Source organism: Eleutherodactylus coqui, chromosome 5 (genome assembly GCF_035609145.1).
Source record: "Eleutherodactylus coqui strain aEleCoq1 chromosome 5, aEleCoq1.hap1, whole genome shotgun sequence".
NCBI lineage: Eukaryota > Metazoa > Chordata > Amphibia > Anura > Eleutherodactylidae > Eleutherodactylus > Eleutherodactylus coqui.
This window is the reverse complement of record NC_089841.1, coordinates 58,106,478-58,225,065: the sequence shown is the minus strand read 5'-3', so window position 1 is coordinate 58,225,065 and position 118,588 is coordinate 58,106,478. Positions and strand designations below refer to the sequence as shown.

The 118,588-nt window shown below is 44.6% G+C and overlaps 1 protein-coding gene across 3 annotated transcripts; it reads right to left on the bottom strand.

The window, feature by feature from the left end:
- Positions 1 to 23,287: 23,287 nt before the first annotated feature.
- ZBTB7C (zinc finger and BTB domain containing 7C) lies at positions 23,288 to 81,509 on the bottom strand. 3 transcript variants are annotated; one of them, XM_066602582.1, is made up of 3 exons: positions 81,384 to 81,509; positions 29,727 to 30,899; positions 23,288 to 24,288 (listed from the first exon to the last, which is right to left on the bottom strand). In XM_066602582.1, the coding sequence occupies exons 2-3, from the start codon at positions 30,881 to 30,883 to the stop codon at positions 23,667 to 23,669; spliced, it is 1,779 nt and encodes a 592-aa protein (XP_066458679.1). In that variant the 5' UTR covers positions 30,884 to 30,899; positions 81,384 to 81,509; the 3' UTR covers positions 23,288 to 23,666. The 3 variants fall into 3 exon arrangements, with proteins under 3 accessions (XP_066458679.1, XP_066458680.1, XP_066458678.1); XM_066602583.1 differs by lacking the exon at positions 81,384 to 81,509 and adding an exon at positions 62,118 to 62,138; XM_066602581.1 differs by lacking the exon at positions 81,384 to 81,509 and adding an exon at positions 47,611 to 47,775.
- Between the last annotated feature and the right edge of the window lie 37,079 nt (positions 81,510 to 118,588).

The window sequence follows — 118,588 nt, the reverse complement described above, 5'->3', positions numbered from 1 at the left end:
CGCTCTGTAGTGCATCGCGCTGGCGTTCGTGGAATGGGACGAGAGAACGAGGAGTCTTGTGCGCATGCGCAGCAAGAAACATGGGTTTACTGTAGGTTATAAGCACGCGCTATGAACGCTCGTTAGGGGGCGCATGGCTTGAAAATAAGTGTTTTTTTTTGTTTCAATATAAGTTGGCTTTTCGTTTATACCATTATTACCACCGAGGGCCACATCAGCCTTTATAGTTGCATTCAAAGGGCCAATTGTAAGTGAAAGACTGTATAGTAATAGTAGCCCCAGTAGTAATAATGACCCCCATAGCCCCAGTAGTAATAATGACCCCCATAGTAGCCCCAGTAGTAATAATGACCCCCATAGTGGCCCCAGTAGTAATAATGATCCCCATAGTGGCCCCAGTAGTAATAATGACCCCCATAGTGGCCCCAGTAGGAATAATGACCCCCATAGTGGCCCCAGTAGGAATAATGACCCCCATAGTGGCCCCAGTAGTAATGACCCCCATAGTGGCCCCAGTAGTAATAATGACCCCCATAGTGGCCCCAGTAGTAATAATGACCCCCATAGTGGCCCCAGTAGTAATGACCCCCATAGTGGCCCCAGTAGTAATAATGACCCCCATAGTGGCCCCAGTAGTAATAATGACCCCCATAGTAGCCCCAGTAGTAATAATGACCCCCATAGTGGCCCCAGTAGTAATAATGACCCCCATAGTGGCCCCAGTAGAAATAGTGACCTCCACCGTAACTCCAGTAGTAATAGTGATTCCCGTAGTGACCCGAGTAGTAATAGCATCCCTTAAAGTGGTCCCAGTATTAATAGGGTCCCGCATAGTGGTGTCAGTAGTACTAGTGTCCCCCATAATAGCACTAGTAGTAATAGTGATCCCAACAGTGGCCTCGGTAGTGACAGTAACCCCCCTGTAGTGGCTGCAGTAGTAACAGTAACAAGGCCAAAAAAGACAGATGTCCATCCAGTTCAGCCTATTACCCCCACTGCCCTACCAATGTTGATCCAGAGGAAGGAAAAAAAGTAGAACCCAATGATGTAGAAGCCAGTTTTCCCAATTTAGGCCGCCTGCACAGGGATGGGTGGGGTCCCGCAGCGGAATCCGACCCTGTGCCCGCCGGTGACCCTGTGTACCTGTCCGGATTCTTCTCTATCTGTACTATAATCCCCGGATCCCCGACCCTTCTGAAGTTATTAATGATTAGAACATGTAATATTTTAGCGCTCTTGTACTCTTTTAGGCCCAGTGCACACGGGGGGGATGTTTGCAGCGTAATCTGGAGCTAGCGCCCGCTTCTGGATTCCGCAGCAATAACCCTCCATTGCATGCAATGCAAAAATGATTCTGCATGCACCCCAGCGGAGAGCACTTGTGGTTTTCGCTCGCGGATGAAAAATCGCAGCACGCTCCATTTTCCAGTGATTCCCGCACAGACGGCTTCCATTGCAGTCAATGGAAGCCATCCGACCCGCGCCCCTCCACATCTGAGATTACGGACGGGCCGCGGATTCCACAGGAAAAGCAGACCCTCCGCAGTACAGAGAAGCCGGAAGAAGAGAGGTCCGCGCGGATGCCACCACCTGCACACACAGATACGCAGGATTACCCCCCGCAGTCACGAACGATTTCCGTGCGGGATTTACCATTCAGAAGCTGTGCGTGCCGTGTGCATGAGGCCTAAGTGAATTCACCATCACCGCGTTCTCAGACAGTGTGTTGGCCCCAGTAGTAATGATGACCCCCATAGTGGTCCCAGCAGTACAATTGGCCTCTGGCCAGGCAGCTCCATCCCGGCAGTGCAGTGTCTGTGACCGCTGGCCTCTCTCCTTGGCGTCTGCGCTGCGTACAGGACGGGACACGCACACACCTGGAGGGAGAGGTCAGCGGTCACAGACTGGGTGAGTGATTGCTGCACGGTTGGCAGACCACATAAAATGAGGTGTGGGCCTTGTGTTTGGCATGTGTGGGTTATAGCTTCAGTTTGCATACAAGATGGAGGAGTGGAGTGCTTAAAGTGTCCTGCAGTTTCATTGTGTCCTTTATAGCTGACATACGGTTACAGGGAGGGGGGTCCACGTCTGTGGGTGACACACGGTTACAGGGAAGGGGGTCCACGTCTGTGGGTGACACACGGTTACAGGGAAGGGGGTCCACGTCTGTGGGTGACACACGGTTACAGGGAAGGGGGTCCACGTCTGTGGGTGACACACGGTTACAGGGAAGGGGGTCCACGTCTGTGGGTGACACACGGTTACAGGGAAGGGGGTCCACGTCTGTGGGTGACACACGGTTACAGGGAGGGGGGTCCACGTCTGTGGGTGACACACGGTTACAGGGAAGGGGGTCCTCGTATGTGGGTGACACACTGTTACAGGGAAGGGGGTCCACGTATGTGGGTGACACATGGTTACAGGGAAGGGGGTCCACGTCTGTGGATGACACACGGTTACAGGGAAGGGGGTCCACGTATGTGGGTGACACACGGATACAGGGAAGGGGGTCCACGTCTGTGGGTGACACACGGATACAGGGAAGGGGGTCCACGTCTGTGGGTGACACACGGATACAGGGAAGGGGGTCCACGTCTGTGGGTGACACACGGATACAGGGAAGGGGGTCCACGTCTGTGGGTGACACACGGATACAGGGAAGGGGGTCCACGTCTGTGGGTGACACACGGTTACAGGGAAGGGGGTCCACGTCTGTGGGTGACACACGGTTACAGGGAAGGGGGTCCTCGTATGTGGGTGACACACGGTTACAGGGAAGGGGGTCCGCGTATGTGGGTGACACACGGTTACAGGGAAGGGGGTCCACATATGTGGGTGACACAGTTACAGGGAAGGGGGTCCGCGTATGTGGGTGACACACGGTTACAGGGAAGGGGGTCCACGTATGTGGGTGACACACGGATACAGGAAAGGGGGTCCACGTCTGTGGGTGACACACGGTTAAAGGGAAGGGGGTCCATGTAAGTGGGTGACACACGGTTAAAGGGAAGGGGGTCCACGTCTGTGGGTGACACACGGTTACAGGGAAGGGGGTCCACGTCTGTGGGTGACACACGGTTACAGGGAAGGGGGTCCACGTCTGTGGGTGACACACGGTTACAGGAAAGGGGGTCCACGTCTGTGGGTGACACACGGTTACAGGGAAGGGGGTCCACGTCTGTGGGTGACACACGGATACAGGGAAGGGGGTCCACGTCTGTGGGTGACACAAGGTTACAGGGAAGGGGGTCCACGTATGTGGGTGACACACGGATACAGGGAAGGGGGTCCACGTCTGTGGGTGACACACGGATACAGGGAAGGGGGTCCACGTCTGTGGGTGACACACGGTTACAGGGAAGGGGGTCCACGTCTGTGGGTGACACACGGTTACAGGGAAGGGGGTCCACATATGTGGGTGACGCACAGTTACAGGGAAGGGGGTCCACGTCTGTGGGTGACATACGGTTACAGGGAAGGGGGTCCACATATGTGGGTGACACAGTTACAGGGAAGGGGGTCCGCGTATGTGGGTGACACACGGTTACAGGGAAGGGGGTCCACGTATGTGGGTGACACACGGATACAGGGAAGGGGGTCCACGTATGTGGGTGACACACGGATACAGAGAAGGGGGTCCACGTATGTGGGTGACACACGGTTACAGGAAAGGGGGTCCATGTCTGTGGGTGACACACGGTTAAAGGGAAGGGGGTCCATGTAAGTGGGTGACACACGGCTGAAGGGAAGGGGGTCCACGTCTGTGGGTGACACACGGTTACAGGGAAGGGGGTCCACGTCTGTGGGTGACACACGGTTACAGGAAAGGGGGTCCACGTCTGTGGGTGACACTCGGTTACAGGGAAGGGGGTCCACGTCTGTGGGTGACACACGGATACAGGGAAGGGGGTCCACGTATGTGGGTGACACACGGTTACAGGGAAGGGGGTCCACGTATGTGGGTGACACACGGATACAGGGAAGGGGGTCCACGTCTGTGGGTGACACACGGATACAGGGAAGGGGGTCCACGTCTGTGGGTGACACACGGTTACAGGGAAGGGGGTCCACGTCTGTGGGTGACACACGGTTACAGGGAAGGGGGTCCACGTCTGTGGGTGACACACGGTTACAGGGAAGGGGGTCCACGTCTGTGGGTGACACACGGTTACAGGGAAGGGGGTCCACGTCTGTGGGTGACACACGGATACAGGGAAGGGGGTCCACGTCTGTGGGTGACACACGGATACAGGGAAGGGGGTCCATGTCTGTGGGTGACACACGGATACAGGGAAGGGGGTCCACGTCTGTGGGTGACACACGGTTACAGGGAAGGGGGTCCACGTCTGTGGGTGACACGGTTACAGGGAAAGGGGTCCACGTCTGTGGGTGACACACGGTTACAGGGAAGGGGGTCTACGTCTGTGGGTGACACACGGTTAAAGGGAAGGGGGTCTACGTCTGTGGGTGACACACGGTTACAGGGAAGGGGGTCCACGTCTGTGGGTGACACACGGTTACAGGGAAGGGGGTCTACGTCTGTGGGTGACACACGGTTACAGGAAAGGGGGTCCACGTATGTGGGTGACACGATTACAGGGAAGGGGGTCCACGTATGTGGGTGACACGGTTACAGGGAAGGGGGTCCAGGTATGTGGGTGACACGGTTACAGGGAAGGGGTCCAGGTATGTGGGTAACACACGGTTACACGGAAGGGGGTCCAGGTATGTGGGTAACACACTTTTACACGGAAGGGGGTTCAGGTATGTGGGTGACACACGGTTACAGGGAAGGGGGTCCACATGTGGGTGACACATTGTTACGTTCGCCTATCGTTGTGTTTAATCCGTGCGCGTTCAGTCCTTCGAACTCACATAAACAGCGAATGTGAAAGACTGAACGATTCATATTTGAACAAGTTGACGATATCTACTGTATAAGCAGAGAGTAAACGAGCTAGTGATGACGCCCCCGCTTGTTCAAACGATAATCTGTTCCTCTAAAAGGACCCTTGGGGCTCATTCGCACAACCGTGATTTTGGTGAATATTACACTCACGATGCCCGTCCACGTGACACATTATAAATGGAGTTAATTAAAGTAAATAGATTAGCGTATCAACACTGCATGTTGATACGCGCAAGAAATAGATGGCAGCATGCTCTCTTCTTGGCGTACCACCCAGCGTGAGCACACTACGTTTGCACGGGCAGCATATGTGATTTGTATGGAACCCCGATATGAAACACAGTGGGAAATTTTTTAAAATAGGCAGTCAGTCACACTGTGCATGACCGTGTGTGAGATATGCGGCCCTGCGCAGTACACTTGCTGCCATAGGCGGTCGCACAGAGCGGTAAAACGCTGCGCCAAACCCACAATGTTTTACGGCTACGGTTATGTAAATGAGTCCTTAGTGTTCTAGTTGTGGTTTGCACTTATGTTCCGTGAAAAAGGATGACACATGGACATAAAAACCTGCACTTACGCAGCATAGATACATGTAACATGCACATAAACACTCGGTGAAAACGGCGCATTTTTCACGGACCAGAATGAGCCCTAACTTAAAACAATACAACTCTCCCCCCAAAATAAAAGAGCTCATATGGCTATATTGATAGAAAATAAACCACTTATGAGGGGGGGCGGGGGGGATGAAAAAAACAAAAGGGAAATGTAAAAAAATGTTAAGCTTACAGTTAATCCAATGATGGTATCTTTACCATTCGTGAGCCCTCTGATCTCCTGGGATTTCTTCAGGTAAATCCGCTTGCTCAGGTAAGTATCCTTCGTGCTATAATCCTCTTCTTCGGGTAGGTCCTCTTCCTGGTTGGACTTTCTTCTTCTGTGCCATGCTTGGGCCTTTTCCAGCCTTATATTTCGTTATATAAATGCCTGCCCTCCCCCTATTTAGAACCATCCAATCTCACCTTCATGAGTAAAGACACTTTTGATGGTCTCATTGGCTTTCCCCTTTCATACAACTTGCACAGGAAGTAGCATGGTGGTTGCCACCCATTGTATCCACTTGTAGGCTTTTTGACCTCCCTCATTGACTCACCTTTTGTTCGCACTATTTAGCATCTGTAAGAGGTACCTGGGAGACTCAAAAGACCTGTTCATGTGCGAATCAGTGTAGAGGATGAGCATTTTGCATACCAATGAGGTACATTTCACTCTGATATACACCCATAATCATGAGTCCTCATCCTTACTTCACGTACATAGCATCTCTAATATGTATGCTACAATAATCCTTATTTCTATAGTGCCAACACTTTACAAATCAAAGAGTATGTAGCGGGGTGAAGTTCCCCCAATTACATTATATGACATGGATGTAGCTGAAAAGAAAAGTTTTGGGCAATCTTGCTTTTCCTCCTTGCCTGGACACATCTGGGTTTGGGTGGTGGATCTCTAGGGGTTTCACTAGAGTTGCAGGCGTTGACAGGCTAGGTTTTAGACAATATGATTTCAGTTGGTTCACTCTATCCCGGACTCGTGTAGCTCTGAGATCATTACCAGGCTTTACTTTAACTTTTTTACCCCTACAGGTAAACTTCCCTATATGTATAAATGGGAGCAGGACCTCGGCAAGGAACCACTGGTCTTGGAATGGTATAAAATTGCTTCAACCTCCAAGCTTTCGATCAATGTATTAATTATGGAAGTAGGCTACAAACTCTTAATGTGATGGTCTTGTAAGTTCCCTGGAGTATGGGGTCTTTGTTGTCCGGGGTGTGGCAGCAAGGGCACCTTCTTACATATTTGGTCAAATTTCCCCAGACGTTCTCGCTTTTGGATTCAAGTGTACTCTTTTATATCTTCCATGCCAGACCTAAACCTGCGTAAATCCCCTTGAGAGGTTCTTCTAGGTAGGCGGATTCCTAATACACCTAAACGTATATCTAGATGGGTTTCCCTGTGTTTCCTCTCTACTCGTATAGCAGTAGCTCAATTCCGTCTGAAACCATCTATCAGTATTGACCTTGTAAAAATTAAATAGTTATGGATGAAGGTGAATGAGAAGCCAGCGGCCATTCTTACAGACCGTGAGGAACTTTTTGAAAGAACTCGGATTTTTGGTGCCATGCGACTATATAGTCTTTCAATCCAATCCCAATGAACATTAGCCAGTCTGTTAGTGTCTCTTCCACTCCTCTCATTTAACTGGAAATCCAGACTGCTTTCTCCCACTATCGAGGGCACGGACAAGTTTCACTATGCTTCTCTGCCCAATTCCCCCCTCCCATCCATTCATTGTTTCCCCTGAACTTCTTGTTGAAACTGTTTCCACCTTTTTTCTTCTCTGTAAGGGACCTTCATCTGCAGTATACTTGGAGTATATCAAAGTATATCTTGCAGTTTATTGTCTTTAAGACTTCTCCTATGAGCGCTCCAGCAAACGAGTGCTGTGATGGGATCACGAGTGCCGCTGGCTCAGCCAATCAGAGCCAGCACTTGATCATTGGCTGAGGTGGCGCTCATTGAACCAATCACAGCCATTCAGTAAGTCATTCACTGAATGGCTGTGAATGATTGGCTGAGCCAGCGGCGCTCGTGATCCAATCACAGCTCTTGCTTACTGGAGGCGGGGTAATCAAAGCCCTGTTACCGGGAAGAGAATGCTGTCAGCACGGAGGACAGTTCCGGGGACCAGCGCGAGCAACGAGGATGCCGCTGGCTAGGTGAGTATCGCTGCTTTTTTTTAATCTAGCCTAGCTAGGGCTTATTTTTGGGGGAGGGCTTATATTTCAAGCCCCAACCCCTTCCCCCCCTCAAAAAAAAAAAAAATTGGGGAAAACAAAGTACACTTAAGACTGCCTAGACATGAACCGCTTTTTTTTTGGGGGGGGGGGGGGTGGTTTTCATGTAATTTTTTTTGTTGTTGCCAAAAAACTTTTATCCATTTTTAAGCACCATTTTTAATTTGTATCCGATTTTTAAGCACAAAAAACGCCTCATGCGCCAAATGATGTAACTAAAGGTTCTGCACGCTTTTTTTTATTGGTTAGCACAGTCCATAGTTTCATGTGATAAAAATGGTTCGCATTTAAAGAAGTGCAATCCGTTTTTTTAATTGCACCCACAGACTTGAATGGGTATTTTTTATCCAAAAATTGCAACAAAATGAGACGCGCTGCCATTTTTTTTTGCCTAGGCTGTTCAATCTTGAAAATTTGACAGAAAAATCATTCATGTGAATTTACCCTAAGGCCTATGTCACACACGTATTTGCGCACCGTTTTGCGTGCGCAATACGCAGTGAATTGGGCCCATTGCTCTCATAAGCGTATTTTGCGTGCACGTTTGGTTAGTGCAAAAAAATGCTCAACGTGCTTTATTATTCTGCGCATTTGCGCGGGGAAAGGGCATATATTGAACTAATTCCACTAATTGCCCATGGGTAGTGCCCATAAACGCAGGGCATCTATGTGCTGTCCGATGCGAGTTGCGCTGGAGAATCCTGGGCGCATCGTCCTTGTGCATATAGCCGAGCAATTATTTTTTAGCAGCCATTAAAATGCCCGGTAAAAATAAATACCCGCGGCAGCGTTTGGATTCAATTACCAGCTGCGCTTGCGAGTTAGCGGCCGGGTGACAACAAGTCTTACACTACAATAGGACATCGCTAATTAGACTGAACCATTATCGTTCCAAAAATCGTTCAGACAAGCCAACAACTGAATGATGAACAAGAATTGCGCGGTTCACGTTCATCGTTCTGTTTTAGCCGGCATAAAAATCAGCTCTGGTTCGTTCACCTGCTGGGCAATTTAAACAGGCGGCCCAAGTGCGAACGCGCTGGTGATGACGTCATCAACTCATCCGCTCGGGCTAACGAGAATCGTGTGAGTCTTGTTCCATCTAAAAGGGCCACAATGGCTGAAGGTCCGACTGCAGGAACCCCACAGATCACTAGAATGAAGATGACCTGGGCTTCACTTCCTGCAGACCACCACCCGCTGTGCATTGACTTGTATGGGGCTGGGCTGCATTTCCTTGCACAGCAGGTGAGCTACAGCAATGTACAGTAGAAAAGTTGAAGGCAAGCTTGCTGAAAGTTGGACCCCCACAGATCAGGATGTTTTGGAATTACCTTGTAAGGAGCTTTTACACAGCCTGATTATACAGCAAGAAGGTTCCCTGGCTAATTGTATCTTTAATGCATGCTTGCTGGTCAGCTGTATACCTCCCCGTGTGAACAGGAAGACGTACAGCCAGTCATAGCTGTATGGGGACGAACGATCATATATACCATGATTCTCAGCCTATAGGAAAAAAAACCCCTAAAGAAGCAGTTATTAGGTTCCCCTATTTCAGGATAGGGCCTCAATAATTGATATTTGTGGTCTACGGTACTGGTGCATCTTGTCTCTACCGGAAGAAGGGTGGAGACATGGGTTGGCCAGGTTGACTTGGAGAGGAGGGCGAAGTGACGCCCACAACAGCGCTTGCATCTTCCCTGCTGAAGCCCCCGCCTCTGCTGTCATTGTGTCGGCTCCCATCGCTACCCTGCTGCTTCTGTCAAGTGTCCCTGCTAGCCATGTCCTCAGCGACGCATGGGCTCCCGACTCTGCTATCAGTCTACGCTACTGCTGCTGGAAGCTCCGCTGACACCGTGGCCCTCCCCACCCTCCTATCTCTGCTCCTGGCCCCGCTGTCAGTGTTCTCCCTCGTCCGCGGCGCGCCATGTGTCAGTTCACTGGGCCGTGTTCATTTTCCCCCGCCTACCTTATCCAACTTGTGCTGGAACCAACGAGAGGGAGGGCCATTCTGGACGTAGTACTAACTAACAAACTGGACCGAATAAAGGGGGTACAGGTTGAGGGGCACTTGGGGAACAGTGACCACAATATAATCAACTTCCAGCTGTCATTCAATAAGAAACCTTATCAGGGAGTGACAAAAAAAACTACACTTTAGTAAAGCAAAATTTGATCAGCTGAGAACTATTATCGGTAACATTAAATGAGACAACATCCTCAAAAATATCAGTACAGAGGATAAATGGGAAAAGTTTAAAAACATCCTAATGACCTCATGTGAGCAGTTCATACCCTTTAAAAATAAAAGAACTTCAAGTAAAAGGAAACCAATGTGGCTCGACAAGACAGTAAGAGGGGCTATAAACGAAAAAAAGAAAGCGTTCAAACTACTAAAGCAACAAGGCAGCGAAGAAGCATTAAAATCATACAGGGAAAAAAACTAAATATGCAAAGATAAGATCAGAATTGCTAAGGAGGAGGCTGAAAGACTGATCGCCAAAGAGAGCAAAAACAACCCGAAACTATTTTTCAACTATATTAACCGCAAAAGGATTTGCACTGAGAGCACTGGCCCTTTAACAAATAATGCAGGAGAAATCATTGAAGATGATGGAGGGAAGGCAAATCTATTAAATAGTTTCTTTTCAAGCGTATTCACAAACGAAAAGGAAATGCCACACGAGATGCAGGGGAATAAAATAAACCCCCTCACAAACTATCTCATACCTAACGCAGGAGGAAGTGCGGAACCGGTTAAAGAAGATTTAAATCTATTAATCGCCAGGCCCAGATGGAATACACCCAAGGGTACTAAGGGAACTATGGGATGTAATAGATAGGCCGCTATATCTAATATTTGTGGATACTATCAAGACCGGGGTTGTACCATTGGATTGGCGCATTGCCAACGTGGTTCCAATTTACAAAAAGGGGACCAAAAGTGAGCCTGGTAACTACAGGCCTGTAAGTCACACTTCAGTAACGGGAAAAATATTCGAGGGGTTTCTGAGAGCCGCCATTGAAGAGTACCTCAAGGAGAACAATGGAATAACTCCTCACCAGCATGGATTCATGAAGGGTCGCTCATGTCAGACCAATCTGATCAGCTTCTACGATGAAGTAAGCTCTAGGCTGGACCTGGGAGAGTCTATTGACCTCGTATATCTGGACTTCTCTAAAACATTTGACACCGTGCCGCATAATAGGCTGATATATAAAATGAGACAGCTCGGACTGGGTGAAAACGTGTGTAATTGGGTAAAGAATTGGCTCAATGATAGAAAGCAGAGGGTAGTAATAAATGGTTCGTACTCTGATTGGGCCACCGTCACTAGTGGGGTGCCACAGGGTTCAGTATTAGGCCCCATTCTGTTCAATATATTTATCAATGACCTGATAGAGGGGCTGCACAGTAAAATATCAATATTTGCAGATGACACAAAATTATACAAGATAATTAATGCAACGGAGGACAATGTGCGGCTACAGAAGGACCTGGATAAGCTGGGGGCTTGGGCAGAAAAATGGCAAATGAAGTTCAATGTTGATAAATGTAAGGTTAGGCACATGGGCAGGAGAAACGGATGTCACCAATATACACTAAATGGGGTACTGATAGGGTAAAGTGATATGGAAAAAGACCTGGGGGTACTAGTGGATTGTAGACTAAACTGGAGCAACCAATGCCAGTCAGCTGCTGCAAAAGCTAATAAAGTCTTGGGGTGCAGTAAAAGAGGTATAGGGGTGAGGAACGAGAACATTATCCTCCCACTATATAAGGCACTTGTCAGGCCTCATATGGAATACTGCACACAGTTCTGGTCACCGGTGCTCAGGAAAGATGTTACAGTGCTTGAGGGGGTTAAAGAAAGGGCAACTAAACTAATACATGGAATGACGGGACTGGAATACCCAGAGAGGCTATCCAAATTGGGATTATTTACCCTGGAAAAAAGACGGCTAAGGGGCGATCAAATAACTATGTATAAATATATGAGAGGACAATACAAGGATCTCTCCCATGATCTGTTTATATCCAGGACTGCGACGGTAACAAGAGGGCATCCGCTACGTTTAGAGGAAACAGGTTTCATCACCAACACAGAAAGGGGTTCTTTACTGTAAGAGCAGTTAGACTGTGGAACTCTCTGCCTGAGGATGTGGTGATGGCAAAATCCATAGAGGAGTTTAAAAGGGGACTTGATGTCTTTCTGCAGCGGAAAGATATTACAGGATATAAATCTTATGTTAATTGTTAATCCGGGTATATAGGAAGGTAGGAACTATTAGGGGTTGATCCAGGGAACAGTCTGATTGCCATTAGGGAGTCGGGAAGGAAATTTTTCCCGAAAAGGGCCAATTGGCTTCTGCTCTTGGGGTTTTTTTGCCTTCCTCTGGATCAACAACACAGGAGGATAAATAGGCTGGACTAGATGGACATTGTCTTCATTCAGCCTTGCAAACTATGTTACTATGTCACTGACCTTCCCACTCAGCTGGGGACCGCCGGCGCCTTACACCCATTTGCTGCCTCCTCCATGCAGATAAGGTGTGGGTGCGCTGGCGGCTTGTACACAAGCTGCTGCTCCATCCCCCTTCCCCTCCACAGTGCTGATGCTGCTCTTGTTGAACACAGCGGTAGCTGTCCCACGCACGTGCAGGGAGCCCCACGGGGAAGCCACTTGAAGCTGAAAAAGGAGGGTATGGCAGAGCCAAGACAGGAGCCTAGCCAATCAGCAGCTGTGGGCGTACCCTATACGTCCCACAGCACAATACCACATCTCCACCCATTTTTGTGGTGGAGACAAGATACACCAGTACCGTGGTCTATTACTTGGGTTCCCTACCGATCAGCTTGCTGCTCGGGTAAGTGCTGTAGCCTATATTCAGGCATGTAATATCACGCTCATTGGTCACATAGCCTTAGAGCAGCTCAGTCCTATGCAAGTGAATGGCATTGAGCTTCAATACCAGGCACAGCCACTATCAGTGTATAGCGCTGTGACTAGTATGCACTGAAGCAGCCGTGGCTTTCTCTGGAGCACTGCTGTCCCTTCAGTCAGCTGATCGTCAGGGATCCCAAGCAGCAGACTGAGGATAGGACATCGATTTTGTCCTGTAAAACCCCTGTAGTGGTCCAGCGGGTCCTACAGAACACTCACGGTACACTTCTCCTGTCTCACCTGTCTTGATGCCGTCCCTGGATCCAGGGAGAGAACCTGTGTCTCCCCTTCTGCTCTAAGCATAGAGCCCAGTCCTGATGTCAGCTGGTCTCCCATTGGCTGACAATCAGGTTTAATACTACTGGTGCAGAGGCCAAGGGCACGAAGCAGATATGCAAATCCATATGCAAGAGAGTTGGAGGAGAGAAGTTATAAAAGGAAGTGACACAGAGCAGTTAGGCAGACTCAGCCAGGAGCGAGTGAGGAGAGGTTGCAGTTGCGTAGTCGGCAAGGAAGAGCACTTCAGCAGTTATCGTTCCCCAAGGTAGAGTGTGGTGATCAACCCACTCCCTTGGCATCAACAGCAGAGAACCCAGAAGATCCTTTCCGAGGTCCATCTTCATCTACAGTGAGTTATAGCTACCCGGTGAAGTTACAGCCAGGATTAGCCTTACAGCCACTTGTCCCTCAGCTTCATCAAATCCTACAGTTTAATTCAATAGTGGGAAAATTGTCTGATAAATCAAATCTTCAGGAGTATAAGAGAAAGCCTTGAAGTTAGAGTATCATCAAATCACTATTACTGCATTCTTGATTATCTGTTATAAATACGTTTTCTAAGGATTGTAAAGTTAACCCGTTGTTGCAAAATTCCAAAATTAGTAAATCTGCTCACTCTCCGATTGCTAAACTAAACTGGACTGGTCTCCGTTACTTCTGCGTCATCATCATCTGGAGTGTCCAACTAGAGTGTGGCGTCACCGTGACAAAGTTTAGGCCTCTGGCCATACCTACAGTAAGTTCATTTGGGGCGTTACAGCCCCTTTAATAGATGCCCAATACCGAGGATTTCTGCCCATTGCACTTCCTTAGAGGATTGCTTATAATGAATAGAAGTGTTAAAAAGTGTAAGGTCTGAAAGCAGGAATGTTCCTATTCACCAACAAGGAGCAGAGATCTAATCATGAATCTTACCATTTACTGACAGCAAGCAGAAGTCTTGAAAATTATTTATATTAAAGTTTGAGTTATGGAAACCCCTGTCACCGGGTCCCGATGACTTAAGATTAAAAAATCAGCGGTTACTCGCCCCCCTCATCTTCCAGCTCTGGTCTCTGCTGTCTATAGCAGCCAATCACAGTGCTTAAGGGTGCCTGCACATAGGCGGAAATCCCGCTGTGGGATTTCCCGCGGGATTTCCGCCACTCAAAGCCTGCATAGGATTGCATAGCCTGCATAGGACCGCTGGCTCCGGTCTGCGCATGCGCCAGCTGCCCATCAGCTGGCACATGAAAGAGCCAGAGCTGCGGGGTGCGGGTGAGTACGCGCTGGTCCCTGTAGGCGCTCGGGTCGGGTCCCGCGGCGAGAATCCTCGCCGCCGGATCCGACCCACCCGTCTGCAGGCAGCCTTATTCTGCAGCTTGTTTGTAAACTGGCTCAGCATCTAAAGTGACATCACAGCGGAGGCTGTCAGAGAGCGAATGGGGGAGCAGGGAGAGGTGAGTAACTGCTTATTTTTGATTATAAGGCATGAAGGACCCAGTGGAAGAGGTGCCCTTAAGGCCGGTTTCACATCAGCGTTGGACCTCCGGCTGCAGTTTCCGTCACAGATCCGTCTCCCAATAGCGACAGATAAAGCGCTGCATGCCACAAGTCAGGCAGCTAAGCGGAAAGTTGACAGACCCCATTAACCCTTTCCAATCCAATTTGTATCCTGGTTTTCCTAGGGGGCTTACTCTTTTTCTGCTGTTATACAACGGCGCTATCTGCTGGCTAAAGCCAGTACTGCATGAGGTGATACATTGGATAGGCTCCGACAGCAGAGAGGCTGGCAATTTACAGTAAGAGAACCCCGACGGACGTCTTCCAACATCACAGCTGTACAACTTTAAATCATAATGTCTTCAGAGGTCAGACAGTGGATTGGAAAGGGTTAATGGCATCCATCAAGAGCTGTTCGGTTCCATCCAGAGACGGAAACATTCGGCCATAGGGATTCCCGTTCTGCTCCCTGAACGGAGCAGAAAAGCGGAATCCCTAACGCAGATGTGAAACCACCGTAACTTGGACAAGCCATTTAACATTGAGCTTTCTTTACGTAAAGCTAGAATACCACAATAGGGATCTGTTGACATTAAGGGCTCCTTCACACTGGCGATTGCGATATTGCTGCGATCAACCCTGCTTTTTCCTCCAAAAACATCGCTGCCACTTGCGTGTTTATCACGCGTTTTCCTCGCGATAGACAATAGGAGGTTCTAATGTTAAAAACGCATCGCATGAAAGTCGCAAGTTTGTGTTTTGCGATGCGATATAAAGGAGGCTCCATAGGGAAACATGGAAGATTTTTAAAAATCGTAAAACGCAGAAAGATAGGACATGCTGCCATTTTTTTTTCACGCCACATCGCATGAGTAAAAACATCACCAATGGAAATGAAACCACTGAAAATCATTGGTTTCATAATTCTGTATTTTCACTCACTCTCGTGATTTTCTCACAAGTGTGAAGGCACCCTCAGGCTCTGTTGGGGTTCTTCTATCAAAACATCAGAACCCCCTTATACTGTATGTTAGCGGGGTCCTTCAAAGGCTCTTTGTGTTTGACATAACAGATCCAGCAGACTGGCGTGGCATCCAACATAAATGGAAGCTATGACTGACGTGTGAACAGCAGCTATATAAATGCAGTTAAAATACAGAAACATGTATACTGAGTGGCCACTTTATTAGAGACCCCATCTAGTACCACGCTGGACTCCTTTGGCCCTCAGACCCGCTGCAACTCACTGTGGTGTAGATCCCACTACATGTTGATATCATTTTGTAGGAATATCGGCCCCTGCGGACAGGAAGCTTCTTGTAGATGGAGGTACTGACATGTTCTGACCAGCTGACAGGAAGGGGTCATTGATTCATGCTGCTTTTGCCAAATTCTGACCTCCCATCAGCACGGTGCAACAGAAATCTGGATCCATCTGACCAGGAGATGCTTTTCCGCTGCTCAGTGATACAATTTTTGTGCTCTTTTGCCAACTGGAGTCTTTCTGTTGTCTGAAATTTTCTATGTTTTGTGGGCATGCTCTGTGAAATGTGCAGGGAGGAGGAGGAGGTGAGCTATGGCCATCACCTAATGTGAATGGTGGATCCTGGGTTACTTATACGTATATAGATGTCACCTGTCAGTGTAATCCTGTCTGTGATGTTAGTGGGATGACTACAGAACAGGAAGTGTCAGACTATTATCAGGCTTAGGTCGAATACACACTACCAGGTCAAGTTTTGCATGTGGGATCCCGCAGCGGAATCCGACCCCGTTCTTGGCCGGTGACCCCTGCGTACCTGTCTGGATTCTTCATAATCTGGATTGCGGATGTGCCAGCTGGCACACATGTGCAGTACAGATTATGCCGCGCCGTCAAAATGGAAGCCATCTGCGCTGAAATAGAACATGCTGCAATTTTTCCTCTGCAAGCGGGAAATCGCAACTGCTTTCCACTCATGGACTTGGAAAAGTAATATTCAATAGCATGTTTATGGGCAGTATTTGCCACGGAATCTGGAAGCGGACGCCCGCTCTAGATTCCGCAACGCAAATACGCCTGTGTGTATTGCGGCTTAGGCCGTATCCACATGACTTCTGGCCGTGTCTGAGACAGAATTGCAATGTGGAAAATCTGCAGCACATCTGTCCCATTTACGTACCCCCAGGCGAGTTTCACACGGCCGAGTGCGCTATCGGTCCGTGAAACTTGGCCCGATGTCCCAGCGCACGCGAGGCACCTCCCATTACATCAGTACAGTTGAAAGCCGCGTTGCAGGTTTCAGTGGGAGACCTTCACCATCTCACACGGCATGAGATGTGTTTTCTGGCCCTATTAAAAAACAATGGGTGATGCATTCCGAGATAACGCCCAAATATAGGACACCCTGAGAATCCTTCCCATGCGATTTATATTTGTGCATCTTACATCGCAAAAATCTTCTGTGTTTTTCACAACCGTGCGAAAGTGGCCTAAGGTTACGTTCAAACGTTGCTGATTTGCTACCGATTTTAGTGCAGATCTTCAGTAAATTTCACCCCTTATTTTGAATTCAATTCAGAATGTAAAATCTGCTGTAGCTCTGCAGCAAATCTACAATGTGTGAATTCCCCTTTAGGGCTCATTCACACAAGTGAATTTGCGCAGCTGACTTAGACGCGCAAAAAACCCTGCAACTATTAGAACCAAGGAATTTTAGGTGCGCCAAAAAATTGCACCTAAAAAGATAGAATATCAGGATCCAAAGTTCAGCAACTAAAATTCCCCGCTGCACCAAAGTACAGGTCTTGCCCTATCTTTAGTGCACAAAACTCAGGAGTGTCCATAGACTCCTATAGGAGCTGGAAAAAAGGGAGGGGGAGCGAGTTCTGTCACACCGCTAATAACCAGAAGCAGTGTGTCCCTGTGGCGGGGTTCCTTTCACTAGAAAGAGAGATGAAGGGAAGCCCTAGAGGAACCCCTTCATTGCGGGGATGAGGGGACTCCCCGGGCTTCCCTTCATCTCCTTGGGGGTTCCCTTCATCACTGCTGGGGACCAATAGCTTACAGCGGGACATTTAAAAAGTGAAAACTTGCCGTTCAGAGGCTGCTGCCGCGATCTCTCTCGTCCCCGAATTCCTTAATAGCAGGTCATTTTTTCTGTCGCTGATCAGCGTTATTTCAATGCGGATGCAGCTCAGAACTTCAGCACGAAAAATTTGTTCATTCACGCAATTTATCGTGCGTTTTTGGGTTTTTTGCTGCTATTTTTTGCACTGCTATCTTCTGCACGATTTTGATGCCTGTATGAATGAGCCCTCACGGTATGTTTGTAGTGGCCCGAAGCCATGGTGTGGATGCATTTGAATGAATGTTGTGTGTGTGTTTCCCTTTAACTGCGTTAGTGACGTGATTGAACGTCTCAGGTAGTTGATAGGTGGAGTTTAGTAGAGAGGGGGAGTTGAGAAAATGTAGTCGGAGGTGGTGGACGTTGCTGCGCAGGGATCAGCGTAGAGTAACGGATCTTCTGCCATGTCAGAAAGAAAAGGGAAGCTGCTGAGCAGCCTGAGAACAAAAATAGAATGCTGATTACTGAATCGGAAGTGCATACCCCACAAACCGTCTATCAGATAACTGGGACTGAAGACGGCTAGAGTCCTAAGGGAAGAGGGTCTCCTAGAAAGCCTTTAATATGGCAGGTGTGGAAGAGAAGTGAAAGTTTGTAAAGGAAGTTTGTGATTTCTGCACAGCCTACCACTTGTAGAGGAATCAAAGCTGGAAAGGTTGTGAGTAAAGTGCAACTGAGCACCTCCGTTTTGGTTTTTTAAAAATTCGTTATTGGACTCTGGACTCTTTATTTCATGCCTGTAGATAGCGGCCTGAGGGCTTATTCAGACGACCGTATATCGGCTGGGTTTTCACGCCCAGCCGATATATGGCGTCTCTCTCTGCAGGGGAGGAGGCTAGAAGAGTCGGGAGCAGTGCACTGAGCTCCTTCCCCCTTTCTGTCTCCTCTCCACCCCCTCTCCGCCCCTCTGCACTATTTGCAATTATAGGAGGCGGGGCTAAGTTTTGGGAATTAGCTCCGCCCCCATCCCGCCTCTCTTCATTGAAAATAGTGCAGAGGGGGTGGAGAGGAGGCAGAGAGGGGGCGGGAGCTCAGTTCCTGCTCCCGGCTCTTCTAACCTCCTTCCCCTGCAGAGAGAGATGCCGTATATTGGCTGGGCGTGAAAACCCAGCCGATATACGGTCGTCTGAATGCACCCTAAAAGAGGTGCTGGCGTCACGTGACATTCAGATTCTTCAAGCCTACATTTTCCTGTTTACTGCGGGCAACCGAGCTAGGCCAAGCCACCAGTGACACCCATCTTGTTTCCCCGTGGTCTCCCCTGTCACGGCGGGCCTCCCGCTCGGGTTTCAGTGATTTACACCTCAAAAATCTGCAGTTTTTTGCCCTGATTTTTGTCATGGATCCACCTGTGGAATTCTTCCTATTAATGGAAACAATCTGCATGTAGAATTCTGACACGTAAACCTGTGGGAAAGCCATCTTCTCTGTTAGAATTCACTATGCAGAATTTGTCCATTGACAAGAAAAAATGTAACCTGCAGATCCGTGCTAAAACAGTGGCAAAATGCCTCAGATTTTGAGGCAGTCGTTGAGGTAGAATTCGCCACAGACATTTCTGCAGCAAATTACGCCGTGTGAACAAACCTTGAGGGTGCGTTCGCACGTAGCAGAATCGGTGCAGAAAATCAATACCAAAATGAACCTTAAATTTTGCGTCAAAATCTGCGCTATTGCTGCGCATCCGCAGTAGAATTTACCCCTTCAATTGTAATTCACTGCAGATCCGTATCAAAATCCGCAATCCACACTGAATTATTTTTTTTATCTTCGGAAACTCTGCAGCAAGTCAGCTACATGTGAACATAATCTTAAAGGGGTTGTCCAGGGTTATAAAAACATGGCTGCTATCTTTCAAACACAGCGCCACCCCTGTCCATAGGGTTGTGTCTGGTATTGCAGCTCAACTCCCATTCACTTCAATGGATCTGAGCTGCAACAATACACACAACCCTATGGACAAAGGTGGCTCTATTTTTGGAAGAAAGCAATGTTTTTCGAACCCTGAGCGACACCCTTAAAGGCGCTTTCACACAGTACAGAATAATCCGCAGGATGCTGTGGAAAATTTGGCTGTCAAAATCCACAGGTCTAAATGTGGGTTTTAAAGTGCAATTGTGGGCAGAATTCTGTCATTTTCAATTCTGCACCGAAATCACGTTAGACATGCAGATTTTGAACAGATTTTTCTATATGGCAGAACATTCTGCAGCGGCCTGCGGTATATTCCGCCCATTATAAAGTTGCCCTAAGAGGACCAATTAGCCCTCCCCACATGTCTGCTGTAGTAATTACTTGCCTTCTATGATTAGGAAAATATAACCCTGTTCTTGCTGTTTGAGCTGAACTTTGCAGCATTTAAGTATAGCGCCACCTTGTGTATAACTGTAATCACTACAACTTTGAGCCTTCTTTAAGTGATAGTAACTGCTGAGATTGTGAACCACTGTGTTTGCCGTGTTCTTTGAAGTTGAATTTCTTGCACTTGATCAGATTTGCTTTCTTAGGCATCCGTCGTGGAAAACCTGCAGTGAACAGCCACCAAATCCGCAGTGGCCAAATCTGAATCTAAATGGTGCCCATTTGGCTGCGTTTTTACTTACGGACCTGCTGTTCGACTTCACTCTTGTATTTCAAGGGTTAAATCCTGCTACATAAAAAGACACACTGCGGATTTAGAATCTACAGGGTTTTTCCAAAATTCTACGAATTCGCTGTGGAAACGTTCTGCGCCATGCAAGTGCGGACTGGAACACTGCAGATTTGCAGACTGTTTGCTGCTGGTTTTCCACTATTTGTGTGAAGGCACCCTGAGGGTATGTTCATATGGGGCAGATATGCTGAGACGTCATTGCTAAAGGCCAGGAGACCGGCTGTGTAGGGAGTGGGCTCGGCTCCTGATCTCGCTCCATATAAGCCCTGCGCACCCAAGCTGTTCAACTGAGAAGGTTTGTGACCAATGGAGTCAAACTAGGGTTGTCACAAATAAATACCCTTCAAGGTAAAAGGGGTGTGGTTAGGGCGTGGCTTATTACAATGTATGTTTGCACCTCAGCTATTCTAGTAGCCATAGCCAGTAACTGTGGCCCCCAATAGTAATAGTGTCCCCAGTTGCGGCCCCAATATTAAACAGTGCCCCCAGTAATAAATATGCCTGTATTTGTGACCCCAATAGTAATAATGCCCCCAGTTGTGGCTCCAATAGTAATTATGCACACCTCAGTGGCCTCAAAAGTAATAGTGGTAACAATATAGCAATAGTACCCACAGTAGTGGCCCCAATAGTAGTAATGCCCCAGTTGTGACCCCAGCAGTAATAGTGACTCTGTTAGTGGCCTTAATACTAATTCTGCCATCAGTAGTGGCTCCAATATAGCAATAGTGCCCACAGAAGTGGCCCAATAGTAACAGTGTCCCCAGTAATGGCCCCTAATAGTAACAATAATAAAAGTGACTCCTTTAGTGGCCTCAACAGTAATAGGGCCCCCAGTAGTGGCTCCAATATAGTAATAGTGCCCCCAGTAGTGGCTCCAATATAGTAATAGTGCTCCTAGTTGTGGCTCCAATATAGTAATAGTGCTCCTAGTTGTGACTCCAATAGTAATAGTTTCTCTGCACCCCTCAGTGTCCTCAATATTAATAGTGCCTCTAGTAGTGGCCCCAATATAGTAATAGTGCCTGCAGTAGTAGCCCCAATAGTAACAGTGCCCCCAGTTGTGACCCCAATAGTAATAGTGACTCTGTTAGCAGTCTGAATAGTAATAATGCCCCCAGTAGTAGTACCAATAGTAATTATGCACACCTCAATACTAACACTGCGTCCAGTACTGCCCTAATATAGTAATTGTGCCTGCAGTAGTGGCCCCAATAGTAACAGTGCTGCCAGTAGTAATAGTGCTTCCAGGTACGACCCCACTAGTAATAGTGACTCTGTTAATAGCCTCAATAGTAATAGTCCCCCTAGTAGTAATTATGCACCCCTCAATGGCCTCAATGCTAATAGTGCCTCCAGTAGTGGACCTAATATAGTAATAGTGCCTGCAGTAGTGGACCCAATATAGTAATAGTGCCCCAGTAGTGGCCCTAATAGTAATTATGCACCCCTCTGTGGCCCCAATGCTATTAGGGCCACTACTGCGGGCACTATTACCATATTGGGTCCACTACTGGAGGCACTATTAGCATTGAGGCCATTGAGGAGTGCATAATTACTACTGGGGGCACTATTACTATTGAGGCCGTTAACAGAGTCACTATTACTATTGGGGTCGCACCTGGAAGCACTATTACTACTGGCAGCACTGTTACAATTGCTGCCACTACTGGGGGCACTGTTACTATTGGGGCCACTACTGCAGGCACAATTACTATATTAGGGCAGTACTGGACGCAGTGTTAGTATTGAGGTGTGCATAATTACTATTGGGTCCACTACTGGGGGCATTATTACTATAATGGGTCCACTACTGGAGGCACTATTACTATAATGGGTCCACTACTGGAGGCACTATTAGCATTGAGGCCACAGAGGGGTGCATAATTACTAATAGTGCCTCCAGTAGTGGACCCATTATAGTAATAGTGCCTCCAATAGTGGACCCATTATAATAATAGTGCCTCCTGTAGTGGCCCCATTATAGTAATAGTGCCCGCAGTTGTGGCCCCATTATAGTAATAGTGCCCGCAGTTGTGGCCCCATTATAGTAATAGTGCCTCCAGTAGTGGACCCATTATATTAATAGTGCCCGCAGTTGTGGACCCATTATAGTAACAGTGCCCACAGTAGTGGACCCATTATAGTAACAGTGCCCACAGTAGTGGACCCATTATAGTAATAGTGCCCGCAGTAGTGGACCCATTATAATAATAGTGCCTCCAGTAGTGGACCCATTATAGTAATAGTGCCTCCAGTAGTGGACCCATTATAGTAATAGTGCCTCCAGTAGTGGACCCATTATAGTAATAGTGCCTCCAGTAGTGGACCCATTATATTAATAGTGCCCGCAGTTGTGGACCCATTATAGTAACAGTGCCCACAGTAGTGGACCCATTATAGTAACAGTGCCCACAGTAGTGGACCCATTATAGTAATAGTGCCCGCAGTAGTGGACCCATTATAGTAATAGTGCCCGCAGTAGTGGACCCATTATAGTAATAGTGCTCGCAGCAGTGGACCCATTATAGTAATAGTGCCCGCAGTAGTGGACCCATTATAGTAATAGTGCCCGCAGTAGTGGACCCATTATAGTAATAGTGCTCGCAGTAGTGGACCCATTATAGTAATAGTGCCCGCAGTAGTGGACCCATTATAGTAATAGTGCTCGCAGTAGTGGACCCATTATAGTAATAGTGCCCGCAGTAGTGGACCCATTATAGTAATAGTGCCCGCAGTAGTGGACCCATTATAGTAATAGTGCCCGCAGTAGTGGACCAATTATAGTAATAGTGCTCACAGTAGTGATGCGGATTTTGACACTGTGTCTTTTGTGCAAAGGCTGCAAACTTTGCATACCCTTAGATAGTTTCCTAAATCTATTTCATCCAGGTCAGTGTTCATAGGGAGCCAGACAGAAATGACAGTTTTGAGGAATGTCTGGGTTTCCCCTGTATATGAGATGGAGAACCCCTTTAACACCATGTCCAATTCTATTATAAATCATTTGCCTCTCCAGAGCGCACAAATTACGACCCCAGGTCTTTACCTAATGTCAAAAAAGTTTACTACCAGAAAAAGTTTACATGCATAAATGAACTTTATACTCATATATACATATAGTCATACTATACATATATATCGTCTGTGCTTCTTTGGAATGATTCGTCGACTGTCCATATCCATACACTGGTACAGATCTCAGATGGAAAAAAGGAACATAATCTACAAGGGAAACAACAGCGTGCATGTGGATTTGTCATTGTGGACCGGCCACCTAGTCAATGCTTACGGCAGTCATTGATTGTGTCCGAAGAGAGTGCAGCCAATCAGGAACTGCAATTTAAACCCCATGTTGTTAGTAGATTGGTACAGTCCACAACATGGCGGCTTCCATAAAGTGGTCCCTTTAAAGCCAATATTTTCGTTCTAGTTGCTAGTATCAGAAAGTGGAGCATGATTTAATGTCATATTCCAAGGATCGCCAGCTCCGACAAAGAACGGCTGAGGGGAGATATTCTCATTGTGCGCTAAAGAAAACCCGTAAAGTCCACCATGCCTATCCGACTCCAAACGTGTTCTCTCTAGCAGCTTCAGGTGAGAGTCCTCATATTGTTTGTCCAAGCCTTGTAAGTTTAATATATTTTTAGGTTCTTCAAGTAGATGTTTTGGGCTAGGCCCCGGTACACCAATCGTCCCATTGGCCCTATGGTTACCACCGCTCTCCAGAGTTGGTGTCATCATAACGAAGGCCTCGTCTTCTGGACGGTTGTTGCGGGCAAATAATAGGCTGGAGGTTCTCCAGTAGGCCGGCTTCCTGCCTCTTCTGGGCCTGGACATCCGACAGCTCTGTCTCTTGATGTGCCGGTGGAGGTGATCAGACCTGGTGAAGCTCTTGTAGCAGAACTCGCACTGGTAAGGTCGGATCCCTGTGTGGATGCGCATGTGGTTCTTGAGGTCATAGTTATGGACAAATTTAGCGTTGCAGTGGATGCACAAATATGGCCGCTCCCCGGTGTGTTTACGCATGTGAATCTTCAGCTTGTCCTGCCTGAAAAAATAAGATATTTATGTTTACTTACTTTGATTAACAAGTCTCTTCATACAACTCCAGATATACAGTACATGATCGAGCTATCTATCTATTTCATATCTATCCATCTATTTCATATCTATCTATCTATCTATCTTCTATCTATCTATCTCTCATATCTATCTATCTATCTATCTATCTATCTATCTATCTATCTCTCATATCTATCTATCTATCTATCTATCTCTCATATCTATCTCATATCTGTCTATCTATCTATCTATCTCATATCCATCTGTCTATCTATCTATCTATCTCATATCTGTCTGTCTATCTATCTCATATCTATCTATCTATCTATCTATCTATCTATCTCACATCTATCTATCTATCTATCTATCTATCTCATATCTATCTGTCTGTCTATCTATCTCATATTTATCTGTCTGTCTATCTATCTCATATCTATCTATCATCTATCCATCCATCCATCCCATATGAATGTCACATTAAGTTGTTTATCCAATGGCTAATTATTGCATATCTATCTTCGGTATCTATTATTATTTTCTTTCTTTCTTTTTTCTGTCTCTTATTTTCTTACTGTTTTCCTTCATCTAACTCTCTCTATTATTACTTTCTTTTTTTATTCCCTTCTTTCTTTCTTTCTATTTTTCATCTATCAATATTTTCTTTCCTTCTTTCTTCTAACTCACTCTATCATTATTTTCTTTTTCTTTCTTATTTTCTTCCTTTTTTCTTTCTTCAACTAATGCTATCATTATTTTCTTTCTTTCCATCTATCTCTCTATCTATGTATGCAATGCTATTTTCCACCATAAATCAGTGAGACGTAACCCAAGGGACCACATCATAAGTCAGTGGGGTCTGCCGTGTGCCATTGGTGTCCTTTGTGAAAAGAATTTAGCACAGCGTTGGACCTTCTGTTATAAACGGTTATCTCCAAATTCGACCAGAGTCTAAGGCTGGCGTATTTGCAGAGAACAGAACCCATTAATTTCAATTTTCATTTTTTTTTTTTTTTTGTGCAACCGAAATGCCCCTGAAAAATACAAAAATGTGATGAACATTTTTGTATTTTTCAGGGGCATTTCGGTTGCACAAAAAAAAAAAAATGATATAAAATATCATGCTTTATTTGACTGCATATTCTGCTTATTTGTACAACAAAAGTCGCCATAGATGTCAATGGGGATGAGCAAATACGCACGCAATATAGTATTAGCTGTGTGAAACACTGCGTAATTGCGCAGGAAAAAGAACACGTCTGGAACTCATTTAGACTAATTAGTCATTTCAATTGGTGCGTCTTTGCTCGCCATGCGCAAATGAACATGCTTTGCAGGTGCAAAAAATACAGTAAGATGCATGTGCACAAAACATCGTACATTCCGCAAATATGCAGGCCTGTTAAAATATATGTCATTAACTGCAGGAATGTTGCCTTCCAACAGGTGGCGCTGAAGAGCTATTGTTCCATCTTCCTATTTGAAGGTTTTCTTGGCACACCCCTCGTCTGCTGATACCTGTGTATGGACGCCGCAATGAAATGCTAAATGCAGCCAAAGCGCTACTACATGGTTGTCTTTAAGACCCCCTTCACACAAGCATATGCACATTTGCGCACACCTGAGCGCTGCGTATTTAGGGATGAAGGATCCTTTTTCGCATGCTCATCCGCGTATTTTACTGTACTGTGCAAGGCATGTGCATTTGCATGCGGTAAACGAAGACGCACTGATTGAAATGGTTAATTAGTCTTAATGAGTTCCAGATATGTTCTTTTTTTTTAGAGATGAGCGAGTATACTCGCTAAGGCACATTACTCGAGCGAGTAGTGCCTTAGCCGAGTATCTCCCCGCTCGTCTCTAAAGATTCGGGGGCCGGTGCGGGTGACAGGTGAGTTGTGGGGGGAGAGTAGGAGAGAGAGATCTCCCCTCCGTTCCTCCCCGTTCTCTCTTGCCGCCCTCCGCCGGCCCCCAAATCTTTAGAGCCAAGCGGGGAGATACTCGGCTAAGGCACTACTCGCTCGAGTAATGTGCCTTAGTGAGTATACTCGCTCATCTCTATTCTTTTTGCTACGCAACTACACAGTGTTTCACTCATCTCCTAGTGTATTGTGCGCGTTTTTCCACATCCCCATTGACTTCTATGGGGACTTTAGAGAATGCTTCTTTTTAATTGCGCAACCAAAATGTGTAGGGAAAATGTGCGCCCGTTGCAATCAGTGAATTCTATCCTTTACATATTCCGCTTGTGTGAAGGGGGTAATAATGTGGCCATTCGGCGTCATATGTGCACAATAACTGTATACACAGGCCAGAACTGTAGACTAGGAGAATTTCCATCCGGACGCTCGGCCAAGAGCTCCGCACTGTAATGTTTTATTACACAGCCAGTTTCTGGCATGGAACCATCATCCAGCAGATAAGATACGGACATGGCTGTGAACAGAAGGAGCACATGTTATACCCGGCACTGCTAGTAATACAGAAGATAACGGCATTCCTCCAGCACAGAGCCCTGACTCTTCGGATCGCTGCACATAATGCTGGGGGTACCGTGGAAGATTTAGTGTTGGTAATTAGATGGAAGTCTGTAGAAGAGAAATTGTCTGTTTGTTCTTTTATTACTTTGTATTACTTTTTATAGACTTTTCTGGGGGCAGCCACATTGGAGACACACACTTCCTGCATTATCTGCGCAGACAGCGGCGGGGTGGGAGCGCTATTTGGCAGCTGCAATAAATGAAGGGCAACTCCGGTGACTTTTTAATTCATTCATTACATTGCTACCCCCCCCCCCCCCCCCAGTATATATAAGTGTTATCTTGGTTAGTTATGTCTTTCTGTCTGAAACTCCCAGCCTCTTTTAACTCATGTGATCTTAATTCTGACCAACTCTACTTGGGTTTATGTGCTCTGAAACAAGTCAATATCTCATTGTGTGTCATGCTGTTACAAGGAACCTAACAAAGAAACTGCCTAGAGGGGGACACAGACACTCCTGTCACAGTCACTGATGACGATCACACAACTCCTGTCACACAGGTATAATAGAGGAGATCACAGATTGTCCTTCTGACTTTATATTTATGATATGTAGATTCTTTAGGTGAATATAGACGGTAAAGGTAATTAAACTGTCCCTCCAGTAGGCAAAAATGGTATAACCTCGGCTAATGCATCATGGAATAGATGTGAAACTAAAAGTAAAAAATCTCAGTCTCCATATGGTGCCTGATAAGCATCATGCAAGGGGCTGCACTGCAGGGAAGTGGCTGCAATACACAGAGGAGACCTCCAGAGTGTGACAGGCAATCAAATAAGGGGGGAAGGCATGGAAAATGTGTCTTTGCCAGTGTGGCCCTTCAATTTTACAGAGAAATGTCATAATATTAATCTCAAGGAAGTGGTGGAGGACAACCCCCCCACCCACACCCCCCAGATACCAGAAAGCGACAGGAGAGCTGCGTACAGAGCTTTATCTGTGTGTATAGTGTTAAGGGGTTGTCCATGACTTTTACTATTGATGATGTTCCCCCAGGATAGGTCTTCAATGGTTGACTGGTAGGGAAAAGGACATCCGCAGGTACTAAATTATCTGCAGGTGTCCAATGCATCCCTATGGGGCGCGGATCACGCTGCGGGTGAAACGCTCCGGATTTTAAATTTTATTTTAGCCGTGGACATGAGGCTTAAGGGCTCACTCACAGGGGAGTATTTAGGCTGCGTATTAAGTGCGTATTTTTGGCGCATGTAACACGCAGTGCTAAAAGTCTATTGATTTACACTGGGCTATTCAGACCTGCATTTTTCACAAGCGCACATCGCACGTGTGGCATGGAATGCAGTATGTTCGATATTGGTGAGTATTACACAGCATTATAGCCTATAGGCTATACGTGTAATTACACGTGTAATTTCTGTATACTGCGTATTAGCCATGTAAAAAATATAAACATATTAGGCAGCCTAAATACACTCGTGTGAGGAGCCAAAGTCTGCAAAAACTTCCAGCTTCTGAATTGTTTTATCCACAGACAGCAAGCAGAAAAATAGTCATTCAAACACAAAATATATTTTAAAAAGTGTTAAAGAACTAACTAGAATCCCCTTTAAATGGAAATTACGCTACAATATAAAATAGTTTCTGGCCAATACCCAAATCCACCACTAGATAGCACTAGATCTTTATTGACAATTTCTATGATTCGCCTTCTGTATACATGAGAACAACTCTCACTTGCTAGGAGTAGAACTTTCTCAACTCATTCTCAAAACAGACCTTGAGATGTGTGAATGTTGTTTAAAGGGACAGAGCTAGTTATTTACCAGTTGTCTTCATACCCTACTAGATGAAGGAAAATAAGACTTGTGAAAAATTCTTCCAACTTGCAACAAGTTTACATTTGCTACTTGGACACCTCCCAGAGCTCATTTACAGGTGTTGCCTTGTTTAGAAAACCCATTTTCATATGTCCTATCAGTGAATTCTGAAGGGCGGGGGGTTCTGCTTTCAGGATCCTCATCTCTTGGCCTAAGGCTGGGTTCACACAGGGCGGATTTGCCGCGCTTTTGCCGCAGCAGATCCGACCGCGGCCGCTAATCTCGGGATTAGCCAGCCATGTGGACGAGATTTCTCAGAAACCTCATCCACACGGGACGGCTAATCCGCTGCGGTAAATCCGGCTGAAACCGCGGCTGCGCCGCCGCAGCCGCGCTTTCAGAATATGCAGCATGTCATTTCTTTTTTTCATTCCGCTGCGGCCGCGCTCTCCTCTATGGGAGCGCCGGCCGCAGCGAAAGAGCGCGCGGCCGGGCTGCTTCAAAGCCGCAGCGGCGGTTCTCCCAGCGGAAATCTCGCGGTTTTTGCTGCGGCCAAACCGTGAGATTTCCGACGGGAATACGCCCCATGTGAATCCAGCCTTAGTGGTTAGCCGTAATAGAGCGTCTCTCGCTCCGGAGGACTGTCCTGGCCAGCATTACACAGACAACAAATTGATATGAATTGATACTGTGTAATACTTCATTCCTCCTCTGAGAGCGCTGCAGGGAAACTGAACACTTACTGTAAGGATTCTCCACAGATAACAGTTGATTGTTGGGGGTACCAGCAGGAGGACACTTTGTGATTGGTTTATATTCAAGGTACCCTTCCGACAAGTAGAGATAGTCCAAAGTGAAGAACTCCTTTAAGCTGCTCAATAAATAAAACATATGGGGGGAAATTTATCCAGGCCAGGATTTCTAACACTAATCTTAATGTAATTTCTGTCAGATCACGATGCGCCTCATATATGAAGAGGCTCCTCCATACGCCTACACTGAAATCTACGCCAGCTGTTGGACATATATTGCATATTTTTGTATATGATAATCATGTAAATATTTCTGTACAGTGAACGATATTGGTATATTAAGCAATGTCCTAACCTGGTGAACCGAACTTCACAGATACTACACATGTATGGCTTCTCTCCTGTGTGTGTCCTCATGTGTCTCGGAAGTTTTCCTGCTCCCATAATGACCTTATGACAGATTGGACATTGTTGGGAAGCCTTTGGCTTCATTTTCCTTTCTTCTTCCAAAGGCCATGGTGGAAACATACCCAAGTGAGCTGCACTGAGAAAGCTAAGGTAGGCACTGTAGTCCATTTCTGCCTTTATCTGTCCAAAGTGTTTGGTGGAATGGTCCAGGATCATGTCTTTGAAGTAATCAGGAAAGGGAAGAGTTGGCATCTCATCGTTCTCCTCCTCCTTAATTTTCTTATCTTTGATCACGAGATTCAGAGGTCCGATATCGGTTTGTGGCTCTTGAAGTTGGGAAAAGGCTGCCAGATCTCCGTTCCAAAGTTGTGGAAAAAAGCCTGGGACGAAATGAGAAATGGTTGGTCTTTTGTCTGACATGGTGTTTTTAGGATGGGAGTCCTCACTTAACAAAGACTCGATTGAGAAGTCCTTGACAGCACTTTGGTGTCCAGAAGAGTTATGGGTGGAAGAATATTGGGTTGGTAAGTCCTTCTGAGGTCCATGGTAGGTTTCTTCTTGTTGATCCGATGCAGAAGGGCTTTGGTGGCAGCTGCTTTCCTGAATATCAATTTGGTTTTCCTGGGTCACAAAGTCTTTTGTGTCCTCTTCATCCTCATCATCATCTTCCTCATCTTCTTCTTCTTTCTCCTCCTCTTCCTCTTCCCCATCTCTTGGTGTCTCCAGAATTTCCAAGCAGACATTGATAATACACTGGATTTCCAACATCTCAGCTGCGTCCAAGATATGTTTGACATTGGACGTGGTGATCGTTAGCGTTGACGTATAAGCAAACTCCAGTATGGCAGAAAATGCTTCCGGTTTAACAAAGTCAATCTCGTAAATGTACGGCTGGTCGACCATCGACCCTGTGGTGAAAAGCTTCTTAAAATATTTGCTGCAGGCTGCTAGAACGGATCGGTGCGTGCGGTACTCTTGGTCTTGAATGATAAGGATGACATCGCAGAGGAAGCCGTCATGTCGCTGTTGATTGAGTCCACATAGGATGTCACTGCTGTGGTTAGGGAATGGAATGCCGATCAGATCTTCATCGCCACTTGCCATGTTCTCATGAGTGGTCCTACAATAGAGAGAATTTTCAATGAGTACAGAACTATTTAACATAGTAACATAGTATGCTAGGCTGAAAAATACAAATGCCCATCTAGTTCAGCCTGTTTCCGCTCCCCCCCCCTCCCGTGTTGATCCAGAAGAAGGCAATCTGAGTCTATGCAGATTACTTTATGAATGAATTTACAGCACAATGAAAAGAGGAATATTACTTCTGAGCCAGGAGTAATATAGTGTCAGTAAAGGACTAATATACAGTATAAACAAAGTATAAATAGGGAAAACACTAAATTGTATAAAAAGAAACTACAAAATTGGGGAACAGGTGAACTGACCTAAACCTACTGATACAAGGCAAGCTTACATAAAAGCAGAGCGCCCGTACTGATGAGGGCGACCCAAACTAATACACACCGGCCAGTCAAACAATCTAACAATACAGCAGCAGAAAAGTGTGAGGATCACATGGGCCATGGCCAAAGCTATGACATCACCCCTGTCGAAATCCTCAGACACAGCCAGCGAGCCGTGACAAAGGACAATTCTTGAAGAACCCATGGCACCATAACCCTTTTACATGAAGCCATACCGTTTGTGTCCCCTCATAGTAACAGTGCCTCTTTGTGACCCCTTCGCAGTAAAAGTGTGCCTTAGTGGCCCTCTCACAGTAATAGTGCCTCTGCATGCCTCCTCATGGCTTGCTCAATAATGTACCCCCATGATTCATCTAATAATACCTCTGCATGCCACCCTTTAGTAGTAATACTCCCACATGTCTCTCTCAATAATAGTCCCCCTGCATGTCCCTCTCATAGTAAGTCAACTTTTTCCCTCCTTCTCCTGTCCTTGCTCACTTCCGTGGGCCAAACCCTGGCCTCCGTCTTGATACAACTGAGGCCAACGATTGGCTATGCTACCTGGAAGTGAGCAGGGGAATGTAGTTTCATGGATGAACCAAACGGTGGGGAGAGTGAAAGGCGTGCATATAGGCTCTTTTTTATTTTAATCTATTCCTGGCGGACCTTGCAGGGCATGCCTCCTGCCTCCACAAATGGGGGAACACCCCACAATATCTGGGACTGCCCTGCCTAATCGGGATGGTTGGAAGACATGAAAGACCCCTTGATGGGTGCAGAGCCCAAAGGCACCTCTACTATGCTGGAAGTCACCAATATTATAATTAGCACATGGTAGATGGGGGCCCTGTTACATATTTGGCATTCATGTCCAGGAGCTTTGAGTTGCGCATCTGTAGACCGGGGCAATGTCAACCAAGAGCGTCTTTCCAATACAGAATTTCCATACAAAATACCCCAGGAAACCCCAGTTTTAGAACAGACACTCGCTCCTAACTTTTGGAACTTGCTCTTAGATCTGGCTACAATTTTTCCAGGCCTGATGTGTGGTTATTTTCTTTGGGCTGTAATACAGATTACAATATCTTCTTTCCATGACAAGCTCATCCGGCCGGTATGGCTAGGCTGGGACTCGATTATGTTGTTGATGAGGTTACTCTGGCTTGAGGCAGATGTCCCTTCCCAATAGGACTTAAGTGTACCATGACCTCATGCCTCGCCGCAGCTCCACCCACTTTTATGGATACTCAGATCATTTTCCAATAATTGTTAATCTTTCTGCCTTGCTGCATTTAATGGGGAATTCCACCCAAAACTTAAAATTGTCCAAAAATCAGTAAATACGTTGGAGCATGAGCCAAGGTTTGGTGCTTAGATTTTACTTGCAGAGATATTGGCATTTTTCTGTCTTGTTATATTGACTATTTTTGCAGGGAAGTGCAGCCATAATGGATGTCCTCTTTGATTTAGCAAGTGTCATTTTGTCAAAATGTTCAATAACAAAGTAACAATTAGGCAAGATGCCAATTAAAAAGTGACAACCAATATGGCTGCACTTGATGTTGCTATTTTTGGCAGTAATGGCTGCTGTGGCTGAGCGGAGACACAGTCTGTGACTACAATGCTTATAGGGGTTATATCATAATTGCAAGTTATTCCCTATGCACAGGACAGGGGACAACTTAAAGATTGGTGAGGACTAGAGATGAGCGAGCATACTCGCTAAGGACAATTACTCAAGCGAGCATTGTCCTTAGCGAGTACCTGCCCGCTCAGAAGAAAAGATTCGGGTGCCGGCAGGGGTCGGGGTAGAGCAGGGGGGAATGGAGGGGAGATCTCTCTTCTCTCCCCCCCGCTCCCCCCTGCTCACTCCTGCAACTCACCGCTCACCCGCGCCGGCACCCGAATCTTTTCTTCCGAGCGGGCAGGTACTCGCTAAGGACAAAACTCGCTCGAGCAACTGTCCATAGCGAGTATGCTCGCTCATCTCTAGTGAGGACACACATACTGGGACTCCTATTGATCCCAAGAATGGGGGCCTGATCTATTCTGGAGTAAAGGGAGCAGGGGTCACACATGGGTATTACCACACTGTTCATTTTAATGAGATGGCTGAAAATAGCTGAGATCAAGCATTCAGCTATCTCTCGTGACCCAATTTAAATGAATGGAATGGCAGTGTGTATTTGCAACCACCACTCTCTTCATTCCAGGACAGACTTGGGCTCCCATTCTCGAGATTGGTGGGGATCCCAGCAATCAAACCCCAATCAATTTGCAAGTTATTCACTATTCTATGGATAGGGAATATCTCGCAGTCATGGCATAATTATCCCAGAATTGACTTTTATCACCAATGTACAGGAGAGGTGACTAAAGTCTTATTGGTGAGGGTCCTGAGAACAGAGGTCCTGTATACCCCTCTCCTCCTCACTTCATTCCCCGTAGCGAGGAGGAGCTTGAATGGAGCAGAGGCCAAGCATGCACACTCTATGTGTCTGCTGGGGATGGCCAAAAACAAGCCGCCCCATTTAAACAAATTGAGACACTACTTCACTGAAGCTCCTCTTCACTTTGGGCAGTGCAGTGAGGAGGAGGGAGACATGGGAGCCGCATTTTCAGGATCGATGGAGGTCTTACTAGTGAGACGCCACCAATCCCTGTAGGGGTGCAGTGAGGAAGAGAGCAAGAGGCATAGGAGTGTCATTTTCAGAATCAATGGGTGCCTTATTAATGAGACCCCACCAATCACTGCATGGGTGCAGTGAGGAGGAGAGAATGAGAGCTTCATTCTTAGGATTGATGGGGGTATAACTGGTGAGACCCCACCATTCACTGCAGAGGTGAAGCGCAGAAGAGAGGGATACACAAGAGCCAGGATCTTGGTATCAATGGGAGTTTTAGAAGTGAGAACCTCTCAATCACTGGAGGGGTGCAGTAAAGAGGAGAGGGAGACACAGAAGCCCCATTCTCAGGATCAATAGGAGTCATACTGTTGATTCTCCACCAATCACTGTGCAGATGCAGTGAGGAATAAATGGGAATTTTACAGGTTAGACCCCACCAATCAATGTAGGGGTTCAGTGAAGAAGAGAAGGAGACACAGGAGCCTCATACTTGGGATCCACCGATCAGACTTTTGACACCTATCTTGTACTGTGGATATAGGTCAATTCTGGGATAACCCCTTTAAAAGAAGAAAAGTATGATTTAAAGAAGTGTCACTGTTTCAGCAAATAAAGCTTTATCCATATTGTACAGTTTTGTGTTATACTTTCTATACCAATTCCTTGCGGTTTTCCAGATCGCTGCTTTCTATTACTGAATGGGGAACTTTTACTGTTTTCTTCCAGTGGATAACAATCTGTCCTGGTCATGTGATGATCACAAGGGTGCGCGACTCGTTACATTCTAGTTATCATCACGATACATTGTAACCAATGCAGTGCAGACACTACTATCCGGTGGAAGGGAATAATCGCCTTCTTTCCCACTGCCACATCCCAACCTCCTTGCTGAAGCAGAAAAGTCTGTGTCCTTGTGTGTTCTTCATTCCTGATGCTCTGTGATGGGGACACCTTTAAGTTTCCACGCTGCGCTGGCTTCCTGCATACAAGGGACCTCGTCTGATCTCCATCCACCTCCCACCCCCACACACCCAGATACCAACACCAACAAGATTATGGTGTGGGAGCAGGAAGCCTGGGGCCATGGGAAAAGGGATGTGTAAATCTTACCCTCCAGCTGCTGGGGGGGCTACCTCCATCCAAGAGACTCACCCCTCCCTGTTGGGACAGTTAACCCTCTAAGGTTTGTTTTTCCATCCTATAATGCTGCCATAAGCTGTCACAGCTGTATTACATTAGGATTTCACGGCTCCTTAATGCTGTGCCACAGGAGGGCGACAGGCTGCGGAGCACCGCTGTAGGGGATCAATTAGTACTGCATACTAGTGAATAGGGTTTATTTGACCCCGCTGATGGTTCAGTGGTACCAGTTGGGGTATTTACTAATAGTCATTGGCTACACCTGTCATGTGTCTAGCCTGGCACCACTCGCTAGGGTGCCTTCACATGTTGCAGAATATTTCTCTGGCTGCACACGGCCAGGTCGGATTCCACATGCAGGAGCCCGCAGTGGAATCCAACCCTGTGCCCAGCTGGCATCTGCACGTACCTCACATTTACTGTCCTGCGGATGGTCCGCACCATGAGCCGCCAGACATGCGCAGTATAGTTTCTTTTTCCCAAATTCATGCTTTTCCCCATGTCGTCGCTAGGCGATGACACAGATTCCCGCAACCTTTACGCAATGTCATTGCAGAAGGGCCACAGGTCAGATGGCTTCCATTGACTTCAGTGGAAGCCGTCCGTGCGGGATCTGCACAGAACTGGAGCATGTTGCGATCTTTCCTCCGCGAGCAGATTCCGCAATGCAAATCCACCCGTGTGCAGGCGGACACAATGTGAACCAGACGTCACAGATCTAAATGCAGCTTTAGATGAAGAATTGCTGGCAGAATTATATTATTTCCAATTCTGAATTTTGGTGTGGATTTTTCCATTGGCGTGTTTCTACACAGCGTTGTGGTGCGACGCGAGAGCACACACACAAGATAGAACATGCTACGATTTGTTTTCTGCATTGCAGTGCCATGCGGGAAAACATTGCTCAAAAGAATGGCGTTCATATTTGTGCATCGCGCAATGCACTAATCTTGCGCGATTTTCTCAACCATGCGAAGGCAGCCTTGGGCTGGTGATAGACAAGCATATTTCAGCCGTATTTATGTGTTCATAATACGGACAGGTACGGACTGTGCATATCCTGACCCAAACTACAAGCATTGTAGAGTCCTTAGACCCACAATCAGGCCGGGATTAGTGCAGCCGAAATATGCTCCTCTGTCACCGGTCTTACGGAGATTCTCCGTACTGGCTAATAGATGTGGATTAGAGATGAGCGAGCATATTCGCTAAGGGCAATTACTTGATCGAGCATTGTACCTGCCCGCTCGGAAGAAAAGGTTCAGGCAGGGAGCGTCGGGGGAGAGCAGGGAGGAACGGAGGGGAGATCTCTCTCTTTCTCTCTCCCCCCCCGCTCCCCCCTGCTCACTGCCGCAACTCACCCCTTACCCGCGCCGGCAGCTGAACCTTTTCTTCCGAGCGGGCAGGTACTCGCTAAGGACAATGCTCGATCAAGCAATTGTCCTTAGTGAGTATGCTCGCTCATCTCTAATGGGGATCCCAAATGTAGGCTGTTCCCCCTTATTTCCTCCATATATCAAAACAGGATATACAGACAGAACATGTGCTGATGGGATGGACCGTTTCAAGGGAATTTGTCATGTATGTCATTTTAGTGCCAGTAATTACATATAAGTCTGTAGAACAGAGACAATGGAGCAGATGTACTATTCCTGCTGCGCCAGAATTCTGGCTTTCGCTGTACTAAAATGTTGCTTCAAATTGTTTTAGATAAATGTACTAATGATTTGTGGCAAAAAAAAAGCAGAAGCGCGCTTTTCAAAAGTGTTTAGAAAAGCAGATAAGGAATGTGTTTGAGTCGTAAAATGCGGCGGTTTACGTCCTAGCATGCACCAGCTTTTAGATGCAAAAACCTGTCGAAACTATATTATCTAAGAGGTCAAATAAAGTAGGAAAATGGGTCCAACCTTCATCAAAAATGTGCCAAATCTTTCAAACAGCTTGCAACACTGTGATAGATTTGGCGCATCTCTGGGTTGCATCGTTAACTTTATACTGTCTATATATTAGAAAGCCTGAAAAAAAATCTACCCCATGGTGTTTGTTCTGTGTTTTTGTTAAACATCTCGACTCCATTTATTTTCTATTTTTAAATGCTCCTGTGTGCGACCATATTGGGGGCGCTACCTACTTTTGTTGTTGATGTAGACAGTGCACTAAACTGTATGTGCTCTATGGCAGCTGCAATGAATAGGAATCAGCTGACAGCAAAATGTTACAGTCAGGAGTAAAGGAGTACAGCACCTCCGCAGAGACCAAGGCGTGACAGAGATCTGTATACAGAGCCTAATGTGTATGTGTAGTGTTACTATCCGGTGATATCTATACTTCCAGCAGTACAAACAAAGTTGTCAATAATGAGATGACTCTGCTCATAATGTCCAAGACTGTACAGCTGAGCCGACAAGAAAGCATGAAGTGTTGGCCTATTGTGGCTGCTCTAGTGGCCTTTATGAATACTGTCATATTTCAATATGTAACAAAAAAATTAAATAATAAGCAACCAAAAATGAAAGAAAATGTTTGACATAATAAAGTGATTACAATTTTATGCAATTTTCTTATGAAACGGGAAGCTGCACCAACACAACCGCAGTAACATTGTATTTAACGGAGTCGCCTGCATACAATGTCACAGATGATTTTTAGGGGATTTTTTTAAAAAGAAGCAGTTCTAGGAAATAAATCCAGGTCCAGCTCACATGTGATCATAGGAGGTCTAGCAGTGGAATGAGTTCAGATTTGTGGTCATGTCAACCCTGTCACATTGGGCAGAGTGACTCAGTATCAGATTGATTCTTCGTATTCAGATCCCTATATGCCATGACTTAATCCACCAGGATTGTGACGCCTTATTCCTAATAATATAATAAAACAGCCAAAGGCGTAACAACCATGAACGTGTTGACAGCTATACTGACCATGAACGCTGGGGGGCTTGGACCATCAATGTCAGTGAATGAGTGCTGCAGGGATACATTGTAATCTGCTCTACTACGCCATAAGAAGGCAGCATTTGATATATCAAATGAATGAATGAACACAGGTCTAACGAATGAATCTGCATTAAGAGTCTCTGAATGAATGAACACAGGTCTAACGAGTTGATAACGCCAAATTCCGACCCACATGTCCATGCTTAAATTTACATTGTCTTCTGATTGTGTCGTGGACTTATTAGTAATTTGCATTGCATCTGCAGTGAATCGGTCCTACAGTGATAGCGTCAGCCCTGAACTACACTGTTAGACGGCACCGTGCATACACCAGCAGAAAGAGGCCACTTTAAGTATATTTTCCTACTTCAGTCATAGCAGCGATCTCACAGGACTTCTGCTTCTCGCATGCAATTCTTTAACTTTGCAATTGGGTTTTACTCTCTATCTCTCTTACAAGGGCCACAACACAAAATCGAAATCCAGGGTCCGTGCACCATACCATCATGTAGCACATCCATGCCTTCCTATTCAAGTACACTATTGTTATTTCAATATTGGACGCCGGTATTGAGACATAGCGCTGGATCCGGCTTTTCCATTATATTTAGGGCATATATAAACTATGGGAACACTTAAATCGCACATCAGATCTCAATAAACCAAAGATTCAGGTTGAAAATTATATATATATATATACACACACACACACACACAGAATGTCCCCTACTTACGCCAGGCTCCGTTCCAGGAAGCTGTTCGTAAGTGCATTTGTTCCTATGTCCGAACAAATGCTTGTATGGAGGGGGATCGCAGGTGAATCCTCTCCATACAACGTTGGGTGCAGGCTGATTCTTACAGCGGTATTTAAAGAGTTAACAGCTCTGATGAGTGGCACGGCTTATCGGTGTTGTTGCAGGCGGGTGCAAGCTGTAAGAACAGCCTGCACCCGATGTTCGGGGGTCCCGTACGGCCTCAGGGCTCCCTATGCAGAGTGCCTATCAAGCCGTGTCTTTCGCAACATTCGCAAGTAGGGGAGTATCTGTATAAGGCATGTAACTCATTGAAAACAATATTATGTATCAATGGTCAATGGTAATTACAATCATCAACCAACTGAGGGCTGGATTCCAAATCACCTAGAAAATCAATTTCTCTTTTGAGCTGGCTGGTGCTGGGCTGGGAGCACACGTCCCACTACAAGACGTTGGGTCCTCATTGCTCCTTCATGGAGTGCGTTTCTAAAGGTTTGGTCAGAAAACGCAGAGCGGTCGCCACTTGCGGGCTTTTTGATGGGTTCTGGCAGTGCTCACCCTGTTCCTCCAGTCCCGGTGTTGGGTTGATGCCCTTCTACGGTCCTGTCCAACTCTCCTTGTGTAATGCCCGTGTTCTAGCATCTGCTCCATGCTCTTGAGACTGTGCTGGGAGATACAGTACAGCAAACCTTCTTGTGACGGCATGTATGGCTGTGTCATCCTGGAGAAGCAGGACTACCTGGGCACCATGATAGGGGTGCAGGTAGTGATTCATGCTAGTGATGGGGACACCAGCAAAGTGCAGAACTAGAGAAGAATCAGTCAGGAAGGAGAGAGGAATTGTTTCCATTCCCTTTTTGGGGTTGTCTTGCTGTCGCCTCTCCGGTGCTCCTGTCGTCACTTTCATTTGTACCAAAACAGGTGAAACTGAATCGCTTCTCCTCTTAGCTGGACAAATTGATGTCCCTAAAGTTTAGCAGGGTGTATCTATCTAACTAAAAAGTTGAGTGACTATGTTATCCAGTTATGGCACTAAAATGAGCTTGGCATCAAAGATGATCATATTGCAATTAGCACCAGTGATGTCATAGCATCACTGAAACTTGGCACCCAAGTCTGAGCATATAAATGGAGGTTGACACCAGGGTAAGGTGTTGTATTTCCTATAAATCAGGTCTTTAACACCCTTATAAATTATGCATCTCACATTATATGAATGTTCAATAAATCACTTTCTTATCCATGGAATAATAATAAGATCTTATGCCAGTCACTGATTAACACTACTGGCATTTGGCACCAATTCATCTCCAAATGGCATCAGAGATACTAGAACATTACCTAAATTTGGCACCAAGGTCAAAACCATTTAATTAGTACTGAAAATCGAGGCCAAAAAAAACCAAACTATCACTGGCTCCTTGGTCAGGATCATATAAGGGGCACAGAAAACATTGTACGCCGGACTACATCAGGGCAGTATTACCACCATTTCTCATTTTTCATACTCTAAATGTTCTGTTTCAGAATTGCTTGTAAACCAATAATCTTGGTCACATAATATTCATACTAGGGCCCCCTCCTAGCTCAACCCTCCCTACTAGGATAGGAGGTCCTCTACATAGAGGAGAGCAAGCTATGCCCGTTGACACCTCAGCCGTCCCTCAAAAGGAGAGCCAGGTGCTTGTTCACCTTCCTAGAGAAAAACAGGCCTTGAGAAAAGGGGGTTACCTAAATCCATATTTGTAAAGCTAGAGGTAACTAGTCTGAGGATCTACCAACCTTCTCTCCAGCAGGGGTTGCGAGGTTGAACAAGGACCTCCTCAGGTATGGTATAAATGTTGCACTGTCTGTGGAGTAGGTGTGTCCAATAGTTAACACCACCCATAAGGATGGGGAAAAACTCAGGTCGGAACCTTACGCTTCACGGAACCCCTCGTAGCTTCATGGGCTGCCAGTATAGTATATTTAAAATCGTTTTCCGAGACTTACATCAGTGGAGGGCCGACTCCTGGCACACCCAACGATTGCAGAACTTAGGAAAGTGCTGAGGGATCTTCATTGCATACTAGGCACAGTGCCATACATTGTATGGAGGCTGGCACTAGTATTGCAGCTCAAACCCATGCACCATGGGACAGAGCTACAGAAATGCCATATGACTGATGGATATGACGTTACAGGCCAATGAACAGGCAGCAGCTCTTGCCCGTGCACCATTGGCCCCTTCAAACAGCTGATCAGTGGGTTTGCAGAGAGTCAGCCTCCACTGATATGATATTGATGACATGTGCTAAGGATAGGTCATTAGTATCTGAGTCCCAGCTAATTCTGAAGCCTTTGGTACTACATTTGCTTCCTCACATTGTAATCCCTTCTAGGATAGCAGGGTGGCATGACTCTTGAACCATTGTTTCCAGCCTCCCTGTAAGAAGGTAACCCTGTGTAGAAGTACACACTCATGGGGTTCAGCAAGAGGGCCATGCTGAGCTGAGCTCTCCTTAATGATGGACTGAGTTTACAACATCACATATAACCTTTCTTGGGTGAAGTTGATATCAATGGGAGCATCGGAAATTACAGAGTACAAGCGTTCATCAATCTCCGGCACTCTCATTGAAATGGAGTGGTGGTACACATATACGACCTGTGTTCCATTCATGTGGTAACCTTCGGGACAACTGTCTAAGGATCGATGGGGGTCCTAGTGGTCAGACCCCCACCAATCATGAAGTTTCCCGCTATCCTAACGATATGGGTTGACTTTATAACTGGCACAATCCCTTTAATACAGCTGAGAGGTGGAACTCCTGGGCTTCAATGCAAAATCTGTACCAAGGACCCCACCTACCATGCGTTACTTAGAATACTGGTGTCTTCTTATGTGGAAGAGCTGCCCCAAAGGGCACCAGGGCCTGGGAGAGATTGCTATTTCTGCATCCTCTATAACTACTTCACTGACTAGTCTAACAATATGGACAATAACTTTTGTAAGAGCTATACAGGGAGTAGCCAAAAAGCCTAATCCAGTGCTATATCTCCATACTGGTGTCTAATATTAAAATAATAATGGCATAATTGAATAGGAAGGAATGGATGCCTTACACAATGGTATGGTGCACGGGCCTTTGGCGGCTCCGGAACATGACTTAGAATTTTGTGTTGTGACTTCTGTAAGAGAGAGAGAGTAAAACTCAATTGCAAAGTTGAAGAGTAGCATGTGAGAAGCAAAAATCCGCTTTTCATGTCTCTCTAAGTCCCATTGGACCGCTACTATGACTGAAGTAAGGAAAGCATACTTAAAGTAGCCCACTTCTACTACGATAGGGGCTCAATCATCCAGGAAGTCATCCACCATCATCTACAGGAGATTCAGGTACCAATCCAGGTTGAGAGTCCCTGGAATGAACACAGGTCCAACGAGGGGATTGCGTCAAATTTCAACCCACGTTCATGTTGAAATTTGCATTGTCTTCTGATTGGGTCATGCACTTAGTTGTAATTTGCATTGCATCGCCACTGAATCGGCGCTTCGCCATTGATTAACACGATGATAGCATCAGCCCTGGACTGCACCATCGAACGACTCCATGCATGTGTCATAGCAGAAGGAGGCCACTTCCAGTACGCTTTCCTTACTTCAGTCATAGCGGCGGTCCCACGGGACTTAGAGACATGGAAAGCGGATTTCTGCTTCTCTTCAACTTTGCTATTGGGTTTTACTCTCTTACAAAGGACCACAACAGAAAATTGAAATCCTTGTTGCAGGGCCCTCAGGGGACCGTGTGCCGTACCATCATGTAGCTCATCCATGCCTTCCTATTCAAGTACTCTATTGCTATTTCAATATAGTATTAAGAAATAGTGCTGGAACTGACTTTTTGACTACATCCTGAATTAAGGCCACATTGATTGTCACCCAGCTTTGCAAGAAGCATAAGAAAAAAGTTTCAATTGAAAGCCTTATGTGTACTCAGTAGTGATTTGATTGCACCTAAGGGTTAATGTTCCTTTTAGCAGCAGGATTGAGGATACTTCTGAGACTTAAACATTTCTGGATCGGCTGTGAACAGTCTGCAGCGCCTGTCATTAAGATCAGTGGCCCTTACATTGCCCCGCTCTTCGATTTTTCACGTTGTATAGGAAGAAGACATTCACAGGTCGATATTTAATTGAGAAATAGAAGAGGATGCTGTTTATTCAGTATATACAGAACGCATTAATTGGCGATGTGCGCTGCCTGCAGCCATTGTCCTGGTTAACCTTGATATATTAGAGATCAATACAGCAATAAAAATATAGCCATCTCTCCTGGAATACTCGAAAAGTGCTCAAAGAAAGTAATTGTTTTCTTAATCTTAGGCCGTGTCAGGCTCAGGGGAGACATTCGTTGTCAGTCCCAGACACATGATACTCCAGCTCATCGCACTCCCACGGCGAAACGAAAAAATGAAAAGCAGGAAAATATTTATCCAATCAGTGAGTATTATGCTTCTTGTAACAGAATGAATGCATTGTATCCAATAAGATCCTCTTAACCCCTTCAAGGGCTAAGATTTATCAGTTTTTCATTTTCCGTTTTTTTTCCATCCCGCCCTTCCAAGACATAACTTTTCTTTACTTTTCTGTCATTGTAGCTACACGAGGGCCTGTTTTTCGTAGAAAAAGTTGACGGCAATACTAAATTTATATAGTTTTTTTGTTTCTTACTACTTAAAAAAAATAATAAAACCCTTTAAAAATAACGGCATTTATCGCCATATTCGGAGACCCGTAGCGTTTTTATTTGTGCATCGATGGGGGGGTTTAAAGGCTTGTGGGTTGCGGGGTGAGCTGTATTTTCTGTCGGCGCCATTGTGGGGCCTATATGACTTTTTTTTTAATTTTTAATTAATTTTTTTCTTGCAGAGGGAGGATAAATAATAGAATATTTTAATAGAACCAACTTTAGGAATGTAGCAATAGCAATTATGTTATTATTTTTATTATGTTGATTTTTATTTGCATACTGTGAAAGTGATTTTTTTTTTAACTTTTAGAGTATACTTTAACTTTTTAAAACTTATTTTTACTTTTTTTTGCCTCACTAAGGGACCTGAACTTGTGATCATTTGATTGCTTCAAAATATACTGCAATGCTACTGTATTGCAGTATATTGTACTTTTAACAGCAGCGCATTAAAGGGTTGTCCCACTTTACAGAACCTTAGCACAATGTACCTTTTGGAACACTGCAACCATTTTTGTAACATATCCTCCTGCATGATTTTGCTTCCTGATGTAGATCTGACAGCTGTTAAATGATACTGCGCCAGACCGTTTTCTGAGGTTCCACCGATGTAGTGTACATACATCTAGTAGTTCTTCAACCTAGGGCAATGCACACTATGTCACTAACGATATAGTATTCAGTGCCTTGCAGGATGTGCATAAGCAGTGGGCACATGACATCAACAACAGCGTGCATGCGCAGTCAGGAACAGCACCTGTGCATGCGCTGTTTGGAGCGGCAGCCACGCATGTCCTCCACTGATGTGCAGTGATGGTCAGGTGCCACGAATGCACTGTTCTAGCTAGTTGTAGGAGTGTTACACCTGATTAGTAATGGATTGGAAAGGCTGAACTGAAAGTGACGCAGCCGCTCTTCCTGGACCAAAACAAGATGGCTTGCATGATTAAAATGGCAATAGAGAGACAAACAATGGAAATTAGGGTATAAGGCCTGCTTTAGGGGGTTACCAATGCTGAAAAAAAGTAAGAAAACCTCTTTAAGGGCTTAGTAGGCTGAAATCCATAGTAGGACTGGGAGACTTCACAAAGCCCCAATCTGCCATTGGCAACCAGGGACTGATCAGAGGATCAATGGAGCCCCCTCCCTCTATCCAGCCATTCAAATGCTTTGGTTAGCTTAACTGGAGCACATAAATGGTTAAAAGGGCCGGGATTGGCGTTATCTTTGATCTTGGGTGTTAACTGTATTTTACAGCTGGCAGGCAACATGTATAGAGTGGGCTCTTGGCTGTCAAGTTCACTAACCCTGCACACATTTGACTAAGAGTTCTTATCTACACTGATATGTTTGAACATGCCAATCAGCTGTGTAACTACAATATGATTTCAGCTTCTGGATGTAAATAATAATGTTTCTACTCACTGAAAGCAAGCAGGAATCTTGAAACTTGTTTGATATTGAAATGCAAAACTGTCAATGCCTCTACAGGGCTTCCTTGGGTTTAGAAAACTCACTTTCATATATGCTATTAGAGTATTCTGAGTTAAAGGGGTTATCCTAAAATCTAAAGCAATCCGCTCTCCACTGCTGAGATGGGACGTGAATCGGACACTGTTCTTTGGATTGGTGGGGGTCTCACCAGTGAGACCCCCCACCAATCATAAAGTCATCCCCTATCCTTATCTCATTCTCAGAATAGAGAACGGTTACAAAGAGCGTTGCTTCTGGAGGACCTGTCCTGTCTGTCCTGCATTACATAGAAAGTCTATTGACCTAATGGACACTGCGTAATACCTTATTTCCCCTGTGGAGGCGCTGCAGGTATTTTAAACACTTCTGTCAGATTTTCCCACTTCTGTCCTCACAGCAGGTGGACAATTTGTAATCGGCTTATTGCCAAGAGACTATTTCAACACATGGGGATTGTCCCAAGCAGACAATTCCTCTAATAGAAGACAGGGTTCACATTCACCATCCTCACCTGTTAGCCAGAAGTGTGAGCCCTCTTGCTCTGGAGGATTCAGCATGTATTTGAACAGCCCATTGTACTCAATTATGTAATACTTCATTTTTCCTTCAGCGGAGGTCAATTGGCTATAGACTCTATAGGGAGAAATCGCAGTAGGCCAGTCAAGTCATGGGCTGCTCTGGCATCAGCCCCTGGGAAGATGCCCGGACCTACTGCACTCTAGTGAGCTCACTGTGGTGATTCAGAGTTGATGCAGTATGGAGCACTTGCTACAGACCCTCCTCTCCTGCTGGCTCCGGGAGCCCAAGGAGCGGGTGCACATTAGCTACAGTGGGGGACCTTTTATTACAGATGGCGGTGTCGTTGTGTAGGTGGTGTTGGCGCCTATGCCCTCATTAGGTGGTGGCAACATCTGTTTTAATTTAAATACCCCCCTCTGTTCACTTTTTGGCGCCATAAATTGCTGAATTGGTGCAATTATGCACTGCGTTCAGCACACCCAGATCCAGAGAAACAAGCAAAAAATAGATGACCTCTCGAAGCATAGACCCAGAATGGGAAAATGTTGGTGTTGACCCCCTCGGATAGTAATTTGGACCCAACTACAACATGGGGCCATTTTTAAATTTCCTTTTAAAGCTATTTTAAATTCCCAATCCAGCCCTGCTCTTCAGGATTATCGAACACTTACTGCCGATCCCCCCAATGTTGATGGGTAGAGATGAGCGAACGTGCTCGTTTAGAGCAATTACTCCATCGAGCATCGCTTTTTTTCGAGTAACTGCCTAATCGGGCGAAAAGATTCGGGGGGGCGCCGGGGGTGAGCTGGGTGTTGCAGGGTGGGAGTGGGGGGAAAGAGAGAGAGAGCTCCCCCCTGTTCCCCCCGCTCCACCCCGCCGCCCCCTGAATCTTTTGCCGGAGTAGGCAGTTACTCGAAAAAAGCGATGCTCGATCAAGTAATTGCCCTAAACGAGCACGTTCACTCATCTCTATTGACCGGTAATTACTAGGGGTCCGAGCTTATAGCTAGAGGATCCTTGTAACAAATAGTAAAGCCAAGCAGACGCTTTTTTGTTGGAGAGTTACAATGAAAAACTTGCAATTTTGTATTGTATTTTTTTTACTTTTCTGCTTTCTACATTGTATAAATGTGTTACAAACAGAGCAAAAGGAAGCGAGATAAAGCCACACTTTCTTCTAACTTTTTATGAAAAGTTTCAGTATTCTTATGTTTTTCTTGTTATTCCATATTCTTGTAGCAACCCCTGTGTAATCTTTCTGCGTTGGGGAAGGGGAAGGTGTTTATTGCTGTCTGCTCTGTCTTCACTAAAGGGCAAAGCAAGTACAACTGTAAAGATATTAAATGCCCAAACACTGCCAAGAAGAGTAGGAGGAGAAGGCGGCGGAGAGACTGAGACAGGCAGCGGCAAGAGGAACCTGGGGTCATCAATTAACCCATCCTCTGCTGTAACAGGACAGCTTTAACTTTATAGGATCTTATGAACGACCTGAATGTGGAGCTATGAGTGCAGTATCCATACCAAAAGAGCAAATCTGGGGTGCATAGCCATTGGCTGCAGAGTAATATCACAGAACCACTTGTACCTGCGGCCTGACTTAGAAGAAAATCAACCCAATAGAAAAAAACATCATCTATGCTGCGGTGATAATAGAATGCGGGGGTACTGGAATCATGGGAAAGTGCTTTAGGTACTAAGAACCCAATTTCTGGGGGTTGGAATAGATTTTTAAACCCTTAATTGGGTAATTACCCTCAGAATCCGAAAATGTATATTATTTCACCAAAATGGCTATAACAATCACAACAGGAAAGTTCTTCAGGGAACAAAACTTATAGTAGCATTCGCTGAAATGAATGGAATGTTAACCCTTCGATATCAATCAAACCATTACCAAAGCAAGTCCAAAAACATTGCTTTTCTTGTCCTGCTTTCAGAGATATATGGATACAGTATAGCAGAGCTGAGTTTGTCCTGCACAAATCCATGTGATGTCTGAATATGTTGTCTATAGGGCTTAATTAAAAATGACATCTCTGTCGGAGTTACGGAATCATATGGCAAATCAAATGCTGTCCCATAGAGCCGACTTACGGACTGAGCTCAGCTACATCTACACTCATCCCTTGCCTGTACCCCCGGCCTGGTGTCCATGATTTCTCAAGTTGTAGATAAACATACGATACCTTGGTGTGTCTGTCGTTCTGGAGTTATGAACCCATCTGGGCAGATTTGCAATCATTGGGTTCAAGCCTCTGCAGTCACAGCTAGTACAGTAATCCAATGCAGGCAACTGACGAGACACCCAGTCCCTTAGGGTTAGACTGTGCTCCAGACAAGCCTGAGATTTTGGCTCGCAATCTGGTCACACCACCTACTAAACAACTCTACTAGTCCCCCCCACCCAACAACATCAGCACGTCAGATCAGAAGGTAAAGACCAACCCTTGTGTCTTCATTCAGAACACGGAATCCGGGCCAAGAGTGTGATTGTAAACCTGCCTAATAACCACACCCGAGCCAATAATCACACGGCCCAGCCCCAGCTTTCCCTGCTAATATCTCTGCTACAAAAACAGCACTGGTTCTGTGCTGTGCCCACTTTTGTTTAACCCTTGCCTGGTGGCTGCAGCTGTCTGGATGTGAACTACGGTATGATTCACATCCAGACAGCATAAAAACCAACAGAGAGCTAGTGTTGTAGTAATATTCTTGTACATAGGAGGCAGTATTATAGTAGTTATATCCTTGTACATAGGGGGCAGTATTATAGTAGTTATATCCTTGTACATAGGGGGCAGTATTATAGTAGTTATATCCTTGTACATAGGGGGCAGTATTATAGTAGTTATATTCTTTTACATAGGGGGCAGTATTATAGTAGTTATATTCTTGTACATAGGGGGCAGTATTATAGTAGTTATATTCTTGTACATAGGGGGCAGTATTATAGTAGTTATATTCTTTTACATAGGGGGCAGTATTATAGTAGTTATATTCTTGTACATAGGGGGCAGTATTATAGTAGTTATAGTCTTGTACATAGGGGGCAGTATTATAGTAGTTATATTCTTGTACATAGGGGCAGTATTATAGTAGTTATATTCTTGTACATAGGAGCACTATTATGGTAGTAATATTCCTGTACATAGGGGGCAGTATTATAGTAGTTATATTCTTATACATAGGAGGCAGTATTATAGTAGTTATATTCTTGTACATAGAGGCAGTATTATAGTAGTTATATTCTTGTACATATGAGGCAGTATTATAGTAGTTATGTTCTTGTACATAGGAGCAGTATTATAGTAGTTATATTCTTGTACATAGGGGGCAGTATTATAGTAGTTATAGTCTTGTACATAGGGGGCAGTATTATAGTAGTTATACTCTTGTACATAGGGGGCAGTATTATAGTAGTTATATTCTTGTACATAGGGGCAGTATTATAGTAGTTATATTCTTGTACATATGAGGCAGTATTATAGTAGTTATGTTCTTGTACATAGGGAGCAGTATTATAGTAGTTATATTCTTGTACATAGGGGCAGTATTATAGTAGTTATATTCTTGTACATAGGGGCAGTATTATAGTAGTTATATTCTTGTACATAGGGGCAGTATTATAGTAGTTATATTCTTGTACATAGGGGCAGTATTATAGTAGTTATATTCTTGTACATAGGAGCAGTATTACAGTAGTTATATTCTTGTACATAGGGGCAGTATTATAGTAGTTATATTCTTGTACATAGGGGCAGTATTATAGTAGTTATATTCTTGTACATAGGGAGCAGTATTATAGTAGTTATATTCTTGTACATAGGGGGCAGTATTATAGTAGTTATATTCTTGTACATAGGGGGCAGTATTATAGTAGTTATATTCTTGTACATAGGGGCAGTATTATACTAGTTATATTCTTGTACATAGCGGGGCAGTATTATAGTAGTTATATTCTTGTACATAGGAGGCAGTATTATAGTAGCTGTATTCTTGTACATAGGAGGCAGTATTATAGTAGTTATATTCTTGTACATAGGAGGCAGTATTATAGTAGCTGTATTCTTGTACATAGGAGGCAGTATTATAGTAGCTGTATTTGTGTACATAGGAGGCAGCATTATAGTAGCTGTATTCTTGTACATATGAGAAATATTATAGTAGTTATATTCTTGTACATAGGGAGCAGTATTATAGTAGTTATATTCTTGTACATAGGGAGCAGTATTATAGTAGTTATTTTCTTCTACATAGAGAGCAGTTATTATAGTAGTTATATCCTTGTACATAGGGGGCAGTATTATAGTAGTTATATATAGTGAAACGCGGGGTAAATCGGCGGCGTTTCGAGCAGCTAACCTTATTGCTTAATGTTCATGCTGCCAAATTCTACCGCAGAATTCCGCAGTGTGAAAGAAACTGCGGCATGTTCTAATTGCTAAGGGAAAAAAGCGTGGCCAGCTTCCATTGTAGTCAATGGAAGCCGGCCGCCATGCGATACTTCCGCTGTGAGAACAGCAGAAGTATTGCATGATTGCGTGGCACCAGCTCGCCGGACGTGACTCGAGAGGTGAGTAATGGGGTCTTGGGGGGCGTCGTGACGGACTCCGCTGCGATATTTCGCTAGCGGAGTCCGTTACAGGCGTGGGCATTAGGCCTAAGTAATTAAACTATCCTAGCATTTTACTACCACTTACTGTGATAGGAAAACCCTTATAATATCTTGACAATAAAGGATTTGCTACAATTGTATCTAGGCTAAATAAACATATCATATTAGCAGATCTCAGTCCTGTCTGGAGTTTGTTGCAATGTATCAGTGCAGACATAATGTTTCCCTCTGGAATCCACACTTTTTAGCTCAAAGGAGATTGTCTAGTTTGGATAGAATTGTAGCAAACACTTAGCTTTGAGTATTATGTCTCTATAGGAGTATTGCCATTAAGTGACAGCTAGCAGAGAATTTGAAAATGGTGAGGAATTAAAACAAAGTTTAAGAGCTGCAGAACTTTTTATTATACAATCCCATTTAAAGAACAAATTAGAATTATCCCCTGCAAATAAATGAAGAGACGATGGCGGTGAGAACATCACCAGAGAGCGATAGGTCTGACTACAGGGCTGAAGATGATGTAGTGCGGTCTAGTCTAATAATACCGGGGCCTCAGTGTAATTTTCTTTCATTAGCACCAGAGCTAAGAGCACATAAGAGTCAGATGTCAGTGACAGGTTACATTTTAGTAGCTTATTTCATTAGCGGTGAGAGACTCGTACAATGGTAGCATATCCAGGACAGAGAATGGCGGAAATCATTCTTTGGCGCTGAGTGACTGCTTAAACCAAAAGCTCGGTGTCTACATGTAGATTTTACACTTACATCTTAATTTCGCCCTCTCTAGTAGCATTTACTCACCAAGAATATGATTGACTTGCATAATTAATTCATCAGTATCCATCCTCTACAGAAAAAAAGGTGCCAAATGTACTTTTTTAACTTGGTTTTTTTTTTTCAAAATGTTCAGGAGACAATGCATTGGATGGTAAAGTTGTTCATCTTGGCCAAACATGGCTGATAAGCAAACATCAATGAATACAAGGCTGGGTGTCTGCCCTGACGGAAACAGTCGAGCTCGGCTGAGTTATGTTTTTCCATAACGGCCATGGAAGTCAATGGGAGTTATCCAAAGAGCTCCCAAGTTACAGAAATAATGTAACTCACTATAAGAGATGAGAGAGCATACTCGCTAAGCAAACTACTCGAGCGAGTAGTGCCTCATTCGAGTACCTGCCCGCTCGTCTCAAAAGATTCGGGTGAGAGAGATCCCCCCCCCCCCCCCCTCGTTCTTCCCCGCTCTACCCTGCCGGCACCCGAATCTTTTGAGATGAGCGGGCAGGTACTCGCATAAGGCACTACTCGCTCGAGTAGTTTGCCTTAGCGAGTATGCTCGCTCATCTCTACTCTCTATGCTATGCTCATTCACGTAACTCCCTGTGACTGCTGTGGGAGTAATGGGAAACAGCATAGCGCACATCACTTGCATATTTCCATTCTTCCAGCCACTGCATTGAGAGTGGCTGAGGGTGATGGGGGACAGAACAGAAGACGTGTATGAGTGAAAGAGGTGAGTTGAGAAATCCATTTTCAAAGAATTTAGAGTTTACACTGATGGGACTTTCATCAATTAGTGAGAAGAGTGGCTATAAAGAGCATCTCTTTGGAGGGCTCACCACGTCCATGCCTTACATGGACAGCCCATTGATTTCAGTTGGAACGGTGTAATACTTCCTTTCTCCTGTGGTGTCGCTATAGATAAACTGAACACTTACTGCCATGTTCCCGTGTTCACTCACAGACCCACCAACAGGACACCCTGCGATCAGTTTAATTTTGTGGAACCCTTCATGAAAAAGGTATTATCTAAAACAGACACCCTTTAATAAGAAGAGACTCACACAGATGCTGGGACTTTGTTGCTTGGTAGTGAGAACTAAGTAAGGCATTGGAAAAGCCATACATTTCAATGGGATCTTATCATACAAGCACAGACCTCATGCAGAGAATGGATTTATCTTAAAAAGAAAAAAGTTTTGTACTGTGTTAAGGCCCCTTTACACGCAACGATAATCGCTCAAAATTCGTCCAAACAGCCAAAAATGAGCAATAATCCTTACATGTAAACGCGGGCATCATGCACTTTTTGTTTGAACAATGGATTTTAGTTAAACGTAAAATCCATCATCTAGCCGCCAAAAGACTGAGTAAATACTTTCCATTTGAATGTATTTCGCTCATCTTTCAAAAGACGGCATGCTGTTCTTCCTGCTGCATGTTTACACTAGACCCGAGCACAACAATGCAATCTGTCGGCAGCCGTGAGGAGAACAATGGAATGTGCCCTCAGCAGTGTACACAGCTGGGAGTGTTTAAACACAAGCTGGGCTCTGCAAAAAACTCCTAGAGGTCCTTTTACATGCAAATGAAGATGATAAAGTGTTCATGGCCATTAATACTACTCTCACACAGGTGCTTTTTCCCGCGATTACTGCGGCGCTGAAATCGCGGTATAACGCCCGTATTGCTTTCAATGGAGCCTCTCAGAAAAGCAATCAATTGTGGTGCTTTCCAGCACTGTGATTCTTGAGCGGAGTCTGTTCTATTTTTTGGCGTTTAGCACACCTCATCAATGATGGGGAATGCTAAAAGCCAGTGTCGGCCGCAGCATCACTATGACCGAAAATGAAAGCAAATAGCGGCGCTTTGCTGAACGCTTGTTTCAAGGGAGGCCTAACACTTTATGCAAATAGATCGCTAAATGTTTCAGTCATTTGAAAGATTAGCTGTGCGTGTAAAAGGGCCTTAAGTAAGTCGGTAAAGTAATATATGATCTGAAGAATCATATCCTATTATGCCTGATGAAGAACCCTAAGTAGGTTTGAAAGCTTGCTGTAACAAAATGTCTTTTTGTTAGCTATTAAGAGGTATCATATCTTCAAGATTACTTTGTTTCTCTTACTGAGAACAATCACATTTTGAATTTATCATGCCGCTGGTAGACCAGAACCTGATTGTATCAATGTGTTCTAAGACCTGTTCTATCTGGTTAAGGCCGTCTGCACACGGATTCTGGATCCTGCAGGAGAATCCAACCCTGTGTCCGTCCGGTAACCCCAGTGTACCCGTCCACCATCTTCTAATCTGTGCTGTAGATGTGCCTGCCAGCGCTTCGCTGCCCATGCGCAGTACAGATTATGCCGCGCCATTGCTAGGTGATTATGCAGATACCGCAACCTTTCCGCAATGACAATCCAAGGGAAGCCGTCTGCACGGAAGCTGCAAGCAGAAAATCGCAATTGATTTCCGCTCATGTAGAGGAAATCGCGTTTTGCCATAGCATGCTATTAGCAGCATTTGCCGCGCAATCCGGAGGCGGACACCCACTCCGGATTCGGCAATGCAAATCCGCTGGTGTGCAGGCAGCCTAATTTTGCCAAAACTAATCTCTACGTAGATCACTATGATGAAGATGTATGAAATATGGCAGCTAGCAACTGACAAAAGGGATCATTTGCAAAGGGTTATGGCACATACAATAAACTTCCCTGTACTATATAATATGAACGACAGTCCAGGGTTAAGCTCCTGACTACCAATGCAATTTCCATAACATAACCTCCTCTCTCCCCTACTTACTAAGTGCCATTTATAATACTGGGCTGTTCTTTTGTGGCAGAGAGACTTCAGAACACCTTGGGCACCAGAACGTTTACATTTGCACCTACTCTAGCTCCATCCCTGTCCCAGGAGCTTTAAGTTTACATGGTGGCAGTGGAATACAATTTGCTGTATGTAACCGTTCTTATACCCAATGAATGTGTTTATAGGGGAGGTTTGTACATGAATCCCAAATTTAGACACATTTTCAGTCCCACCCAGACTTTTCACAGGACTACCCCAACTTAGACTAATTTCCTCTAACATTGCAACAGATCATAGGACATTTCAACTTATTCTAGTTTCTTCTAAAACTGCAACAAAAAGTAAAATGAAGATTTATGTAGTACTGATACATATTTTAAGGACTAGCCAAATTGCATTCTATACGGAATGTCACCGCAGGGACAATCAATTTTCTGCTGTAGTCACTAATGTAACCATGTGTTAGGGAGCTATAGTATAGGCAGTGCAAGAATGGCACAGAATTTAAAAGAGTTTTCCAGGACTCGGACATTGTTGACCTGTCCTTAGGATAGGCCATCAAGATAAATCGTAGGGGCAATCTCCTATAGCCTTTTCATTGTATGCAGAAAGGCTATGTAACCAATTGATGTGACATCACATGCCAATGAATAGGCCACAGTGATGTCACCTAAGCACCATAGCTCGTGGTCAGTCAGGAGAGGGGGACATGGGACCTCTATTCTCAGGATTAGTGAGGGTCTCAGCATTGAAACCCCCACTGATCAGGCTTTTATCACCTATCCTATAGATAGGCGATAACAGTTGATTTTGATAAAGCCCTTTTATGTCATCAAAAATCGCTTTAAACAGTCAGTAAATAAGTGTTTCATTTGTGGGTTATTATTAGGTGAAAGAAGCCCCCTTGAATACAGAACCCCCATAGTACCATGTAGATTCCTGTTTACAGGTATGCTGCCCTTTGTACTGTTATGTTTGCATTCTGCAAACCCTTTGCCCCCTTTATACAAGTTGCTGCAATAACTCAGGCAACATTTAGAGTATTTCGTATGAACAGGCTTGCGTTTTTGCTTATTCCCATCAGACAGGAATTCAGCATGAAGCTATTCCAGACTTCCCCATAATAAGTAATCCGGCTCTGCTCAGGCTTTTCGCTCTCGCTGTGGTTCCTTTATACAGCCCCACAGGGTTTTGACACATCTGCAGGGATATTAAACATCAAACTAGCACAATGCAGAGAGGACAATGCAGTCCCCGGTCTCCTCCTTGCACACCTACATTTTGTACATCTCGTCTCCGGGAAATGTGTTATTAAAGCCACCCACCCTAATAGCAGCGAGCTCTTACCCCCGGGCAAGAAGGTGTTTCAGCACCTGTTAAAATCTAAGTAGCTAGACACATACAAAACACGAAATCCCAGCCATGTTTATTCAAACCTGGGCGAGATGATTACTACATGTGCCCGTCTCCCTCAGGGAGTGTCACTTAATCATAGAAGAACCAGAATGCATCCTTATACATAATCACTCACCTTGGCTACTGATGCTCCTGATTTACCTGCACTGATAGTCATGTCAGTAAATTTGCATTAATGAGCAACCCAGTCTGCATGCCTCCCAATATTCAAAGAATCCCTGCCAGCTATGCCTCTAACTCCACCCCTTTGTGCCCATTCAATTAGTGCCACTCTGTGACCGTACAAAATAATAATGCCCCTCTATACCCCCTCAAAATAAGTGTTCCTCTGCACCCCTGAAAGTACCAGCACCTCCTCAAATAGTGCCACTCTATGCCCCTCAAAGTAATAATGCTCTTCTGTGCTGTACTGCCAATGCTTCAAAATAATAATGCCACTCTATGCCCCTCAAAGAAATATTGCCAATCTATTGCTCTTCAAAGTAATAATGCCACTTTGTGATATAGTGCCAATTTCATACTATTCATAATAGTCTTCTGTTCTCCATCAAATTAATAATGGCACCGTGTGACCCCCCCCCCCAAAAAAAAACGAAAAAAACAAAAACAAAAACAGTACCACCCTGTGCCCTCTCAAAGTGAGAGTGCCACTCTGAGTTCATTTTGCTAGTGCCCTCCTGTGCCCCTTAAAAATAATGCTGCCTCTCTGTGCTATAGTGCCAATATGAGCTCCTTCAAAATAATGAAGGTCCTATGTGCCTTCTCAAAGTAAAAGTACCTCTATGTGCCCCCTCAAATGGTGTCATTCTGCCCTCCCTCAATTAATGACATCCTGTACCCCTTTCAAAATAATAATGCCTGCATGTGTAATAGTGCCAATCTATGCCCCTTCAAAATAATAATGCCCCTCTGTGCCCCTCAAAATAATGGCGCCCCTTTTTGCCCCCTCAAATAGTGCCACTCTGTGGCTCCTCAGAGTAATAATTGTCTTCTGTGCAATAGTGCCAATATGAGCCCCATCGAAATAATAATGCCCTTCCATACCCCCTTGAAGTAATAGTGCCATTCTGAGCCCTTTTAAAGTAATAGGCACAGCACAGCTTGATATCCCCATTATATTTATATCACGTTTCTACACATTAACCCCTCTGGCTCCAAAAAATATATATGTTTTTTATTGTATTATGTACATAACGCCCCAATATTCTGTAGCGCTGTACAGAGATTGTCATCGCTGACATCGGTCGTCATTGGGGCTCATAATCCACATATACTATATTAGGTCACTAATCAGCACATATAACCCGCTATAACCACAACCACCCATTGATGTCTTGGACTTAGCATTGCATGGCATAAGGAGACACATAACCCGTTCCAACACCCTTGTGTAGCCTCATTAAAATCTCACTCTGTGTAAACTGACGTGATTTCTACATCCCACCCATTTTTATGATGGTTCATTTCCAAGTGTTCATTTGCATGGAAGTGAAAGGTGAAGGAGCTCTCAACAGGGAAGACCAATCCCAGCTCTACACATCCTGCGAGAGCGAATTCTCAGGAAGGAGCTCCCCTCCCTCCTGTCATCCAGGCCCACACCTCTCATCTGTCCATTGTACATATCTATTATGTCCTTCATCCACAGACATTGCTACTTTTGTTTCCTTTAGTGCGCAAGTGGCAATAAAAGTGATGTAATAATCTACTGCAGTTTATTACGCTGTGAATCAAACCGGCTGCAGGTGAACAAATTCGACAGAAAGCTGATTGTTGAACAACATTTTTTGTCCTTGAATGAACCATAACTGAAAACTACTATCTCCAAGCCTACAAAAAAAATTTGCATCTTTAAATTTTTGGGACCAGATGGCATTGGAGAAGGAATCTAACTTTGACATACATTCAATTTCTCAAGACATGAATTTTTAAGACTTGTTGTCTAGTAACATAAAAATCAATATGTCCATGCAGTTCAGCCTATTCCTCCCCACCTTCCCCCAATGTTGATCCAGAGGAAGGCAAAAAAAAACAAAACAAGAAGGTAAAAGCCAATTTTCCCCAATTTAGGAAAAAAATTCCTTCACGACTCCAATCTGGTGATCGGAATAATCCCTGGATCACTGACACTTCTGAGTTAATCAGTGATATAACATGTAATATTATAATGTTCAAGAAAGACGTCCAGGCCCCTCTTGAAATCTTTTATCGAATGTGCCATCACCGCATCCTCAGGCAGAGAGTTCCATAGTTTCACTGCTCTTACAGTAAAGAACCCTCTTCTATGTTGATGTAGAAACCCTCTGTGACAGTAACAAGGATGTTCCCTTGTTACTATTGCAGTCCTGGGTATAAATAGATCATGGGGGAGATCTATTTTTTTATCCTCTACAGTCCAGAATGGAATAAATTGATCTTTTTCAAAATCTAGTATACAGATATCTTGTACAATTACACTCGGATGCGTCTAAATCCAAAGTCTATTCTAATTTCACAACCTCTCAGAAAGCAGCTGCCATTGCTCTGAAAAATGAGGAAACTCTCACAATAAAAATGGCGAACAAAGGAGGTTGCATTGCCGTTATGATCACTGACTTCTGTAAATCACAAGTATTATCTATGCTGTCTGAGTCTTAAATTTTTCGAAAACTGCCTGCAAATCCCATCTCCTGATTCCAAAGGGATCTTCCCAGCTCTTAAAAGATGGAGCCTCACTTTGGGTTGAAAATCCAGTTACCCCCATTATGCATGCTCTCCCAAAACTTCATAAGGGTTTATCCTTCCCCTCCAATGAGACTTCTCATTGCCGACACACAGGGTCACTGGTCACTTAACAAAAGATTGTGTGAAGGGCTTGATTGGTTTTACAATCTCTCGTCTGTAATGTTCCGGGTTTTTTAAAGGGATTTTAAGAATGCTTTATATAGTTTGCAGAATTTGGTATGGAGATCTGACTATACTTGGCTTTCTGGTGATGTCATCTCATTGTATACATGTATATCCCACTGTAGCTCTAATGGCTCTGCAACATCATCTCACCAAATAGTCAGTACTCGTTGGCCTTACAAAACGTTTATCATGTCTGTTGCTCATTATCTCATCATAACTTATAATTTGTTTCTCTTTGATGGTGTTCATTATCTGCAGACTGAAGGAGTGTCCATGGGGGCGAAATATTCCCCTTCGTTAGCCAACTTGATTATGTCATTTTGGGAGGAATTTCACATCTTTTTCCCTAATAACAGTTTTTCTCAATATATCTACTGGCATGTTAGGAACATTGATGACCTCCACCTTGTTTGGAGGGGTCCTGTTGCTGCCGTCCAAGAATTGTTGGATTACATTAATTATAATGAATTTAACCTGCGGTTCGCATCTAATTTTAAGAAGCGTGCCATTTCTTTCTTGGATTTACACTTAATTGGGGTTCCTCACGATTGTGTGTGCACTTCCACTCTTTGGAAACCTCTGGCAGAGAATACTATACTTGGGGTAAATAGCAAAAATCAGATTGACACCAATAACCCCTTCCAATCCAATTTTGGATTCAGGGTTTCCTAAAAGGCTTTGTCTTTTTACTGTTATACAACAGTGCCATCTGCTGGCTAAAGCCAGTGTGTGTGCGCCAGAGAGGCTCTGACAGTGGAGTAGCTGGCAATAGACTGTAAGAATACCCTGTTGGATGTCTTCTGACATTGGAGCTGTACAAGCTTCAATCAGAATGTAGGAAGACGTCAGAGCAGATGATTATGTAGGCGAATGTGAGGTTGTGGGTCGGGTCTAGCTGCTCGGAGGACATCGCCAGACCAGAGACTGTAGCTCCAGGAAGATAATTTCTATGAATGACTGAGGATAAGAAGTAACTCTTCATGGATGTTAAAACAGGGGGTCAACATGGTTGACAATAAATCATGTCAAGAACTGTTGGAGAATTCATCCATATCAGGTTTGGTGGAAGGTAACAATTCATCCATTTGTCTTATTGGTTATATAGCCCTCAGTATAATCAGATGAAGGATATTGCTTGTGGATACCTACCTGTTCTCATTAATGATGATGATAAGCTTCGAGAGATTTTAAGTAATGGGTGTAAATTTGCATACAAAAGGGCACCTACACTTGCCAACATCTTGACTTCCAGACTTTTTATTTCGCCTAACTTTACTGGTAACACATGGCTACATCTTAAGGGTTTCTTTAAATGTGGGCCTTCGTCCTGTAAGACTTGTACATTTGCAAAAGCCTTAAAACAATTTCAGGATTCTGTGAATAATCGCACTTTCCATATCAAAAGTTCTATTAATTGTAACACTGAATCAATAATTTATATTTTGAAATGTGTAAATTGTAACAAATTCCATGTGGGCTGCAGGTATAGAAAGTTCACAGTACGTTCTGGAACACCTAAATGAAATAGAGACATCTTCTAGAAGTCATATGACCATGCCTCCAGGCCTTTTGTCACAACAGATCCACATCTTCATCAAGGCTTTTTGGTATTGAGAGAGTAAGGCGTTCGATACATGGGGGCAACATCAGATGTCAACGTCTGAAGAGAGACGCTCTTTGGATACACAGTTCGAAAAATGTTGTACCACATGGCCTCAGGCTGCCTTCACATCTGCACTGGAACCTTGGAGGTTCTGTCATAGATCTAGCACAAAATACCGGGCAGCTGAGCGAAAAACGAATGAACTCCATTGTAGTCAATGGGGTCCATTTAGCGCTATTCAGCTCTGTCACAAGATGAGCCGTTCGGCCAGGGAACTGCACTCTCCTGCTCCCCAAACAAAGCAGGAAAATGGAACCTCAGGGTACAGATGTGAAAGCAGTCCTAACCCCTTTTCTCGTAGCTATTAGCTGCGAGAAAACGTTGCCTGAGAATTGCTACCATGTGAAGCATTGGATTCCAATGCATTCATTTACATGGACGATTGTTTTCTCACAGCGTCAAAATATAGGCCATAACAGCCACACATAACAGGCTTGGATACAGTCGCTAGTATTATATATAATTAGTTTAAAGGGGTTCTTTGGGATTTTTACAGACTTTTACTATCGATGACCTATGTATCCTCAGGATGGGTCATCATTAGTTGGTTGGCGGAGATCCGCCGCTCAATGGGAGGTGTGCCTGCACTACCAAAACGGGCTGCTGCAATATGGACAGTGCTGTCCACACTGACAGTGGGCCTGGCAATCAGCTGAATGGTGTGGGTCTCAAGTGGGAGACCCTGCCAATCATCTATTGATAGTGGCATGCCGTCAATAGAAGCAGACCATGGAACTACTATGGGGTCCACAGGGCAGGAGGGCCAAGGGTCGAATGGCCCTGTTACCACCAGCCCAATTTTTGGAACCTCATTTCCTTGAACCACTGTCTTACAATAAAAATGTGATGATTGCATAGGTGGTCAATAGTAGTAAAGTCCTGGACAATCCCTTTAAATACAGCAGCTCATTAAACTGTATGACACATGTAAGCTTAAATGCCACGGCTCAGTGCAAAGTATTACACATAGTAGACGCACAGCTCAGCAGACAGTATCATACAGGGTAGGCTTAGATACAGAGATACGTGGCAACTCTCCCAACACCCAGAAGAACAAACAAATCTGCCAGATACTGCAGAGTACAGGAACAGAGAAATGTGGGTGTCTGTACATATGGCCTGGAGTATAAAGGGGTGTCTTTATTAATGGGGTCTGGTCTGGGGTCTCTGTTAAGGAGGATCTGGTTTGGTGTCCGGTCTAGGGTTTTTCTGGGTTGTATTCACAGGTAGTAGATTTGCTGTGGAAAAATCTGCACAAAAATCCCCACTATTTGGTGCAAATTTTGTCTCGTATTTTGTTGCGGATCTGCAGCAGATTTCATGCTTTCAATTTCTAATTCAATTGAAGGGGTGAAACCCACAGAAAATCCACAGAAAAATCCACAACAAACACTGCATCAAGTGGTGCGCAGATTTTTTTTTTTTTTTTATAATCAGTGTTTATTGAAAATTTTTTGGTTATTCAACAAGTACAGACATGAAAAAAGATAGATTTAGTTACAATGTCTGATGCAAGACCATTCAAAATCGTTCAGAGTCTCATTAAAATATAGTACTTAAGTACATCAGCAGAAAACAGCGCAACCACGTGGCTATTAGGACCAGGGTAAGCCCGGTCGGGGAGAAGGTCTCCACAACGGGACAGGCCCACAGCCCCAATATGTTTGAAACTGGGGAAACAATGAATCAACACAGGAAAGAAGGGGAACAATACATGGGAAACAGAAGGGGAGTGGAAAAAGAGGAAGGGGAGGTGGGGGGGGGGGGGGAGTAGGGGATGATCCCCACCGGGATTTCCTTGGGCGAATAGGTCACTTTGGCTTAAGCTAATCCTGGGTCTCCGTTCTCGTAGGAGGGAGGAGGTGTAAGAGAGGGAATGAGGCACCACATCTCAAGAATGGTACTCGGCTTTGACTGCCACTCCATGGTGGCAGTCAGGGAGCCGCCGCCACATCACCACACACAGATTGCAGTGAAGGGGAATCAGCGTCCAAGCCCACCTCGTCTCTAATGGATCGCCATGGGCTCCATACCTGTATGAAGGTTTCGTGAGTACCCTGGGACCAACTGTACAGCTCCTCGAGATTAAAGAGGAGATCTAAGTGGTGCAGATTTTGATGCGGATTTACTACGGATTTTTTTTCACTGAGGATAATCCACAGGAAATCCGCAACGTGTGATCGCACCCTTAACATGTAACTGCGCTTTCCAAAAACTTTTGACATGTCATAGGAACATGTCAAAAGTTTTGATCGCTGAGTTTCCATCTGCTGAAACCCCTAGCAAGCTCTAGAACAAAGCAGCTGAAGCACTTGTCCGATCGCTGTCACTGCTCGCTAGCTGAGGATGAGCGCAAAAGAAAATCTATGACCACAGCTACTGAGCAGCTGCCTTGTTCTAGCGATCTGTTTTATGGTACCCCACGATAGGAGACCCCAATAAAATGAACCCTACAGCTGGCTATACCATCCATAATCCCCATCACTCTGCACATAGTACTGTAGTATACCTTTGCGGTATGATATTACCTGTTTTTTCGTGCCGCTTGAGAAGGGGTCAGTGGGGTGCCCGTGTGACTGCCAGGCCTGCTGCTTTGCGGTGACTCATTCATCTACATTGCGGAAGTTTGTGGCTGCCCACCAAGACTTGAGAAAACATATCTGAAGTTTTCTTGAACTCCTTGGCTCCGGTCACCTCTACAGGACACTTCAGGCTCCCATCTGGGGACCCATATATATATCCATACTTGACAATATAATTCTGCTCTCTGTTCAGGTGCCCGCAGGAAGCAACCCACTACCCCCCTTCCCAAAATAAACCAAGTTTGGGAAGAGTCCGGGAGATACTATTTCAGCTGCAGCCCACTCTGGGTGGGTTCGCTTCCTTTCTAAAATAAAATTCAGACCATTTCCCGACCGCAACATCTCAAAGAGCTTAGAACAGAATGGAAAAAGTCAGATAAACACATGGTGATAACTCTGCCGTCCTAGGAGTATCGGTGGTACGGGGTTTGCCCACCAGGATGTGAATATATATACAGATATATATAGTGAGGAGAAGGGAGGGGGGGCAGACGTTTACTACATAGCAAGTGAAATAAGCAACAGATGCAGGGGAAATAATATCATGCAGGGTGTACGGTTGAGTCACTGACAGTGAGGGTGGGGACGTCAGGCGAAAGGATATTCTAAGGAGTTGGGTGTGGACTTATATGGGGAGGGGGAGAAGGGCGTATGGAACAATGCAAACACCAAATGTAAGAATGTTTGATCTAACTGAGCCCACAGGGTGCAGCAGGTATAGGCAGGCTGGGTTTAGTGTGCCAGGCAAAGGTGCCAGGGGAACTTTCTGCAAAGGATGAGAAAGAAAAGTGATTTACTAGGAATGTAATTTGTAAGGGGTTCTAAAACCTTCATAGTCCTTAAAGAGGTTGTCCAGTTTTTAAAGGGGTTGTCTATTTGTAAACTACTGATGGCCCAGCCTGGGGATAGGTCATTAATGGTAAATATGCTAGGGTCTGCCACCCAGGATCTCCACTAATAAACTGTTTGCTGGGACAGTGCGCTTATGCACAAAGCTGATTTCTGCAGGAAGCAGACATCTCCGTTCTCACTGACGCGGCCAGGGTTCATACTCCAGGCTTCAATGGAAATTTTGCCTGCAGTACCAAGCTTGGCCACTGCAAGGAGAACAGAGCTGTCTGCTTCCTGCAGAAGTCAGCACAGTACACAAGCCTAGTGAACAGCTGATTGTTAGGGGTCACAGGAGGTGAACCACCACCGATCTACTATTAATGGCCTGTGCTCGGGAAAGACCATCAGTAGTTTACAATTGGACAACCCCTTTAAACTATTCATGGCCTATGTGCAAGATGGGCCAACAATACTCGATTGGCAGGATCAGATGTTTGTCAGACTCTTGTGCTCATGCAATGTGCAAATTTCTGCAGGAAGCAGACAGCTCCGTTCCCACTGCAACGGCCCAGCTTGGTATTACAGGCAAAGTTCCCATTGAAATGAATGCCTGCAATACCAATCCTGGCCACTGCAGCAGGAACAGAGATGTCTAGTTCCTGCAGAAATCATCTCCGTCAGCAGGGATCCTGAGTGGTGGACCTCCACCAATCTATATTTTCATTATAGAATAGTCCTGGCTTTAAAGGACATTTATCATGAGACTGCAGGGACATCACTAATTTTTATCATAGCAGAAGATTTAATATATGTTGTTGCACCATCAAAAAATGTTAATGGAATCCTAAATGTAATATAAGAAACTTCACAGAATACATGATTGCACTTTTCTTTATGGCTTTGGCATAGCTTCTTACCTATTCAGGGGTCCGTCTTTACAAAACATTCCTGTGTGGGGGTCGAAATGTGACAACTCTGCAAGATCTCGGATATGATGCCAGGTCAGGCTTACAAGAGGCTTGAGCTTTGGCTACTACTGCTGATTATAAAATGTTAGTGGTTTGGATCACTGTATAGTGGTATTATTTTGCACTACATAGAAGTATAGTCTGGCCATTTACAATTACTATATGGAGGTATTATTTAGGCACTATATGGCGCTGTTATTTAGACAGAGTATGAAAGTATTGGATACACTATAGTACTATATAGCAGTAATATTCTGGATATGCATGGCACTATTTGGGCACTATGGGGGTAGTATTTATTACTATTTGTGCACTGTAGGGAACCGTATGACATTGTTATTTGAGCACTTTACAGAAGTAGTATTTAGTGGCTGTGTAGCACTGCTTTGGGCACTATGATAGTTTTGTTATTTAGGCACCACATAGAAATATTATTTAGTGGATGAATGTCACTGCTTAGGTACTATGGTGGTGAGATACTATTATCTGGGCCCTGTATGGAAGTATTTTTAATGTACTGTATGATATTTTTATTTGGACACTATATATGAGTATTATTTACGGATTGCATGATCCTGCATGGATACTATGGTAGTAATATTTAGATACTGTTATTTGGGTCCTTTGTAAGAGTATTTTTAAAACACTGGATGACGCAGTTATTTCAGCACTGTATGGAAATGTTTGGAGGATGCATGGCACTGCTTGGGCACTATGGTGGCATTATTTAGGTGCAGTTATGGAATAATTTTTAATATACAGTGTGACATTGTTTTGGGGCACTGTATAGAAGTATTTAGCGGCTGCGTGGCACTGCTTGGGCACTATGATTGTTATATTTAGGTACCGTTATGGACGTATTTTTAATGTACAATTTGCTTTTTGAGCATGATATAGAAGTATTATTTAGTGGATGCACTGGACAATACTGTGGTATTATTTAGATACTGTCATATGGGCACTGTATGTGGGTATATCAAAGCACTGTATGAAATTGTTATTTGGGTACTCTATAGAAGTATTATTTAGTGGCTGTACAGCACTGTTTGGACAATAAGATTGTCTTATTTAGATGCTGTTATCTGGGCACTCTGTAGGGTTATTTTAGTGACTGTATGACGCTATGGTTGTATTATTCGGTACTGTTATTTGGGTACTGAATGGAGGTATTTTTAATGTACTTTTAAAAATGGTTATTTTGCGACAGATACGAATTCTTATTATGGCACTGCATGACACGATTATTAGCGCACTGTACAGTGGTGGTATTTAGGGGGTACTGATTTACGGTTTTGCAAAAGGTCAACCATAAATGTTAATCTTGGACATGTCTAGATTGTGGGTAACATTCGATTGTAAGACAAGAACATGTTGAATGAATGTAGTGCTTACCGTGTACATTTTGATTTCTAGTTCTTTTTTGCTATACTGCATTTTAGCCGCACTCATCCTATTTGTTGCAAGTGCATTTCTGCTCTGGTTTTAATCATGAGATTTAAAGGGGACGCCTCTATTTACATTCTTTGGTAAATAAAATAAAAAATCAGACACCTAAAAGTTGTCATTTTGCTGCAAAACTCGGCATGCAGTTCCATCTCAGGCAGATCTGTAAATGATGAGAGTTGTGGTGATTAGATGAACGGTCTTATCACCGGAGGCCCTAAAAGTGCCTCCGGACATGGCCTATAAGAGGCTCCCAGAGGCCGTGTTTGTGTCTGGAGACCTCTGGGGGAGAGCGCCTCAATCCTGCCTTTACTGTGGAGCGGCACACTGCCCCCTGCTGGTGTGATGATCTGGGCGGCCATCGCATATGATGGTCAGTCACCCCTAGTAGTGGTATGAGGGACAGTGACAGCTCAGCGATATGTTCAGGACATCCTGCAGCCACATGTGTTCTTCTCATGGCGGCTTCCAGCAGGATAATGCTCGGCCGCACGCACAAGGGGGTCACAGGAATGTCTACAACATTGTCACACTTCTGTGGCCCCCGGTCATCAGATTTATCACTAATAGAACATGTATGGGACCATCTGGGACACCAACTTCGACAGCCTATGGGTTCGCATGATCTAGAGGCTCAGTTACAGCACATGTGGAGCGATATGCCGCAGGATACCATACAGAACATGTATGCCTCCATGCCCACCTGTACCACACCTTGTATCCAAGCTAGAGGCAGCCGAACAGGGTACTAGAGCCTCTATGCTCACCCGTATCACATCAGATATCTAAGCTAAAGGCAGCCCAGTTGGCTACTAGAACCTGCATGCACACCTGTATCACATATTGTATCCAAGCTATAGGTGATACAACAGGCTACTAGCACCTCCATGCCCACCCTAATCACCTCTTGTATCCAAGCTAGAGGTAGTACAACAGTGTACTAGAGCCTCCATGTTCCCACGTATCACATCTTGTATCCAAGCTGGAGGTGGCCCAACAGGGTACTAGAGCCTCCATACCTGCCTATATCGCATCCTGTATCCAAGCTAGAGGTGGTGGAACAGGGCACTAGAGCCTCCATGCCCCCTCGTATCACATCTTGTATCCAAGCTAAAGGCGGTAGAACAAGGTACTAGAGCCTCCATGCCCAACCATACCACATCTTGTATCTAATCTAGAGGTGGCCCAATAGGGTACTAGAGCCTCCATGCCCACCTGTAGCACATCTTGTATCCAAGTGAGAGGTGGTACAACAGAGTTCTAGAGCCTCCATGCCCACCCGTATCACATCTTGAATCCAAGCTAGAGGCAGCACAACAGGGTCCTAGAGTCTCCATGTCCGCCTGTATTACATCTTGTATCCAAGCTAGAGGTGGTACAACAGGGTACTAGAGCCTCCATGCCCCCGTATCACATCTTGTATCCAAGCTAGAAGTGGTACAACAGGGTACTAGAGCCTCCATGCCCCCGTATCACATCTTGTATCCAAGCTAGAAGTGGTACAACAGGGTACTAGAGCCTCCATGCCCCCGTATCACATCTTGTATCCAAGCTAGAAGTGGTACAACAGGGTACTAGAGCCTCCATGCCCCGGTATCACATCTTGTATCCAAGCTAGAAGTGGTACAACAGGGTACTAGAGCCTCCATGCCCCCGTATCACATCTTGTATCCAAGCTAGAAGTGGTACAACAGGGTACTAGAGCCTCCATACCTGCCTATATCACATCCTGTATCCAAGCTAGAGGTGGTGGAACAGGGCACTAGAGCCTCCATGCCCCCTCGTATCACATCTTGTATCCAAGCTAAAGGCGGTAGAACAAGGTACTAGAGCCTCCATGCCCCCGTATCACATCTTGTATCCAAGCTAGAAGTGGTACAACAGGGTACTAGAGCCTCCATGCCCCGGTATCATATCTTGTATCCAAGCTAGAAGTGGTACAACAGGGTACTAGAGCCTCCATGCCCCCGTATCACATCTTGTATCCAAGCTAGAGGTGGTACAACAGGGTACTAGCGCTTTCCTCCAAGGGGTCAGTTTTCCTCAATAAATTCCCATTTTGCTCTGATATTGTAATCACTTAAATTAATGTTACAGAGAAAGTTTCATTCGATTCCGACAACTTCTTCTAGGTGCTTGACTTTTCTTTAACAATGAGTGTATATAGATGGAGGAAATGGAGATGACCACACTTAACCCATAATTATCATAAATCCGCTCAGTTTTATTCTTACAACCATATTTCCATGAAAATTTAATTTGCTTTGTGGCCTCGAGACAATCAGATACGGAGTGAAGAACATATGTTAAACTCATCTTTTGATTTTTTCAATTCTCAAAAAAAAAGAAACACTAAATGCTCCGGTCTTAACCAACAAAAATGGGCAAAACCATGAAAATGCAGTGATTTAGCCAAGCCCCCCAGGCTATGACTTTCATCCCGGAGCCAAGAAAACTAAGCTGAAGATATCACTCTGCCAGAGTCAGTGGAAAAACACAAAACGGTGTCATGAAGACCAGATTTCCATGTTTTACATGTGTATTTTTAGATTACCCGTAGCCCTAGGCCAGTCCAAGACAATGGTGTTGGCCCTGCGAAATCAGGACTATGGAGATGACCCGAATCACATGATTTTTAGCATTTTTTGAAAACATTTGCATGACTACCTTGCAATTCCAATTGGAATGCGACTGTTGACTGATCGAAGTCACACAATAGAACAATTGCATTAAGCTACAGAAATATGGCTTCTTAGATTTCGTATGGGTGCAACTGTTGCGCTAGTCATGCATATTCAATAGCAGCATCTACAGTCATTATCTAGTCTCTGATTGGAGTTAGAGATGATACCATTTGGGATCAAGTTTTCTACCAAAAGTAATCAATACTGAGAAATTAACTCCCTACTCCTACTTGAACCACCTCTGAAAATATTTTGTGCTCCGATGCCTAAAAAAAATTAAGCAACTTTGCAAATTTTCTTGATTAAAACTCTCTTACTATTTTGTGTATGCAGCTCCTATACAGTCCTATGTGTCTCCATGGTAACAGACTACCAATAAACCCTGTGTAGTCTGATCCTGCAGTCTCCTTTGTAATAATACACCGGCTCACCTCTCAGGGTGCCCGGTATTCTGCCGCTAGCCACCACTCTCCTCCTGCACTGTTCTGTACCATAGTTTCCTTGGGTGATGAGCATGCGCTGATTCCTGGCTTCTTAAAGGGCCAGTATGCGCCAACTACACCTGACTTCAGGCAATGCCTGGGAGTCATAGACTTTTAGGGACTTCCTTCCTACACTCTGTGGCTGAGTAATAAGATCTATTCAGTTCCGACAAACTTCAGTATGACTTGTTTTTCTGAACTTGTCTGCTGCTCATCCCTACCTACAGGAAACCACACACTCCAAAAATGCCTCAATGGGTATCATCTATGTTGGTGATCTTTTACTTGGTTCAATAAAGTTTTGATATTTGTATCCTCCTTCTCCATGCTGGACCACTTTTCCACTCATTTTAACCTCTGTCTGATCTCCACTTATAACCAAACCTCATCTGCCTCGACCTTTCCCTATTTGGGAACTCCTGCTTGTCTGTATGCCAGCTGTTGCTTATGCAGACTACTCCAGGGCTAGCAACCTAGTGATTTCTGGTGGGAAAGTCTATACATTTTTGTGCAGGGTAAAGGGGTTGTCATGTTGCAAATTATTGATGTCCTATTCTTGGGATAGACCATCAAAACTAGTTTGGCAAGGATCTGTTACTTCCACCGACCAGCTGTTTACCAGACTGGTGCACTTAGGCAATGAGCTGATTTTTGCAGGCAGCTTTGTTCACACTGCAGAAGCCAGGTTGGATATTGTAGCTAAAATTTCAATAATTTCATTGGCAACTTAACGTGCAATACCAAGCTTGGCCACTGCAGTGCGAACAGAGCTATCTGCTTCCTGCAGAAATCAGCTCAATACATAAGTGCACCACTCTGGCAAATGGTAGTGGTGCCAGTGCTTCTTCAATAACTGTGCCTCAGTGGTTAGCACTGCAATGCTAGGATCCTAGGTTCAAATCTCATAAAGGGCGATCGAAACTGGAAACAAAGGCGCAGAGTGCTACACTTTTGATTCAATATCGAAAATGAAATGGAGATGGAAAATACAGAAATGGATTGAAACGGAAGACCTTCTGCTTCAATACATTTCTATGGGCTTAAAAATGGAAATGTTTTCTTTCCATTTTGCTGTTACCATGACGGAAAGGCAAAATGGAAATGCCAGTGTGAGAAGGCCATATGAGCAGCGTCACATCAGTGTAGCGTTTTTGTGGAATGAGCAATGCTATTTTCACTCACATTGGCATATTCTGCATTTTTTGTGCCCGCCATGCATGTCCATTTGCGCACACGAAAACAAAGACGCACCAATTTAAATCCCACAGCGTATTGCACGTCTCATACTGTATTACACGTGTGTTTGCCCCCCCCCCAACAACTTCTTTGGGAACTTTGATGCGCAAATGCACAGGAAAATATGCGTTAACCAACCAAGCTGGATGTGCGAAATATGTGACATATTTCCTTTAATGTTTAAATTGGAGGCATAATGAGAGGGAGTCAAAACTGAATTGCCCCTGCTGCATCCTTTCAGCATAAAACATTTATCTGCTGCCACCACTAGGTGGAGCTCACTGCATACAGAAGGATACAGCTCCCTATGAGTGTGTCACCTGCTGTATACATCCATTTGCCATGGAAACCCCACATAGGTGAATAAAGGCAGCCAAATTTTATTATATAAGGGGCTGTCCCACTTTTAGGACTTCTAGCAACTGATGACCTGAAGCATCAGATCGGCAGGGGTTCGCCCCCTGGTACTGCAGGCTAATTCCATTGAAGTGAATGCTCCCTTATTTGCAATGCCCCATGTCCTGCTCCTCGGAGAGTGTGATGCAATATAGAGCACTAGCAGAAATTTTGCATAAGTTTATGTGCCATGAGTTAGGACAACACATCATCTTTCATCTCAAGGTGGGAGAAACCAACAGAGTGTCTGATTTATGTAGGTCTGCAATTCAAGCGAGTCGAAAAGAAGGAATATTGCACCCTGTGTTTACCACCCACCACCGTCAGTAATTAGCATCCAGGCTCAGAGCTGTATTCTTATAGTGGTGGCTTTGTCCCAGGCCAGATTTGGACCTACCCATTATACATTCATGAGGCTCTTCAGAGGCCGTGTTGTGTCCGGGGTCAGTGACGTCACTGGATATTTCCAACATTCAGAAATAAAATGCACTATGTGGCAGATGTTTCTCATAACCTTTTTGGAGGGTCCCAATGAAACACCAAGTCACGAATCTTACATATCAGTGCCATCACAAAACAGCCACAGAGTCTCATGATAAAAACAGCCACCGATCCCCATGAAAATATAGCCACATTACTCCATAGTGCTCCTATAATAACGACACAGTGACCACATAATGAAGAAAGCCATAATACCTCATAATAAAGGTACCCACAGTGCTCCCGTAATACAGTCATCGATAGTTCTTCCATGATAGAATCATACAATGGTAGAGTTGGAAGGAACCTCCAGGGTCATCGGGTCCAACCCCCTGCTCAGTGCAGAATCACTAAATCATCCCAGACAGATATTTGTCCAGCCTTTGTTTGAACACTTCCATTGAAGGAGAACTCACCACCTCCCATGGTAACTTGTTCCACTCATTGATCACCCTCACTGTCTAATATCTAGTCTGTGTCTCCTCCCTTTCAGTTTCATCCAATTGCTTCTAGTCTTTCCTGTGCAAATGAGAATAGGGCTGATCCCTCTGCACTGTGACAGCCCTTCAGATATTTGTAGACAACTATTAAGTCTCCTCTCGGCCTTCTGCTAAACATTCCCAGCTCCTTTAACCGTTCCTCGTAGGACATGATTTGCAGACCACTCACCATCTTGGTAACTCTTCTCTGAACTTGTTCCAGTTTTTTCTATGTCTTTTTTAAAGTGGGGTGGCCAGAATTTGGCACAGTATTCCAGATGAGGTCTGACCAAGGAAGAGTAAAGGGGAATAATTATCTCACCTGATCTAGACTCTATGCTTCTCTTAATACATCCCAGAATTGTGTTTGCCTTTTTGGCTGCTGCATCACATTGTTGACTCATGTTCAGTCTATGATCTATTAGTACACCCAAGTCTTTTTCACATGTGCTGCTGAGCCCCATTCCTCCCATTCTGTATGTGCTTTTTTCATTTTTCATGCCCAGATGTAGGACTTTGCATTTCTCCTGGTTAAATACCATTCTGTCAGTCGCCACCCACTGGTCAAGCTTGTCCAAATCTTTTTGAATTCTCTCTCTAACAAATCCTGCTGAAGAGCTCCCACAATAATGACAACCACAGAGCCCACATATCACTAGTATATAGAGTGACAGTGACTGCATAATAAATAAGGTCAGAAAGCACCATAATAACGATAACTACAGTTTACTTATACAAAAGACGCTTACAATAATAGCAACCACATATTGCTCCCATATTAATAACGACTGTGCCCCCATAATAATGACAGCTAAAAGGACCCCATAATAAGGAAAGCCATAGTGCCCCCAAAGAGGTCACCCCAGTGCCAGCCTGAATGTAATCTCTCCCACTGTGCTGATGGCTGAGATAATCACCTCTCCCTGCAGCCAGCAATCAGCACCTACAGATATGGCGGCCCTCTCCCCCTGAGTATATATTACGGGTGTGTAATACAAGGCTTAGACAAGAGATTACAGAGCTGTCCACCTGGATGCATTACAGCACAGCCAGTTCTGATGACTGTGCAGGAATCTCCATCCCCTCCCTCTATTCAGAATTGATTATTTCTGCCAAAAATAAATGAAAAAAAATGAAAGCCTATCTGGGGCGGGAACCTGCGCTGCAGCTCCGCCAAGTCCCCGTGTACAATCAGACACCTGTGTAATCACCGTAAACAATGCTGTGATATCTCTGCTCTGGAAAACCGCCACCACTCTTTTTATGTTCACACTGAAACCCAGAACTGTTCGGCTTAAAAGCTGCAACCTGACACTGAGCTGACCCATGTGATGCACTGCTTACAATAAAGGCACGTAAACCCCCTTCCTTCCAAAGGGCTGAGACTGTGCAGAACAATAGAACGCCGGTCCATATTCGTCCACCATTGTAAAGTCTTTCTCGCACAATTGTTTAGTTTATTTGGAGCATGACTGCATAGATCAACTAAGTGACATTCGTGAAGGGGAGGGGAAATGTCAACTACTATGGGTGCATATCAGGGCTTGCGCCAGAACTACGGCGTCAAGAAATTACAATTTTGGTGCAAGTGCTAAAATTATATATTTTTTGGAAGTTTTCCTCGGGCCCCAACATTTTTAAAAAAGCTTAGCATTATAGAGCTTGTACCACTTCAAGCTGTTTTGCTGCAGGAAGCAGGCAGCTCTGTACATTGTGCAGCGGCCTGGGTTGGTACTGTAGGCTGAGATCACTATTCACTTCAATAGAACTCAGCCTGCAGTACCAACTCAGGCCACTGCACAATGTACAGTGCTGTTTGCTTCCTACAGCAAAACAACTAGAAGTGGGAAAAATCCCTTTAAGGGCCGTGGCTGTGCATGGTTTCTAAACAGACATTATTGCAAAGGCCATGTGAGCTCAGAGCAATGTTCTCTAGCTGTGACACGTACCACCTACCTAACCATTACATAGACAAAAACCTCCCTTATGGCAGCACTATTTCCCAATGGCAGTGCCATCTTTCAGCAGGAGAATGCACAGGTCCACATGGCAAAAATTGGTCGGAAATGGTTTGAAGAACATGACAAAGTGATCAAGGTGATGACTTGTTCTCCAAATTTACCAGATCTCAATCTCATCCATCTGTGGGATGCGTTGGAAAAACAAGCCCAATCTGTTGAGGCCACACCTCACAATCCTAAAATGAAGAGGGCTGTGCACACAAGACATCCCAGAAATAATGATGGACTGTAACACATTTAAATAAAGGAAGGGTCCAAAATTCCTTCTCAATGTTGTCAAAATCTTATTTGCAGCTATGGGAAGCATTTAGAAGAGATGATTGCTGGGGAATCTACATTAAATTCAAGGGTTTGTTTACTTTTTCAACCTTCCATGTCGATGATTACTGAGTGTTCACAATAAAAGACATCATCTGTATACGTTTTTTTGTGTTTTTAGTTTAGTAAGTCAGGAAGGGTATGACTCCTCCTTAAGAAGAGCACCGAAGGAGGAACCAGACGTACATCAGAGGCCTCACACAGAAAACCATAAAATCTACGGCACGCTGATGAAGGGCAATCACCCCAAAACATTCTGTATGGGGGAATGCTGCCTTCTAATAGGTGTCGCTAGAGGGGCATTTTTCTATCTTCGTATTAGCATAGCGCTTAGTTAGAACATATTTGTCTATAATTAGAAATCCAGTTAATTCTGAAGGGTTCACTTACTTTTTCTTGTAACTGTACATGCACTAAATAGCCCCTCCATCACAGCCCCAGGCCCCTTCATGATTGGAGCATCCCTGTATGTAAATTATCCCTGTGACCCCGGAGTGTGGCATAAAATCACGTGACAAGTTTTCTGTTGATCAGTTTCAGTGTGAATCAACATTAGATGGGAAAATCCAGCGATCTGAGCGACTTCTAACGGGGCCCGGTCATCGGTGCTTGACTAGACGGGGCCAGGATGTCACTGCCAACCGTGTGGGGTTTTTCGTGCCGCGGTATGGAGAGTATACTGAGAATGGTGTGATAGAGGGAAACATCCAGTGGAAGGGAATCCTGTGCACAGAAACAACTCGCTGATGAAAGGGGTCGGAGGAGGATGTCAAGAATCATTCTGATGAACAGGCACTGCACAGTCAAATAAATTGCAGGTGAATCTAACGCTGGAGTTTCAACTAAAGTGTCCAAATGCACAACTTGTTGTTCCTCAGCACAGATGGGCTATAACAGCAGACGACCAGTTCCAGCTTTATTGTCTTAAAAGAAATAGAAAGAAGAGACTGCAGAGGGCAAAAGAGCACAAAAATTGTATCACTGAGCAGCGGAAAAACATTCCCTGGTCAGATGGATCCAGATTTCTGTTGCACCATGCTGATGGGAGGTCAGAATTTGGCGCAAGCAGCATGAATCGCTGACCCCTTCCTGTCAGCTGGTCAGAACATGTCAGGACCCCCATCTAACTACAAGAAGCTTCCTGTCCGCAGGGGCCGATATTCCTGCAGAACGATTTCATCACCTAGTGGGATCTACGCCATGATGAACTAACTGCTGCAGTTCTGAGGGCCAAAGGAGGTCCAACTCACTACTAGATGGGGGTCTCTAATAAATTGGCATTCAGTATTTACTTTAAGCTATGAAACTGATTTGTGATGATGTTGTCAAGGCTGAAGGGGCAAAGCTAAATTTGCTTCAAAGCTCCTGGAGTACTTGTTACGCTCCTGGATGAAATATTAGACTTGTCTTCTTCTGTCTTCCTTATAAAACACCTCTGACATTTCCCTCGTATTAAATATTCCACGCACACAATCTCAGTTTATTATATCCAATTAACATCTAGTTATTAACTATGCCAAGCTGAGCGGTGCCAGCACAGAAATCACCTGGATGGTAATCTACTTGGGTGGGGTCCCCTCTTCCCACACATTGGCAGAGAGCAATGGAGTGCGACGTGTGAAGAGCAAGAAGAGAAGACGAGGGAAGAGAAGGAGAAGCAGAGGGCGAGACCGTATTCATTACTGGAGAAGGGACAAGCTGTCATATAACGCCCGCCACATCTACACGTTATATCCATCCTATGCAGATGAATGCAACTGCTTTGTTGAGCTTGCTGACTAGTACAAGTCTGAAGACTAACCCAAAAAACAGTAAAAACTCCACACATATGGTCAATAAAGGACAAAACCAAATGGATGACATTATGTCAAAGACATGAAGGCACATATAATCCACACAGGTCCATATTACTGACCATTAAATGCTCCATCGGCCAATGAATTGTGTCTCCACGAATGGCAGAATATAGTCTGCACCACTTTTCTTGAGAAGGGCAGCTCTGGAGAACAAACTGCGGCTCTAACAAGTTAAATACCAACCAAATGATGACATGGCAACACATACAGTCCATACAGGTCCATATTACTGAACCATAAACACTTCGTGGGTCAATATATTGTGTCTCCATGAATGGAAGGATATAGTCGGCACCATTTTTCTTGAGAAGGGAACTCCCCGTAGCACAAACTGCTGCTCTAACAAGTGAAATACCAAGCAAATGAAGACATGTCGGCACACATAGTCCATATTACTGACCTATAAACACTTCATGGGTCAATGTATTGTGTCTCCACGAATGACAGAACATGGTCGGCACCACTTTTCTTGAGAAGGGCAGCTCTGGAGCACAAACTGCTGCTCTAACAAGTGAAATACTAAGCAAATGAAGACATATCGGCACATGTAGTCCATATTACTGACCTATAAACACTTCATGGGTCAATGTATTGTGTCTCCACGAATGACAGAACACGGTTGGTACCACTTTTCTTGAGAAGGGCAGCTCTGGAGCACAAACTGCTGCTCTAACAAGTGAAATACTAAGCAAATTTAAATGTTTTATATGGGACTGGAAGGTTTTCTGCTTTCTGCTATCATAAGTGTTCCTAGAATGTCCCATCGCTGTAGTTGGACCTCCGTTTCGAGGCTTCTGCAGCAGATATAGTGTTAACAAGACATTAGCTAACATTTTAGCTGGATGTTCTACTCCCCCGGAGCAGAGGAAAGGCGCAGCCAGTCTGTTTTATGTGGTTGACATTGCTGAACTTGAGAACTGTACAGCAGCTGGCTGAATGAGATCCAGCAGAAGCAACGGGAAGCCGCCCGGTGGATCTGTGCTCAGCAGAATGCACCATAGGGCTTGTCTTTCCTGGTCACAGTCATGGGGATAGCCACACCTGACTATGGGGCTGGGAGGGTGACACTAGTGACTGGTGATAAGGAGCGCCAGATAAGTCACTTAATACATTCTACTTATCACAGGCGGGGGCCCCATATCAGCTTCATTCCAATTCCTCCCACCTCTGGAGATACCAATGTACAAGAAGGTTTCCTCAGCTGCAAATCTGCATAGAGACTAACAAATGGTTAAAGTGGATATGTCACATGGGGGTAAACTCCACCAAAATACCACCAACCCCCTTTCCCCCAGACATAAGAAAAAAATCAAAGTACAGCGAATAAACACTGTACAAGAACCAACAAAACGTAAATACAGCACTAGAACCCAACAGTGTACATAAATACAATAACAGTCCTGGAGATAGCCACACCTGACAATGCGGCTGGGAGGGTGACACTAGTGACTGGTGGTTAGAAATAAGTAACCTAATATATTCTACTTATCACAGGCGGGGACCCCATATCAGCTTCATTCCAATTCCTCCCACCTCTGGAGATATCATGGAAAAAATGAATATGTCACATAGGGGGTAAATTCCACCAAAATACTTCAACCCCCCTTGCCCTGGTCATAAGAAAAAAAGTGATAGACTAGCGAATAAATACTGTACAAGAATCAACAAACATAAATGCAGCACTAGAACCAAACTTAGTACATAAATTCAATACCAGTACCAAGCTCATAACAACTATTTGGCTCAATCTGACCATTGTCTGTGTATAGCATCCCTCACTCTCCACCTCGCCATACCGTGCACATCTGCAGCCCCTTTACCTTCTGTATCCCCCCATTATGAGTAGTATGTAAGCTCATTGGAGCAGGACCCTCATCCCTACAGTCTCCATCAATTAATTATTAGATGTAACAGCGGTTTTGTTTGTTTCGCTTTGAAAGCACTGTGGAATATGTTGGCACCATATAAATGAAGATTATTATTATTAAATACAGAATCACAACCAATCGCATAACATAAATACAGCACCAGAACAGCTCAATACATGAATACAATGCCAGAACCAAGCTCATAACATAAATACAGCACCAGAACCAAGCTCACTACATAGAAATAGAATACCATAACCAAGCTCAGTACATAAATACAGCACCAGAACAGCTCAATACATGAATACAATGCCTGAACCAAGATCAGTACATAAATACAGTAGCAGAACTAAGCAATTATGTTGTGGAGGCACTGATGGTCTGACAGTGATGCCTCAGAACATCAGAGGGGAGGAGGCAGAGCCAGGAAGAGGAGGATTCATGCAGCTGCACAAGATGCTGCCACATGGATGAAGAAGATCATTTGGCCAAGTGGACCTAAAGGGGGATCACCCCCAGCCTACTTCTACCTGGTGGCCCCTCTACAGGCTGGCAGTAGGTGCCATGTGCGACCACACGGGTTACACATAACTAAGGCCTGCCAGGCAAATAATCAACATTTGTGTGACTCTTATTGGTTATTTATTTCAAAGTTATAAATAATAACATGAAAATGTCTTATGGTTCATGTCCACGGGCGTGTTTGCATCACATATTACGCACGCGATGTACGGCCGCATGACACCCAGTGAATGCAGTCAATGAAAGTACATGGACTTTCACTGATCCATTCACATCAGTGTGTGGACGCGCGCAAGAAATAGATCGCGGCATGCTCTATTTCTCTGCATACCATACAGCATAAGACCTATACTCTTGTATAGGCAGCGTATGCAACACTGTGCATACGCCATACATGGCATATGGGCGGCGATTCATATACAAGCCCACCACGAAACAAAACGGGGGGAAAAAAAGGCAGAAACGCACTGCGCATGACCGCATGTGTGGGATACACGGGCATCACTGCCATACGCGTTCTCTGCCAGCATCACACACACCAGTAAAACACTGCGGGACACCTGCAGCATTTTCCCCATACGCCCGTGACATGAGCCCTTAATGTGATCTGCTTGCTGATAGTTTCCAAGTCAAAATACACCCTGTCAAACAACTCTAGCCTTGTAGTCCGCAGTTTCTATTGAACAAGCCATGATACTCTGTTGAACCATTTCTAGCCTGCTTGTTGATGGTTTCTAGTTAGCAACATGAAACATGTACCAAGTATAAAGCAGTGGGAAAAACAAATAAAGACGTATAATAAACTAAAAAAAAGGAAAATATAGTCAATAGTATAAAAATATCCTAATAGCGTGTAAAAACATAACTGGGACCTCACAGGTTCTGGATGAGAAGAATTTCTGTATTATTGGACAGTCATTAAATTGACAGTCAATGGACTTCTGAGGTCGGCTTCACACAAGCGTAGGTGTATTTGTGTGAGCCTGAGCACGTAGCGTTTCACACATCTCCTTACGTATTGCGCATGCATTGCATAAGCACATCCCCATTGACTTCTATGGGGACCTTTGGTGTGCAAATACGCAGAAAAATAGAGCATCTTTTTTTTTTTTTGCATGGCCGAAATGCGCACACAAAATACAGAAATGTGAATGAACCCATGTCAGAGGGTTCTATTCTCTGCGTATTGCATACAGCGTAACTATAGGGGATGCGGTTGCACCCGGGCCAAGGAGCCTTAGGGGGCCCATAAGGCCTCTCTTCTCCATATAGGGAGCCCAGTACTATGAATAAGGCATTATAGTTGGGGGCCCTGTTACAGATTTTGCATTGGGGCCCAGAAGATTCAAGTTACGCCTCTGCGTACAGCCATATAAAGCTGGTGATGGGCTAAAGCTGCATTGGAACCCGAAGTCACTTGTCGCCCGGACCGACAGATTTATGTATAAATTATGCCAGAAATGTACAAGAGGTTGAACCTGCGTATACTTCACGTAGGTCGCACGGAAGTGCTGGGGGTGCCACTAATACATGACAAATGGGGCGCCTCTTCATGTATTAAGTGCACCATGCGCTGGGGAGAATTGTACTAAGACTGGCATTGGAAATGCCGGTCCTAGTAAATTTCCCCCACAGTCGGTAACAGTATTCCTCTTGACAGCCCAGCCTGATTCAACTCATCAGCAACTTCAATGTTTCCCCATAGGAAAGAAGGTACAAGCAATGATACAAAAAATACAACATGGCTGGATGCCCCAACCGTAGGGCGCACACACACAGACATAATTCAATTCTCATCCGTGTGCTGTCCACGTGTGTAACTGACCGTCCACGGACCCATTACAGTCAATGGGACTAGTCAGACATGCATATTTTACACAGACTGGCGGTGCATGTAAAGGATTTGCAGCCTGTCCTATTCCGGTTCCATCTCTTGGTTGCCTATTCAGGTTGCCAAAATCAACTGCGCTCATGTAAATAATGGCGTATTCACACGATTGCATTTGCGCTGCATGTTACTTGCGCAAAATTTGTGCACACAATATAGAGTAAATAGTACCCATTAGTTTCAATTGGTTCGGTCATGTCTGTTTTTTGCATGCATATTTTGGTTGCGCCAAAAAAAGTAGCATGTCTTATTTTGGTATTAAGCACCAATTAGCCAATATTAAACGTAATTGGCCACTGAAAACAAAGGTCCCTTTGGTTTCTCCTTTCCCAGTGGCTCTACTGTGCTGAGAACGGCAACACACCTCCAGTCAGGTACAAGGGGTTGTGCTGCAGTTCCTTACACAGCAGGTAGATGGCAGTGCCACTGTAAAGGCCACAGGTACCTTAGTGCAGGTGGGTAGATGGCAGTGCTGCTCTGTAAAATAGAGCCGCAGCTCCTACTTTTTTAAAGTTTAGCCGAGGTTTGGGGAACCAAACCCCCTCCAATTAGGAAGTAAAACCCACTTGTAATGGTGGGAGCCCCCTCATCAGAGGAGACATAATTGTTTCTCTCAGCGTCGTCCTCGGCTTTTCAATTACTTTGCAGTTTTCTGCAGAAACAAGCGCCGGATTATCAGAATGTCTGGACTAATATGTACTGGATTAAAGGAGAAAACCCCTTATGATGCATCACTATTTACTAATCCAAACATATAATAAAGACGCTATACAGCAGAAATTGTATACATTTACTGCCTATAGTCCAGAACTCCCATGCGTATACCCCCTTTTGGGGAAAACTATATGCATATATCCCCTATAAAGCAGAACTTGTATGCACATACTCCCATATAGAGCGGAACTTGCATGCATATATCCCTTAGTGCAGAACTCCTATGCATATACCCCCTACAGAGCAAAACTTGTATGCATATACCACTATGGAGCAGAATTCATGTGCATATACCATCTCTAGAATACAACTCATAGATATGACCTCCTATACAGCAACACTCATATGCATATACCCCTAAAGAGCATCACTCATATGTATAAAGCTCCTATAAAACAGAATTCCTATGCACATACTCCCTAGAACACAGAACGCATGCATATATATCACCTAGTGAGCAGAACTCGTATGCAAATACCCCCTATAACTCAAAACTTGTACACATATATCCCCTGTAGAGCAGAACTCATATACAAATAAAGCAGAACTCGTATCCATATACCCCCTATAACACAGAACTTGTACACATACATCCCGTATAAAGCAGAACTCGTTACCCCTATGAAGCAGCACCCCACATAATCACAATAGTGCAATGACCTCCAACCTCCAGCTGTTATGGCACTACAACTCCTAGCACAGCATGACAGCTTTTGTGGCATGCTGGAAGTTGTAGTTCCACAATACCCTGATAGCCACAGATTATAGACCACTGCATGATTTACAATCCCCAGATCCTTCTGCACACCCCCTACACACAGTCCACCCAGCACATCACCCATTTCACAGCAGTATTTCCACCACGTAGAATCGTATTCGCCATAATCCCCTTTTAGCCTGTCATTTTTTTCTCCTTTCATTGCAAAGTAACCAGCAAAGGCCCTCTCTGAAAATAACCCAGATCCCGTCTGTATCCTATAATACAATATAATCGTCCAGGGTTTTATAACACATCATCTCACTGACCTTTCCCCGTGTCCGTCGGAGCAGGCAGCTATTATAGAACTGCTGGTTTGTTCCAAAAGTGGGAAAAATATCAGTAGTGGGGGGGTGTGGACTGGAAATTGTCATTGATTTGTATGAGGAGAGCACAGCTTCCCTAGGAGTGGTTACATGAATGTACTCCCACCACTCCCTCGTAACCAAAAGTATTTGGCGTGGAGCCCTTCCCGTCCACCTGTACAATTAAGCTCTAGGCTCTGTGTGGGACTCTGCACTGTGCCATCTTTCATCAGCCGCACTCTTATCCTGTGGCTCCGTCAGGTTTCTTATACTCGTCTCATATAGAAATGCATCTATGGACTTGCAGACGTAACTTGAAGCTTCTCGGTCCCCAATGCAAAATCTGGAACAGAGTCTCCTACCTAAATGTGTACGGTGTAGACCATATAGTTGTTATGGGGTCCTTGAAGAAAGGGAGCCCAGCTTTGGCTCGTACCATCCCATTTGTTACAGGGTTAACAAACAAGTAAGTTGGAAATTCGTCCGAGGGTCATGAAAAGAGCACAGAGGGAAAAACAAATGCCCGAACCTTCTGCCCGGAGTGGCCCAACATGGCACCATACGGGGGTGCAGATCATGTCCGGCTCCAGGTTTATGCGGGCCCTCGGGCAACAAAGTTTCAGTGGGTCCCTTTGCAGAGTGTCACAACACATGCAGCAGTAAATCTGCAGCAGCACATGCAGTGACCATAAACCGGTAGATACCAGGTCTACACAGGTGTTTTGCTAACCATATGTGATTATAGTACCATTATAGCCAGTGATCACAGGTGATGTCCTATCTGATTGGAGCCATTCAGTTTCCCTTTTCTTCTGTATCTGGCACAGACCGCCATGACGACTTCTCCGAGCCACAATTTGTCTCTGTGGAATCTGACATGCAGACATCTTTGGCTCATTGCTTTTCCATCACTGACCCTGCATTATTTATACCTTGACACAGTACCCAAGATAATAATGCCACCTGTGGTACCCCACACACTAGTACTGTCACCATTTTTGTACCCCCCTTAGCACCACATGGTAAGTGCTGCTTATAGTGACCCTCACACAGTAAAAGTGCTCCAACTTAGCAATAATGCCTCTTTTTTTAGAAATAATGCCCCCGTTTGTACCCTTTCAATAGTAATGTCTCTATTTGCCCACTTTCAGAATGAATGCCCCCTTTTCAGTAATAAAGCACTCTTTTAGTAATAATGTCACTGTTTGCCCCTTTCAGAAATAATGCCCCCAATATCCCTATGAATGTAATTTAAAAAAAACTGTCCAAATTCATCTCCCCAGTCGCTCCCCGGCAGCTGTAATGGGTGCCGCTGTCCAATTAATTAAACACGCCTTATATGAACATTAAGGGGCCATGACTGCTGTGCCTGACCCAGTACCCTGGGCCGGGTGCAAGTGGATCTTCACTATGGAGCCCACTTTTTTCTGTGTATACTGCCACCCTACTTACCATGTGCTATTTAAAACACTGATGCCTAAGGACTAAGTTTAACAAGTCTGGGGTCAGCAAAATGTGCACCCACTGTGTGTGTACAGGGCTCAGGGTTTTCATTCCAGAATTGTTGTTCTCAGTCTTAGCAACCCTTTCCATTAGAAATGAGCAAACTTTTCACAGCTTCATCTTTGGGATCAACTTGAACGTCGCGTCAGGAAATATGAACAACGTCCATCATCCTTGAGAGAACTCAGCAGACATTTGTAAGATGAATGGAGGGAAATACTAGCTGAAGTGTATCAAACATTAGTAAACAGCATGCTATGCAGAGTATCCAAAACCATTAGTGCCAAAGGAGGCTCCGCTAAGCAATAACATATGAAAATAAATGCTACTATTGATTCTTGCTCAGGTGTCCAATTACTTTTGGTAGGACAGTGTATTTCCTTCATGACTTTTTCGTGCTTCTTACATGTAGAGACAATCAAGAATATTTTATAACTATGAAATCATTGCGACTGCATAGGGGTGATAGGAAGAGTTATATATGATCAGCATTGGACGTATAGAGGGTACAGTAGACAGGATTGCACTCAGGCTTTGGGGTCTGAATGTCGACAAAAGGTCCTTCTGCACCATAGGAGCAGGCCAGTACCACTACCAGTACTAACGTACTCCACCATAGGAGCAGACCAGTACCACAACCAGTACTAATGTACTCTACCATAGGAGCAGACCAGTATCACAACCACTACTAATGTACTCCACCATAGGAGCAGACCAGTACCACTACCAGTACTAATGTACTCCACCACAGAAGCAGACCAGTACCACAACCAGTACTAATGTACTCCACCATGGGAGCAGACCAGTACCACAACCAGTACTAATGTACTCCACCATGGGAGCAGACCAGTACCACAACCAGTACTAATGTACTCTACCATAGGAGCAGACCAGTATCACAACCACTACTAATGTACTCCACCATAGAAGCAGACCAGTACCACAACCATACTAATGTACTCCACCATAGGAGCAGACCAGTATCACAACCACTACTGATGTACTCCACCATAGAAGCAGACCAGTACCACAACCATACTAATGTACTCCACCATAGGAGCAGACCAGTATCACAACCACTACTAATGTACTCCACCATAGAAGCAGACCAGTACCACAACCATACTAATGTACTCCACCATAGGAGCAGACCAGTACCACAACCATACTAATGTACTCCACCATAGGAGCAGGCCAGTACCACAACCATACTAATGTACTCCACCATAGGAGCAGACCAGTATCACAACCACTACTAATGTACTCCACCATAGAAGCAGACCAGTACCACAACCATACTAATGTACTCCACCATAGGAGCAGACCAGTACCACAACCATACTAATGTACTCCACCATAGGAGCAGACCAGTACCACTACCAGTACTAATGTACTCCACCACAGAAGCAGACCAGTACCACAACCAGTACTAATGTACTCCACCATGGGAGCAGACCAGTACCACAACCAGTACTAATGTACTCCACCATAGGAGCAGACCAGTATCACAACCACTACTAATGTACTCCACCATAGGAGCAGACCAGTACCACTACCAGTACTAATGTACTCCACCACAGAAGCAGACCAGTACCACAACCAGTACTAATGTACTCCACCATGGGAGCAGACCAGTACCACAACCAGTACTAATGTACTCCACCATGGGAGCAGACCAGTACCACAACCAGTACAAATGTACTCTACCATAGGAGCAGACCAGTATCACAACCACTACTAATGTACTCCACCATAGGAGCAGACCAGTACCACTACCAGTACTAATGTACTCCACCACAGAAGCAGACCAGTACCACAACCAGTACTAATGTACTCCACCATGGGAGCAGAACAGTACCACAACCAGTACTAATGTACTCCACCATGGGAGCAGACCAGTACCACAACCAGTACTAATGTACTCTACCATAGGAGCAGACCAGTATCACAACCACTACTAATGTACTCCACCATGGGAGCAGACCAGTACCACAACCAGTACTAATGTACTCCACCATAGAAGCAGACCAGTACCACAACCATACTAATGTACTCCACCATAGGAGCAGACCAGTATCACAACCACTACTGATGTACTCCACCATAGAAGCAGACCAGTACCACAACCATACTAATGTACTCCACCATAGGAGCAGACCAGTATCACAACCACTACTAATGTACTCCACCATAGAAGCAGACCAGTACCACAACCATACTAATGTACTCCACCATAGGAGCAGACCAGTACCACAACCATACTAATGTACTCCACCATAGAAGCAGACCAGTACCACAACCATACTAATGTACTCCACCATAGGAGCAGACCAGTACCACAACCATACTAATGTACTCCACCATAGGAGCAGACCAGTACCACAACCATACTAATGTACTCCACCATAGGAGCAGACCAGTACCACAACCATACTAATGTACTCCACCATAGGAGCAGACCAGTATCACAACCACTACTAATGTACTCCATCATTGGAGCAGACCAGTACCACTACCAGTACTAATGTGGCAGATGGAAGCTGTTAAGAGATTTTGCACTAAGGTCCCAGCAGGTCCAAGTTATACCTCTGTGACCATGATCATTTCTCAAGGTCTTACTACTTATAGTGTGAAAATATCTGGAGGTGGCCATGGGAGCTTGATAGCAATAGCATGGAACGTAGAACATATCAGAAAATCTGCAGCAAAATAGAATTTTTCTCATCTCTATCAAACCATCCTCAGCAAAGCACCATCCATTCTACCCAAACTTCAGGCCGGTAAGTCTTACTTCTGTTGTGGGTAAATATGGCTCAATATATGAAAAACAGCTCTGTGCTCAGTTGGACTCAAGAGCTACATACTCTGATTGGGTCACTGTTACTAGTCAGGTATCACAGGGGGCAGTATTGGAGGGGTCACTGTTACTGGTGGGGTACCACAGGGTACAGTACTGTGGGGGTTACTAGTGGGGTATCATTTGGGGCAGTACTGGAGGAGTTACTAGTGGGGTATCACAGGGGCCAGTATTGGAGGGGGTTATTAGAGGGGGACCACAGGGGGCAGTATTGGAGGCGTCACTGTTACTAGTGAGGTTCCACATGGGTTGGTTTTGGGCCCCATTCTTTTTAATATCTTTACTAATGACCTGGTAGAAGGACTGCACAGTAAAATATCAGTATTTGCTGATGATACTAAACTATGTAAAGATATTACCACAAGAGAGGACAGAATGTGGTTGCAATTTAAACTTAATTTGGGGGTTTGGGCAAAAAGTGGCAAATGAGGTTTAACACTGATAAATGTAAGGTTCTGCACACGGGCAGAGGAAATACATGTCACCATTACACACTAAATGGGAACCACTGGGGGACACCGACATAGAGAAGGACTTGGGGATTTGAGGTAACTGTAAGCTTAACTGGAGCAACCAGTGTCAGGCAGCTGTTGCCAAGGCAAATAGGATCATGGAGTGTATCAAAAGAGGTCTAGGGGCAGATGACGAGAACATTGTTCTTCCTCTTTATAAGTTACTAAATCAAAAAAAATCACAGAAAGCGGCCATATACTTACTAAAATACTGATAGAAGAAGGTAAACACATAAATCACTTATCCCCCAACAGGCAGAGGCCAGAATGCCAAATGGGGGAGCAACAAAGAGCTGTGAAGGACACTGATGAAACAGCCACTCACAAACCCTCCTTATATTGGGGAATGGAGGGGGGAGGCTGTTTAGTGCTTATTCCTGCACAAAAGAGTAGATACAGGGTGTCAGACCACATGATACGTGTAGTGCACCATGCAGGCCTACAACCTATTAATGACGCCATATTTGATTCCAGCCGGTTGCCCTGTGCCCCACAGGCGAACCACACCGGCACTGGCAGCCTGGGCTCCCCCAGTATTCAAAACCGCAATGTGAATAAGGCCTAAATAGGGAAAACTGGCATCCTCATTACTCTCGATTATCATTGGGGGAAGTGGGGGGTAATTGGCTGACTTGGATGGCCATATGTCTTTTCAGCCTTTCACACTATGTTACTATCTAACTAGATTACGAGACTCACAAATTCATGTCTTGAGAAACTGAATGTATGTCCAAGTTAGATTCCTTCTCCAAACCTATGAGACAGGACAACGCTATCTGGTCCTGAAAATGTAAAGATGGAGAATTACCCATAGGCTTGGAGATAGTAGTTTTCAGTTGTGGTTCATCCAAGGACAAAAAAATGTCACCATAGACCAAATCTAGTCTTTCTTCATTGGATCTGCCCATCATGCCCAGTTACAGACCATCATATCACTTCCTGCTGATTGCCAGAAATAATAGATAAAGGTGGTAATTGCACAAATTGTATTGTGTCAAGAGCCCGTGGGGTGCAGAACGAAACAAACAAGTTCTGGGAGTAAGAATGATGTAAGAAACCTCAGGGATTTTGTAAGCACTAAAGAAAAACTTCTTAAAATAGACATTTTTGTATTGCAGCAAAAATAGCAAGAAGCAAGTAGAAACATATTAAGAAAGCTACTTATAATTAAATGCAATGCAACCCCCCCCAGGCCAGTAAACAAGGCAGGCTAATGGCCAACATGTGAGATGTGAAGATGATACAGAAATGAAGTATTACAGTACACTACATCCCTATACAAACCCTTATCTGGAAATCACTGAAAAACCCTAATTCCTGGTGACCTGGTAACAAACTAGATTATTAGAGCACCCACGCTTTCACGATTGGAGCTTCCCTGTATGGTAATTCTCCCCATGACCCCGGAGTGCAGCATAGAATCACGTGACAATTTTTCCGTGGATCAGTTTCAGTGTGAATCCACATTAGATGGGAAAATCCAGCGATCTGAGTGACTCCCAACGAGGCCGGGTCATCGGTGCTAGACTAGCCGGGGCCGGGTTACACTGCCAAACGTGTGGGCATTTCTCATACCATGGTATGGAGAGTATACCAAGAATGGTGGGATCGAGAAAAAGAATCCAGCAAAAGGGGATCCTGTGGCTGGAAAGAATAACTCATCTCCGAAAGGAGTCAGAGGAGGATGTCAGGAATCGTTCTCATGAACAGGCACTGCAAAGTCAAGCAAATTGCAGCAGGACACTGGTGCACCAACTAATGTATCTGAACTCACAACTTGTCGTTCCTTTAGCACGGATGGGCTATAACAGCAGGCGACCAGTTCCAGCGCCATTGCTAAGAGAAACAGAAAAATGAGATTCCAGTGGCAAAAATTGTATCACTGAGGAGCAGAAAAACATCTCCTGGTCAGATGAATCCAGATTTCTGTTGCACTATGCTGATGGGAGGTCAGAATTTGGCACAAGCAGCATGAATCGATGCCCCTTCCTGTCAGACTGATGGAGCTGGAGTAATGGTTTGGGGAATATTTTCTGGCACACTCTGGGTCCTCTGATACTTGTGGATGGACGCCGCAATGAATTACTGTAGTTGTAAAGGTCAAAAGAGGGTCCAAAGTGCTACTAGTTGGGTCTCTCAGTGGCCATTGAGTGTTACATCATAATGGTAGATGGTGAATATCTGGTGGATGCTACACCATTGGTATTGTGGTATCTGGTTGCTATTTTAGGGATAGTGTAACATTTTTTAATTACCATTTGGCATTATTTAGGCACTCTGTGTGCCTATGTATGGGCAATGTTTAATGATATTATTTGGGTTGCATATAACACTACTATATAGACACTGGAAGGCACTGCTATATGTCCACTGCATGCCACTATTGTGATGACAATATACAGTAGTAGTACTTTGATACATTATTTCTATAAAGTATAAAAGTAAAACTACTATATAGCAGCATTGCACTACTTCTAAATAAATATAATGGCAGGCACACATTAATTCACAATGGTCTACAGAGATGCAATTCTGACTGTAGGCATTTATGGCACATGGATAAGATAAACAAATGTCTAGTAATTGGATGTCCTATCTGGAAAATCAAGGTCCTGAGAACCCCATTTTCCATTAGAAGCTTGGACAGCAGCTACTTCAATATGCAGAGGAAAGCTGGTCGTACGTGTACTTGGCTCTCTCTATTATGGACCATCGGGCAATCAGGAACTTTCGTGATCCTAAGCAAACAATAATAACGATATCATTATAAGTGTTAACCATTTAAAGTGGTTTCCTAAGAAGACACGGCCTTGTTCATTCACCCTATCAGGGTCTATGGGCATCATAGAGCCGAGTCTCCCACTCAGGACCCAACTCTATGAACTGGAACAAAGAGATGCTCTGTCAGTGACTTCTGCTCCGGCGGACTTTGAGATGTCCTTGTATTATAGGACGGTCACTCATCTACATCACATAATATTTCATTTTCCCTGTGGTGGCCAATGCTGGTTGACTGCCTCTTTCCTGGCAAAATATGATTGCCGGCGGTGCCTGAGCAGGACCAGGGGCAATAGGCTGAAAGGGCTTATCTCTGATGGGAAAAGTGCCTTCACACGGAACAATTATCATCCAAATAGTCACAGAATAGAGCAAATGCAAGTGACAGTTGTTCCATGTAAACACGACCACCAACATGGTGATGTGTGAGAATTCCTTCTCTAGTCACTTCACTTCAGCTCACCTAAAAATACCCCTGGTGGATTCATTATCTTTTGGTATAAACAGGTAATCGTTGTCTTTCAACAACTAGCCAACAACTTTAGGGTGCGGGCAGACGAGCGTAGGCGTATTTAAGTTCGCACGAGCGCAACGTATAATCGCCCGAGCGATCGTTTTTCACTGATCACGACCAGAGCTAGAAAGCGTATTTTCGTTTGTTCCTACTTTGCAAACGGTCTTTTCGGCGATCGAATATGCGTTGGCGCGTATTTCGGTCGTATATGTTCCGTCTTTTTTCGAATTGCCGTTTTTACGCGCCGTAAAATCGCCCATGTGAATGAATACATTCGAAACCATTGCCTCAGATGGTCACGTATATACGTTTGGTTGCAAAAACGCGTCGTTTATGCGCTCGTCTGCCCGCACCCTTACAGGGAGGTGTGCACTTACTTGGCGTGAGCCTTCCATCAAATGCTGATTGGATACCGTTTTTGCATTTCTCCCTCCCACTTAACGCTCATTGGTTCCCCAAAATACTTAAATATACGTGAGCGATCAGTCAAAATAACAAGAGACCCACCAGTGAGTGTTCACTTGAAGACCGCTTGCACAAATGTATGTCTGCTCAATGGACTCGGCAACCAAAAAGCATATAATGGGCAGGGGTCAAAATTTCAAATACACGCCCAGCAAAGAACCTCACGCCCCTTACTACTCAACAGATGATATTTCGTCCAATAGAAATGCTTCCAACAATTTTTTCGTAAGCAGGCAAACAACAGTCACTCATAAGCTCTGGCGATCATTTCAAGCAACTATTCAGGCAATACCTTTCCCGTGTAAAGCCTCTCTTATCTGTACCAGACCTCTCGAAATATGGATATTAATATTAACTCTTTCTTCACCCTAGACCACCAGAAATATTAGATTTTAAGGCGACATTCCTATCTTCAACATTAATGGCACATATCTTGCTTCCTTGGCTCTTTTTGTAATTCTCATGGACTATACTAGAGGGGCGCTGTGCAGTCACCTCTCCATTGATTTCCTTTGAGACTTGGGCTACGAGTCTCTTGATAGTTAAGGATCCTAAAAGTAAGCATTTATTAAACAACTCTACGACAGCAGGAACCTTACAAGAATCACTATTAAAGGGGTTCTCCAGGCTTTACTAGTGATGACCTATTCTCGGGATAGGTCATCAATAGTTGGTTAGCTAGGTCCATGGTTTGGGATTCCTGCCAATCAGCTGACTGCCAGGCTTGCTGTCAGTGGGGACAGCGCTGGAAGCAACTAGTGCTGTCAACACTGCTGGAAGCAACTAGTGCTGTCAACACTGCATCAGCCTAGTTTGGTACTATAGGCATAGCTACCATTGAATTCAACGTGAGCAGTGCCTGCAGTACCAACCCGGACCTCTACAATACGGACGGCGCTATCTGCTTACAGCTCTGTCTATACTGACAGTGAGCCCAGAGATCAGCTGATTGGCAGGAATTCCAAGCAGTAGAATCTCACTGGTCAACTATTGATGACCTATCCTGAGAATGGGTCATTCATAGGGAAGGCATGGAAAACCCCTTTAACCCTATGAAATAATGAGTGATATAGTGCATGCAGAAAGTTAAAAAATGATTAAATTGTGGGATCAACTTGGAATCCCCTTTCTAAGATTCCGCCTTTTGTTGCAAGTTCCTAACACTTCAGCCCTATAGACTTAGAGTTACGCGGTCCAATGACCTAAATGCATCATAGATTCTCGCTGTATATGCATTGAAGGCAGAAGAATGGGTTCATACTAGTCATCATGGGAGACGCAGCTCCAAACTGACCTCATCCAACAGCGAAGATGAGTTAACGATATGATTTCTCTTCCACGTGTGCTGTGTCGATGGGAAGTGATTTATGGTGGAAGGTTAAAGACAAGATTTGGCCTTATCCACTAGGTGTGGCGTGTTTATTTTGTTTTTGGGTGTGCTTGTATAGCTGTGAGGCATGTGGGACGGGGAATGAATTATTAGACAGTCATGTGACCCACAGATGGGAATAAAAGAGCAACCTCAAAGCGCAGTGTACCCTCATAATCACCCATGTTACGTGAAACAATATACATTTGTACGTATCTTCCAGCTGTAAATCTGTGTGTGGCCATTACTGCTATTAAAGGGTATGTCTGTTATAAATGATCCCTTTAAATAAAATGTAGCACCTATATTGTTTTACTTATCAAAGTCAGATACTCATACAAATCCTTTTTTTTCTAATCTGTTTTTATTTTCTGATTGTAGATTTTTTTTTATATTATTGTCTATACATGACTATGGGGACGGCCATACAGTCTGAGCAGCACTTAGAGATGCCTTACAGTAGAAATTATAGGCCATCGACACAACAAACAAGAGGAGACCCAATGAATTCTGTGAGACATTGCTGTGGTCATGCTTTGTGATGTGTGCAGGGAGGGGAGGAGGTGAGCTGTGACCATCACAGCATTCAAAGATTTAACAGTAGTCTGGAGATGACTCATTGACTTGTTGGAGGCAGACCTTGGTTTGATACATGGGACTGTTTTTGTGACAGTCTATCAAGTATCAGATAAACATAACAGTTGCACGGCCCTGTGGCCACGGTGATCAGAAACAAATGAACATGCGGTATACTTAGGAATGGTGTGGTCTTACACTCGGTCAGTCTCTCCGTTACACAGTAGGGGGTCATACTCTTTTCAGCAGGTCACTCAGTTCAAAGACACCTTGTCTCCACAACCGGGAGGCTCCAGGTTCACTGCTCCAGTCTGGTCAGCCTCACTTACAGCACACCCAACTCTTCGTACCATCCGGCACTGCATTCACTTCCACAAACTCCTCCATTTTTGCCAACACACCCTTTCATACTCTCTTCTCCAGCTCCTCTCCCGAAGGTGAGCCTACCAAACGCAAACCCCGCAAAGGTTTTGTTAATCTCCCCTGGTCCACTGACCAGTTATTCCAACAACTCATGTGGTCACGGTTCCAAGGCAGAGAGTCTCTTATGACTAAAGCTCAGGGGAAGTCTATTTCTTCACTCCAGTGCAGACTTCTATGGGAGTGTGCTGTGGGCATGCTCTGTGACCTGTGCAGGAAAGAGGGAGGAGGTGAGCTGTGACCATTACCTATTGTCAATGGTGGATCCTGTGTTATTTATATACAGGTGTCACCTTTCATTGTAATCCTGCCTGTGATGATAATGACATGACTGCTGAGAAGTGATATACATAGAACAGGAAGAGGTAACATGGCTGACAAATGCAGACGTCAGGAAGATACTTCCTCTTCCACATAATTAAGGCAAGAGAAGTCTGCAACACAAGTAAAGCGGGACATACATTTTAGATAGCTATAAGCAGAAAGTTTGTTCAGCCAACAGCTATCTTTCCCGAGAACCCCCCACCACCTCCATACACATGCATGATTGGTTTGTTTGAGCATGAATGAAGAGATACGCCTGACTGCAGCTTATCTCCCCAAGAACAAAAGGAAAAGGCATACTGAAAGCCAACATCTGAAATTGGAAAAGAGTCTGGAGGTCCCAGGCACACTAGTTGGCCAATCCTGCCAAAATTACCAGGTTTGACCAATATTAAACAAAAGTAAATGGGTAGCTTAAAGGGCTTCTCCAGAGCTTTTACTATTGATGACCTATCCTCAAGGTAGGTCATCAATAGTTGATCGTTGGGAGTCTGCCAATCAGGATCCCCACCGATCAGATGGTTGCCAGGCTCACTCTCAGTGTGAACAACACTGGAAGTAAATAGCGCTGTCCGTGTTGCAGTGGTCCACTTAGGAACTGCAGGCACAACTCCTATTGGATTCAGTGAAAGCTCTGCCTGTAATACCAAACCGGGTCACTGCAATACGGATAGAGCTGTCTGCTTCCAGTGCTGTGCACACTAACAGCTGGCCAAGCAATCAGCTGTTTGGTGGGGCTATTTTTTTTCACACGATTTTGGGGCGCGATGCGGCCAGTGTGAAGACGTATATGCTCGTGAAAAGAAGGCATCAAGCTAACATTTCAAGGAGGCCCATCAATACCTCTCCTCAGTGTCATCACACACATTGCTGATCTGTCCCGCTGATCACAGATTGACTATTGCTTATGATTATAACTCCAATTACATTGAGATATTCAATGTTTCTGTGACAAGGCGCTCTACCTGCTCATCCTCAGGTCTTCTGGGAGTAGACACATTAATCCTCATCCCAGACAATTGTTTGCTGTTGCTTGCAGTAGCTGTCATCATTCAATGTCCTGCAAAGCTGCACTAAACGACATTAATGTGACTCATTAAAGAATGTCTGATCTTCACAAAGTGCTACAGGGAGTATGGTAAGTATGTATTTAGACATGGCCTTAGGTTAGATGGCACTCTGTGCAGAATTTGTTTGTTCCCCCCACCTCCGTTCATAAGAAAAAAAACTATATATTTTGCCTGCAATTTGCCTGTATTCTGTGCAGAAAGCAGCAAGATGACAGCATACCAAAACCAGAATAGTCCATTAAATAAATGCTATCACAGAATCAAGCTCATAGCATAAATACGCTACTAGAACCAAGCTCATAAGCTAAATACAGCGCCATAACAGCTTAGGGAATCAATACTGCACCAAAACCAAGCTCATAACATAAATGCAGCATAAGAACCAAGCTTTTAACATAAGTACAGTACCAGAACCAAGCTCATAAAAATAAATACTGCACCAGAACCAAGCTCTTCACATATGTGCAGCACCAGGACCATGCTCATAACATAAATACAGCCAAAGAAATAAACTTATAATATAAATATAAGTACAACACCAGAAGCAAGCTCAATACATAAATACAGCACCAGAACAAGTTCATAACAGAAATACAGCACCAGAACCAACCTCTGTATATTGATACACTACTTAAACCAAGATCTTAACATAATTATAGCCACTGAAGCAAGTTCAGTATATACATACAACACCAGAAACAAGCACATAACATAAATAAAGTCCCAGAACCAAACTCAAAACATACATACAGTAGCAGAACTAAGCCATTGTGTTGCGGAGACACCAATAGGCTAGGAGCAGTACCTCGGAAGATAAGAGTGGAGGTGACAGGCCCTGGAGAAGGATGATTTATGTAGCTTCACAATATGCTGCTGCATGGAGGAAGAAGATCATCTAGCCAGGCAGACCTAAGAGGGTGATCGCTCCCAGCCTACAACTGCCTGGTGCTCCTCCTACAAGTTGGTGGCCATCACTCTGTGCAAACATATGGACGTGCGTAGCTATGGCCAGCAGTGTATGTATTCTCCAAATTTACAAAAAGTAATTCCCCCCATCACTGGCATGAAATACTCAATAACACCCCATTTCGTACACCATGCAGTACTTTAGCTGAGCCAACACTGTGATCAGGGCTGGATTAAGGTTGTAGAGGCCTCCACTATGCATTTGTACGGTCTTCTCCACTGCTGTCTACACAGCTGCAGTAATAAATATACACAATATACAGTACACTAAAGAGTTATGTTGGACCTTCTGGTCATCGAGTTCTCCCAAGCCAGTTGTGACTATAACAGCCAAATCAGATTGGACAGGGAAGGTGGGTCCTGAAGGTCCCCTAGATCCTCAATGTGGCGAAGGCCCTGGTTATGATATCACTATATGGTAATTACTAATTAAAATCTCAGGTTTTTAACTTAACAGGATTGGAAAAACATGACTGATTTTTTCCAAAAACGGCACCACATCTGTCCACAGGCTACGTCTGGTATTGCAGTTTAGCTCCATTGAAATGAATGGGTCTGACTTTCCAACAAATAAATGTTGACAGGTCCTAATGCATGAAATTTATGGCACGCATCTCCACTAAACTTGATGTAATAGAGAACTTCAAAAAATGCCCAAATTAAAGATAACCTGTTCACTTGCAGTACCTCTTTTCACCACAGTAAAAAAGCCAAACAATTTCCATAGACATTCTTGCAACAGCGCCCCCTCACATTGCAATCTAGCTTGGATCTGATTCAGTTATAAGCAACACACTGAAGAAAATGAAATCATTGAATTACTTATTCTCTACAAAAGACATAACTCATGATTTTCATCAACAGGTACAACACTACACAGTATATACGGTAGTTGTTGTTTTTTAATAGGTGATGCAATTAATTGTCAATGTGAGCTGGAAAATAAGCTAATATTAAATATTTAAAAATGAAAGGGAATGTACTGCTGTACTGTATTTTTTTTAATAATGGGAATCAGATAGTGAAACTTTTTCCACTTTTCTAATGTGTTTTTAGTTTCTGATTGTAGATTTTTTTATTCTATCGTCTATACGTATCTATGGAGGGGCATAAATCTTGCCTAAGCAGCATCTAAAAATATGGACCATTCAAATATTGGACAGGTGGGGATCCATTGATTTCTATGGGAGAGTGTTCTGGACATTTGCTGTGACTTGTGCAAGGAGGGGGAGGAGGTGAGCTGTGACAATTATCTATTGTGACTGGTGGATCATGTGTTATCTATATATTGGTGTTACCTGTCATTGTAATCCTGCCTGTGATGATCATGAGATGACTGCTGAAAAGTTTTCTCAACAGAATGAAAAGGGTCAGACTATTAGGCTTAGACCTCATTCACACAAGCATGGTTTTAGCGCAGTGTAGGCGTGTGAAAAAAATCACGGCTATACTGCACAAGAAGACCCGAGCTTCATTCGCGTGAAAATCACCCATTCACTGGAGCAGAGTGTTGCTTTAAAAAAGCGCAGCTGCTCCAGGAGGAGAGAAAGAAGCAGCCACGCTTTGGGATTTCCCTATGCAGGGACAGAGACAGCGTGGCTACAGCGGATTAACCCATAGTCCATCTCTCTCTCCCTGCTATGGGTAAATCCCTTTTAGCCCCACTCTCTCTCTCCCTGCTATGGAGAACCCGAGGGATATCCCAATAGCAGGGAGAGAAAGGGGGTGGAGCTACATGGTATCCCTGAGGGATATCCCCATAGCACAGAGAGAGAGGATAGGGCTAGAGAGAGGGTTTCTCATAGGGATTCCCCATAGCAAGGAGAGAGGGGGTAGGGCCCTATAGCCTCGCCCTCTCCCCACACTCTCGGAAAAGCCCTCTAATCCCTCCCTCCTCTCTCTCCCTGCTATAGGAAAATCCCTTGGGGAACCCAATGTTGGGGAGAGTGGTGGAGGGAGTCCCCTCATGCCCCCCCCCCCCCCACTGCTGGGGAATTGCCAAGCAGCAGAGCTGGAGGAATCCCCCACTGCTTACAGCGGGACATTTAAAACGTGGTGTCCAGAAGTACATTTTAAATGTCCCAAGTAAACTCCTGTTAGTCCCTGCGGGGATTAAGGGAGCCCCCGGGGAGATGAATGGAACTCTCGGAGCTTCCCCTCATCCCCACAGGGACTAACAGGAGTTTACAGTGGGACATTTAAAATGTGCATCTGGATGTAGCGGCACCGCTGCTGTTTTGAATTCCCTCAGTTGGCAGAAATCCTCCTAATGACTTTTAGGCTGGGTTCACTCGGGGCGGATTTGCCGCGGAAATTCCGTCCACAATTTCGCCGCGGCAAATCCGCCTGTGGTCGCTAATCCCGGGATTAGCCAGCCATGTGGACGAGATTTCTCAGAAATCTCGTCCACACGGGATGGCAAATCCACCGCAGCAAAGCCGGCACTGCGGCGCGGATTAGCCGGCCGCAGCATGCTCATTCTTTTTCTTCCTTCGGACGCGCTCTCCTCTGGGAGCGCTGGCCGCAGCGGAAGAGCGAGCGGCGGGGCCACTTCAAAACCCCTTAGCTAAGTGCCGTGGGTTTTGAAGCAGCGCTTCTCCCGGCGGAAATCTTGCGGTTTTTCGCTGCGGCCAAACCGCAAGATTTCCGCTGGGATTCTGCTGTGTGGGAACCCAGGCTTAATCTTCTTTTCGCAGCGTTGGACACAGCTAAACTCCTGCTCCCATAGGAGTCTATGGAGAGTCTTGCGCAGCGCACCACAGATAGGTCAGGTCTTATCTTTTCACGCAGCACGGACCTTAGATGCTTCATTGTAGCCACACATTTCCTATCTTTTTAAGGTGCGAGTTTTTTGTGTGTCTACAATTCCTTCATCTGAACATTTCTATAGGAAACCATTGGTTCTAATAGACATGATTTTTTCACGCGCCCATTCTGCGTGAAAACAACAACCTGTGAATAAGGCCTAAGTGGCCAGTGTGAGGACTGCAGGAATTTAGGATTTTTTAAATATAGATTGTGACATGAAAAAAAACAACATAAATTCTTACAAAATATGCCGACTTGATTTATACAACAGGTCATTTTCTGATGACACATTCCCTTTAAGGCAGAAATGTTAGATGAGGAAAAACACAACAATCCCAGAATAGAAAGTAGAAAATAGGTGCATTTGAGAAAACATCCCACAAAGAGCTATCCATCAGAAATGAACTTATTTTTGCACAAATCAGTAGTGCATGTGAATACATAAAACTAATTTAAAAACATAGAAGACAGGAAGGAGGTGGGTACAACTGCTGTATCTTACTCATTGTTTAAGTTATAGAGGTTGTAAGCTACTGATGGCCCATTAGCAGGTTAGGCCATAGATGCATGAGGGTCTGCCACCTGAGATCCCTGCTGATCAGCAGTTTGCCAAGCTGTTGTGCTCATGCTCTGAGCTGATTTTTGCAGGAAGTAGACAGCTCCATTTCCACTGCAGTGGCCAAGCTTGGTTTTACAGGCCAAATTCCTATTCACTTCAATGCATCCAATCCGAATGTATGGTGACATACCATATAGGTTATCAATAGCAGATCATGGGATCTGGAGTGCCAAACGTATAAGCTGATAAGAAAATTTTGCGGGTGGCTGGAATGCTCAGAGCACCATTTATAGCACAGTGGCTTGGTTTGGCATTGAAGCCAAATTGGAGATTCTGCAACACCAAAGCAGGCCACTGCTTAACCAACAGTGTTTTGAGCATTTTGGCCTTTCGCAACATGTTCATATCAGCTGATTGGCGGGGACCGACCAGTAGATGACTGTCAATCTACTATTGACTATGACTAATCATGAGGATAAGTCATCAATAAATTTTATCCAGAAAAACCCTGCAACAAGGTCAAATCCATGCAAACGGAAAGAGGCAACAATGCCTCTACAACGCCACCTATTGGAAAGCAGCATTCCTGCAAATCAATAGCAGAACTTTTAATAAGTCTTGCAACAACGACTGGAAATAGAAGCCAAAGCCAGAGCCTTCATGGCAGATACTCATGTACAGACTGGGGCTGCATTCCCACGAACGTATATCGGCTCGGTTTTCACGCCGAGCCGATATACGTCGTCCTCATGTGCAGGGGGGAGAGGATGGAAGAGCCAGGAGCAGGAACTGAGCTCCCGCCCCCTCTCCGCCCCTCTGCACTATTTGCAATGAAAGGAGGCAGGAAGGGGGCGGGGCTAAGTTCTGAGAATTTGCCTCGTTCCGCCTCTCCCCATTGCAAATAGTGCAGAGGAGCGGAGAGGAGGCAGAGAGGGGGCGGGAGCTCGGCTCCTGCTCCTAGCTCTTCCATCCCCCCCCTGCACATGAGGACGACGTAAATCGGCTCGGCGTGAAAACCGAGCTGATATACGTTTGTGGGAATGCACCCTGACTGTGTCAGGGTTTTTGACCCACATCGGTGTGGAGTTTGGCTTGGCTAATGAGAAGCATATGATGTGGGTTAGGAAGGGTATGGTTTCTCCTTAGGGAGAGCACCGAGTGAGGAGACTTATAAGCATGCTCCTCTGGGAAATTTATGCAAATATTAAGATAGAAAAATGACTCTACAGCGCCACCTATTGAAAGCCAGAATTGTAAGACCAATCATGAAATGGATGAAGATGATTACATGTTTAATTTAATTATTTGTGTTTTTTATGATTATACTTTTATGTTACTTCACTTCTTTTTAGGTTCCCAGCAGTAGCAGGTGCAGCGCAGAGGATTAACCTGCAGCCCACACCTCTGCAAAACTGTTTTATTAGGTTTTCACTGTCATATGGCAATAATACGCCCCTGAAAATGCCAGTCTGATGCGTGCTGGATTATCCACCCTCTGCTTCTGCCAGCATCAATTCAGCTTGAAAAGAAGACAGAATTAGGAACATGTTGTATCCACAAACACCCTCTTTAAAAAATACATGACTTCAGCCGCAGCCGCCCTCCCCCTCCCCAATCTCTGCTCAGGATGGAATGTTTTTCTAAGCCTCTCCCACACATGTTCACACAGCAGAATCTACACACTGCAACCCACCCAGAGATACAGCGCAGGGTGGGCACACGCTGCCCCTCCAAGTGTCTGTGTCAGCCATACATCCAGCTAAATGAGGCAGACCCTTCCTTCCAAGCATTTCCTGCAGCTCCTATAGTCACTTCTAAGGATACTTTCAGGTTGCATGGATTCATCCTCCCATGAAGGGGGCAGCTGAGCTGTGTGCCTACGGGCAGTGCCATGCCAATGTCTAAAGAGATAAATAATAATAGATCATAAGTAAGAATATGACAAATACACCGAACAGACACTTTTTAGACCTATTTTGGCCTTCATCATGGCAGAGGTTCCACTAGGTGATTAAATCATTCTGCAGAATATTGGCCCCTGCGGAGAGGAAGCTTCTTGTAAATGGCAGTACGGACTTGTTTTGACCAGCTGACAGGAAGGAGTCATTGATTCATGCCACTTGCTCCAAATTCTGACCTCCCATCAGCATGGTGAAACAGAAATCTGAATCCATCGGGCCAGGAGGTTTTTCCACAGCTCAGTGATATCATTTCTGTGCTTGTTTGCCCCCTGGAGTCTAGCCTTTAGAAACAATAGTGCGGGAACAGGTCATCTGATGTTATAGTCTATTCGTGCAAAGCAACAATGAGTTGTGTGTTCGTACACAGTTGGAGTATTAGGCTTATATTCAGTTGCAATTTGCTTGACTGTACACATCCTGTTCATCAGAACGATTCCTAACATCCTCCTCTGACCCCTTTCAATGAAAAGTTGTTTCCATCCACAGGATCCCCTCATGCTGGATGTTTTTTCTTGATTATATAGTTGACATCCAGTGGAAATTAAAGTTATTGTTATGTTACACAACATTTTGTGCCTTACATTTATATGTAAAGAAAAGCCAGAAAGTATGTTCTCCATTAATTACACGGGAGACCCAGCATGCATTAGACCAACTGGCGTACCGCTAGGGGTCACAGGGGTCCCAGTTGCGACCCGGCCCCTTAGCTAGGGGGGGCCCACAAAAAACGTTCACTGTCGCAGACCGGATCTGGGTGGCACTCCTGGAGGGAAGGGACCACTACCTGAGACAGCCAGCAGCCAATTCAATGCTGCATACTCCCCAGTGTGGTCCTCCCTAACATTGAGAGACTGCAGTTGTGATTTGCCATAACTGTAGTCTGCTAGTGCACTGCCGGCCACATGATTGGTCCAGCCGGCTGTGTGGAGGAGGGGAGAGGACTATGTGGTATAACCTAGGTATGTTCTGGTTATAAATATATATATGTATAGCTTGTATGAGTTACACTGTATAACTTATACCAGCTGTATATATATATATATATAATTATATACAGGAGATACCCAGGTTATACCAGCAAGCTCAATATCACTATATACAGGAGATACCCAGGTTATACCAGCATGCTCCATATTACTATATACAGGGAGATGCATAACTTACTCTACTGCAGGCCCAATACATTTCCCGTGACCAGTTCCATTTCACCATACAGGATGCCCAGCCATTGGGACGACTAGAGGGGGAGGTAGGGCATTATGTCTCCTATCCTACAAATCATCTGGCCATGCCCGAAGCATCCACTCAGTCCCCCCAAGCCTATCCTGGATGGGACACCATACTTGGTATATTCTTCACTCCATTGCAAGAGAAAACCCCACGCGGTTGGCAGTGACATCCTGACCCCAACTAGTCTAGCACCGATGATTAGGCGTCACTCAGATCGCTCGATTGTCCCATCTAATGTGGACTCATACTGAAACTGATCCACAGAAAGCTTGTCACATCATTTTATGCTGCACTCCGGGGTCACCGAGATAATTTCCATACCGGGACACTTTCGTTGGGAAAGGTTCTCTAACAAAGGGGCCAACATCCTACTGTAAGGACTGTCATCAAAGATAACATTGGCCATAGATGCCATGGTCAGTGGCTCCCATGGTACCAAGCAGGTAGCTCATCAGTGAAACCCAAAATATTTAATTAATGCTGCGTTCTCCAACCACAAAATAGAAAAGAGCCACTAATTAAAATCATCGGAGTGTCACTTTAAGATATTACAAATAAAACAAAACTTAAACCCGAATCCTTTAATCAAATGTTTGCATCCGCCACCTTGATCGTGCCGATAAAACACAGATATCATAATACTATAATTTCCGACCTTCCCGCCACCTCTGACACAAACTTCTATCTTTTTCCATTTCTTGCTCTCCGTTTCACATTGAGCTTCTACCTCTTATCACATAAGGACAGGTGGCCCTGGCGTCCTGGCAGGCGGCGCAGGTCCGGGGAGCCACTAATCTTACAGAGCATCTTACAAGACATGAAAGCCGCGATATCTAAGCACAGGCCGGTAATGGCGAGGATTATTCGTGTACAGCAGGATCGGGCGAATGAATTTATGCAGCAACCCGGATAACATGAAACGCCGCAGAGGTCGTGTCTTTTCCCGCAGTTCATAAAACAGGGTTATATCTCCTGCAAAATCCAAATCTGCAGTCACCATTGCGGACTACAACAGGAAGCTGCCTGCTGCCCGCTATGTATTAATTAATAACCTCTTAAGGAAGTGGCTAACCTTGGCCTTCAGGATGAAGCAGATCTATCCATTTTTGTCTCACCGAGGGCCATAAATTTTTTTTCCTCTGTTGATGTTAGTGAGTGAAAACTTGCTTTTGCACTTCAGCGTGGGGGCAACAAAAAACAAACATAAAATAGATTTTTTTTTGTATTGTGCTAGAAAAAAAAATATTGTACACCCCAAATGCCCTAAATACCTTTAAAGCCGTCATCCGTGAATTGTCAGAGCCGGGACAGATGATCCAGAGGCAAAGGGAATCATATGCTCTTGTAATGTTGAAAATGCTATTGATCTTGACACCAGAAGGGTTAAAAGGCCAGAACCAGGGTCAATCATAGCTGTCCCCATGGGTGATCAGGACACTACCCCTTCATTATGCTAATTGGAAGTGGTTCAAAGAGTAGGATCTCACTGATAACAAATTGATGGCTTAAAGTGGGGTTTTACCCACTTCTAGCTGTGTTGCTGCAGGAAGCAGACAAGACCATACACTGTTCAGTGGCTGGGGTTAGTACTGCAGACCGATTGCCATACTCAGCCTGCATTACCAACCCCAGCCACTGCGCAATATACGGAGCTGTCTAATTCCTGCAGCAAAATGGGTAGAAGTCAGACAACGCCTTTAAAGCAAAGACAGGCTGCCATAGTTTTATGCCAGACAACCCCGCTAATGGTAAGTATTGTCAGCAGCAACTTAAGGTCAATTTACGATGCAGTTTCTTTATGCAGTGTATAGATAAGATTGTTTAAAATCCCATATACTTTGCTGCATGTGCAGCCACATTCTCCTCCTGGGAGTGTGGTAAGAAACCATTGGCTGCAGGCCCAGAAGAGTAGGGCCAAAGGGATGGCCTAGAAAAGACGGGCAATGATAGGCTGGGGATCATCATGGATAACGACCAGAAGGGCCAAGGAGAGCAAAGAAAGCCCAAGAAAGTAGGGCCCATGACGGGCTAGAAGCAGGAAACCAGCAACCAGAGGAGAAGTGAGACCCAGTAGAATGTTGTTCGAGTTGACTGTCAGGACCAAGTCTGAGGACTAGCCAGAGAGGCACGCCTGGGGACAAAAGCCTTATGCACCACAGAAAGCTGCTAACTAAGTTAGTAGTAGAAGTCGTGAGTGCAATGTCACCACCATAGCCCGAGACCACTGTCCATGCATTGATCACCAGTGTAGTTGAGAGACTGCTGTAAGTGGTCTTTAGGTCCATGTCTGTTTGGAACTGTAATGTCATGTTTGCAAAGTTTCAAGAGATAGTAAACTAATATGGAGTGAGGTAACTATAAGTACGCTAAAAGTTTAACGTGCTCCAAAAACTTTATCGCCTTCATCTGTCCACTGATGCGCCATCGGAACACTCCTCGGCATTACATGTGTATGAAATGAATTTATACATTTACTTTTATCAGTGACCTGGAACCTCTGGAGGAGAGAATAGGAATGATTGCATGCAGTCATAGACAACGTCTTGGCCGCCTGACAGAGATATTATCGCCAAGAGAGCTAATATGGCAGACAGGAAGTAGCTTCTTGTTGTGCACACCACTATGGACGACCATCTGGAGCATAAACAGCTGACGGACTGTACGCAATTACTGCCCTTTCAGCACACCATAATTTTGCCATATAAAATGGAGAAACCTAAGTTTCTGGATTCACGGTCAAATGTGCAAATTTGTGCTATCTGTCATAGTCAATGTTCTCCTTCGACTCTTCGCCACCGTACAAACTTTTCCATACTCACTGGTCTTCAGGCATAAATCCAGGCAGCAATAATTTACAGTTCTGTTCCTGCTTCTATGTGGGCATCGTCCATCTACTGTACATTGGTCAACATGTTCTCAGTTCCCAAGGCCAACTAGCCTCAATAACTGTAATACAAGACTAATTACTGCACTCGGCTTTAGAGGTTTGCTGCATTTTGAGGATCTATAAATATTTCAGCTTGCTGAGATGCATGGAGCTGCTCTAGCAATCAGCAGTGACCCATGTCCTGGAGAACAATATAAAAGACCCAAGTAGTAATTGACCAAACTAAACATAGCAATTTAGTCAACAATGACCTATTATCTGCAAACCCCAAATGAAAGAAGCATTTGGAAGACTGTAAAGTTGTATTATACTTTGTAACTAGCAAAGAATGGGATTTCTAGTTTTCTTCACCCAATATACTCTCATACATCGATGCAACAAGTGTCTAGGAGAAGGCTACATCCAATGGTTCAGCTATAACTGGATGTGATACTGGTTATGACGTTGAATCATGTCATCCATATGTAGTGACCCAAAACTGTCACTGCATAATAATACAGTACTGGCATTTCTGTGAGAATGCATATATGTCTTTAAATGTATGTTGTACTTTATTACTGTCTTGCCTTGAAGATAGTGGCTGGAGCAGAGTACAACACAGAGAGTGATAGAAGAGCGCAGTGACTCAGGCCTTACAGAGCAGCCAGTTGGCACTAAGCAGCGGGAAGAGCAAAAGTTCTTGTGCCCTTTTAGAAAATTCAGAAGAAGAGGGTAGAGTGTGGTGTAAACTAGTAAGTTGGTTTGAGGAACAGGAGCTCACAGCCATTCCTGCATCTAGTCCCTGCAGGAGACATGGTGTATTGGGAAAGCTACAGACTCCAGAGCTGTGGTGCAAAAAAAACCCATATCAGCAGTGCAGAGCTCCAGTCTGTCTACACACTCCAGGCCTTGGTGCTAAAACCACATACCAGTATGGAGCAGAAAGGGTAGCACTTGCTTAAGCCACCATCCTCAGGACTTCATCAATTGGATGTTGAACCACTGTGCTTCTGGACCAAGTAAAAGTGAATTGCACTATTTTCCTCATCCTAACTTTCTGGACTCTTCTGTTCACAATGGGAATTGCGCTACAACACATCAGTATATCAGGGACCAGAGACTGATCCCTTTTCCATCAACCCCCAACATTTCATTTTGAGTAGCAATTTCGGGAGTGACTCACACTGTAGCGGCTACAGTGATCATTACTCTCATTCCACTTACCACATATAAGTTCAGATGACCATAGAATGTAGAGATACTGCTGTTGCACATAAGTTGGGCATACCTGTATCCCCGAGTATTGGGCACCAGAGCCCTGATCAAGATGGCCAGGGAAGAAGTACCAAACCAGGGAAAGAAAGTGTAATGTGGTGGCATTGTGTTGTCTAGTGGGAAGTACAGTTGCTGAGACAGTGGGAGTTCACCCACTGTGATGGAGTAAACTGGCTACCAACCATCATCGGCAATAATTTAGGAGCAGTAAAGGAGTTGGGTTGCAAAGGGGATACAGACCATTAACCACAGTGGTGACACGGAGGTGGAGACAGATGTGAAACAGAACAGCTATTAAGAGAAAGGCTGCCCTTATATACAGGAAGTTTCAGCATTGATAAAAGTCAATGCAAGTCTAACAGAATAAGGGCACCTGGTGTAAAAAGTAACTGATATTGAGATCACTGTTGATAAGTCAAAATGTTCCCACTCTCCTTCCATTGCAGTTTGTTCATAATCATTTTAACTAATGATCATTTGTCTATGGTGGCCAAGACGAAGAAGAAAAATATTGTCCCAGTTTTAGCCAAAATCTGTCATGTAATAGAATTAGGAAAAAAAACATTTATAACTATAGTAAATGAGATTGCCTGTGATGTCTATGATTAGCTGAAAGCTGTCAACCTTTGGCCATGAGGTGTTTTAAAGCATACAGACATAATACAGCGGGAATAGAGGTCCCCACTTGATACAATGCCTATCTAGTAGTGGGGAGTTTCTCACACTCTAGTGGAGCATCTGGCATGACCACGTTATATGTTCCCCATTCACGAGTTAGTATCCGAGATATAACACTTCCATTGATGTTCTGAACAGCCAAACCCATTCAGCTCAGATCATCCTCTTACTTGTATCTATCTACAGACTTCCATAATGCCCACTGTCTACAGTAGAGCGATGGCTATAAATGTACGCCAATGCTACTCTTATAAGCTACTGCACTGCATACACCAAATACTGTACCATCCGTAGCAAAATGAGTCTGCCCATATCCTGAGCACTAGGAACCTTTTGGATAGGCAATTGGTCAGAAAATCTTCTCCCCCCCCATAAAAATCTTCCCATGGGTTTTGTGGTAAAATCACAGCAGTACTGCGACTCACGTGTTGCCCTATGGAGCAAAAAATGTTCAGCAGTCACAAGAATGGCCAAGGATTATCCTAGATTTATTTGCAAGGAGAAATATATGGATTGATCTTGAGTTACAATAATGATATGATTTTACCACCCTGAAGCCCTCACCTAACAGAACAGAAAACAGGAAGAAGGACCAATGGGCAGAAGATTGCTGAATCAGATGCAGAGTGTAATCCGGGCATCCTGAGGCATTGTGCAGGATTTTAATAAAGACAAAATTGGATTAAAGCACAATTAATGAACATTACAGATTATTTTTATGCAGCTGTATAATCCTTTTTTAATAAGGTTCCTGCACTGGTAATGAGTTGTGAAACATTAAGATCAGCATCATGATACGATCCAGCTCAATGTCAACATTTAAAGGGTTCGTTTAGTTTAGGAAACCCATTTTCAAATACTAAACCAGGACATTTAGTGTTCATTGTGGAGAGACCCTAAATCAGGAACCTAATAATGAGATGGATAGCGGCTACAAAAAGTCTCTAGAGGATCTGTCATCAGGGGTGTAACTCTAATGGTGGAGTAGATATGGTCACACCTGGGTCTTTTAGCTTTCAGGACCCATAAGGTGTCTTTCCCCATACAAGGAGATCGGCACTATGAATGAAGCATTAGAGTTGGGGCCCTGTTACAGATTTTGTATTGAGCTCAAAAGCTTTAAGTTCCGTCTTTATCTAGCACTTGTCTATACTCTACAAGGAATGCCAGTTAGTTTCAGTGGGCAATGTTTAATGCATCATTTCCCCTGCAGACAAGGACATGTGTAAACCATGGGGACCAAGGAGAGTGGAGGACCTAGTGATGTTTGGTCCCACTTGCTATTCTCCTAGGAGGCTGGTACCAGTGAAGGAGTCCCCTCCCCAGAGGAACTGAATTGCTTGAAAACAAGGGGTTTGCCAATGTTCTAAACGGAAGTGGAAAGTGAGTGGAGGGACAAACAAATATCAGACCCTTGTTTCCTAAGGGGCCCATTTTGGGCTTTTCTTGGCCACAAAATGGGACAAAATCATGGTCATCTGAAGAAGCTCTTAAGCTGTATTTATGCGACGCCCACGGAGACCAAAACACGAGGCGCACACTGAGGAGCTGGCGGGGGTAAAAGTCTCACTTGTCACGGTGACTCTACTAGACTCCTCCCGGAGGGATGCACGATGCCTCAGCCAAGTCACCGCTAGGCCTCTTTCAGGCAACCCTGGGACAGCAGTTACCTGTATAAGTGTAGTGAACTTGAAGTTGTCACGCGTGACGCCAGCATTCCTTCACACATTTGAGTATCTGGTGGTTGAATAAAGAGAGTCCACACACACGATTGGAACTTGATAACTCAGTTACTGGGAACGGGCAATGACCGGTGAACTTTACTGTATAATTTGCATACAATACAGCTTACTTGCACGTGCAGAAAAGACACCTTATTTGTGATTGGTCAGGGAGGATAACACAGGATGAAACCAGGCCTACAGCCTAAGTTATCTGTAGAGCTCTGCTCCTGCACACACACTCCGGGACTCTGAATTACTCTGGAGGAGAAACACGACACTCCACTGACACTCACTCAGAGCTCTTGAGGACGACTCTGCACAGTGGACTCCTTACTCCTTTCTCTCCTCAGAGGTGGTTTCTGGCATGGAAGGACTCATGGTACCTTTCCTCTTCCTCCATCACTTCACCACATGAGGGTTGAAGGTACCCGCATGTGGCCGGCACTCCCCTCCACACCCAACCGTTGAAGATGATGAAAGACTACCCTTGGTCTCAATCAGGGGCGTAACTATAGAGGGTGCAGGGGATGCGGTTGCACCTGGGCCCAGGAGTCTTAAGGGGCCCATAAGGCCTCTCTTCTACATATAGGGAGCCCAGTACTATGAATAAAGCATTATAGTTGGGGGCCCTGTTACAGGTTTTGCATTGGGGCCCAGAAGCTTTAAATTATGGCTCTGTGCAGCATGGTTTAGGTATGGGTACGGGTACAGATACAGATAGAGGTGCCCCAGCTCACGTTTTGCATCAGGGCCCCTGAGCCTTTAGTTACGCCCCTGCTCTCAATCACTCATATTTATAGAGGGTAGACATCACGTGACCAGACAGATTTTCATACTTTCCCAGACATATCCCAGCCACTTCCAGACATTAACCTCTTGCATGCTGCAGCTGTGCAATACACTTAACCGCAGACAAGACACTTTGCACAGTGCATCCACATGATAGACATGGCATGAATGACAATTATGGAGGGGCCAGATATATAGACTTTGGGCCACTACATTCACATGGGCGAGTATGATATCGGTCTGAGAAACTAGGACCAATATTGCGCTTGTAAACCTGCGATTTTTCCCTGTGATTGCGATGCATTTGTGAGAAAAACATCACATGACTACACATGTGATCTTTAAGCTTGTTTTTCACATTTGTGAAAATCGCATGTTATTTTGAATCACACTGGCATGAAAATCACATCTACAGACAAGTGCAATGTGATTTTTTTCTTTTGGCGATATCACTGAAAAAATACAACATGCTGCGACTTTTCTATCTCGTAGCATCGCTGCTAGACGAAAATCGCACATATAAATACACCCATAGCAAATAATGGATTATATTGTTTTTTTATGTTGGAAAACCCCTTTAAAGATTGTGAAAACAATATCTAAAATCAGAGGTGACGGCTTCTTGTTGATTATAATTGGCTTTGACATTTAGAATAAACTTCCATAAAAAGTTGGAGTTTACACTTCACCTCTGGAAGACGGGTGAGACATCAGGAATCCATTCCTGCAGATCTTGGCTGCTGTGTGACGGTGCAGCTGGTTGCTATCAGCTGGGGAAAGCATGTGTGAATGTTGTCCTGTTATTTTACTAGTGTTGTGATATACAAAATCTGGTCATATAATCATTAGAACCCATATAAATTGCATGCAATGTGTCGCCACACCCCCTGGATTATACTGAAATTACATGTAAGATTATGTAATAAATTCCTTAAAGGGATTGTCCACTATTTTGTAAAGAAAAAAAAAACATGTAATGTGATCAGAAGGGATCCAACTACTCAGTCCCACAACTATGAGCTGTAGTCTCTCTGAGAACCTGCAGTAGGTGTACAGTTTCTCTGCAGTGCCCCCACAGGGGAAATGAAGCATTACACTGAAATTAATGGGCTGTCCGTGTAATGCATGGATTGGCTTAGTCTTTCAGAGACAGAGGTGATATATAACCATCATCTGTTGACTTTACTAGGCTTTATTCGTATGAAGATATAACATGAAGCTCCTGGGACCTAATGCACAATTTGTAGTAAGGCCCCAACCATTGCATGCCACTCATAGCACTGGTTGTCGTCTTGTGTTGCAGAGGGGAGATAGTATGGTATGAGACATAGGATCAGGGTTGCAACAATAGGGAGGGCAGAGGTTCTGGTTACACCCAAGTCCTGGAACCTGACCGCGCTAAAAAGCCTTTCTGTGTCATATGAGGAGACCAGTACTACAAATGACAAGTGGTAGTTGGCCATTCCTGTTTTAGGTTTTGCAAAAGTTCCTATTCATTATATGTAGGAGAGGCATCAGGGGGTTGTAAATTTGTTTATGATACAGGCCCACTCACTCTCCCATTAGTAGGGGGCGATTAGTGCATAGGGATTTATATATTAAAAGAGGTAGCTGGACTTTTACCATTGATGACCTATCCACAGAACCTATTGATGACCTATCCACTTTGTTTTCCTGAAAATAAGCCCTACCATGATTTGGAGGGGATTTTCGGGGAGGTTTAAAATATAAGCCCTACCCTGAAAATAAGCCCCACCTGCATTGCATAAAAAAAGTAATATATCACCAAGCAGGCTTGGTAATGTCCCAATTCGTAAATCCCACCTCCACAACATGATGGCTGTAATTAGTTCTCCAACCGCTGCTCAGCCAATTAATGTAGTGCTCGATGAACCAATCACAGCCACGCATTGGTTTATCGAGGGCTGCAGTGATTGGCTGAGTTTGAGAACCAATCAGAGCCATTATGAATCCCATAACCAGGAAGTGATCTTCTGTGGGGGGGGGGGGGGGGGAGCTCCAGAGACAGCAGGAGGAAACTGGCCGAGCCTGCTAGGTAAGTGTAATAAGACATTAACCGAAAATAAGGCCTAGTGTCACTTTTGGGACAAAATTTAATATAAGACAAGGTCTTATTTTGGGGGAAACATGGTAGTTGATTGGTGGTGGAGACCGACTACTCAAGATCTCCACCAATCAGCTGATCCCCAAGTATAGACAGTGCTGGAAGCAGGTAAAGTTGTCCGTATTGCAGCTGACTGGTTTGGTACTGCGGTCACAGAGCTTATTAAATTCAATGGGAGCTGTGCTTGTAGTACTAAACCGGACCACTGCAATGTTGGCAGCGGTATCCGCTTTATACATGCATATATATATATATATATGTGTGTGTGTGTGTATAAGGCATCACATACATGGCAGAGGCTGTACGGAGGCATACGTGTTCCTCTGGCTCCTTACTATCAGATCAGATTCACACAAGCGTATGTGTATTTACGTGCGCATGAGCATAGCGGTTTTGTAGAATGTACAATGCTTTTTTGCGTGTGCATCTTTGTATTTTACTGCACTCTTTGCGTCCACAAGACATGTTCGTTTGCGCATATTAGAAAAAATACACACCAACCTAGTTTCTATTCCAAACGCATTCTTTTCCCTGCGCAATTACACAGTGTTTCACACATCCCCTAGCGTACACATTTGCGCATACTTATTTTACTTCTATGAGGACTTTGGGTGCGCAAATCCGCAGGAAAATAGAGCATGCTGCAGGCTTTTTTTCCACATTCGAAATGCGTAGGAAAATACGCACATATGAACAAACGCATTGAAATCAATGGGTTCTATTCTCCACAAATTGCGCGCATACATTTTGTGCTCGCAAATACGGACACAAATAAATTTCCTCTCCTAATTCCAGATCATGACATTTAGCAAAATGCATACAAAAAGCAGAAGAGGATGTGAAATTAATTATTTAACGTAAAAACGGAACAAAACTAAAAAAGGAGTCGTAGCAAAATGCTGCAAATGGTTAAACACCAAGAGACGTTCATGTGTCTATGCACTTTGTAAATAGGCGACTGTACGATTTTTTTTGTCTCCCGCTATAATGTGCTTTAAATGACAAAAGCTTTACAGCTTCAATAAAGAGCAGGCAGCAGCGGAGCGCTCTCATCACACCAGGGGGGCAGCCTCTTGTAAAGTGTGCCTCCCTGTGTACTGTCACCGCTCAGGTGCCCGCCGTCCTCTCTAGTCAGCTGCGCCCGCATCACCATTGATTTTACTATTGATCTTAAATCATTTGCTCTGGTGCCAACTGGATGTCAGCTGCAGGCCTGCGCCTTTCTTCTGCCCGTGGAAAGAAAACGCTTGCATTCTCCCGAATGCCGCCTGCTGTTTTTGTTTAAGCCGGGGATGAAAAATACACAGTACGGCGATTATTGTGCCCATTGTTTCTAGAAATCACTTCATTGAGTGGCTGGTAAAAGTGCCGTGCGAGGGCCTGCCATTTCTCCAAGCAGGAGCTGCTCTATGATTACTGGGCTGAGCAGACACAATCCACACCCTTTGGCCCAGAGGAGAGATATTTTTGAAAAATCCTAAAAACGTTATAACGAGATGCAATCCGTTGGGCTCCGAGAGAAGAGCTGCACAGATTAGTTACTAGAAAGGACATATGTATCAATCAATAAAAAAAAAATGGACAACTTAAATGTACTGTAGCGGAGCTAAATGTGTTCCTTTGGGTTTGCACTGTTTGTAGGCCATGAGTTAAAAGGAATGTTTCATGTTCCGTGGAGGCCACATGGGAGAGACATACTTCCATCCAGTACAGCAGGGTGTATGCTTTATGGCAACGAAAATAAATGGGATTGAAAGGGGGTTTCCAGCACTACATTATTGATGATCTGCAATGCATTCAGAAAGTCTTCAGACTCTTTCACTTTGTTACATTTTGTTATGTTGTGGCCTTGTGCAAATTGAAAAAAAATCAAGATTTCTCCATCGTTCTGCACTCAATACCCCATAATGACAAAGTAATAATAGAATATGAGAAATTGTTGTAAACTGACATAAGCCTTTGGTATGACCCTTAAAATTTAGCGCTGAGGATCTCCCTTTTCTCTTGATCATCTTTAAGATGTTTCTACACCTTGATTGAAGTCACCTGTGGTCAATTCAGTGGATTGAATGTCATTTTAAAATACACCCCCCCTGCCTGTATGAGGTCTCACAGCTCACAATGCATATCAGAGCCAAAACTAAGCCATGAGGGGGAAATAATCACATGTAGAGCTCAGAGACAGGATTGTGTGAAGGCACAGATCTGGAAAAGGTTGCAAAAACATTTTTGCCGCGTTGAAAGTTCCCAAGAGCCCAGCGGCCTCCAGAATTCTTACATGGAAGAAGTTTGCAACAACTAGGGCTCTTCCTAGAACTGGTCAACCCACCAAAATAAGTAATCGGGGGAGAAGGACCTTGGTAAGAGATGAGACCAGAACACAATGGTCACTCTGGCTGAGCTCCAGAGATCCTGTATGCAGATGGGAGAAACTTCCAGAAGGTCAACCATCACTGCAGCCTCCACCAATCTGGGCTTTATGGTAGAGTGGCCAGAAAGAAGCCTCTGGAGTTTACCAAAAAGCACCTTAAGGATTCTCAGATAGCGAGAAACAAGATTCTCTGGTCTGATGAAACCAAAATAGAACTTTTTGGCCTCAATTCTAAGCATTATGTCTGGAGGAAACCAGGCGCCGGTCATCACCTGCCCACACCAACCCTGCAGTGAAGCATAGTGGCGGCGTCATACTGGGGGGTGTTTCCAGCAGCTGGGACAGTGAGACCAGTCAGGGTTGATGGAAAGCTGAATGGAGCAAAGTACAGAGATATTCTTAATGAAAACCTGATCCAGACCGCAAGGGACCTCAGACTGGGCAGAAGGTTCACCTTCCAACAAGACAATGACCCTAAGACAACACAGAAGGGGCTTAGAGACAACTCTGTGAACGTCCTTGAGTGGCCCAGCCATGCCTCTAACTTCAACCCAATTGAACATCTCTGGAGAGATCTGAATATGGCTGTCCACAGTCGGCCCCCATCCAACCTGACAGAGGATCTTCAGAGAAGAATGGCAGAAAATCCCCAAATCCAGGTGTGCCAACCTTGTGGCATCATACTCAAGAAGACTGGAGGCTGGAATCGCTGCCAAAGGTGCTTCTACTAAGTGATGAGTATACCAGGCACAGCGGTTGCGCCTAGCATTGCAGCTCTGGCCATTCACTTGAATGGGACTGAGCTTCTCTTAGGCTATGTGCGTCATGTATGTGACCTCCCAGGCCTGAGAAGAGGCCGTAACACTCACCTAAGCACTGCAGCCTCTTCAATCAGCTGCTTGGTAGAGAACCTTAACGGCAGACTCCACTGATCAAGTATTAATGACCTATTCTGATGATAGATCATCAATAGCACAGTTCCAGAAAACCTCTTTAAGGCCAGATTCACATAAGTGTAGGCGTATTTGCGTGCATTTTTGTAGAATAGGCGTTGTATATTTGCATGTGCATCGGTGTATTTTACTGTACGTTTTGCATGTGCAAGTCGTTCGCAAAAAACATGCACCAATGTTCTCAGTCTTTGAAATGGCAATTAATTTAATAATAATAATAATAATAATAATCTTTATTTGTATAGTCAATGAGTTCAAGATGAGCATGCTGCATATTTTTTTGCGCAACCGAATTGCACATGCCGAACACATGTATGTGAATGAACCCATTGAATTCAATGGCTTCTATTTTCTATGTATTGCACGTATAAATTTTTTCGTGCGCAAATACACGCGTGTGAATCTGGTCTAAAGCCGCATTTACATAGAGGAAATTTGCAACATATTTAGTTGTGGATTGTGCGCTCAAATGTACAAGGAAATTCTATTGAGTACTATGAAATCTGTATTGCAGGAAAATGTCATTCTTGGCGCAGTTTGCACACAGAAACCGCCTCAGGCAGCCGCAGACAGCTTTTCCCCATTGACTGGGACTAACTTCACATGAAAATCTGCGGCTCAGATTCAGAGTTCTAGTACACAGATAAAAATGAAAAACAGCCCCCTGCAAAGAAAATTTGGCATTACATGGTGGGCATTAGAATGAATAACTATCCATGTAATGCATAAACGTGCCAAATCCATCAGTATGGCTCTCCATTCCGGCACAGAAAGGGTTCTTCAAAAGGGCCCCACTTTATTATACTCATATTTCCTACCAGGGCATGTGGATAGAGGTTCCATCTTGAAATGATCCCTTTAAAAGGGAACCTGTCACCAGCTATAAGCACCATAATCAAAATTATGGTGCTTAAAGGGCAGGTTTCTAGGTATCTTTTATATTCTTGCTTCCGCACTATGACACCCCCAAAAGTCAGTGCAGCAGACTATGCAACGGACTTAAATAGCCCACTGTATGCATGTACCCCCATAGAGATAAACAGGAGTGCGCACGCACAGCATGTTGCTTTGAGTCTGATGCATGTTCCGTACTCTGTCTTTCGGGGATGACCGTGCAGGAGCGAGAAGTTGGGTAAGTATAAAAGATACCTCCCTGGACTTCCGTGAACATGCACTATGAGCACTATAACTTAGATTATAGTGCTAATAACTGGTGATGGGTTCTCTTTAAATGACCTGACATTTCCTGATAATGAGATGACTCTGCTTGCTCTATCTCAGTCTATACAGCAAAGCTGAAACCTGAGCTGCAGTAAACAGGAAATTTCATCTTAACGTGTTTCCACCAGAGAACAGTAGTGTGAAGGCTCAAATATGTCAGGATTTTTTCCTGTATAATAAAAAAATGAAATAGAAGAGCACTTAAGATGTCTTCCTGAAATAGTGTCACTTTTGCCTGTGGCTGTGTCTGGTATTGCAACTCAGCCCCATTCAAATGAATATAATTCCTTTAACACTATGTATAGTATGAGATCTACCTGCAGTCCAAACTCACAGCTTGAATATTATGTCTCTATTAGGGATGAGCGAGTATACTCGCTAAGGCACTACTCGCTCGAGTAATGTGCCTTAGCCGAGTATCTCCCCGCTCGTCCTGAAAGATTTGGGTGCCGCCGCGGGGCGGGGAGCTGCGGGGGAGAGCAGGGAGGAACGGAGGGGAGATCTCTCTCTCCCTCTCTCCCGCCCGCTCTCCCCCGCTCCCCGCCGCAACTCACATGTCAGCTGCGGCGGCCCCCGAATCTTTAGGGACGAGCAGGGAGATACTCAGCTAAGGCACATTACTCGAGCAAGTAGTGCCTTAGCGAGTATACTCGCTCATCCCTAGTCTGTATATTATGGCCCCAGGCTTCACATATCACCATCAGTGTTGAGTGAACCGAACTAGTAGAACGCCATTTTGGGTCGAACTTTGCTAAAATTTCCATTCAGCATGAACCCAAACTGAGCTTTTAGCAAAGTTCTACCCCAAACAGAGTTCTGCTGCTTCATTTTGCTCAACACTAGTCATGAACACTGATGTATAACACTGTATCAGGGCTTAAACAGACGAACGTGTTTGCGCAAGTTTTTGCACACGTGAAACTCAGCACCGCAAAACATGACTAAGCGAACCCATTGATTTCAATAGGTTCGTTCTCATAGCGTATTTGCGCATATGTTCGTCTGTGGAAGCCCTTAGGGGTTTTGGAAAACTTTCAGATTGGTTCAAAGTAGTTCGGACCAAACCAAACTTTTTGTAAAAGTTTGGTGAACTGGCCAAACAGAACTTATCAACTCCTCACTCAGATTACTGATCAGCAAACTTTTGAAAAGTTCTATTTGACTGCATGTAATAACAGCACACTATTTAAATATAGTCATGTGTGCAGTAAGGTTGCTCCATGTACCACTATTAAATTATTGTTTTCATTCAATAGCTGAGAGCTGCCTCTGATTGGTCCCTGCGCTCAGCCAATCAGAGGCAGCACTCACTCACCCATTCATGAATTCATAAATGGGTGAGTGAGAGCTGCCTCTGGTTGGTGAGGGCTGTGACCAATCAGAGGCAGCCCATTCAGCAGGTGGGGATTTTAAATCCCCGCCTGCTGAATACTACAGAGAGCAGTTCAGGAGAACTGCCGGCCGGACGCGGCTGAACTCCGGCTGCAGCAAAAAGGTGAGTATACTTTTTTTTTTTACACACTTGCAGGATGCTTTTCAGGGAAGGGCTTATATTTGAAGCCCTTCCCCGAAAATTCATACAGCACTTGCCAGCAGCCCATTGCTTTCAATGGAGCCGGCTGTATTGCCGGCTCCATTGAATTCAATGGGCGAACATCGTTCTTCTCTGCCACAGCTGTTACAGCTGTGGCAGAGGAGAACGATCTTTAGTATATGTTCTCAATGGGGTCGGCGCAGATAGGTGCGTTCAGCGAATCGTTGTGTCCTATAATTTATCGCACATCCGCATAAAAAATGGACATGTGCCTGCTCCCATTGGGATGCATTGGTCTATATATCTACAGATCGCAAGCGCGTCTGCAGATCGGACCAAAAAACGCCCGTGTGACCGAGCCCTCACTTTGAACCTCAGCTGGAGACTGGAGTGAGATTGCAGCTAATTTTTAGGGTTTTTTTTAAAGTTATTTAGCAAGAGACGTCTCTAAGTATGATTTCACACCAGCGTCAGGGGTTCCGCTTACTGTTCCCTTCGGGGTAGTAGGAAAGGAGAATCCTCATGGCGAATGGGTCCATCTCAGGTCGGAACCGAACAGTGCCGAATAAACCCTATTGACTATAATGGGGTCCGTTCAGTTTCAGCTCAACCGCCCAGCTTTTAGATGGAAGAAAAAGCCCCGCATGCAGAGCTTTTTCTTCCGGTATTTTGAGCCAGATATGCGGCGGAGGTCCCACCGCAGATGTGAAACCACCCTAAATCCTCACCCCACGCAAACCCCCTCCCCTTTATAGAAATGTTTGAAAAGTGCAAGTTCTGTTCTTTTTGGTGCAAATTAATACACTCATAGAAGTCAATGGGGAGTGCGCAAGGTGATGCGTAATATGCTGCGTCATTCCACTAGAAAAAGAACACATTTGGAACTCAAAAATGACATTTGAATGTTCTCTTTATGCAGACGATGTGTTGTTATTTGTCTCTTCTCTCCTCACTTCTCTCCCTAACATATATCAGATTCTGGATAAATTTGGAAGGATATCAGGCCTCCGAGTCGATACTAAATCATTGGTTCTGAATTTAAATTACCTCCCCCAATGCTTAAACTCCTGAAACTTAATTTTAATTTTCAATGGGTCACAAAGAGCCTTCCTTATTTAGTTATATATCTTACAAACTGTTTTGAGACCCTATACCGAGCAAACTATCCCCCCCCCCCCCCCCCCTTAATTAAGAATTTAGAGCAAGACTTACATACTTGGGCATCATACAACTTATCCTGGCTAGGTAGAATCCATTCTATCAAAATGTCATGGCTTCCAAAAATTCTATATCTCTTCCGTGCTTTGCCCATTCCTATCCTTGCTGTAGATTTGAAAAGCTTACAGTCTAAACTTTAGGCTTTCATTTGGTGTAACAAATCTAGACGCATTCAGCAGTCTACCCTATCCAGGGGCGTAAATAAAGGCTCAGGAGCCCTGATGCAAAACGTGAGCTGGGGCCCCTCTATCTGTATCTGTACCCGTACCCATACCTCAACCATGCTGCACAGAGACATAACTTGAAGCTTCTGGGCCCCAATGCAAAACCTGTAACAGGACCCCCAACTATAATGCTTTATTCATAGTACTGGGCTCCCTATATGGAGAAGAGAGGCCTTATGGGCCCCCTAAGGCTCCTGGGCCCGGGTGCAACCGCATCCCCTGTACCCTCTATAGTTACGCCCCTGACCCTATCTGTGCCTCGGAGCATGGGAGGCTTGG

What these genes read in the sequence shown, in the direction of transcription:
- ZBTB7C (XM_066602581.1), bottom strand. Translation starts at nt 47,666, where the DNA reads ATGATTGCAAATCTGCCCAGATGGGTTCATAACTCCAGAACGACAGAC. An exon ending in AGAACGACAGACACACCAAG is followed by an intron (nt 30,900 to 47,610) that starts GTATCGTATGTT and finishes TCTCTATTGTAG; the next exon opens with GACCACTCATGAGAACATGG. An exon ending in TGTGAAGTTCGGTTCACCAG is followed by an intron (nt 24,289 to 29,726) that starts GTTAGGACATTG and finishes TTATTTTTTCAG; the next exon opens with GCAGGACAAGCTGAAGATTC.